The sequence below is a fragment of the Gossypium raimondii genome, chromosome 6 (assembly GCF_025698545.1).
Source record: "Gossypium raimondii isolate GPD5lz chromosome 6, ASM2569854v1, whole genome shotgun sequence".
Classification (NCBI taxonomy): domain Eukaryota; kingdom Viridiplantae; phylum Streptophyta; class Magnoliopsida; order Malvales; family Malvaceae; genus Gossypium; species Gossypium raimondii.
Window position 1 is genome coordinate 1,571,105 of NC_068570.1, and position 122,955 is coordinate 1,694,059.

General features: G+C 31.5%; 8 protein-coding genes and 2 pseudogenes across 13 annotated transcripts; 3 read left to right on the top strand and 7 right to left on the bottom strand.

The window, feature by feature from the left end:
- The first annotated feature begins 2,846 nt into the window (after positions 1–2,846).
- On the top strand, positions 2,847–6,986 carry LOC105773431 (uncharacterized). 5 transcript variants are annotated; one of them, XM_012595343.2, is made up of 8 exons: positions 2,847–3,079; positions 3,847–3,970; positions 4,098–4,187; positions 4,274–4,924; positions 5,024–5,381; positions 5,590–5,671; positions 5,937–6,179; positions 6,700–6,986. In XM_012595343.2, exons 1-7 carry the CDS (start codon positions 2,885–2,887, stop codon positions 6,129–6,131), a joined length of 1,695 nt encoding a protein of 564 aa, XP_012450797.1. In that variant the 5' UTR covers positions 2,847–2,884; the 3' UTR covers positions 6,132–6,179; positions 6,700–6,986. The 5 variants fall into 5 exon arrangements, with proteins under 5 accessions (XP_012450797.1, XP_012450794.1, XP_012450795.1 ...); XM_012595340.2 differs by having other exon boundaries at positions 2,848–3,079; positions 5,024–5,393; XM_012595341.2 differs by having other exon boundaries at positions 2,848–3,079; positions 5,024–5,393; positions 6,752–6,986.
- Positions 6,987–20,601: 13,615 nt separating this feature from the next.
- On the bottom strand, positions 20,602–21,576 carry LOC105771503 (transcription factor HEC2). Its single transcript, XM_012592958.2, has one exon. It carries the CDS (start codon positions 21,397–21,399, stop codon positions 20,785–20,787), a length of 615 nt encoding a protein of 204 aa, XP_012448412.1. The 5' UTR covers positions 21,400–21,576; the 3' UTR covers positions 20,602–20,784.
- A 13,972-nt stretch (positions 21,577–35,548) lies between these two features.
- LOC105774281 (protein ROOT INITIATION DEFECTIVE 3) lies at positions 35,549–38,442 on the bottom strand. The gene is made up of 8 exons (XM_012596722.2): positions 38,086–38,442; positions 37,909–38,022; positions 37,686–37,819; positions 37,452–37,599; positions 36,883–37,082; positions 36,447–36,574; positions 36,002–36,237; positions 35,549–35,875 (listed from the first exon to the last, which is right to left on the bottom strand). The coding sequence occupies exons 1-8, from the start codon at positions 38,287–38,289 to the stop codon at positions 35,705–35,707; spliced, it is 1,335 nt and encodes a 444-aa protein (XP_012452176.1). The 5' UTR covers positions 38,290–38,442; the 3' UTR covers positions 35,549–35,704.
- An 8,214-nt stretch (positions 38,443–46,656) lies between these two features.
- Positions 46,657–48,041, bottom strand: LOC105774501 (heat stress transcription factor B-4). 2 transcript variants are annotated; one of them, XM_012597014.2, is made up of 2 exons: positions 47,605–48,041; positions 46,657–47,482 (listed from the first exon to the last, which is right to left on the bottom strand). In XM_012597014.2, the coding sequence occupies exons 1-2, from the start codon at positions 47,830–47,832 to the stop codon at positions 46,757–46,759; spliced, it is 954 nt and encodes a 317-aa protein (XP_012452468.1). In that variant the 5' UTR covers positions 47,833–48,041; the 3' UTR covers positions 46,657–46,756. The 2 variants fall into 2 exon arrangements, with proteins under 2 accessions (XP_012452468.1, XP_012452467.1); XM_012597013.2 differs by having other exon boundaries at positions 47,584–48,031.
- A 22,470-nt stretch (positions 48,042–70,511) lies between these two features.
- LOC128041895 (uncharacterized) lies at positions 70,512–72,240 on the top strand. Its single transcript, XM_052632619.1, has 3 exons — positions 70,512–70,641; positions 70,919–71,063; positions 71,619–72,240. Exons 1-3 carry the CDS (start codon positions 70,512–70,514, stop codon positions 72,238–72,240), a joined length of 897 nt encoding a protein of 298 aa, XP_052488579.1.
- Positions 72,241–77,922: 5,682 nt separating this feature from the next.
- On the top strand, positions 77,923–78,563 carry LOC105772330 (protein RALF-like 34). Its single transcript, XM_012593619.2, has one exon. The coding sequence runs from the start codon at positions 78,040–78,042 to the stop codon at positions 78,382–78,384; it is 345 nt and encodes a 114-aa protein (XP_012449073.1). The 5' UTR covers positions 77,923–78,039; the 3' UTR covers positions 78,385–78,563.
- A 3,143-nt stretch (positions 78,564–81,706) lies between these two features.
- On the bottom strand, positions 81,707–84,199 carry LOC105774826 (uncharacterized). The gene is made up of 3 exons (XM_012597395.2): positions 83,610–84,199; positions 83,318–83,503; positions 81,707–82,318 (listed from the first exon to the last, which is right to left on the bottom strand). Exons 1-3 carry the CDS (start codon positions 84,117–84,119, stop codon positions 82,034–82,036), a joined length of 981 nt encoding a protein of 326 aa, XP_012452849.1. The 5' UTR covers positions 84,120–84,199; the 3' UTR covers positions 81,707–82,033.
- Positions 84,200–93,405: 9,206 nt separating this feature from the next.
- On the bottom strand, positions 93,406–94,960 carry LOC105774507 (uncharacterized acetyltransferase At3g50280). Its single transcript, XM_012597017.2, has one exon. It carries the CDS (start codon positions 94,768–94,770, stop codon positions 93,406–93,408), a length of 1,365 nt encoding a protein of 454 aa, XP_012452471.1. The 5' UTR covers positions 94,771–94,960.
- A 6,795-nt stretch (positions 94,961–101,755) lies between these two features.
- LOC105774506 (subtilisin-like protease SBT3) lies at positions 101,756–109,079 on the bottom strand (annotated as a pseudogene).
- A 5,843-nt stretch (positions 109,080–114,922) lies between these two features.
- LOC105774508 (uncharacterized acetyltransferase At3g50280-like) lies at positions 114,923–116,320 on the bottom strand (annotated as a pseudogene).
- Between the last annotated feature and the right edge of the window lie 6,635 nt (positions 116,321–122,955).

The window sequence follows — 122,955 nt, forward strand, 5'->3', positions numbered from 1 at the left end:
TTTTCGAATCGAATCAAAAAATTTCGAGCCAAGTCGAGTCGAGCTAACAAATCTTATTATTTATACTTAATGTTGCATTTATATGGACCGATTATTTAACTAGTAGACGAAGTACAAGATTATTTAAATACATAAACAATATAATGGTTTTGCCTTTTAACTTAATAAGTAAACATTTATCAAAACGACGTAGTTTTACCTTTTTTTTTTATTCAGATAACTCAAATTGCGTAATTCATATTCAAGTTAAATCGAAAAACTTAATTTTTTTAATCGAGTTGATCCGAATAACTTGATTAACTCAAATAACTCAAACTACTTAATTCAAAATATAAATTTTTTATCAAAATTTTCGAATCGAATCGAATTTTGCTCATCCCTAATTAAATGTACCAAGGTATTCAAGTCAAGTCGTATATTTATTGTGGCTTCACGATCTTTAATTTTTCCACTAATGATTTTATAAGTTTAACATTAAAAAATTTATATTTTAATAATCAAACATCTTAGGTTTTTTTATCATTACGATAATTGTTCCACTCCATTAAGATATTCATCATCTTAGGTCGTATATCGGATTAGCTAAATAGATTAGTTGAATTGGGAATCGGTCGGATGGAGTAATTGGATCGAAAATTGATTGGGGTATAGATTCGGAAAGAAATTTTAAACCGATTGACTTGAAAATTGGTATAGATCAATTGAACCAGGTAAAAAATTAGTTCAGATTTTTTGACTTTTTATTATTATTTTTTGAATTTTTAATAATTTGTAATCAAATCAATTGAATCAACCTAATTAATTAAATCTACCAATCAATAATTTGATCGATTTGACTATCGATTTAAAAATATTATTTTTAAACTGTTGAAATGCCCCTTATGTCAACCGATAAATTGAGAAGATGATAGCTCCATGTAATACGCCACATTTTATGGGTGGGACCAAATTGTCAAAAAGGAAAAATTAAAAGTGATTTGATTTGATCACCACCACCCCATAATTCCTTTAATTTTATTTCATGTCCAAATAAAAACATTATATTCTTTTCATAATAGATGTACTAAGATGACTCAGTTTTTATGGTTAAAATCTGCCAAATGTACTTATATTCTTAAAAATTTGAAATTTAGTCCTTACACTTTTTAGATTTTTAAAAATTAATAGTGTTAATAATTAGACTTAAATTCTGAAATTTTAAAAGTACAGCGACTAAATGACATTGTAATAAAAATGACATTTTGAAATAAAAAAATATTCACTTGGTTGCAATGTAATTAAAAAAATAGCATTGTAATTAACTTGAATTTAGCAAAATAATTTGAACAGTTTAAAATTAGATCTGAATTTTGAAATTTGAAAAATTGAGAGATAAATTTGAAATGAAAGTATAAAGACTAAATTAGAAAAGTCTTTATACTTAAATAACACTGAGATAGATGCAACTTAATAAGTAAATGCCTTAAAAATAGTAGCAAAATTAACAATAAAATTAGAGTTATATAATATCTAAATAATATTAACTAAATAGTAGCAATATAATAGTTAAATGACAACAAAACAACAACAAGTTTTTTTTTTTTTTTTGCAAATTTAGGTTGAACTCAGGCCAAAAAAGCTTGCTCGAGGTCCAACTCATTTTCCAAATGAGCCTTATTTTTTTTGCCCAACCCTATTTTTCGGGCCTATATTTTTGTCCAACCCCCCCACGTTTCAGACGGGCCTTCGGGCTGGGCACACCACGTATCACTGTTTGGTCCTTCAACCACACTCATTCTTAATCGCACAAATGGATGGAGTTTTTTAACAGAAAAGACTGATTTACTCTTTAAATTAATATATAGAAGCTAATTTGTCTATTCTTTTAATAGAAGGGACAATATGGGCTTTCATGATAGTTTTACCGAAATTCTCCTCCGACGGTGCCGTTTTCCCTTACTTTTTATTATTATTGAAGGACCCTTTTTTTCGTACTAATTTGTCTTTAACACGACAGCAATAAATAAATAATAATATCACCCATCCATTTTTCCTTATCAATAAAAGGAAGCCCAAAGTCCATATTACCCTTACAATTAAAGAAAAATACTAAATAATTACGCCCATAATGCATGTTCTCTTTCACATATTTGAAGTTTAGATTATGATTTAATATAATTTAAATTGAATTATGTAACACTTTTAAAATAAAATTTGATTATATTGCAAATATTGCATGTGAAGAAGGTTAAATAAGTAAATGTGATAGTATTATGGTTATATTACGAGTTGGATTATATTTTGTTTCTGTACTCAAAAATGAGTAAATTAATTCTTGTACATTAGAACATTAAATCACAAAGCAAATTGGTCAAATTGTTAAAAATTCTATCAATTTCTACTATTAAAAACTAGTTATACATCATATATAATTGTCTAGTTATGTTATCAGCTAAGCCATGTTTTAACGTAAAAACAAAAGACTTTTTTTACGAAAAGGATCAGTTGGCTTTTTGATCTGATGTATTGGAACTAATTTACCTACCTATTAAATAAAAGAGGCAAAATACAATTCAACTCTTAATATAGGGGTTTTTGTGATATTTCACCAATAAGTTCAGATAGGAAGATTTTCTATTTAAATTGTAAAATTCTGCTGTACGATCAGAATGAAAGTCAATATAATATATTTCCTCACATGACATCCACTTGAGTTTAAATTGGTTAAATGAACAAATTTTTTATTTATTTTAAAGACGGAATTAAAAGTAAGGACTAAATTTCAAATGATGAAAAAGGGAAAGCACTGAGAGCACAATTAAGCCATAAATAAATCATATAAGCAGATTAACAATAGGCGACATTTGAAGAAGAAGAAGAGAAACAAGCTTAGAAGAAAAAAAAAATGGCGGAGCAAGGGTTTCAAGAACAAAGCACCATTAGATCAAGTTATAGAGCTCGGGATGCGAGTCCCGACTCAGTTATATTCACTCCGGAATCCAATTTCAGCCTCTTCTCTTCAGCTTCAGCTAGTGTCGATCGCTGTTCTTTCGCCTCAGATGCTCACGACCATGATTCTCTAGCTTCCGAACTCTCTTTAGTAAACTTCTTCAAAAATTTCAACTTATCATTCTATTTTTTTTCCATTCTTGTTTCTTTCAAATTTTCATTGCAATGCATAAGTAGAGCAAGCTGTTAACTAACAATGTGCATCGTGATCGATCATTGTTGATCAATTTGCGTGCTATTTTTTAAATCTGATTTAAGTATTTTTTCAATTTTTTAAGAGAAAAGGGAGAAAAAAGAGGAATAGTGTTTTTTTTTTTTGCTTCTTTATTCCAATTTCTCAGTGCAATGCATGAGTAGAGGAAGCTGTGTAACTAACAGTGTACATCGTGATCGATCATTGTTTATCAATTTGCATGCTATTTTTAATTTTTTTAAAGTTTTTTTTGTTAATTTTTAATGGAAAAAGAGGAAAAAAGAGGAATAGTGTTGATTTTTCTTCTTCTTTATTTCAATTTCTAAGTGCAATGCATAAGCAGAGGAAGCCGTGAGTAACAATGTACATCGTGATCTATCATTGTCGATCAAGTTGCATGCTATTTTATTTTATTCTCTCTTTTTTATCTGTTTTTAAAATTTTTTTAAGGGAAAAGGAGGAAAAAAAGAGGAATAGTGTTGATTCTTTTTCCTCTTTAATTCAATTTCTCAGTGTAATGCATGAGTGCATTGTGTGATCGATCATTGTTGATTAATTTGCATGTTGTTTTCTTTATTATTTGATTTGATTTTTAATCTTTTTTCCTGAAAAAAAGGGGCAAAAAAAGAGAGAAATAGTGTTTGAAATGCTATTTTTGTTTGCAGCATTTGGCAGGACATGAAACAGGAGATCAAAATGAGAGTTTGAGTGGACCAGATTCAAATACAAACAAAGCTAACGCAGTCCTTAATCACAGTCGTTTCTCCAGAAAAGGAGAGAAAGTGAAAGGTGCACGCAAATATTTTTCCCCTTTTTATCGTTACCATTTTTCTTTAAAGTTGAAACTGAAAGCAACGAAAGAGAACAAAATGTATTTCAAAATTCACTCCTTTATTTTTCCCCTTTTCACTTTTAGTTGAAAAAGATGAAAACGATACAGTTCATGTAAAGGACGAAAATCAACTCATAGATTCAGCAAGAAACTCATTCTCTCTTGCTACTAAAGGTACCCTTTTAGTTTCTTTCTTGAAATTGTTTCTTTTACCTTAAATAGTTCTAGCTTCATTTTTTTGTTGAATTGTTTTTATATAGATTGTAAGGATAGGAAGATTAGATCTGAAGCTTCACGAATACCCACTTCATTAGATCTAAATAATGTCTCAGCTTCGTCTCCACGGTTGGGGACTATGAAGAAAAGCTCTGTTTCAACACGGAAATCGGGTGCCTTTCCTAGTCCCGGGACTCCCAATTATCATCATCACAATAACTTGAGTGCTGGGATGCAGAAGGGTTCGAGTTCTGAACGAGTACCATTGCACAACAATGGTGTAAAGAGGCAGGGGAATGTTGCTGGGATGTTGCCTTGTAACAATGGAAGGACTTTACCTTCAAAGTGGGAAAATGCTGAAAGGTGGATTCTTAGTCCAGGGAATAGTGGTGTGAAACAATCTGTCATGCATCCTCAAAGAAGACCGAAATCAAAGAGTGGTCCACTTGGTCCTCCTGGGGCTGCTTACAATTCTTTGTATTCGCCTTCGATGTACATCCTTGATGGGGGTAACATGGGGAATTTCATGGCTGGTTCTCCTTTTTCAGCTGGTATAATTTCAGCAAATGGTTTGGTAGCTCATTCTCGTAGCCATGGTGGTGGGTTTGCTGTTCGAACTGAGCCTTGCATGGCCCGTTCTGTTAGTGTGCATGGATGCTCTGAGGTCGTAAGTCCACCATCATTGCCTTCTCAAGGTACATATCTATCCTTATGATACAAAATTGCTCCGCTCTATTAAGACATAAGTTGCTCTTATCATGATAATTTCTAAGCCTACTGTACTTTCATCAAAGATGCAGATGAAAATCTTGACATGGTCAAGGATGCAGCCACTGATATTTCTCGTACGGTTTCAAGAAGAGACATGGCAACCCAAATGAGCCCACAGGGTAGCACTTGCTCATCAACCAAAGAATCGGCTTCTTTCTCTCTCTCCACCCCATCTCCTCTACCGATCATGGAACTGCAAAGCATCCATGCCTCTAAATCAGAAGTGAGAGATGTACAGATAGATGAAAGAGTCACCATGACTAGGTGGTCAAAGAAGCATAGAGCTGGAAACACTGCAAAGAGCTCAGAAATCGTTGATGATTGGAGAAAGAAAGCCGCTGACACTCGTACACCAACCTGGGATGTGACTGAGACAGCAAAGTGCGTTTCTACGTAAGATGGTTTTGCCTAACCATAACCAACGTATTACTTTAATGGAGCACATAGCCTATTTAGATGAAAAGAATTTTCAGAATGTTCATCTTTAGGTGCCAAAAAGTTGACCAATATCAGAGAACATAAATTGAAATGCTTACAGAACATATTTGATCAATGTTCATATTTTGACGTCTTTCTTTCACTTTTGCAGATACGAAAGAGAAGAAGCCAAAATCACTGCATGGGAGAATCTGCAGAAGGCAAAAGCTGAGGCAGCAATAAGGAAACTAGAGGTTGCTTTTTACTTGAATACTTCTCCGTTTACAATTGAAGTAATTGGAAAGGAGATATTTAACGAAAAAGTAAAAAAAACTGTATGATACTTGAATCATTTTGGATCCATTTATCTAAAGTAGAATATACTTTTTTAAGGTAAAACTGCTAAAAAACCAACGATGTTGATTGCCAACTCAATAATCTGTGGCAAAAAAGAAACAGATCTAGCATGACCTGAGAACTTATTATCGTCATCATTTCTGACGCAACAATGTGTTTCAGATGAAGCTGGAAAAGAAGAGATCCTCGTCAATGGATAAGATAATGAATAAACTGAGATCAGCTCAGAGGAGAGCCCAAGAAATGAGAAGTTCGATGTTATCCAATCAGTCCCATCAAGTTACAAGGACCTCCCGTAAGGCTATACCGTTCCATGGAACCTCATTGACTGATTGCTTCACCTGCCTTACTTTCTAATGTCTCGGTTAGCTATCTTTACCCGTTCAATCGGGCCTGAAATGCAAGGTAACTTATTATGCTCGCAACCTCTGTTTCTTTCTGAAATTTTTGCTTTGCATTTTTCAAGTAGAAAGTTTTTGCAAAAAAAGCATTAACATGACATTCAGTGTGGCACACCCCTTGATAAGGCTTAGCTGTCTCAAGTGACTGAACTGAACAATGTTAAGTCCGTTTGGTTAGGTCAGTTAAGACTTAAGTCAGTTAGCCAATCGGTTAAAGTATGAGGTTAGCTGATTAAGTTGTTTTTGTGTTTTCTTAATCGAACCAATCGATTGCTTTCCCCTAGAGACCTGCAGCCTCGAAGAAAGGGGTTCTAATGCTTTGAACTCCAAATTTGTTAGATATCACCTCTTAAAGAGTAATTCCCTGAATCAATTGTGCTAAAACCGGAACTTTAGCCTTCCATGTAAACGAGTGCTTCAAGTCTTAGTTATCTGGCATTTTAACTTTCGAACTTATGACGAACAAATGACAAAGCACATGATGATTTAGGCTTACATTGTTTCTGTCTTATATCTCTTACCAGTTTGAACAACAAAAGACCAACCTGGAGATAATATATGAATAATATTGTACAGGAAGCAACTATTATACTTGAAGCTAAATTGGTTCACTGCAGTTTGTGCATGTCCTGGGACTTCAAGATTTACTGCAAGTATGTCTAATAAAAACCCTTGAATGCATGCATGCATGTATGTATGCATGTATATATATGATGTATATGTATGCATGTAATCAACCTTTTAAGTTTCTTTCCTTACTATGGCAGCTTGCCTTGGAAATGAAAATAGCATCTTTTTTCTTTATATAAAATTTTCTCATCTATTTCATGGTAATTTTACATAGGACTTAGATGTTCCACATTATGGGCCTATATCTATATTCATAAAATCCTAAATGAGCCTACTGTTCACTCTTAGAGTTTATTTGTATTTCTCATTTGTGAGAAATTTTCGGTTCAAATTATGGAAAGAAATTAAATTAATTTATAAAAGTTTGTTTTTTTTCCCTTCTCGTTATTTGTTCATTTGCTATTTCCCTCTAGGGTGGGTCTCCAATACAATATATCTTTAGATAAAAGATGATTTTTTTTAAGGGTAAACTATAAAAATAGTTACTTTTGTTTGTCTCAGATTACATATTAATCATTTATGTTTGAAATGTTACGTTTTAATTACTTACGTTATCGATTTGTTACAAAGTTACAAAGTGGCCATTTTACCGTTAAATTCCGTTACCTCCCTAATGGCAGTCCTACGTGGCAGTCTTAATAGGTTTTAAATGCCAACTTGAAGGTCTAGTTGCTGGGATGAAAATAGGTTTTTAATAAAATAAATTTAATTTGGATTGTCACGTAGGACATCCAAGTTGGTACTTAAAACCCATTTGTACTGTCACATAGGATCGTCATTAGGGAGGTAACGGAGTTTAATGGTAAAGTGACCACTTCGTAACAAAACGATAACGTAAGTTATTAAAATGATTAAAATGTAACTTGAAGCAAATAAAAGTGACTATTTTTGTAGTTTTTTTTTTTAAATTTCAATAATCAAGAATTAATTTTAAATCAAAACATATGTATTTCTAATAAACAATTTTCAAAACATAATGTTTTTGAACCCAAATTGTAATCTGGGTTGGAATCATTATTGAATAAAAACCATAACATTTTTCTCTTTTACGTCTTATGGTGATGGAGTTGGGTTGGATGCAAGATATTTGGGCTTTGAAGTTTGGTTTAGACTTTGGATGAATCTGCCAGAAGAAAGTATGTTATATGAGAGCGTCGGAGTTGGTAATTCGAGTGCATTCTGATGTAGAAGTCAATGGGGGAATTTAAAGAGAGTGGAGGTAACTTGCAGAATAAAAAGCACAGTAACGGCAAGATGGGGAAGATGACGAGATTCAATGAGATACCTAGAATTATGCCTTGACCGGAGACGGACTTGGGGATCAAGATTGAGAATTGGTTAATTCTCGTTGTCCTTAACTGGTTAATTTGACAGGGTTTAAGGTTTAAACCAATGTAGTTTGAATCGGACCAAATTGGCTGATAGGGAACCAATCATGGTATTAGTCTAGAGAAAGCGATTAGATTAGTTGATTCAGAAATCAGTACGGACCGAACAAAAATTGATTTGAATCAATATTTTTTTAAATCTTTGAGTGACTTATTTAGTAGAACTAGATGAACTGGTTGAACTAGTTAAATTGACAAAATAATGACTTGATCGATTCAACCACCGATCCAATTTTGAAAATAGTAATTTAAATCTTGAATCATATAACCTTAATCTTATAATTGTGTGAAAAGTGAAAACTATGGACTTCACAATGTTTTTGGATCTCATATGCCATATTGAGGCTTGATCATGATAAGTATCCAATTGAACCTTTTTTAAACATAAATCTCAACAAATTCAATTAATAGTTCTAATCAACCTTTTAAGAAATAATCATTAACAAATTGAATGATAAATAATGGAAGAAAATGAAAATAAGATGGATGATGGAACGAAAGTTTCAATAAAAACAACCAATGGTGATGACAAATCGATGTCCTATGAAACCTTTTGAAGAATGATTTTTCAACAAGCTCCACAAATGGCTCTAACCAATCATTTAAGGTCGAACCCTAGTAAATTGGAAGGTGAAGAGTTCTCCCACGGCTTTTAAACCAAGAAGAAAACCTACTTATAAAATAAACAAAAAAGAAATCTCAATCAAGGTATCTTTATAATCTATAATGAATAATGAAGAGATCTTTATATCAATTAGTTAATTACATCAAAATAAAACCCTTAAGTACAATGAAACCTGATTAATCTAAATAAGAAGTAAATTTAGTAGAACAAAACTTTCTTATTGACTAAAAAACATAAAACTCTTACACAACTTTAAATACTTAAAAATATCTTAAAAGTTTAAAACTCAATATTGGGTTCGCATATAATAAAATTAAGCTTAAAAGTCGAACACAATATGATTTAAACTCGAATTGAAGTTTAAAACTCATAATTTCCCATAATAATCCCGTCCAAAAATTCTGTCCACGCAGTCTTCGCTAAAATGGTCATAACTTGAGTTCCCAAAGCCGAAATTGAGTGATTCAAAGTGCGTTTCAAAGCTAAGAGATAGCTCTTCAAACGTTATGCAGACATCTCAGCACATAATTGCATAGATTCCATCCAAAAATTCGCCGCAAGTTGACTAATCTTTTGAGCTTGAAAATTATCAACTTGGTTGAATTATTTTTGATAAATTTCATATTATCTATGCATGTATCGATCCAATTTACCGTATTACAAATTTAATTTGCTAAAAGAAAAGTTATTTTTAGTTACCAACTCTATAAAAAAAAATACTTTGTAGCAAATGGGGCTGCTCCATAATTAATTCTTAGAATAGACCTTCTGAAAAGAAGATATAAAGACAAAAAGGGACACAATATTTCATCTCAAGTTAAATACAATTCCCTGTGTTCACCTAAAAGGGATATATATATATATATATATAACCTTTGGACCACCAATCTGTAAGATTGATTTTATTGGTCAGGTATTTTAGTTTATACAAATTTTAAATTGTTTTAATTTAAATTTTAAACCATATATATATTTATATTTTGTAATGATTAATTATGCTTATACTGATCGATACGTTGTATGGTTAATTGATATAATTTTACTTATATCACTTCTCCAAAATAAATATTTTTAGCACACCACAGATCCCCATTAAGCACAAAACTGGATTGAGGTTACGATTGGCGGTACGGACCATACAACACAAGTTGAATCCGTATAGAACTATTCTTCTTCTATTTAATTTTGATTAGAACAAAGTTTTTCAGGATATAGTTGAAACTCCTTTTATATCATTCGTTTTTCAATATTAGTGAATTTTTTCTCCTCTACCTGTGGTTTTTTCCCAAAAGGATTTTCACATAAAATCTGTATATTTTCATTTTTTTCTTATTACTTTGCAATTGTTCCATTGTCGACGTTTATTATAACATATTTATTAAAAAAAAAAAACCATTCATCGTCAACTATATGATGAAATCAAATCCCTTTTCCAATCTTATCTTCAGTTATTAACCATTGAAAATTTTGCTTTCACATCTCTAGAAGCAACCTTTGGGGACAAAATTTTCCATGATACATCCCACCCTTCAAAATAGGACAAATTGTTAAAGAATATTGTCCCAAAGGATTAGATTGTGTCCTTATTGCTCCATTGGAGGGGACCTTTTTTCCTCATTAAAATTCTAATCCGACCAGCCAACCTACATATTTTAATGTTTTGTTTTTGTGACCCAATAATGTCATCTGAAACTTGGTTGGCAATATTTCATTATATCATCTAAAAAATATTTCTTTTATATCTCTTTCTCATATACATAAGTCCCTAGATTGAGCAATGTCCACGATGACAAAAGGAGAAATATTAATAACAAAATTCTGGTTTAAATGATACTTCGATATTATTGGTAGGGTTGATAAATATCAGGGCAAAACTAGAAAATTTGTTTAGGGGTCGAAATTAAATTGTAATTTTTACAATAGTAAAAATGTACTTTTATTTTTCTCATAACCTATATCTTTATAATATTTAAAGGATTAAATTGATTTTTTATTATTTCTAGGGGGCAAAGTGTAATTTTATCTTTACTAATTTAAAATTTTAAAAATTTCAAAATGTCTAAATAGAAAATTTTCTATTTTAGGGGGGCAGGCCCCTGCCAACCCCTAGTTTCGCCCTTAATAAACATTGAAGTATTAGAACTTTGAATATCTAAGTAGAGGTGAAGGGAAGGGAGGCGATTGCTTTGGCCACCACTAAAATGTAAATTTGTTGCTTTAGTTTTTTTTAAAAAAATTTATAAAGATATAAGTCAATATAGTAATGAAATTGTATTTTAACTCTCATAAAAATATATAATTTAATCTTGACCCTCCAAAATATTTTTTTGCTTCACCCTTGTGTCCAAGTTTGAATCTCACTATACACAAATAATATGTGTGGGTTTTTCTAGAATTATTTAGGTTTAAATCCCACAATGCGTGGCGTGAGTCATTGTCAGATATATTCTGATTTTTAACTTGTTGTGCTTTGTATTGAGTTGATTCTAATCCTAGCTAATCGGGCATGTACTACGTAAATTTCAATAATAAATAAACTAAATAATAGCCTATAGAAAATCCAAGTTTAATTTAAAATTCAATTCATTTTAAGGACAAATTCTAATTACATCGGATATCCTCAAATTATAGGTTAAATTTTAAACTGATCTCAAAATTTTAAAATATTCTAATTAAGTCCTTAAATGATCAACAGCTTTCCAATTAGTTCATCCAGTTAGTCATTCCATTAACTTTTCCATTAGTTGTCAACTAGTGAGACAAAACTAATTGCGGCATGCGCCTCAAACATACAAGTGTTGCAACTAGATGGTTTTGAATCATTCAATAGAATGTTTTGAAGTTTAAGGGTTAATTTGAAATTTGACCCCTAATTTTGGGGACATCACATAAAATTAGCCATTTTCTATAAAAATTGAATCCAAAATAAAAGAAAAAAACTTAAAAGTTTTTGGTATAGCAAAGATATATTTCGTTGCAGGATATTAAAAGCCCATTGTCTTAAAAAATACAGTATAGTTAGGAGCAGAGGTGTTTGTGGGACAGATCAAGGCTCAGTTTCATAAATTCTTATATGTTTTCAGGTTGGTTCTGTCCCTTCATTTCACTATTTAAATAATAATAAAATAATATTTTTAATTGATATTTAATATATTTTTATAATTAAATTTAAATTTTAAAATTATTTTTTATTATTTAATTTGAATTCGGTAAGGGTTGACTCAAGGTGCGAAAATGTAGGAACTCAATGGGATATGTCACACGCTTTTTTGATTCAATTATTACAAATCATTAACACAATTATTGATATATTATTATTTTATGTTTATATATTGCATACAAAAATAATTATATATATCCTATATAAAAATAAGTTGATGTATTTATCTTTAAATGTGTATGATTGAATACAAATTAAAGTTTCATGTATATGTTTAAACCACGATCAAAATTTCATGTATATAATTGCACCAAATTAAAGTTCATATGTGAAATTACATATTGAATCAAAGTTCGAGTATACTTTTAAAATTTATCCCTTATTATTATTCCACTGGGATCTTGCATTAGAGTAAACCTAACAATTTTGATATGAACACAAAAATTCAATTCCTCAATTAAAATTTAGTTGAATTTAATTTAATAATAAAAAGTTAATAACTCGAACATGTTTATTTTAAACTAAAAATGACCTAAAATTAAAATATGACTTGAACTACTTCGAACCATCTAAACCCAAGATAATTTGACCTTAAACACCCAAATGATACAAATTTAAAATGACTTAAACCTAAAATCATCGTTACCCGAAAAGATTTTAATTCAAATTGATCTAAAAATTTTAAAACTGAAATTGATTCAACTCATATTCACCTATATCAAAACCAACCCAATCATCCTAATGGATATTGGATAAATTATAGTCAAGGTCATTAAAGTATTAGTAAATTTACGTTTTGGTTTTTGAGCTTTAAAAAGTTACAAAATGATTATTGATCTATTTGAAAATTTTCATTTAAGTCACTGAACTATTAGGTTTTTATTTAAATCACTAGGTTGTTAACTTTTTTTATAAGTTCGGCTAGTGAGCTCCAAGCAACCTTTTAATGGTCGATATGATGGATTAGTATCCATTGACAAGAAGAACATACTTTAAATTCAAGTCGATCTGACGGTCAGTGTCGAAGATCGAAGAAGAAAGCTATTTAGATTTTAGTTTGTAGATTTGTGACGTTCAAAGCTACTTCATGAAAAAAAACTAAAGTGTATAAGAGAAGAGGAAGGATAGCTTTTCAATCAGTGCAAGTGGTGCGAACAGTAAAGGCAATAGAACAACCATTTTAACAAGTGACTTAAATGAAAATTTTTGAATAGTTTAATGACCATTTTGTAACTTTTTGAAGTTGAGTGACCAAAATGTAAACTTACTAATAGTTTAGTGACCATTGATATTTCAAATTAGGAGGCAACCAACCCTTTTGCATCAATCTAGCTAACATTGCGCACTCATGTCTTTGATTTCTCATGCTTCTATTCAAAGCTAAACTAGAAAAAGTTTGGAGCATATTTATGGAGTGTTTTTTTATTAGCTTATTGAACATATTATAAACATATTACCACTCAACCAATAGCTTGACACTTGCCTAAGCATCAAACAACAACAATTATTAGTGTACTTGAACATATTTCATATAAAATCAACACTGGTAAACTTATTTTCTCAACATGTCACACTTGAGTTTATTACTCATCTCAACTTACATAATTTCCATGTATCAACATATCAAAGATATTCACATATATACATGTCATGATACATATCATTCTCTTACCGTTTCTTCATAAACATATATCATCCATATCATTATATCCATATATCATGTACCATCATTTCCATGCATTTCATATATTTACTTGTATTAGTTCGTATCGAACTCATATCGTCTCGTAACAGAACATTTCCTGTTGAACCGTTTAGAATATCGTTGGATACCCTGGTAGTACACACATGAAGTGACAGAACTACAATCCATCAATTCATATGCATGTATGCTCATAAGAGCAGTAAACGGGAAGCTCTTTCGAGCCACATAATGGGAAGCTCATATGAGCTGTATATCGGGAAGCTCCTGCAAACCAAATATCGGGAAGCTCAAGAGAGATGTTAACTAGGAATCTCATGAGAGTCAAGTATCAAGAAGCTCAAGAGAGCTGTTAACTAGGAATCTCATGAGAGTCAAGTATCAAGAAGCTCAAGAGAGCTGTGGTACGTCTGCAACACATGTAGGATCACAACCAAATCAGGAACCCTAATGACATGCCATTTGTATTCTTCAAATTTCTAAGGTTCAAACGGGACTCGGTAATCATCGTATGTCGTTTCATAACACGACAACTTGCAGACTAACATATATACACTAATTTGATCACAATATAATCACCTATTAACACTCACTTTAATCAAAATTATATAGAATACAGTTCATACGAACTTACCTGACTAAATTGCAGAAATACCAAGATTTAAGGGCATTTTGGTAATTATCCATTTTTTATCTTCCATCCAATCCTGGTCTAAATTAATAATTTCATTAAAAATATTAACCAAAACAATTCATTTCATGTGATTTGGTTATTTTTTACATTTTTACAAAATTTCCCCTAAAGTTTTATTTTTATTCAATTTGGTCTCTGAACCCAAAACATGCAAATTAACCATTTTTAACACAAATCCAAGCTATCCGAATATTCATGGCATTCAATAGAGCCCATTTTTGCAATAATTTCACAACAAACCCTTGTGTTTTTTACTATTTCAACAAGTTAGTACCTAATCGGAAAATTCATCAAAATTACTTAACAAAATACTTTTAAATATCAACCAATATCTCAAATTCATAATTTAACATCTAAAATCATATATATTCATCAATGGTAACATTAAAAATCTTTAACAGTTTCAAAATCGAAGGTACGGGTTAGCTAGACCTAGTTGCAACGATCTAAAAACATAAAAATTATTGAAAACAGGGCTAAATTGAACTTACATGCAAGAGTATAAAATGGAAGAACTTCCAAGTTAAACTCCCATGATTTTTCGTCAATGAAAAATAGAAAGGTCAAGAGAAAATGTCTTTTTCTCCTTTTAATCTTGTTTTAATTTCAACAAATTTACAATTATTCATTGAATCCTTTCATTTTATTATTTTTCCTTCATATGCGGCCTCATCCATTTATTTTAGGCATAATTGTTTCTTAAGTCCTCTCTCATTTATTAATTAAGCTATTTAGTCACTTAATTATTATAATTAGCAAGTTTTGTATAATTTTAATTTAGTCCTTTTAATTAATTAACTATCGAAACGTTAAAATTTTTCAACGAAACTTTAATACTACCTTAATGACACTCCGTAAATATTTATAAAAATATTTATGGCTCTGTTTATTGAAATGAGATCTCGATATCTCATTTTCTAAAACCACAGACCTAGGGTTTTACCACTCGAACCTAATAAATCATTATAAAATATAAATTACTAATTCAAAAATCTTTTTAAAATCCTATTTGACTTGTAAATATTAAATAATATAATTTACGAGCTTACTCGCCGAATTTGGTGGCCTCAAACCACTGTTTCTGACACCACTGAAAATCAAGCTATTACAATACAAACTTTATTTTTTTTATAATTATGTTAAATTTTAAATCCATGCATGCACACAATATGTTAACTAATAATAAATTTGATAATATATATCATTTAAAATTATAATTATAGTCAAGATAAAATGAAATTAAAATAAATTAAAATATAAAATTCATATTTTATTCACAATTTATTTAAATAATACAAGTATTTTTATAAATTTAATAATACTATTATTTCTAATTTCAATAAGAAAATGAATCATATATATTATATATTACAATGTCCTAAATAAACAAGTGTAGTTCACATTACAATTTTTTAACACATGACACTCCTCATTTTAAATATTTAATTTTAACTTTGGATAAATTACTCTTTTACTCCTTACCTTTTAAAATTATATTGGATAATTTATTTTAAACATAACTTAAATATTTACAAGACTTGTTGATACTGGACACAGCAAGTAAAGGATGCAGAAGAGAGGAGAATGGTTGCTGAGAAGGCCAGTTCACCCAGTCAAGGCGGAGAGGCGAAGGGTATGGAGAATGACAGAGGAAAAAGTTTGAAGGTCAAGAGCTGGGAGAATCTTGAGAGAGTATAGGCTTAGTATTCTTGAAGGGCCGATCCTATCTTCATCGTTCTAGGGGATATTTATAGGTGAGGGTCCCATGCAATATGGCGTTAACGTGTTAGACTTGCCATATAGCCATTACCATAGAGCACGTGGGGGGACATCTTGATGCAACGAGAATGTCTGTGACAAGGCAATATTGTCCTCCCTTCTGACTTTGATGAGATAAAGCAGTTGAGTTCATGTGATGTTTGGTGACTGAAAAATTTCATGTTCCTAATGAAGGCCAGGTCATTCATTGTTCAGGTATCCTCCGAGCTCATTGTTGGCAAACTTACTGTTTAAACATCTCATAGGCTTGCCACGTGTCTTGTCCTAAACAGGGTATAACAAGACTCTTTTAAATTAATCTTATTGTTATTATTTTTTATACTAAAATTCTTTTTGTTATGTTTTTGTGTTATTGTTAATTATAATCGTTTTTTCATAAATTAACTTATTTGGTAATATAAAATTTTATAATAAAACATTTACATATCTATTTATTATAATATTTTCAATCCAAATTTCTTGGATTTATTTTAGCAATTGGCATATTTTAATAAAATATTTTCAAATTTCATAATAAAACATATATTATATATACTACTAATATGTATTTAGTATTACAAATTTTTTTATATTAAGATTAAATTTACATAGTTTTTATTTTTTATTTAAAAACAATTACATTAAGAAATACTATTAACATGTGCGTATAATAAGATTTATTTCTAAATATCCTATATATAGAGAGAGTGACACGTAGGACAGTTAGTTGACCACGTAGATTTGTATATCACGTGAAGACGTGTTGCCTTTTCCACCGCTTTGTCAGTCTTTCACGTGGCTGTATTCGCCTTGCATTACCATCTCGCTTACGCTCAAATATTTTACAGATTTCTGCACTCTTAAAAATTTAGAATTTAGTGTTTTATTTTTACTTTTAAGAATTTCGTTTTTGTTTTTATTATTATTATTATTTTAAGGCTCTGTTTGTTTCACTGAAAATGAATTTCGGAAAATGATTTCTGAAAAATGACTTATTTTTCTGAAAAAGCTAATATTTTCTGGTGTTTGGATGAATCTGTGTAAAATATTTTTTTTGTTTGGTGTTCTTTAAAAATATTTCATAAAAGTCGTTTTAATTAAACAAATATATTTTATATTGAGTTTATTTTATATCTATAATTTTATATTTTACATTTTTTACATATATTAAAAATATTTTGTTAAATTTAGGTTCATTGCAACGATTATTTTTAGTTACATGACTACCAACTGAATATTTTTTATTTAAAATGTGACACTAACAAAATTGACAAAATAAATCAACAATGTCAGCAATTGGACTTGGTTTTCAAATCTGAAAAGTAGAGGGACTAAATTCTTGAAAGTAAAAGTACAGAAACTAAATTACAAATTTGTGAAGAGTATATAGACTTATGACATATTTTAACATTCATACTACAAAATATTTATTATTAATATATTTATAATTGTAATAAATATTTAGTATTAAAATATTAATATTGATATTTTCAATAATATGTGAATAATATTATTTAAAATTATTGTTTTTAAATTTTACTATTGAAATAAAATTTAAATATTAAATAATTTATTAAAATAATAAATTATATTAATTATATTAATAATTTATTATATGATTAAATATAAATAATTAAATACGTATGTTTAATAATATTAAAAATATAATATTTTATATTAATATTTTAAATATTTTTAAAATAAAATAAAATTTATTATCAATATAATAATATTAAACTTGATTTAAGTTAATTTTTATATAAAAGTAAAATTATCTATTAAGGAGCTCTTTTCCGGAAAATGACTTACGCTTTTCAAAAGTGTAAGTCATTTTACAAGGAAAAAGGCTTATTTTCCGTTGACTTGTAAGTCATTTTCTGTTGACCAAGCTGTTTTTTGTGAAACAAACACAGGAAAATGCAGAAAACATTTTCCGTAAAACCTTTTACATGTAAAATTCAGATTCAATTATTAATATTATTAATTTTTTAAAATTTATAGATGTGATATTTTGAAATACAAAAGATTTTTATTTGGTAGCAATGTAATTAAAAATTGACATTGTAACGAACTTGAATTTAACAAAGATAACTTTTAACAAGTGTTAATACTAGATTTGAATTTTGAAATCGAAAAAGTAAATGAACTAAATTTCTAGAAATAAAACGCAGACATTAAATTTCAAATTTACGAAGAGTTTAGAGATTTATAACATATTTTAACTCATATAAATATATTAATTTTATTCCAAAATATTTAAAAACTATACTCATATATAACTATAATTTTTTAATAATACGCTAAATTCAATTGATTAAGCCTTATTTAATTTACACCATTATAATTACAACAATCAATAGAATATGAGTTCGGTGCATCTAAGTAACGTTTTTCTTCTATTTATAAGTTGAGAAATTAAACCTAGAAATAGGTATTTTATAAAAAAACAATACATTAAACTTAAATCGAGTATAAATAAATCCAATATCTTTACATAAATAACAATGAAAAAAATCTTGAACATGGAACCTAGCAATGTTTTTAGAAAAGAAACATTGACTTTTAAACATAACTAATTATTATAAAGTAACTTATTATAATGAGTCAAATGAGACCAATTCAATTAGTGAATCGATAAAACCTTATATAATATTTAAGGTTATTGATTGGTATAAATCAAATTTAGTGCATATAAAGGGATTATGTCATCTTATATAATATATTTCGTATATCTCTTCAAAAATTAAGAAACATTGATGATTTTTGTTTCATTTTCATGGAAAATGAAAGTTTTTGAAAATATATAAGGTGGTATTTTCTTAAAAGGGTTATCTAGAATTTTCTTTTAAGTAAAATGTCGATAATCGATTTCATAAGGATGAGAATGTAAACTTGAATTTTGGAAAGTGCACTTGTTGAATGAATTTTGTTTTTAGAGAGGATATCGATGAATTGTTAACCTACGCACCATTAATAAATAATAATATGATAATCACATCTTATCATTAAATAAAATTAAAAATAATAATTTGTTATAAATAAATGAATTTTATTTAATTTCACAAATAAGATTGAAATTTTGTCGCATGTACTATTTATTTCTCAACCCTACTTCAAATTATAATTTTTCACCGCCAACGTATCAAATAATAATCCCAAATAAATGCTATAACTATAAAACCTAAATGTGAGACCTTGATCCAACTGTTAGTATTTATTTATAATAGTTAAAACTATTTAACAATTAATTTATATTTAAATAAAATTGTTAGTATTTTAAATCTTATTCAATGATAATGTGTGATATTATTATTCACTGGTGATTTATAAAACACATACACCTAGTGTGCACTAAATGTTACTCTTTACTTCTTTTTGTATAACCCATAGGTGTATTCATCTATTTTATGGTCTAAAACCAATGTTGTTCGGGTTGGAATAGGGGTGAATTTGAGGGAATAGACAAGGGTCTTGGTCCCCTCAAATGGAAAATTACTATTTTAGTTTGTTATAATATGATTAAATTAAAATTTAATTTATGATAAAATTACACTTTGGCCTCTCAAAATGGAAAAAATTATGTTTAGTCCCTTCAAATATGATAAAAATAATAAATTAATACATTATAAAATTATATTTTAATTTCTCAAAATTTTATCGTTTAATTTTGATCCTCGTACAAATTCTTATAGAATTTGCCCTGAGCCAAGGATAATATTGAAGTAAAGCCTAATAATTGATTGTGTCATAATTTGGCCCCAAAACAATCTACATGTTAATGGTGAAAGTTAAAATTTTGTAAAAAACAAAAATTCTACTTACACCTGTACAAGCCCAATTGATAAAATAATCAGATTATTGTAATTTAATTTTTAAATAAGATAAATAAATGAAGTAATTTCTTAAAATTAAAGGTAAAGAAAGTAAATTTCAAAAGTAAGGATTCACTCTCATCAATCTTTTACACTCTTTTATTTTTTATTAATATTTTAATGATTCGACCGTTAAATATTTCGATATAATTATACTTGTCATGTATATAATTAAATTATTTTAATTTTATATTCCTTCCCAATTTCAAAAGACAAAGAGCATGGGATTGATACAATTAAATAATGAATGTATAATTAAGAAAATTTAGATGAAGATGAATCGTCTAGCTTCATGGGAGAAGGGTAATAATGAGATTGGCTTTGAGCAGTGTGTTGCTGTTAATGGGAATGCAAATGGTGTTGGAATTCAAACAAGATTGGAAGAAGGGCTACCTAGCTCATGCCAGCCGCAATGTAGTGAACGTTGATTTAAGAGAATAGGGGCAAATCTTAAGTGGATGTGAAGTTCACGACAATAGAGATAGCTGAGGTAAATATCTCCAACACATGAAGTTACATGAAGAGATTATTAGAAGAAATAATCACAAATTTCCGATATGAGCATGAAATTGAATTATTGCCGGTAGAGATGCATGGTTAGAAAGTCCAAACCAATTTTATGAAAAGTTTGGAATTTAGCTATCTAGTCATAGATTTCAACTTTGAATACCAACACAAGATGGACTACATGAAAATCAATGATCAGTTCCCTCCTTGAACATTCCATTTAAAACTCTCTAATTAGAAAAAAAGATTATGAGTTTTTATACAAGTTTTACACTAAACATCTCCAAATTGTTGAACACCATCATTTTGATGCAATTGAAACCCTTTCCCCATGCTAAAAAAACTCTCACCATTTGACATACCTAAAGGAAACCCTATCCCACCACCGCCAACGGCGGCAGCTCTTTCCAATGATTGCACTTGTGTTTTCAAGAACTTAACGTAATGAATAGCTTCATCCAACATTGAAGCGGTATCCATTTTTGTCCCACCAGGGACCAATCTTTGCAATATCCTTATTCTCTCACTGATCCTTTCTCGCCGGTGCCTCGCCGCTACACTTTGTGGGTCTTTAGATATCTTCACGTTCCGTCTCTTCGGTGGTTTGACGGATTCAGGGTCTATATGTATCGGTTGCATTGCTGCTATTCGGAATATCATTTCCCTCATTGCACCCATCGAATTCTTCTTCAGTAAACCGGGACAAACGGCGGTGGACGGTGGTTGACCCGGCGTTGAACCGGTGATAAATGGTGGGCTTTCGACGAAAGTGCTTGGACTTGCAAGGGGTAATTGAACGACGTCGTTGTAGATATTATACTCCGCTTGCATCATCATCGTCTCCATCTGGTCTTGTGTTGTTGCAGACTTTAAATGATCAATTTCCATGGCTTTTTTTTTGTTAAAATCAAAAAGAAAAAAAAAAGTCTATAATTTTGATCCAAAAGAAGAGGAAAGTAAAAGAGTGTAAGTGTTTAAAAGCAGAGGTTTGAAATTGATAGGCAGAGAGGGATGGGGAAGATAAAAGAGGAGAGTGTATAACTATAAGACTATGGGGTTCTATCAGAAAATTTGCAGTGAATGAAAAACATAAATACAAAAGTTTTAATTAATACCAAAGGGGTAAAATATTAAATATAAGGAATAAAATAATGATATATTGGGAACATGCTATCAATCTAGTGGGATGACTATATATAACACCAACTTGTTGAATATTATTTTAAAATAAATATCTCTATCATCATCGGATACCAACTCAGTTGATAGATTATCGAAAATTTATTATTACCCAGGATAGGATTTAAATCTATGACATAGTAGACTTTAATGTTTTAATTGAGTCCTTTCAAATATTAGTATCCTATCAATCACATGAGTTAGGTGAGATGGTAAGTGTTCTTTCCTATTTCAACTAATGGTCGAGGGTTCAATTCTCGGCCTTGGGTATGGAGCAATTTTAAAATACGTGGTCAGCATCAACCTCCTTAATGGACCTACAGAATGCGGAGGATTAATTACTGAACTCGTTCCGATAGATACCTTGAGAAATAAAAAAATATTAGTATCCTATAAATTAGGTTTTTCTATACTAGTAGCTAGGGCATTCTAACATTTATTTTAATATGAAATGAAACATATTAAAATAAATGGGTCAAATTTTAAATATGTGTGTATCTAAGGGCGAAATTAGTAATTCTTTTGGAGGGATCGAAATTAAATTAAAAAAATTTATGAGAGCTAAAATGCAATTTTTTACATATTGATTTATATATATATATATATATTAAATTTTAAAAAAGTTAAAACACAAAAATTTCATTTTAAAAAAGCCAATGCCCCTACCTACCTTCTTTTAGTGCTAACCCTTGTGCGTACCTATTGTGTGTATAATTTGATGTGTTTGTAATAGATACATACACGTTCACATATTAATGTGTTTTTTTTTTTAACAATTTCGTTATAGGTTCGGATCATATTTTCTTTTTTTGACACAATATCTAGAATTACCTATAATCCCTCCCCACCCATAAATAGGAGGATAATGCGTTTCAGCGCACTCGAACCCACGTCCTCCTGTATTGACGATAATGCTCATACCCAATTGAATTAAGACTCAAACAACACATATTAATGTGTTCTTAAATATGTTTCATGTTAGATTCAAACTAACAGTTAACGTTTAAATTAATAATTAAGCTGACAAAAACACTTTATGTTGATAAAATATTAATACTTTAATGATTCATTTGAAATAATTTCGAGTTTAATCCAATTAAAATTTTCAAAAATATCATCAATCATTTTATGTCTAGTGTGAATATATTGACACTCTTTTAAAAATCTTACATGAGCATTTTTGTTTGTTTTCTTTTATTTATGGGACAACATCAAACACCAAGAAGCATGCTTTTATCTGCACAATTAAAAATTAATTCTAATTAATCATCATTGTATCAATAAATTAGAGGTTTTCAATATATTATTGTTGTGTCCTTTTCTCTAGATTATATACTATTTATGGAAAATATGTTTTGCACTTGTCAAAGTATAGTAAGGAATATTAACCTAATCAATGTTCATGTGATCATGATGGTATTTAATATAAAATTCCTATCTTAATACATATATAAGCTTTAAACAACTAGGTTGAATAATTTAATAACTTTTAATTTTAAATATAATTATAAAATTAAAAATTGATCTAAAATATTAAAATTCCATTTTAATCACTATGGGTTGATACCTATTAGTATAAATTGATATTGACTATAACATATTGAAACACATTGAAATTGACAAATCTATCAAAATTTTAATCGAAACGGAATATAGTCTACTTGGTACTGATTTAAGACCGGAACAATACAATATCAGTATATAGTACCAACTCCCCCTTCCTTCGTCCAAAGATGAAGCGTTATATGGGCAAAGGCCTTCCAAAATTTTGGGATATTATGATTTTTTCCTTTAAATTTTTAGAAAATTTAGAAAAATTCATTAATTTTATAAAAAATTTAAAAATTTTAATTACACCCTCAGATTTTTTAAAATAAATTCTCATTAAACTTCTAAAATTTTTAAAATTTTAGTAAATTTATCAAAATTTAATCTCAAAATTCGTTCTTAATTATTTCCATGATTCGAATTTAAATTCTCCTTTTAAACATGTAATATGATTTAACATTGAACCCGCACTTTGAAACTTAATAATAATAATAAAACCAACAGTTCACATGACAGATGTCAGAAAACCCACTAGAGCAAGACCCCTTTTAATGAGCTTCATTAACCCCGTTTTGACGGTGGTGGGTGTAATAAGGTGCCAGTGGGGATGGATGCCCACGTGGCGCTGGTCCATTGGTGTAGGGCCTATTACTGTATTATTATCCCATATATTTATTATATTAAATTTACCATTTAATTTATTTACTTTAATTTGAGATATTTTGATATTTACAATATTATTTGTTAGTTGAAATAAATAACACTATTAATTAATTTTGTTAAAATATTGATATGATTTTTTTCTTAAAAACATCACTTTCATCGTATCATGCTAACTTTATTTTTGCATCCAAAGGGTGTTAAAAAAATTCACAATTTAATTGGGATAGTTAATTATTTAGATTAATTAATGATGTTATAAAAATTAATGATCAAATTATGTCTGAAAGCTCTAACACGATATTTGCTAGCTAAATTGAGTAGTGCTAGAAGTAATTTCAATTGCTTCAATCACTAGTGACGAACAAAGCAAGAAAACAATGAACACTCGATATGTTTATACAATTTGATTTCTCCACGCCTGCAGGGCTTTGCCTAGAGAAATAATTCACTATCTTAATACATCGTACAACAAATTATTACTGACACTAACACTCACCATATTAGGATCTCACTTTTGCACCTAAGATCAAGTAACACACTTGATTTTGCATTCAATCCTCAATGAACATGAATAATTGCTCTCAGTTTAGTACATTACTTATACAAATCTCCTTAATTTATAATAAATCGAGATTTGCTAGCATGCTAGATCAAATTACAATAAATCTTCCACTAAAATAACAAGATAATCAACTCTTAAAATATCTTCAATAAGTCTAACATAGGTCTTGAATCCAATCCAATCTCTTCAAAGTAGGGAAGTCGATTTCTTTAATCCAATCAAAACCAATCTTCAATATATGTTTGGATATCATAGATGGACATGCATATATCCAGATTATCAACAAAGATTATAGTAGAATGATTTTGTTACTAACATTTTCCAACACAAAATATGGCAAGTTTTGAGCTAAGCAGTACTAGATACTAATGAGCACTACTCTTTGATACTGCTCAAAAACTGCCTTAACAATATCAAATTAAAGTATAGAGACAAAATTCAAAATTCAACCACAATAGAGGGACCCAAAAGCATAAATTGACCTTTAATTTTATCTTCTCTTTTGAAATAATGAACAATGTCAGCTGTTCCTTTCACTCTCTCCGTTGAGAAAAAGGAGAACGCTTTCCGAGATGGATCAGGTTTCGTTTCTCTCGCCAACCCTCTTTCATCAATGATTTATTTTTTAATTGATTTCTTCGTCTAATTAAAATATTAGTTAATTGTCAAGTTTTAATTCGATTGAATAAAATTTATTATCAATACAAAGAACGTGGGCTTAAGTACGTTGAAATATATTATCTTTCTATTTATAGGTTAGAGAGGGGGTTTGAATAATTCTAGACATTATAACAAAAATGAACAAATATGATCATAACCTATAATAATATTTTACCATTTTTGAAGGAAGGCAAGCCGATGAAGTTGAACATATTTACATATAAAACTATTTATAATTCTTCTCAACTCTTAAATATAGAAATAAATGTGTTTCAACGCTCAAATTCATGTCTTCTAACACCGATAATAATATCAATGCTAACTAAATTAAAACTCAATCGATAAAAATTAATATTATACCATATACATTATCAATACATCACATATTAATTGGTAGTATAATTTTTTTATAAAATTATTTGTATTATATTTAACTCGCATATAAAAATGAAACATTTTGTCATAGAAAATGTTCCTAAATGTACACACAAAAATATACGATGAGATGATCCCCAAAAGTGCTACTAACAAATTGGAGAATTTTTTTCTTTATTTATTGTTTTTCTTGTATTATTTTTATTTTTGGATATGGTGTACAGCTTAGATTTGGCTGTTTTTTTCTTGAGTTTGGTAAAGCTTTTTCTGAGAAAAAACTTCACAGGTTTTTCCTTAGCAAATTGATATATATTTTTATTCATTCATGTAAAATTAAAATATAAATAATCAATCAACCAACTTGACATTTAATGCTTGCGTTAAATTATTATTTAGAGTTAAATTTCACAATTATTTTTATATTCGAATTTAATTTTTTGTTTAAATTCAGGCTTGAATTTTTAATTTAAATTAGTCTCAGAATTTGATAATTACTATCACATTGGAAACTAAATTAACTTGGAAAAAAGAAAATTTAAGTCTTCTGTGAGAATAATTGCTAAGTTCAAGGATTAACTTGGATAAAAAAATTTAGATAGTAATACAAAAGTAATTGTCAAGTTTAGCCCCAACAAAATTATTTAACCCTTTAATAATTTAACAAAGGTTTCAAATTGAATTGAGCTTTAGCTCACTTAACTTACTTGCTAGTGTAACAATAAATAGGACATGAATTTGAATACATTCAAGCATAAATTTCCTACTATTTAAAGGTTTAAATTATATATAGAAGTAGACATTATATAAATAAAATTTCGAGTTGAATTCTATTTAACATAATATTAAAATTTTCGAGTTTTTAATCTTAATCAATTTTCCTTTTTCTTTTTATTATCTTCATTTAGTATTATATTACCCTTTGGATTTTGTATTGCTACTGGCAACCCTTTTTGGATGTAGTGTGTGCATGTGTAGGTAGTACTTACACTAACACACGATAACCACACGATAGGGACATAACCATGTTGTAGAACATATTTCAATGCATTGAGTAGTAAGTTGATTTTGAATCAGATTACAAATTTTCAGATTAATTTTGGGCTTGAGTTATTTAAGGTGTTTTGGGATTGATTAAACAGATTTGATGCTCATGTTTTTTCAGCTAAATTATTATGGCTTAAAATAACGGTATTTTAAGATTGTTAAATTTTAACATTTTAACAACTTGTTTTGTCATTACGCATTTTATTAAAAATTCGCAACAATAAACTATGTTGTAACGATTAATAAGTAGAAAAATAAAATACATGACGATATTTTAAAGTTATTACTAATATTTTAATATTTAATAACAATTTATTTTATTGTTATGTATAAAATTAAAATTCACTACAACAAATCTTATTATTAAAATTAGTATCTTAAAATTAAATTCAACAACATTTCTTGAGTAATTAATTGATTATTCACATGCAAAAGCTGAAAAGCTTACTAAAACATTTCATACATGATAAAGCTTTTATTGGGAAGGTATCCTCACATATATATGGATGTCAGTGAAGTTTTAGATTCTATAAGTAATATTGAGAGTTGATAAGACATGCTAATTTTTAAGTCTACTTATAGAATAAAAAATATATTGTCAATGTATAAGATATTAACTTTATGTATATGCTTACCATGTATACGTTAAGCAATATATGACGCGTTTGGTTATTAATATAATAATACGAGAAAAATTATTTATTCAATATATATGAATTAAAATAGTTAAGCAAAACTAAAGGATAATTAATTCAACCATGAAGTATGGTGTGGTGGTCGCTCACCCCATCCTTTAATCATGTGGATGAGGATTTGATTTTTGCGCATGCGAATGGAGCATATTTCATACTCAATCATTTACCCGCGTTGAGTGAATTAGTCACTGCTACTGGCAGTTGATAAGTGGGCACCCATGCCATCTATTTTTTTTCTCTCTATGCTTTTAAATTTAGAAAAATGATTAAATTTTAGTTTTGGTCAAGCTATTATGCTTAAAATTGAAATTTAATTTTTATACTTTAATTTTAACATAATTTAGTCTCTATATTTTTATAATGTTATTAATTAACTCAAATAGTTAATATTGTTAACTTTTCGATTAAAATATTATGGTTATATATAATTTGAATGCCGATTGACATGTAACTTCCTATTTCTATTAGGTTTGCATTTTTTTGACATTATAAGACAATGGTCAAATTTCAATTTTGGCCCCTAGACTATGCTGAAATGTAATATTAATTTATTATTTTAATTTTTAACATAATTTGGTCTCTCCACTTTTATAATGTCATTAGTTAGTTTAAGTAGTTAATATTGCAAACTATTTCAATCAAAATATTGAAGTAACTTTTCTCAAGAACACTATTCCAATCAAAATTATTTTGTCATGACAAGTTTGAATGAGTGTTTTTAAGAAAACAAATTCTAATAAGGATTTTCAATGTTATTTTTATTATTACATGACTACCAAGTGATTTTTTTAAATTTTAAAATGTCTCACCAGGAAATTTAATAGTGGTAACAACTAAACCTGAATGTTTAAATACGAAAATAGAAAGACTAAGGGTGTGCTTGGTAGGGATGAGCAAAACTCGAATTGACTCGAAAAAATTATTATTATTTTCAAATTTCAAGTTAACCGAATCGAGTTATTCAAGTCATTTGGTTTTTTCGAATCAACTCGAATAAGTAATCCAATTTTTCGACTTCAAGTCGAGTTAAATTTTACAATTCGAATAACTCGAAAACCTTGAATAATAGATTGGTATAAATGCCCCTTTGGTCTTTGCTAATTTTGAAAATGAGCAAATTGACCCCTCTTAACTAAAATTTAAAAAAAATATATTTATAAAAATTCCAAATTTTCATAAAAGTTTTAGAAAATTATAAAATTATAAAAAATATTATAAAGAATATATAAAAATTTATTTTAAAAAATCCAAAATAATAAATTTGAGTACATAAACAAATAAATTATCAATTCAAGTTTATTATACTAAAACAACTTAATTTTTCTCTTATTTGGTTTTGAACTTTGAAAGAGTTTTCAAATATATACGATTTTAAATTTATGTGCTCTAAAATGAAATTATTTATTATATTGTAACAAGATTTTAATTTGACATGAATATTTATTTTAATTTCACTCGACTCTATTTAAAAAATTCACATTGAGGTTGTGGTTGTCACTGAAAACAACTTCTAGAAAATGATTTATAGAAAATGGGTTGATTTTTTGGAAAAAGTTGATGTTTTCTAATGTTTGGATGATTTTATGTAAAATATTTTTCGTTGATTGGTAAGTTTTCCTAAAATCATTTTCTAGAAGTTGTTTTAGTGAAACAACCACAATATAAGTATCTTTATTATAAAATATTATATTAGCATTTCCTTTAAACAATATAAATTTATTTTATAATAATAAATGTTATATATAAACTTAATATTATATGAGAGTGAATACTCATTTTATATAATTAAAATATTCATATTTTATATTAAAAAATTTATTATTAAATATTTACAAATTTCAATATATATTATTAAAGTATTAACAAAATATTTTTCAATAATATATTAGGAATATTTTTAAAATTTAAAGTTGTTATGATTAAGCTTTATTATTAAAATAAAATTTAATATTAAATATTTTATTAAAATAATAAATTTTATTAATTTTATTAATAACTAATTATATTATTAAAATACATATTTAGGGTATCAATTTTATTAATAAATTAATAAATTGTCAATTTTATTAATAATCACCTGAACTATGCATCAATACTTAGCAAAAATAATAACACATTAATAAAGAGTTAAATCATAATTCGAAATATTGAAAATAAATTTGAAGATTTTCAAAACTTAGAATTATCTATTCCTCCTTGACTCTTATACCAAACGAGTCTTGAGGATATGAGGATGGATGGAAGTAAAAATTTGAAATTTAAATTTTTGAAGACAAAAAATTGATTTGTTTTGAACTTAAAAATTTTAAAGTTTTTGTGAGAAACTTTGCTCTAGAAAATTGTTGGGTAAATTGAGTCATGTATAGAGTAGTGCCATTTATTGTCAAATTGAGTCTTTTATAGAGGGCTCTTGTCGCTTTACAATGCTATTGTTGGGGAATCTAATCTCTTACATTATTACAAATATTTTTTCTCGACTTATACAATTTCTTTTTTCCAAACTATTATTACAATTGTAGAGAATATATTCCTTGAATTAGAAAACTTTTGCAATGAATCTCTATTGTGTATCTGTTGCTTTTCTTTTGAGAATTTTTGGAGAGAATTGTTACTGTTGATCTTCGTCTTTTTTTTTTTACAAAGAATTGTTACTATTCATCTCCATCTTTTCTTTGCAGAGAATCATTACTATTCATCTATGTCTTTTGTCTTCTAAAAAATATTTACTGTTTGGCTTTCTAGAAACATAATGCTCAGATCCTCGGGACTTGCTTGGTATTAGAGCCAAGGAGGAACAAATAAATCTAAGTTTTAAAAATTTTCAAATTTGTTTTCAATATTTTTGAATTCTAATTTAACTATCTTTATTAATGTATTATTATTTTTGCTGAATATTGATACACAATCCAAGTAGTCATAGGTTAGACATGTTAAGGATAGAATATCCTTATAGGCAATTTTAGTAATTTAGAATTTTTTATAGTAGAATTAGACCTGTCCATGGGTGGGCGGCTGCCACCACCCGACAACCCTTCGAAATATGGGAGGTTCGGGTAAAAATATAGGCCGAAATATAGGCTTGGGCAAAAAATGAGGCCCTTTTAAAAATGGGCGGGCTTGGGCTCAACTTTTTGGCCCGAGCCACCCTCAATCCGACCGACCGAACCGAATATAATAAATTTATATTTTTATTTTATTTTTAATTTTAAAATACTTTAAAAATATTTTTTATTTTTTATTTTTAAAATATTTTTTGTGTTTATTAAAAATCGGGCGGGCAGGCTCATTATTTTTTTTTCGGGCACAGGCAAAATTTTAGGCCCATATTTCGGGCCGGGCCCGGGCCTAAGAGTCGGGCCGAAATTTTTTTCGGGCCCGGCCCGGCTCATGGACAGGTCTAAGTAGAATCCCTTGTAAGAAATATGAAAACAAAAAGATATTTTCTTTCCTTAGGAGAACTAGCTTTTTTTTGCAAGCTTTACCTCTAATCATTCCCAAGAATTTGATTAAACCTTCAATAACACTATCAATAAATAAGAACATTACAAAAATGATCCCCAAATGTGTGATAATTGGACTCTTCCAAGAGTTCCAACAAACCAAATTTCTAAAAAGAAACATTTGAAACTTTAAATGTCTTTTTGTAGTTATGTTATAAAACAAAAGAAAAGTTTACCTATTCATAAGGAATATGAAACTATTCACTTATTAGATAAAGTCGTTATCGATAAATTTAAAGAGCAAAATTATAAATATATCTATTTTGGACTAGTCCAAAAAAGTCAAATAGTAAAGATTCCCTGGAAGATAAAAGACGGAGATGAACAATAATGATTCTTTGCAAAGAAAACACGAAGATGAATAGCAATGATTCCCTGCAAAGAAAATACGAAGATGAACAGTAATCATTCTCTACAAAAATTCTCTCAAGAAAAGATGAAAATACACAGTAAAGATTTCCAACAAAAATTTTGTAATTCAGGGAATATATATATTCTTTGCAATTGTAATAATAGCTTGGAAAATAGCAATTGTGTAGGGGGAGAAAAAATATTTATACTAATGTAATGAATTAGATTCCCAACAAGGAGGTTGTAAAGAGGAAAGAAAGACTCTCAATTTAGCAATGAAAGACGCAATTCAATTTTTCTAAGAGTTCTCTTGAGCAAAGTTTCTCTCCAAAAACTTTCAAAATTTGAATTTTCAAGTTTATACTTCCATCTATCCTTAGATCATCGGGACTCACTTAATCATTTATATTTAATAATATTGAATATTATAATATTCTATTTTAATATTTTAATATTTTTAAATATTAAATAAAAAATTATTAATAATATAATAGTATTAGGCTGATTCAAGTTAATTTTTATATAAAAATAAAATTACTCATAAAGGAGTTTTTTTCGAAAAATGACTTGCGCTTTTAAAAAGCGCAATTTACAGGAAAATTGGCTTATTTTTTGTTGACCAAGTTGTTTTCCATGAAACAAACAAAAGAAAATGTATAAAACATTTTTTGTAAGTTATTTTCCGTGAAACAAACATATCTTGAGTTAGAATGATAAAATACGATTCATCAACTAGATTAACTCGGAACTTTTTTACTCGGCTCTACTTGATTAGGTCGAATGCTGACCCTTTGTGCTTGGTTGGGTGGAAAAGTGGAAGGATTGAATGAGTGAGTAGAAAAGTGGAAAGAAAATAAATTTTGAGTGTGCTCGGCAGGGAAGAAAAGTGAGGAAAAAATATAGGAAAGATAATCATTTTTCACCCTAATCCATAAAAATCAAAATATTTATAAAATTGGTCCTAATGTTTTATTTTATTTCCTTTCACTTTTCAACTCTACTAAGCAGTAGTCTTTCCTACTATGCACACTTACAGGAAAATATTTTTTTTTCCATATTTTTCAACCCCTTCAAATTTTCATCTTCCAATTTTATTTCCATTCTACCAATTCCTAAAAAAATTAAGGGAATTAAATTCCAAACGTATGAAGTATCTGAGGACTTAAAGCATATCTTAACCTTCAAATTTTATTATGTAATTTAACTCAAATAAATAACCAACCTAACACGAAGCATGAGGCAAAATTGTAATAATATAAATAATAAAATATTGTTAGATGATATATGTATATGTATATATATTACCTTTGATCTAATATTGAGAAAGAAACATAAATAAAGAGACATGTTATATGCAACAAGAGGTTAGAAAAGATAAAGAATTTGTTGTTGGGTTTCTTTTCCTTTGCATTTATAACATTTTATTAAAATATACCTCTTATCTTCTTCTATTCCCCACATAACATAACATAACATAACTCTTCTTTTCTCTTTTTATAATGCTTTTCTTTATATTAATTTTGTTTATTTTTATATTCGTTTATAATTGTTTTTTCGATAATGTTATTTTTAAAATTTGAATTTATATTTTCTATATTAATTATCAATTTATATTTAATATAATATATCAATATCAATCCTACATAACAAACAAAACAATATAATAACATTTATTATTTTTATAATATTTCTTACTTCTTCCCACTTCACCAGCTCCCTCATCGGGAATTGTATAGGCAGCAAAGTTCAGTGAAGCAAAAGAAAGAAAAAGTAAGATTTATTATTTTATTCAATATGGTCCCTACTTCTACTTCTCTTTCGTTTACATGATTCTCAATACATCAATGACGATCAATTATTAGCATGTAAGCTGAATAAATTATTAATGAATTTGTATGTGAATTAATTATAAAAAATGAAAAAAATTCATGTTCCAATCTTTAATTACCGTGTCGTGAGTGCTTATACGATTTAAGTTATCACTTTCATTAGGTAGGTGGGATAATTCTTATATTAGTCACTTACAATCCATTACATAGTTTATAGCATATTCAACGTTACAAAATAAGTTTGATTGTGTTAAAATATATTATGAGAACTATGATACCCTTAAGTCTAAAGATCATATTTATCATTATCATTATGATAAGTGTTGTGACATTCACATGATCCAAGAGTGTTCTCATGACTGTTCGATATAGTACATTGTTCTCTAATATGTACTCATGCATTTGACTTGTCATCTCATACTGATGGCAACGCCTTATCATTAATCAACTATACATTAGTCTCAATATATAATTGTTGTCCCGGCCCACAATAATATTTGACTAAGGACAATTTAATAATAATTATATTATTCCAAAAACATTATTATTCAATTTAATAATAATACACAAAAACATGTACCGGATATAATAATGGTAATGCATTTATTAATTAAATAAGGTAAAAGTATGTATTACAATTATCTCGTAATTGGACTTTCCGCATATTGTAACACTTTTTTATTGTGGAATCGCCTTGAGCCGATTTTCGTGATTTCCTGACTTGAGGAGTTCAACTCCTTCGCTTTGGTGTATCGATGTGCCTTTTCATAGAGGTGAGACAACTTCTCCGGTTGTTTTTTTTGTCAATACGTACCTCAAATGCTCATGACCCACCCCTGCAATAAAAGCTTGAATTGCCCATTTATTTGTTAGGCTCTTGATGCTCATAGTGGTTGTGTTGAACCAACGAATGTAGCGTCTCATACTTTCATTAACCTTCTAACCTTTTGTTTCACAACTATAGGGTTACAGGATTTCTTATTGCCACACTATTTGCTAATTGAAATGTGTCATAAACTGGTGTGCCAGTTCTCCAAAACTACATTTCAATCCTGTTGGTAGTGATAGGTATCCATATCCTAGTATAGTAGTCTCAGAGTTTTATGGAAAAGATCCTACACTTGAGGGCATCATCGGTGCCCATGGCACGCATATGGTTCTTGTATTGGATGATGCGATCCATAGGGTCTTTCATCTCGTTATATGTCTCTTTTGGTAGCTTAAAGGAAGATGCCACTTGGTTTTCAGCTTTTTTGGGGGGGCTAAAGGTCCATTTGAGTATGAGACCCATTCTCTGTCTTCTGACTTCACCATTCGTGGGACCCGCATGTCTTTTCTAAGGGGCTTTACGTGGTGTCTTAAGGGAGAACCTTGCTAGCTTAAGTTAATTCTCACAGACCCATGTTCCTTACTAGCTTTACCATTTCCGTTTTGATCGCATCAATGTCTTGCTACTGAGGACGCCACATCTTTGAGTCTAGTTGGCATTGATGTCATAATTGATTGAAGTTCGTGCATTACCTGAGCATTCTATTATAATATCTTGTCTTGTTATTGAAATCGCTTTTGGAATGTTTCTTATTGTTGTTGGATACGTTCTTGGAGGAGCCTGAGCTGTTCCTGTAACTTTGTGTATTGTTGGCTTGTAGGCGTGTTGTTTTGTACGGTGGGATTATTGGTTGAGTGGTGGCAAATTGTTCCTTACATAAGGCTTTATTGGTTTGGATAGTTCTGATAATATAATGGTTGGGGACGTACATAGTTTTGTTGATAATGTTACCAATGGGTAGGATGAGCGCTATTGTACAAGTAGCCATTGCGGTAACCCTAATGAGTATATTGGCCATGAGCAGGATAGCGCTGGTATCCCCGTCCCACTTGTTTGTAGTATTGGTTTTGGTCATACCAGTACAATTAGCTTCCTTCTCGTGCTCTCAGGATATCTTGGTGTGGTAAAGCCATGACATCTCATCTGAGTTCCCACAAACAATGCCAATTCTTGATGCAAGATTTGATGAAAGAGGATGCAGGTGATTCACACAGTCGTGGTGCCATAAGCCATTAATAATGTTTCTGTGACTTGGAGGAGGAGCTTAATGTGGGCTCTCCTTACATGATTACCCTATAAGGATGATGTGATTAACGCAATGAGTTGATATTAAAGAGACAAAAGATGCATAGAGGAGACCTTATCTTAAGGGAGCTCCTTCAACTTTACTGCAATATAAACTTTGTACATTATGGGGGACTAATTGTTGGGTATGTATAACAATGCTTCTACTTATTAGTATTTGGTAGTGTTGTACGGTATTTTCCTTTTAACAAATGATATGCTATTTTATTGGATAAATAAAGATAATGCTATTTATTAGAATAAAATAATCAAGGGAATAAAATAACCAAACTCATGTACCAAATGAAATATGAAAACGATTATATACACATCTACAGTTGGATATAATATATGTATGCATGCATGCTCAGATAAGTGTCAAATGGATGTTTACAATAACTTTGCAGTCAAACAAACATTGCATGATGTGCACTCACTTCTGTATTTTTGTTGCCATGAAAATTCCGATCAACCAAATGTGACTGTATGGCCGGAACATAAATATGAACATTTGCACATGCTGTCATAAATCCATATAATCTTTCTAGAATATGCTTCACAATTAAGGTACAAAAATTTGCTATGGGATTCTTGTTTATAATTGGAAACAAATTCAACAATGAAATTTTGAAGAAAAAAAGTGTAAAAAGAAAAGGGTTTGAGGGGTATCTGAGTTAATTCCCTTTGGATCCTTCCATTGTTTGTTCATCTAAGAGCTCATTGACACAAAATTCCTGTAAGTTATCATAAACTTTTCTCAGTTGTTGAAACATCTCCTTTGATCTTTGACAATCAGCCTTCAGTCTCTTCGCTTCCATTTCGGCCACAGCCGAAGACCCTTGTTGCTGCAAAAACAAATGGTTGACAAGGGTTTTATCAAACAAGGTTTTTGAGTCGAAATCACGATAATTACAGGCCGGTAATGGTAAATCGATGCCTCATACTACTAAAATTGAGCAAGTAAAGAGAACCTGAAGTTGTTTAATGTGATCATTGATTAGCTGAGAACTGAGGTATGAAGGGAGGTCGATAGTATCTGGGAGCATAACAATAGCCTTGTTGTCCATGTCTTCATCGCTTGAATTTGCGTATTTTTCTAGCGGAGGTGGGAGTGAAAGTTCATGCTTTCTTGAGGAAGGTTGTGATTTTGATTCTGCCCGACCAAGGGGGTATGGGAGTCTAACAATGACGATATTGTTCACAGGGCCTGAATATAATAAGTGCACATCGGTTACATGCTTCGGGTGTGTATAATAAAGAACATCACATGAAGAAACAGAATTTATGCTTCTTTGTATGAGATTTGTCCTAAACAAGAAGATATGAAAATGAACCGAGCATGCATAGAAGTTAATCCCCGAAACTAGAAGTATGCAATCTAATTAGTGCCTTTCATGGAAAACAAGAAACATTTACCTTTGGAATGTCGGAACATGCGAGTAATGTTTTGCGTTTTCACATCCCAAACTCGAATCATGCCATCCTCTGATCCAGATAATAGCAAATTTCCTTCAGCACTATATGCCAAGCATGTAACTGGCTTACTGTCCAAAAAAATGATTGTAAAACTGTTAGAGGCACCGATATTATTCAAACACGAGCAACTTTTCCTTTTTTTGATGCATAATCAGAAGTATCTCAAAAGTCCATCTTCAATCTAGGGGATTAGTTTTAGGGTTCGAAGCTAAGAGCACAAGCCATAGCACCTCTACTTTAAGAACTAAAAGAAAGTATGAAGTTAAACGACAACAAGCAACATAGGCTTTCCCGGGATTATTTGGGAGTATTGAAAAGATGGGCAAAGCAAAAACAAATAAACAAATAATAAAGTCTGAAGAAAACAAAGTAACACCTTTGATCAGTTAGTGAACCGATGATGTGCAATCCATAGTTGTCGCTAGGGGAACTTTCGGCATTAAGAGCAGTGATATAAATTTTACCATCTCGGCTGCCGGCATAGAAGACATGTTCACCAGGGTCTATTGCAATTGCATCAATGATGGAAGGAAACACAACGTTTCGTAATAATCTTCCCTTGGATAAGCTCCATACCTACTAGCAGTGAACGTTAAATCAGGAACATCCGGTAATTACAAAACAAATCAATTGATATTCCCCGTAATAAGATTCTATTACACGCATGGAAGATTTGTCAAAAAACCAACAAAAGAATTGCGAATTACTATCATGCTAAGCAAATGCGTCAACATATCCTTAACCATTAATCTCACATTGGTTTGGAATACTTCTAGCTTCAAAATTACCAATCCAAAAACACAATTTACTGATAAAAAGGCGATAAATAGATAAATTGGGTGGTGCCAATGACATGCCATTCAAAGTATCTATCTTTTCATTCAAATTCATATAGTTCAAAACAACACCCCAATCACCAATCTCTTAAGATATTACAGAACAAACCTTACAAGTTCGGTCCTCGGAAGCCGACACGATGATCGCATTCCCTCCGCCATAACCAATAACAATATCTGTTACACGCAGAGTATGTTCCGTAAAACTATACTCATAAAGATGACTAACCTGCTGCCGTCTAACATCATCGAATATCCTAATTTACATCCAAATCAAAAGCACAAACTATTAGCAATTAGTAACCACAATAATCAAATACGATACACACGAGTATGGGCGTACATGAAAAGCGACCAAACTCGAACGCATCCATCTTCGGACCCGGAAATGAGAAGTGAATCATCTTCAGAGAAAACTAAACATGTAATTGCTCTATAATGAGCATGCCATTTCTTCAATAACCTACCCGTAGCAACCTAAACAAAAAACGAACCAAAAATGTTTAAGCTTTAATTAACAAATAAATTACTTAAAAATTAAATAAAGGGATTGAATTGTTTTATACCTCCCAAATGTAAATATCACCTGATGAACCTCCACCAACTATGTAAGTACCATCGCTATTAGCAATAAGCGGTTTAATGGGTTCAACGGGAAAGCTTTTAACTTGGGCTTGAGGCTGTAAAAAAAAAATTAAGCAAAAAAAAAGGGGGAAATTTTTGGGTGGTTAAAAAGAGCGTACCTTGGACCAAGACCAATAAAGGAGGTGACCGGAGGTGGCGGAGGGGTCACGAAGTTGAGAGCAGGCGAGGAAACGGCAACCGACGGTGGTGAGGCCGTGTGGAGGGGAGGCGCAAGTTTTGTAACGGAGTTGCTCTGCCCCTGTCTGTAGGTCCCAGCAACCGATGCCGCCGTCGATTGAAGATGATGCTATCACTACACTCATTGTTATTGGGACAAGCTTCGCTTGGTTCTTACAATTTAGGGTTTTGGTTCATTACAACGATCAATGATAATAGGGTTTTGTTTTGTCTTTTAGGGTTTTAGGTACAGGGGAGAAGGAGAGGCTTGACACTGCGACAGCGAGAATGTTCAGAACGGAAACGGCATCGTTTTTCCCTTTATATCTTTAATGATCAAAGACATCGTTTTAATTCATTGAACTCCGAATTATAGGTTAAATTGTAAAATTTTTTATTCTTCTATAAAAAATTTACAAAATGGTCACTCAACTATTCAACTTTTTTTAGCCTTTAATATTTATAAATTATGTTAATTTAGTTTTGATTATAAAAAATAACCCTTAACATTTACATATTGTGTGATTAGATTTTTTACTATTTTTTACAATGAGAGTTAGTTTTAAAAGAATGAGAAAATATTAAAATTATTATCTTAAATTTTTGAGTTTTTTTATTTTTATTTTTGTATATTTTCAGTCATATTTAATTGATAACTTTGTTTTGTTAGCTTTTTAGGTGAAAGGGTCACAGAGAAGAAAAAAATGCAAAAAAAAACCAAATTATACAATGTGTAAATTTGAGGATTAGATTTTTAGAATCAAGACTAAAATGGCACAATGTATAAATTTTGAGGGTTAAAGTTGCTATTATATCAATTTCAAAAGCTACCATGTTAGTTAATTGGTGACCAAAAAGACAAAATTAAATAGTTGAGTAAAAAAACTATTAATATTTGGGTGAATACTAGTGTAGTTTACCCAATTTTAAATTAGTCTTTAAATATCAAAACACTTCAATTGAATCTTCAAACTAAGATACGGTACTAATCAAATTCTTTTGTGAATCTAACCATCAGCTTGAATTTCGTGTGGTTCGTTTTTAAATACGTATAGATTAATAAATATTTTTAAACAAGACAACGTCATTGATTGGATGGATCAATTGGAATGTTTTGAAGTTTAGAGTTTAAATTTACAATTGAATTCATAGTTCGAGAATGCATGGTGCAATTAATCATTTTATATAATTTGTGTTAATTCCATCGCACATCGGTAAGCTATGGATTAAATTTTAAATTGATCCTAAAATTTTAAAACATTTTAATTAAATCCTCAAAATAGTAATATCGTATCAATTATATCTCTCTGTCAATCTAACCATATATGTGACAGTAAATGTTAGCTTGGATCTACATGGAATATAGATTAAAACACATGGATCAACATTAAACCAAATGTATACTAATCGTATAAACAACTTAGATCTAATATTTGAAAGAAAAAAATACCCTCTTAAATTTTAATGACGTGTTTTTTAATACATTAGATTCAAGCTTTCCATGAGGTCGGTATACTCAAAATCAAATCTAAATTGAAATTTAATGGCCAAGTTGATGGGTAAATTGACAGAATGATTTAATTGATATACAATGCTAAAATTTTAATAATTAAATCAAAACATTTTGGAGTTGAGGATCAATTTAAAACTAGACCTTATTTGGGGAGCTATAGTGCAATTAATCCTTTTTATTTTCTTTGGGCCAGATATTTCGAAAATCAAAACTAGGGTTGCCCTCGACTATTTTCGGCCCAATATGCTGTGAACCCTAAATGGTACTTCTTTTGGGAGCTATAATGCAATTAACCCTCGCATATGATAGGACTTAAGTATAACAGTATATTATACGATTGCTAGAGGAGGATGCTAATATTTCCTTACATGGAGGGATCATTATTTCTGTTCACTCCTAATTACTCCTAATTACTAGGTGTAGTTTTTTTATTTCTACAAAAAAAATTTCAAAAGGAGAAAAACAATAAGAAGAGGGAGAAAAAAGAAATTTATGTTTTTTTTCTTTTATAATATCAATTTCTGTCTATTTCTCTCTCTCTCTTTTTTCTCTTTTAAACCAAAAGATGAAAATAATTTTTGGTCCAATATGGCAATTAAGCAACATTAAAAAAAAGCAGATCCATAATATATAAAATTATTTAAAATTTTAATTGAGTTGGTGTCACGAATTAATTATATATAAATTTAATTTGGAAATGACTAAAAGTTCACTAATTTTACAAAATAAATTATATTATTATGATGGTGTTTTTGCACTTTGAAAGTCGTTTATATAAAATAAATAAAATCTTATATATGGTGGGATTTAAACCTAAGATATCATGGTTTTAAACATTTAGCTTTATCATTTTAATAAATATATATTCTACATAATTTTTCACTTGTATTGTGGGTCTGTCATAATCTAATATATATAATTTCAATACCCATACAAAATGTAAACATAATTATATTTATTATATTTCTTTTTATATTTGTACTTGTATTTTAATATTTATTGGGATTAGATTGATTTTACGTCAAGTCAATCTAAAGTGGGTCAATTCAAATTTTTATTTTTTCAGATTGTTTTGAGTTCAAATCAATTTCGGCAAGGGCAATACTAGGGGGTTAGCAAGGGCCCTGGCCCCTATAATGAAAAGAAAATAGTTTTGGACCTTTAAATTTTATAAGATTTTATTTTAGTAAATGATAAAATTACACTTTAGCTCAAAAAATAATAAAATTTTGATTTAATCCTTTAAAAAAGTATAAAGATATTAACTTTAAAATGGTAAAATTGTATTTTAACCCTCATTAACAATATACAATTTAATTTCGCCTTAAAAAATTATGACTTCACTCTTGAATTTCAAATTTGAGTCAAATTCGGATTATTTTATATTCTAATCAATTAAATTTAAGGTCAGATGATTTTAAAATAGATTCTTTCAATTTGGAATTTGAATTAATTTGAATCCAAATTCAAGGAATTTGATTTCTTATATAAATTCAAATTTCTAATTCTATATTATTCCTCTTTATATATTCCATTTGAAACTTTCTAGGGCACGTGCCATACCCTTAACATCTTTTAGAATTAGAAAAATTAGATGAGAGACAAAAGGCATATATATAGTGTCAAACAATAGGTTTATTAGGGTTAGGGTTTTAATATTTATTTATTTGAGAAATCACAGGCACGACAAAGATATGGTAAGAATTATATATGTTTTTTTATAAAAATAATCTTAAAATATTAATTAAATACGAAAATGACCTGAAGGAAATATTATATATGAGAATGATTCGTTTGCTACAGTGAAAGTTGGTAACACCACCCTCTTTTTCTCCCTAATCATTATCCAATTATCAGATTAAAAAAATGATTTTTTCTGGTACCGTGACTGTGTCAAGCGGCATCAGTATGTATTTTTTGATATACTCGTAAAAAGTAGGGTATTCATGGTGAAGGAAAAAAAAGAAAAAAATATTTTTTAATTGGTGTAGCCGATTTGTTAGGTGGTACTGGTGACTGTTAGGGGAATAAAATTTTTTAAAGGGTATTGTTGGTCTGTCAAGCGACATTGGTGAATTTAAAAAAAAAATTTAATTAGTGTCGCCACGTTGTTAGGCGGCACCACCCACTATATATAACCCATCCCCAATACAAAATCTGTATACGTTGAAGTATTTAGTTTTTTGTTGAAAATTAATATTTTTTTTGTTGAAGAGAAGAAAAAAATGAAGAAAGATTTGTGGTTAGTAATAGGGGAGAAAAAAAAGATCAGTGTTCAATAGAACCGGAGAAAAGAGAAAAAAAATATTTTTTTTGTGTTATATGTTCGAAATTGGGGGAGAACAATTTATTTATGTTGATGTTTTAGGGAGAAATTGTGATAGTTTGAAGGTATGTTTGAGTTCACGGTGATACGGTGGCACTAGGAGACCCACACATTTCATTTATCGTGTGGGGAGTGCACCATCACTTTAGAAGATGTCACATTGTAACTCGGGCTCCTAGTTGGTAGTGATTATACGTCACGAGTTCAAGTATAGTGTTCAAACTTGTGCATGGAAAGCCTCACCAATTGACGGTGGTTATGTGGTTAAGTTTAACGCCACCATAAGATGATGCTTTATAAACCTCATTCATAAGTTTGAGATCATAATCATATGAAAAAAGAGGTTTAATCAATTTATTCTTTTTCTCCATCAAAGTAGTATCCTTAACCTCATTGTCTAAAACATGTGCCAGAGATGGAGGCAAGAAGATCAGCGATGGAGGAAATGGCTATGACGGTGAAAGCTAAAACATGACTCGGGATGACATCAATTATAGTTATTAAAGTGATGTATGAAAGGAAGAGTAGAGAGAAAAAATCGAGAAAAAAATTGAGAAAAAAAAATATGGGGAGCCCATGGCCACCAATGTGTCATTTGATTATTCGAACTATAGTTAATATCATTATCATACAAGTTAAAATGATAGTAGAGATTGTCATATTTCGATCCATTATTCATGTAACTAGAATTATGATAACTACAAAAAAAACCTTTCTAGTTCACTCAAAAAAGAGCGATTGTTGTTTAAAAAAAAATATTTTCACTATCAAAATATATGGATTAACAATCCTGACCATTCAGTGAATTATTTTTTCACTATCACTACTATCAAGTTAAATTTTTTTCACTATTACTACAATCAAGTTAAAATTTTTTAATAGGTGAAAAATAATTTAATAGGTTGAAAATATTTTAACTGGTATTAACGATGTAAAAAAACCAGTTTAAGAAAAAAACTAAGAGAGGAGAAAAAGAAATCGGGAAAAAAAGGAACAAAAAAAAATCTAAAAAAATAAAAGGTGTGGAGGGGGGAGCCCGTGACCATCCGATCACCTCGGCAACACCCTCCAACACTCCCCAACATATAATGTCAGTGTAGATTTAACAACTTTGTAGCCCACCAACACCTTCATGCTATACCGCTTAATGGCAAATACGTAGTCCTTATTGTTTGCAAATTGTTGACCTACGAACAATTCTTTCGATTCGAAATGTGCCGCCAACCGGTAAGAAAATATTATATTTGGGTACTCAGAAAGCTTGAGTGCATTCGCCGCATCGGGATTTACACTCAACATGTGAGCCCCAAGGTCATTGCGTATGACAATGCAACGACTTAGGTTCCTGACCAAAGGGGCATGTACATTTTCACTCTCGTTCGTGCCTTTATCATCAATATCGTATGGGCCCTCATCTAGATGGGGGTTACTAAAATCTTCATCCTCGTGATGAGAATGACCATCATTATCGAGATAATTTTTATTGATACTAATCACCTCCGGATGTATTTATAAACAAGGACTCAATTTAGGGTTGTTATGCATAGTCAGACAATGATGTGGATTTTTGGCCCATGTCAATGTCCCTCCATAATCACATTGTTTTGCCCATCCAACATTCAGATTAAAGTCAAACTCATGTACATACGATTGCCTCTCAACAGACGCTCTTAGAACCTTTGTAGACGAGTCTTGAACTCCATATTGTTGACTTAATGGAGTGACATTTTGAACGGGCTTCACATCCGCTAATTCAGCAAACAATTGAATTGGTTCAGCGTTCACATTCCCACTCAAGCAATAAAGTGTGATAATTGGCTCCACATTTTGATATAGTGGCGGCACCAAAAAATATATATATTTTTAAATATGATGATTGGGTAATGATTAGAGGGAAAAAGAGAATGGTACCGCTGGTTGGTTAGGCGGCAAAGACTTTCACTGTAGCAAACGAGTCAATTTCATATATAATTTTTTTTCTAGATTATTTTCGTATTTAATTAATATTTTAAGTTTATTTTTGTAAAAAAAACTATTATATATTGATACTTATATACATGTGTTTGTGTCTCTCTCTCATGGGGGACTTAAATGGATGTTTCTTTTACATACTTTCATCACTGTCTCACATAGTTTTCTGTCTTAAGTAATTTAATAACTGCATGAAAAAAGAAAGAAAAAGAGGAACTTGTTGTAATGGCTAGTCAAACTTTATGTTAAAAACTTTACTAGTATAGGATTTCGGACAAAGTGGAAAGTAAAATGACATAAAAGAGAAAGGTCAAATTTGGTTTTGGTCTTCTATTATACTTAAAATTGAGGTTTAATTTCTGTATTTTGATTTAGTGTAATTTTATCCTTTTATGTTAGTTCAATTAATTAAAAAAGTTAGACTATTTCACTTAAAATGCTGATGTAAAATTTTCTTTAAAATACATATTTCAATATAGAAAAATCCAAGTCAACATAATGAATTGAAATGTGTAGCTTTAAAAAAATCCAAGATTAATATTTTAATGAGTTATGGACTGACTAATGAAGTTATAAAATTAATGATCAAAGGGTTAATATAATTTTGATCCCTCAAACTTGGTAATCAGATCCACTTTGGTTTATGTATTTTTTGCTCATTTTAGTACCTAAATTTAATAACTAGATTCATTTTAGTCCCTAAACTTGGGTTCTTTAAAAGTGTGATAATATGACACCCATCATTTGAAACTTTAAAAAATCTATTTTTATTTTTTATTTTTTAGCTTATATACATGTTTAAATTTTTAGGTAATGATGTGGTACAATTTTAGACTGCCACACCCTTACACTTTTACAAAATTCAAGTTCAGGTATCAAAGTGGACCTAGTTACTAAATTTAAGTATCAAATTGGAAAACAAAAGGTACGGGTATTAAAGTGAACCTAGCTGCTAAATTTAAGGGTAAAAACATGCATTAGCCCAAGACCAAATTATACCAGAATATAATGATTTAAGTTTTATATTTAAGGGAGGGACCTAAACCATAATTTAACCAAAAATATATAGGTACCGAAGTAGACCTAGTAACTAAATTCAAGGGTTAAAAGTTACATTAACCCAAGACCAAATTATGCCAACGTAAAGTATAAAGACTAAAATCTAAATTTGAGCATATTAGAAGGACCAAAAAAAGAATTTAACCAAAAAGAAATGTGGTTTTTGGGAAGGGTTTCGGGTCGTAGGAGAAAGAGGAAAGAGAGATTGCAATTAATGGAAAAAAGAGAGGGATCCAAAGATGGGTGTTGAACCCACTGATCACATACTTAAAGTAGGAAAAGACAAAGGTTTTTCTGGTCCTCAGAAGTATAGAAGCCCCATTGATACAAACATTTCAAACCCAACATTTTTAGTCTGTTTTTCTCTCTTTTATTTCGCTTTCATCGATTACCTCAACCCTTTTGGAATTTTTTGAATTCACCCTTTTACTTTGTAAATCAAAACCATAATCATAATAATGGAGATTATGTGTTATATCTTAGCTTTTTTTGTAATAATATTCATAAGTTACACTCACAATTAGTTAATTCCTTCAACATGTTTGCGATTCCTTCAACTCTTGTTATAGTGAATACGTGAAGTGTCTTATGCTTTTAACCGTGTTGTAGAGTGAAATTTGAATCCATAACGGTAAAAGTATAATATACGCTCTTGTATTAGGAGACGAATTGTATTTTGTCCCCTCTATTAAAAACTGAGTAAATTAGTCTCTGTACATTAGATTAAAGAAAAAATTGATCTTTCTATTAAAATTTCATCTATTTCTATTGTTAAAAACTGGTTATATACATCAATATAAGGTACATGTGACACTCCACGTGTAACTGTATAGCTATTCCGTCAGTTATAATCTAATTTACAAAAGATCAATTTGCTATTTAATCTAATTTACAAGGATTAATTTATTTATTTTTAAGTAAAAAAAATTATAATTTAACTTCTAATATAAGAATCTCCATGATATTTTTACCACCGATAAGCTCTAATTAGACCTTTTCTTTAGTACATGAACTAAGAAATCTTTTCTTTAGTATTAAAGCATGGATGTACTTATCAGTCATTAATGGAAACGAACCACCCCTTGAGAAGTTGTCTATGAATGCAGGCTATATAGCCAGAGACTTCCTCAGCTTTTTTTTCTCTCTCTCTCCCTCTCTCCTGTATTAATGCAGGTGTATATATGTATATGAAACTGTAACATACATATATTATCAGAATCATAAATAGAGTGAACTATAAGCAAGAGCATGAACAATAAATTGCACCAATGAGAAACTAAAGAAAAATAGAAGCATCAAAGATAAAAGTGTTTTGAGATTCCTTTTGAACTTCAAATCACCTGCATTGATGTTGGCGTGAAGAAGAAGGGGCACTAAATTTATATACAAAGATAGTCTCTCTCCCATCCCCCCAAAGTGAGTTTGCATTTTCTTTCTAATTCAAAATTGAGTAATTTAGGTTTGTACAATTAGATAAAAATACAAATGGATCTTTTTGTTAAAAAAATTATTTATATCTATAGTTAAAAATTGATCTTTGTACACTAACGTACACGTGACATATTACATGTCACTGTTTGATTACTCCATTAGCTACGCTAATTTTTAATAGTACAAATGAATGAAAATTTTAAGAGGATGAAATTGCTATAAAGATTAACTTATCTATTTTTTAAATAGAAAAGATAAAATGCAATCTTTAACTAGTACAGGGTGGATGATATTTTTACCTAAAAAGAAGCTATCATGTAGAAGAAGGCATAAGATTCAACCCTATATCATCTTTTTCTAAGACCAAACGAGCCTTATGAGTCTCCATGTTAGCTGCTGTTGAACCACCATATTCAGGGTGTAACCTTTTCTTGGATTGTAAAGGGACACCGAAGAGCTTTGTCTTGTTGTTGTTTGGTTCTTCATTTAAGACTTGAACTTGGGGTGTTGGACTATTTGGATAATACCCAAAGTGGTGCTGGTTTGGAGCACAAAGGAGCAAAGAAGGAGAATATGAATTACTTGGAGTGACTGGTTTAACATGGTTTTGAACAAAGTAGATGATATCATTGTAAAGCTTTTTCATATGTGCTAATTCAGAGATGAGTAAATTGTTGCTTCTTCTTAACCTTTCATTGTCTTCTGATAAAGCTGTAACCGAGCTGTTGTTATAGCTTCCTCCACCGCCGGTGGTTGAAGAAAGTGGTGGTGAGTCACACCAGTTGGTTGTTTGTTCATCTGAGTCAGGTGGTGAAATGCTAACTCGGCTTGGAAATGGAAGGTAACCATAATGAGTATTATTAACCATAGGTGACTGTGGGTGTAAATGACGGTGGTGGTGGTTGTAGTGGTTTAACGCCGCCGTCACTTGTGGCTGAGCTGTTTTCCTTCTATGGATCTCACAAAGCAAGTGTTTTTCACCTTTCTTGAAGTACTCATTGGCGAATTCCCATCTATCCGGTACAATCTTCCTAAAACCCTAAAACAAAACCAAAAATAAAAAACAACAATGAAAACTTCAGATTCATTACAAAACATAGAAAGAAGAAAAGGGGTTTGAGTTTGTTTTTTTGTTATTACGTAAGTGTTGAGTTGTCTCACAAAGCTAGAGAAATTATTGTGCTTGAAGTAATTAGGAAGAAGATCACGAGCAAACTCGGGTGGCCGCCATACAACAAAAGTAGTATCATCTTCACCCCATGAAACAATGTGATCGGTGGTGGGATCGTCGACAAGTTGGTAAGTTTTGGTTAAAAATGGAGCTGGTACTGGTTTGTGTGAGTCAAGTGATAGTAATATGCCTTCACAATTATCAAGCATTAAAGCCATTGAAAAGCCAAGAGGAAGAGGATGGTGATGGGGAGATTTTAATGGGGGTTTTTTGGATTTGTTTTTGTTACTATTTAATTATGTGAAAACTGGGATATGCAGTGAGTGAGAGAGAATGTAAAAAAAGGGGTTTCAAGGCAAACCCGTGACCCTTACAACTCACCTCTTTTCCTATGTTTATGGTCTGACAGTAGATCCCGCGCACACCCACTTCAAATGTGAGGCATAAGGGGATGGGTACATGCAATCTGCCTTTCTGAATTTACAATGTAGCCCTTTCCTTTTACCTCCAACTGCATCTAGAACTACATTGGATTGGACTTGAGATTAAAGGTCAGTTTATCATTAGGGTTAACAAAATACAATGAAAAGTTTTACAATGGATTAGTTTATTATTGAAGTTGAAAAGTGTCTTGAGGAATTTGATATTGTTTACAATTGATATCAAAAAGTGATTTAGAGAAGATAAAATATTCATTTTAGATATGACATTGTAAAGTGAAGATTTAACAGGGATAAAAAAACGTAATTTCATTGAAATTCACTTTTTCAAGAGGTAGAAGTTAAAAATTTTGGCTTGGTTAAAATCTCGGTTTAAAATCAAATTTTGGTTTGAGAAGCTACTTATTTACGGGTTGGAAAATTCTTTTTTCAACTTCAATGGTAAATAAAATCAATGTTCATCATTGTTGTCAAAAATTACTTTTCAAAAAATAAAATGTTCATTTAAAAATTATGTTGTAAAGTAAAAGATATGCTGAACTTCTTTAACAAAGATAAAAATTCATAATTTGCTTTTAAAAATGGCTTGTTAACCATTGTTTTTGACATAAAACAAAGCCTAACTTCAAGTCTAGAGCATTTAAAATAAAATTTTCGAAATTTTACTACCATCTCAATCAACAACATATTACACAATAAACAAATAATCAAATTAATGATTACATGGAAAAGTATATTAGGGTAATATGGTAAGAACCATAGAAACCTTTTGAATGTTCTAATGCATGAGCATGATAAAAAAGAAAAGCAAGGAAAGGAAAGGGCATTTCACACTTTCACTTCACGTCAAACGAGCCTTCACTTTTTATTTCTTTTTAATTTCCTTTTTGATTTTCATTTTGTAGCTTTCCTTGTGTCGTTTAATATAACATCGAAGCCAACACAATTTTAATATATAATAATGTTTATATGTATATATGTGTATGTATATATATGAAAAAAGGCAAAGGATACAACATGGAAGTACGTGATGGGATTTTAAAGGCTGTTGTCGTTGACGACATTTCTTCTTATTCTTTAATTTTCTTCTTCCATTTTCTTTTTTCTCTTTCGACTTCTTCTTCTTAACATTACTCTTTGCTTTCGTAATATTCCAAACTTCAAAAACATATATACATATATATTATGTAAATATAGATGCTCTTTGTTCACTGCTGCCTTTACTGACTAGTTACTTGCAATTGTTTTTCTTTTTTCTGTTTGCTTTGCCTTTTTCATCTTAAATTTGGCTTTTCTTTTTCTTCTTTTGCTTACGTGTCTCTAAGTTGATTCAATTATTGCACCTAAAAGTTTATCTCATAGTGGTGGTTCAAGTCTTATGAGATAATTTGTTGGTGGAGTTGGACATTACGTTGTTTAAGAGAGTACATCGAATAATGAGAATGGAAGGGTGATGTTCTCAAAGAAAATAACCGAGTTGTTGACTGTTTGGCTGAGTTGAGTTTAGGTGGGAGGACAGGCTTATAGATTTATGATGAAGTCTCTAAATCAAGATAAAACTAGGGGTGCTTTCAATCTTTGTTTGTTTTTACCACACACACAAAAAAAAGGTTATCTCATAATAAAATTGAGGTTTTAAAAAATATAGATAAAAAAGTATGAGGTTATTGTAATAGAAGTTAAATTGTATTTGGTTTCATTTACTAAAAAAAAATAGTCTCTGTACATTAAATTAAAGAGAAAATTAGTCATTTCGTTAAAATTTTCATTAAATTCTATTGTTAAAAAAATGACGTGATTGATGAAATAACCATAGCTACACGTGACACGTCATGTGTACCTCATGTTGACATATAAGAATAAATTTTTAGCAATAGAAATGGATAGAATTATTAATGAAAGACCAATTTTTCTTTGATCTAATGTATAAGGACTAATTTGCTCATTTTTAGTAGAGAGAGCAAAATGCAATCTAACTCTTAGTATAAGAACCTTCATGCTACATTTTACAATAAATGTCAAATTTAACTTCCACTTTATGTAAATTGTATATAGGTTTCGAGTATATAGTTATTAAGGTTTAATTCTCATTGGCTCTTTTATATTTATTATGGTTTAAATTTAAAATGTTTTTTTCATAATCATTCAAATGTATTAATTGTAATTGTCACCTCTTCAAATATATATATTTTCATCAAGGTCAAAACATATTATTTATCTTTTGTATTTGGTCGAAGTTTCAATTTAATCTAATATACTTAATAAGTTGAAAGTTACTTTTTTAATCAAAATTTTAGTACAATCAACGACACAATTAGTATTTTCTATTGAAAATTTGAACTCTTATGATTCGATATCGTAGTGAGTGTAGTGGTAATACATATTGTATATTCAAAAGGAAAACGCAAGTTCGAACTTTGAAGATTATATTATTAAGAGGATGACATATAAAACTTAAACTTAAACTGTAAGACTGATATAAAGAATACAAAAAAATACTAATTACAATATACATTATAATCTGTTTTACTTATAAATATTTTAATTGAATTAGTACCGTAAATTAATTCAACAACTTAATTAAAAAAGAATTAAAAAATAAATTTTATTATAAAGATATTCACCGAACATTTATAATTTACCATTGTGATGGGGGATTTTTACTGCAAACAAAGGGTCAAAATTTAAAGAAGGATTGCATGAAAACCATATGGCAATGAGTGGACTGTGAGAGATCCTATAAAAGTGTGAGAGACGGATTCGTTTTTGTGATAAGGCAATAAAGAGAGTAGGTCCAAAGCCAGAAAAAGAAAAAAAAATGATGAGTAATTATTTCACCAATATACTCAACTCATTAATGATTATTTTTATGTATAATATTTTATAACTTGTTTTTTTTTTCCTTATTTTTCAAGATTCATACTCATTAATCAAAGATCGAGGAAACACAAAAGCGGTGAAAGGTGGATAATTTCAGGGTATGTTCTTAACTATGTAAATTTAAAAGAGGCATTTAATGAGAATGAAGAATATACTGCACAAATTTTCTTCTTGGTAAATTAAAAACGTGAAATTATAATTTGAATGTTGTTACTTAGTGGGTGATTCTTTTGGAATCTTTTGATGGGTCAATACTGTAGTATTAGATTGGTTTTTTTAATAATCGAAGATATTGATTCTAATATTTTGTTGAGAATTAGTGTATTGTAAGTATGTGCTCGGTAGGGCTTGTTTTACAGAGTCAAGTTCAAGGGGTACCTTGGTTGAAGGTAAGTGACCTATATGTTGAAAATATATTACTACAAGTGTAAATATGAAATTAAGTTGAGTGTAAATAAATAAAGCAATCACTGTGTTGTGAAAGAATTATTGTTTTAGAAGTAAATTCTCTTTGATTAGTGTAATCGTATAGTGGATGTCGCCCCCCAAGGTTAACACAGTACTCCAACATTCGTATACCTGAATAAAGAAGGTGGAACACAATTCCTATTGCTCTTCTCAAAGGAATCGAAACCGAAAAAATAAAAGCAGCTGGTCGGAAATCTGATTGAAAAATAAACTGGAAGAAAACCAGTGAAACCACACTAGGTTCAATTTCCAGGAAAGATTGGAGGGGTCACAGATGGTCTTGATTAAAACCCAATCTCCTAGATAAATTTCCCTCTTGTGTAATTTTGCAGAACACCAGAATTTAGAGAACAGAAGGATAAGAGAGATTGTTTTTCTCTTATTGTGTTCTATCAAAAATAAGGAGGATGACCTCTTATTTATATTATTTTTTGAAGGGAAAAACGGTAAATTTACAGAATCAATTTCCTAGAAAATCTAAACAATCAGATTCTGACTTTGTTAAATAGTAACTATTTAATATATATATATATATATATATCAATTTCTTTGCATTACCAACACTATATACCTTAGTTTTGGTTGTTTGAGTCCCTGCACACCTAGTTGAGTTCCATCATTATTCATACAAACTATATTGACATCTCTCTTGAGTCTTGTAAGTCCACCAACTGAGGCGCTCCCGGCTTTGTGAGCTAGACCTTCAAGCACATGCCCATGGTACTCTGACTCTCAACCAAGTATGTGAGACAAAACCTCTGCCAGGGGACAATACCTTCAATTGTTGGGGGACCGATCGACTGCTTGATGGACAACACTTTTAAGACTTCTCCCGAAAGAGTTATTTCCCCTCAAGAAGCATATGTTAGGTCAAATTCTATTATTAATACTATGCATATATAAGTTGTAGATATAGCCCCTATTTTTCGATTTAATAATTTTAGTCTTTATACTTTTTGAAATTTCAATATTGACCCAAAATGGTAGTTGTTCATTCCATTAATGATGTGACTTTTCTGCGAGTATTATGTGAAAATAGTAAATTGAAATGACAATACACAAGTAATAACATATTGACCGCGTAAATTTTTGAAAATAACATACTTTAACAACCACCATTTAATAAAATTGCAATTTCAAAATTCAAAAATTATTATATTAAAAATATAAATTAAATTCATAATTTACACATAATACAAAACTAAAAACAAAATCCAATTGAGTAAAAATCATAATCCATACATTTTTTAATGGCAGAAGACCAAAATTATAAGACTTTCATGTTCTTTTGACTGTTTGCTATTTATTATCATATAGTTTATTAGTTATATTACGTACTTCCCAATGCAATTTCATGCAAGTGGTAAATATAACCAAAATATAAAAATTTGTATCTACAGCAAAAATACAAAAATTACATGTGACAGTACTGGAAATACATCTAATGTTTCATGTTTTTTGGTATTAATTATCTAAAATAAACCTAACCCAGTCAAAATCTTTTTATATAAATATTATTTACATATATTAACATATCAACCACAATAATCTCTACTGAATCAAGCTAACTACCCGACCCTTAAACAGTTTATTTTAAAGTTGAATAATAAATTTACTTGCGAATTACCTATAATATAATGTTTGGCTAGATAATTTAACCATGTTATATTTTTCTATTATTTTATATGTACCATAATAAAATATACGACTTTAATAAATTTCAAGTTGTGACTTTGAAAATGCCCTGAACTCGAATTATCGTTATAAAAAGTGATGAAAATAAAAATAATCAATAAAATTAAAGCTTTATGGTATTTTTATATTAAAAAAGAAGATTATTTACTTTCAAAAGAAACCTATCCACTTGAAGATTTTAATCAAATTACATTTTCAACTAGCTTTTCATCATTAAAAGGAAAAACTCCCACCTTATATGAAGTATTATCTTTTCACCTAGAAGATTCGAGTTTAAGTATACTAAGTTAAATTATTTCCAGAATTAAATTATCGTAACACTTCAATGAATTGAGACTTGAATATATCTAAACTTAAATTAAAATAAATTTATTCAACAACCACATATATTAAGACTTAAATCAAAATAAAATTTGGTTAGACATAATTTATAAAGACGAGACTTTAAATCTGAAATTTCAAAGTTCTCGGAATTTCATCCTTATCATTCAATCGAGCTTCTTTAGCATCATATTTATCAAAACGGATTAAATGTATTACATTATCACCACCAAGAGGTTAAGAGAAGTGACAATGAACTTTGTCCCCATGCATGTCAATCAAGCTATTGGTTCAATAGTAAACATGTGTGAGTTTCAAGTTGATTAGAATGAAATCTAAGATTCAATATTTGTATTTGTAAACATTTTCTCCCTTCTTCTATTGTAATGTATTTCTTCACTTGCATAAGAAAAATGAAAAAAATATTACATTATTTTCATATCACTAAGCCTAATGCCAGTCTTTCAAGTCCCAATGCTTATAGATGAGGCAGGTAATGAGCAAAAAAGCACCTTCCAAAACGTGCAATTGCATGCTTAAATGTGTCTCTATCTCTTTCCTTTCTCTTCATATCTTTCTTAATTCTTCCTTCCAGGGGGGGCCTTATACGACTGCCAAAAGCCTGCATAATTTGCAGCGGCTGACATGGACAATGTCTCTCTTATTTTTGTTTAATTTTTGTTCATGGTTCTTTGCATCTTTCCCATTCTCGTGATTCCTGTTTTGTTCTTTTCCATGATGTAATAAATAATTTTACCATTTATTATCACCATCACTTATCTCCCTCTTATTCATTTTAGATACACATTTGTGGGAATGATTTTTCTTTGCAATTCATTGGTCTATTGCTACTTTCTTGGCTTTTTCCTTTTTTCTTCTTGGTTAAATTTATGAAGGATGTAACTTCAAATAAGCAGGGTCAATTTTATGAGACATCCCCAAATATCCTTTGGATTTTGATATAGTTTTTTCTAGTGCAGCACAATTGGAAGGTTGGTACTTACATGATAGGGACATACCTACACCACACATGCACACATGAAGCTACCTAAATAAAGGTCTATTATTTGCTCTTTTGGAAGCTCGAAATTAGATGGATTTTATGGGTGAACAACATTCAGTTTTTACATTTTAATAGTTTTTAATCGTGTTCTCAAGATTCCACCCATGGAATCCACTTGAGTTCGAAATTGATCACATGTTTGATTTAAATTAACATTTAATGCTTAAATTAATAGTTCTAATAGAAAGATTTGATTGATATCAGCTAATACTTAGAGACATTTTTAAAAATTAAAACCAATTTAAAATATGAATTATGATTTAGACACATCTCGCAATATTGATACATTGAGATTCCAACAACGACATTGTTATATGTATACTTTGCGAGCTTACCTTGCTAGATTCATGACTCCATTAGTCAACACCTTGCGAATTAGGACACCCATGAGTCCAATATCTTGTGAGCACAATCCACACAAGCCTGAATTGATGGGACTACATGCCTGACATGGACAAGACATCTGTCATTTACATGTCACGAATATTTGTTCCTTATATATGATAAATCATACCTAGGAAAATAAAATATCTGTTAAAGATTGTGTGATCCGAATCTCGTCACTTGTTGAAGAAATAAATACAGTGACAAAATAAAAGGATCTATAGAGGCAAAAGGCCGAGGGCTTTTCTATTTGAATCTGTATAGAACTATTCTTCTTCTATTTGATTTAATTAGAACAGGGTTTTTCAACCCTTAAATAGATGTAGTCAAAACTCTTTTATATCATTCATTTTTCTATATTAGTGAATTTCTCCTACTCTACCTGTGGTTTTTCCCGAAAGGGTTTTCTTTTTTCTTATTGCTTTGCGATCGTTCTACCACCATTATCAACGTTTATTCTAACACCATCAATAGGTCAACTAAATTCCAAGAAGTCTAAAACCAATATATGAGTGACACGCAACATTTGGAGAACTATTAGGAGCAATCCTTAAAAGGGTGACTAACTCCAGAAATTGAAACCATAACACTCTTATCTAAAATTCTCAACTCTCTTTCCAATCTTCTCTGGATACTCACATTTCAATCACTTTAATCACCTTATGACTTTCACCCTGCTGAATGAATCGTCACCACATTCTCCCCTTTGTATTAGAATTAGTTCAATATTGATAACTAGAAATATATAGCAAATTACCTACTACCATTGATTAACCTAATCATGAAGTTAAATCCATGGGGAGTTAAAAACATGAGATCGTGATAAATAGGTGGAGTCCATCATGAATTAAAAAAAAAAAAGGGTCCCATATCATTGATGAAAATCAACAGTTTATGGAACATGGAACAGTAGAAAAAAGAAACACAGTTTCTGATGATGAAAAGGAAGGTTAAAACTACAAGACAAAAGCTTGTCTTTCTTTTTCATATAGTTGTGTGTATATGGGGAAATCGAGTTTTGTATGCATTAAGACATTCATCATCATCATATATGTTAAGAGTGCAAAATAAAGGGTCCTACGAATAACAAGTAAATCTAAAAGAACAAAGTTTGATGATGTTTTTGTACTCAAACAAGTTGTCAACAACTTAGACACATATAAATATCCCTATTGAGTCCCCACCACCATCACTACTCAAAATCAGCTCTTTCTCAATACTTTGAGTTGCAAAGAAGATTCTATTCTAATTTCTAAACCAAACTTTGGATGTAAAATTCAAATTCTGAATTGAAAATCGATTGATTTGAAGGTTGGATTATATAAGCTAGATTGAAAAATTATGAAATCAGTAAAAATTAGAACTAAAAATTCGGTAAAATTGGTTTAATTTCTTTTTTATTTTGGATTTTTTGGTAAATATATATAATTTTATTTTTTAATTTTTGGGAATTTTAATTATTTCAATTAATATTTTAAAATTTCCAAAATGATTAAACTAAAACACAGTTAGGTCAAATTATGCTATAAGTCTTATACTATATGTAAGTTAGTGTATTTATTCTTTGTTTTCCAATTTAATCTTTTTAGTTCTTATATTTTTTAATTTTAAAATTTAAGTCTTAACTAAAATTATATCCATTAAATCTATTAAGTAAAATGATATGGCTTTTTATGGGTATTATATAGAAATAACAAGTGATATTACATTGCATATATGACAATATGTTAGTTGCATGAGATTTTAAAGTAGAATTTAACAACTATTGTTTGGGTTAAGTTTAAAATTCCAAAATTCAAAATGTACGAGACTAAAATGACCAAGTAAGAGTATAGGGACTAAATCAGTAACTTACATATAATATATAGACTGATAGCGAGGGCTTGATCTATAATTACAAGTATAAGCACAATTACAATCGATAAGTACAAATAACAAGAATAATAATTAATCATTACAATGCACGATTTAATTTTTAGGAAATAACAAGTTAGTATAATGATAAAATTACACTTCAACTTCCAAATTATTTATTTATTAACTCTTATATGTTCTAATCATATCTGCTATTTTTGATACAAAAATTTTAAAATTATCTATAGCCCCTTCTCAACTTATAAATAAGAGGACAATGCACTTCAGCCCATTCGAACCTACATCCTCTGCATTGATAACAATGTCCATGCCAATCAAGTTAAGACTCAATCAACAACTTTCATTTAATTTAAATATTATAAAATAAAATAAAAATCATTACACATGAAGACCGCCGATTCCCTTTCCAAATTACAATTTTCTTTTCTTCTTATGGGACAAATACAAACATATACAACAAAGGTTTAACAATATTTAAATGTCTCTAATTCCAGAATTTCAAGGACAGACAGAGATTGAATAGGGATAGAATTACCCACCTACTTGTAATTATTTTAAGGCAAGTATACATATATATCAAAGGGCAAATTAAAATAAAGAAAGAATCAAAATCTGAAATTATATTTTATACGACAACGACAAGCTACAAGGTTCTTTCTTCTGTCTGTTCTTACACCCTCTTTTGTCTGTTCCATTGTCTGTTTTCCTCAGCAGAAGCCATAGAGAGAGAAATGGAAGAGATATTCAAAGACAAACCCTTATTTTGACAAATTTAAATTTTCCCAAACTATCATCATTTAGAGTTTCAACTAGTATTTAATTTTTAAAAGGTTTTAATTGAGCTGTCGTTAAGATTTTTCTATTAGTTTAGTCATTAAATATTATTTTAATATGATCAAATTATAAATATGTGTATAATAAATAAACGATAAAATATCTTTTCAATCTCTTTTAATTTTGGTGAAAATCAATCCTTTTTAAAATATTAGAGTAATTGAGTTTCTATCAATTTAGAAAGTGGACAACTAAGAACAAATTTGATAATATTAATATTTTCTCATCAACTGTACATATTTTTACTGGTATAATAACAAATTTATTTTTCGGTGTTTATATATTATCTGTAAATATTGATAGAGTGTATATATATTGCAAGCTAAATTTGTTAAATTAAAGACCAAATTGATAGAATGTGTAAATTTTGAGGTTAAATTTGTTACTATACTGAATAAAAATATGTACAATTGACAAAAAACATCAACATTGTGATTAATTATCCTTAGCCACTCATTTTTAAAATTGACAGAAATTAATTTATTCTATTTTTTTTTTGAAAGGGATTACTTTACTCAATATCGAAATTAAAAGAGATTAAAAAGTTATTTTTACCTAAATAAACAAACCTGTGAATTGCAGATAATGGTGATCAAAGAAAAAGGGTTTTAACTTAAGAGCATGTGCAAAGGGCAGCAAGGGTTTTGCAGTGGCACAAAAAATAAGGGTAAATTGCACTCAAAGATATTAAATTATTAATAAGTTCATATTTTGGTTACTTAACTTCAAAAAGTTACAATATAGTCATTTAACTATTCAAAATTTTTTATTTAAGTCATTGAGCTGTTAAAACCATTGCTGTGTATGGTCTTATTTATTCGCACTGCCTAAATCAATCGAAAGCTTTCCTTCTCCTTCTCTTCTATAATTCAATTTTTTTCATTAAACAACTTTAAAAGTCACGAATATGCAAACCAAAATCCAAATAAGTTTTTTTTTTTTATCTTTGACACTGACCGTCAAATTGGCTTGGATCTAAGGTATGTTCTTCTACTCGTTGATAGGTATTGACCCATTGTATCGATTGTTGAATCGTCGCTTGGAGCTCACTAACTAGACTTAAAAAAAACTTAATAGCATAGTGACTTAAATAAAAACTTTCAAATAGTTCAGTAAATTAAATGAAAACTTTCGAATAACTTGATGATCATTTTTTAACTTTTTAAAATTGAGTGACCAAAACGTAAACATACTAATAGTTTAGTAACCTTTGTTATAATTTACCAAACAATAAAGAAGGGTAAATTTTGAAAAAGAAAACGAAGGGGGTCACGAGGGGATCATATGGGATCCCGAGTGATATATAGGTAAATTGCATTTTGATGTGCAGATATGTAGACGATGTTGTCCTTTGTTTTTATTTGTGTGATTTGTAGCAGCTTCTTTGTCTTCTAAAGTTGTTTTACATTTCTATCTAGATGTCGGTTGAGTCTTAACTTGATTAGCATTGATATTGTTGTCAGTGCAAGAGGACGTGAATTCGAGTGAACTGAAGTGCATTATCTTTTTATTTAAAGATTAAGGAGGGCCTAATTCTAGGCATTGTATGAACAAGAGCAGATATGATACAAACCTATAATGAGATTAATGTTTTAAAAGGATTTATGAATGTTCTTCTTAACAATATTATCTCTAATGTTCAAACTTAAATATTTTCTTTGAGAGTAAAAAGTGTTTTATAATTGCATCCAATATTTTTTACAACATTTTATATAATTGGAGATAGAGGGCTGCTAAAATTTGAACTCAAATTCTCAATGTCATACTATATGTTATTACTAAATAAACATATTGTTAGCCATTTTACTAATCATAGACCAAGAGCTAAGGTTCATGACTAGCATTAGTACTACATACATATGTAGTGAAAAGAATAGAATAGAATAGGATTGAGCTAAAAATTAGTAACTTTATCTGGTTATGCTTTTGCAATGCACCACACTTTTCATTAAACTATATATAAATATTATACATATTTGAAATAAAGCACTAAAAGAAGGCCAACCATGATGTTCTTCTAAGCCATTCACATTTTTCCTTCCATTGTCGTAGAATTTGAAATAAATTATATGCTGTTGAGTCGAATCCGAATTATGCAATGAATTCAAATGAAAATCAAGAAAATTGGATACAAATATTTATGTAAAAAAATCTTTCCAAAGAGGATAAGAAAATTACGGGCAAAACTTTACTAACCGGAAAAATACCGAAAGAGGAGTACAAGATGGAGAAATAAACCCTGAATCTAGAATAAAAAGTTTTCCTGAAATTCCACAAACTCTCTTAATTTTGTTGTTGTTATTTTAAACTATCTAGGGTTGCTAAATGACCTATTTATAGGCTGAAATTAATGTGGAATTATGACTAAATCATGCCTAGAATAACCAGAGTTTAACTGGAAAAAGACTACAGGGTTTAACTAAGAGAAGAAACCTAAGTGGAGAACACAATTTAACTAAGAGAAGAAATCTGGTTAAGTGGGGAACATGTCGCCAGGTCGTGACGCCAAGCATCACGCCGTCGAGACGCCAAGCATCACGCCGTCGAGACGACGGTTCTTTTCGTCGGGATGTGACATGTCGTGTCGTTGGGACGTCAGCTCTGTTTCATCCGAAATGCAATGCACACTTCACATCTGTCCCAAATTTTTTATTTTCTTTTAAGAGATTAAAACAACTTATAATTAGGGTTTAAACTATTAACATTTTCATCATACTCTTTTATTAATAATTTGTCTCAAGAAAAGAATGTATCCCTTACAAATATTATTTTTAGAAACTACTAATTGATCTCTTCCCATGCATAATTTCTATTTCCTTTTTTAAAAACATATAGAAATGGGTCCAAAAGACTTGCATTGCCTGTTTTCTTTATTATCAATTAAAAGAAAAAAAAAGTTAATTTTAACAAAAGACTTTAAGAGAAGAGTTACATTAAAAGAAGTGAAACTACAAGATATGTCTTTTCTTTTTTTTTTTGCTCCCATTATCTTTTCTTTTCCTTGTTTTGGGCCTATTTTCCTTTTTCCCTTCTTTTTTTTCCTTCATCCCTTTGTTAAAGACATGGAAAAATTCAACTTCTTCTATGTCAAAATTAAAAGCTATATATATATGCCATTACCCTACTACAAAACGTGTTCAGCTTTGTCATGTACAAAGTAAGTATATTCTACTGATATGATCATCAAGAATATCAGAATTATTTCAGAGAAAAAAAAAAGTACTTCCCCCACTCAAATAAAGATGTTAAAGGACATGCCAATCTAGTTTGCATGTATCTCAGCTTTATATATATAGCTTTATGTGATATGGAGTGTGGGGTTTGAATGTTAGAATTGAATTAGATCAACTGGTTGAATTAAAAATCGATGATTTGATCAATAAAAAAAGTAGAAAAGGAATAATAGTTATGAAGCGATAACAAATTGAAAACTTAATTATTCAATTGTTTAACTAATTATGTTCTTTTAATGAATTTTTATTTTATTTAAACTAACAATTGAAATTAAAATCGATCATCGGACTAATTTAACTATCAATTCAATTATTACAACATTAAATTTAAGTAATGAGAAATAAAAAAAGCTTTTAATCACTGTTCCAATGATGAAAACATGGTCCAACTTGAATTGCATTAAAGTATAAATAACATAATTAAAAAAATATTTATACTAAATAGAGGTCTCTCCCTTCATTGTAAAACACTTGAGTTTGGAGTAATAATAATTCTTAAGAGCATTCACTCAAATTTCTCCCTCTCTTGCGTTCTTATTTTCTGTGGCTTGTTCTTATTTTGTTCCTCGTTCATCTTCGTTTCTTTTTAAGTTGCTTTCATCTGAGTTGGATTTTGGTGAAGGAATTTCGTTGAATCTTCATATTGTGAGAGTTAGGCTGACTTAAGCGTTTTTTTTAACCTTTTTTTATTTATTCATTTAATTGTTTATTCATTAATTATTCTTTTACTTTTATTCGTTTATTTATCCATCGACTTTCTTATTTACATATTGTTCATTCGTTTAACCATTCTTATCATTCTTTTATTTTCTTCCATTAATTATATACTTTATTTGTTTTAATATTATGTCATGTTGTTTATTTTTAAAACTCGTGTTATAAATCATCCATTTTAAATTGTTTGATTATTTGCTTTAAATTTTTTTCCGTATATTATCAATTGCAAAAATTTTTATACTATCTATTTTATATACCATTTATTTTAAGATGTTTTATATATAACTTGTTCTAAATTCTTTATTACACAATATTTATTTTAAACTCATTTATATATTATTACTTTATATATTACCTATTTTCATTTTTATATATTATTTATTCCAAACTTATACATATATTACCTACTTTTTTTATATATAATTTCTTTATTGATTGGTATATTGTTGATTTCAAATTTCTCTTTCCTTATTATTCATTCTCAAATTCATTATTTTTAATTTGTTTACATTTTATTTTTTTATACTCTTTGTTTTAAATTCATTGGTCTTTGATTATTGATGCTAGTATTTAAATAATTGCCATTATATGTTTTATAAATTGTTTATTTTATTTTCATATTGCCGTTTTTATCAAAGTTTTTACGCATCGTTTTAATATTGAGTCAATTTTCCCAATTTTAAAAAGAAAACTTTTAAAATAAGGCAATATTCGTACTTTAGAGCTTTGAGAAAATCGTGCCCTAACTTCATCGAGTTTCGATTTTTTTTATCCAAATAACCGAATATCCTTTTTAAAACTTTAATGCATGAGACAAACTTAGTTTCGAGGGTTAAAATGTCGTATCCTAACTTACTAGATGTGATATCTTATTACTTCGGGACAAGGAGGTCTTAACATCAAATTCGATTTATTCAGGTTTTTAAAGAGGATCGTATTTTAAAATCTTTTCAAAATTTCGACATTAGGATGTTAATTAATCAATTAGGTACCAATTTTTGGGCGTTACGAGGGTGCTAATCCTTCCTCGTACTTAACCGACTCCCGAGCCTATTTTCTCGAATTTTGTAGACCAAAATCATTATTTTAATAAATCAAAATGTTTAATTAAAATGATTAGTCTCAAGGTGACCCGATCACACCTCGAAAAAAGATTGGTGGCGACTTTATTTTCGTTTTAAAAGTCAACCCCATTTTTCAAAATAAAAATGGTTTCGACAGAGACTATCACACAATAAATATATTTATAATTTAATCCATGTATTTTCAATAAACTTTACATCATACTCTAATTCACGTTTAACACTTCTGACTAAATTGATGAAACAAGAAGTTTAAAAACTCAATTAAGAATTTAGAAATCAATTTGATTTTTTTTTAAATGTATTTTGTGATAGAAGAGGAGAAGAGTGCGGGGACTATGAAGGCTGTTGGATCACATGCACGTCACATTATTCCTTTTTCTCCCTTCATCTTCATCTTCATCTTCTCTTCTTTTTATAATTGTGACTGATAGAACGTTAAAGAAAAGTTGTTTTTTTCTTTCTTTGAAAAAAAAAAAAACCCCACAATTCAAGGCTATTAGCTGCTCTTTCTCCTTAATCCAAGGGATTCTTTTACGTTTCGATCAGACCCCAAATTTTTGGGTCCCCCCCATCCATCATTTCTTGCACACACACATATACATATATTTCAAAGTCCCACCTCCCACGTTCTCTTAATTTTACTCATCATTTCACTAGACAATAATAATGTAGGATATAAATTTTGGCTATTTTTACTGGGTTCTTTTTGTTTCATCGAAATTCGACTACAAATTATTGTATTTTGATCGGTTAATCATCGGGTGAGTTATGGGAAAATGCTATATACCCCTCGAATCATTTGGCTATGATCCGAGCAGTCCCTTTTTCGTTTCATATTTTACTATAAATATATATGTGCAAGGAAGTATATATATATATTTACTGCTACATATATATATATATATATATATATTTCATCATAATCATACAAATATTATTGCCAACTAATTATCCACTATGCCGGCCGGTCAAATCATGTCGACCAAAAAGCTTCCAACTCACTTTCGTCTTCATTATTCCATGAAAATTAATGATATTTGTTAGGTGCTAGCACAAATATTACCATGAACTAGATTATGAGTTGAAATCTTATTAGACATAGTTATTTAATTTTTTAAATTTTATAAAATATTATGTTAGTATAATAATAAAATTGTACTTTTATCTTAAAAAAATTATAATTTATCTTTGGTCCTTTTTGGCTTAATCTTTTCTTGATAGATGGCTCATGCATCACATAGAGCTCAATTTGACAAAGCATTTTTATTTCTCGAACCCTGCCTCAATTTCGGTCTCTTGTCGGAGTAGAAAGATGAAACCCTGACTCAAATGAAAGATAATACAAATTATTATTGGAGGTTCAATCAATTATCCGATAAACGATAAGTTATCCCTCAACAAATACACTCCCGGTAAAAGAAATAGAAAGTTTTCATGTTTGAATTTCATATATTGCATTTTTGACTACGAAATTTCCGAAAGTAACCAAATAAAATGTCAGATTATTGATTTGAATTGAATTTCATAAATCCTCTTTTTCCAAGTTTAGGTACATATAGATTAAGTAGGTATAGCAATAAACTATGGGATTTTTAAGAAAAGTAAAATATTCAGAGAAACGAGGAAAGACAAGACTTTGAAACTATACAAATACAAATATTCCATTTTACATAGGTCCCCTTTTGGAACCGAGCAAAGAGCAATACTAAGGTAGAGCCTCGTACCCGAGGCAGTACTGAGACTTGTGGTGGGTATTCACAAAGATACATTGGGGTCCCAACAAATATATATATATTTTTGATTAAATTTTAATTCAATTAATATATTGCATGAGGTCGAACATTTCTTTCTTCGATTTGAAAAATATGATATAATATATATATATATATATAATTCATGGATGTATAAAGTTTAGATAAGTCTCATAACCAATAACAAATCTTAGCATTACATATATATATATATATACATATAGTGTAACATCACGTTGGACTGTTGGAGTCCCCAAGAACAATGTATGTATAAAATTTTGAAAAGGAACAATGCTAGCTGACTCCTAGGCTATTACTATTCTCCATCTTTAAGAGAGAACCTAAATACCCAAAAGGAAAATGAAGTAAAATAAATAATAATAATAATAATATAAAATAAATTTAGCTTTATAGGGAAGATGAAGGTGGAAAATGGAATAATTATAATCATCATGCATTTCATATCTGCTTTTCTCATTGTATTCACTTTCTAAGGCATGATTAAAAATATAAAACAAAGAAAAAAGTTGATCAAAAGCAAATTTATCTTCCTTCTTCTCTACTTTTATCTAATTCAACTCCAAATAATGGAAACTTGTTTCCCAAGACTTGTAAATTATTAATCCTAGAAAATTAATCGCGAAAGTCGAAGTTTAGGGTCTAGGTTTTACTATTTTTAGGGTTAATTACATTATACATCCCAAACTGTGACCCTTTTTTAAATTAGTCCCAAAATTTCAAGGTTATATTAATTAGGTCATTCTGTTACTAAAATCATTAATTGTAAAAATCTTAGTTTTGATGTTTTTGAAGATTTTACAAAAGCTTTATTGCTTACTCTTTTTCTCACTTTTACTTTTAAAAATTATGTGGTAATGTTTTATTTAGGGTTTTTAACTAAAATAGGCTAATTTTTTTTGTACAGAAATAGGTCGTCAGAAAGATTATTTATGAAAATGGTACATTTTTTGTAATGGCGCCAATCTCATAGGCGCCAATGAATTAAAAATATTAATTTTTTTGAATAAAATATTTTTTTATTTTTTTAAAAAATATTTAAATATAAATACGGGTCAAAATACGGTCAATAGGTGAAAGTACGGGGAAAATGGGTTGGGTGGCGCCTGTCAGGTAGGCGCCACTAATTGTGCCTCATAGGGAGGCGCCATTAAAAGTGCCTCATAGGGAGGCGCCAATGGATGCCATGGCAACACCACCCTCTGCCTACCGCTGCACCGCTGCAAAAGCAGCATGGTGTTGTCCCTTCAACACCATAATTTTTCAGCCTATAAGTAAATATGGTCCCCAAGCATTGCATGGACGGTAGAGAGAAAAAAAAAGAGAGAAAGGAGAAGAAGAGAAGAAGAAGAAGAAGAAGAAGAGAAGAAGAGGAAGAAAGAAAGAAAAAATGTAATGTATTATTTTAGTAAATAATTTTGTTTATAATTTAAAGAGTTTAATTAAGATATTGTGAATTTTTTGTTATTAATTATTAATTATAAATTATTTATGTTTAGTGTTTATAGTTTGGATTAGCATTTTGTATTAATATTGTAATTTTTTGTATGAATATTGTAATTTTGTATGAATATTGTAATTATTTTATAATTAATTTTGTATTTATAGTTTTGGATTAGTACTCCGCTCCTTCCGGCCCGTATCTCCCGCCGTACTCCACTCCTCCCGGCTCAAGTTCATCGATGGCATTTGAGACATATGATTTTTCATCTATGTTTCACACACCCCAACATACGGATGAGGAGAACGTTGATCACCATAATTGCCCGCAACGTGAGCGTCGAGCTCTACAAAAATATACCCCTGGAACAACACCATCAAACCATCAATTTTAGAGGGTTTTGTAATATAAACAACCTCATATTTATGTAATAAATTTTGTTGGCATTTTATTTATCAGATGGAGATATTTTTTTTGTGTTTGCAATTTAAATAGTCAACTGTGTATTTATATAATGACTTTTTGCCTTTTATGTAAATAAAATTTTATGGTTTTTTTTTATTTTGCAATTTCAAATTGCTCCATAACTGCAACAAATTGTAGACAAATTTGTGATTCAATCCTCTCAACATGCAATGAACTACATATCAGTTTCTACCCGATTGAGACGATTGTCCAACATGGTAGTTTCGGAGTGGGCATTTACTCCGATTATGACCGGCTAATCTGCATACGCCACACAGCTTCCCGTCGGATTTCTCCCTAATGTCCATTTAGTTATGGATTCTAGATGATTGCGGACGACATTTTGGGTTCCTACGCAACCTTTTGTCTGGGACAAGCTCGAAGGTCGTTGGAGGTACCTCCCAAGTAGATAGGTCAAGAAGTACGGGGAACTAATTTTCTCATACACGGAACGTGCATTCGATGATGTACACTTCATCGATAAATTGTTCTACATTGAGCCCAACTTTAGCACAAGCTGCCACGACATGTGCACATGGATAATGAAGTGTTTGAAACCTTCTGCAGTTGCACCGTCTGTTTCAGAGATCAACTCTATAGGACCTAGGTGGTGAACCGGGTCGACGACCAATGGTCTTTGTAACTCGAAACATTTCATTATGTCATGAATATACTTCTACTATCATCAACCTCGCCATCCGATGGTTTGCAACCATTGCATCCCTAACATCTTCGACAAAGACGTGTCCTGCCTCCATCTGGTTCACTTGTTGCTGACCCATTCTTGACATCAAGGTAGCCAACCAATAGAACGTAGTCGAGAAGACAGATGAAATTGAAGGATGCCGTATTTTTAACACAGCATTGATCCCCTCCACCAAGTTTGTGGTCATTTGACCATAACGAAAGTCATCGTCAAAACTTTGAGCCCATTGCCACGGCTCCATGGTACCCAACCACTGCCGGAAAGATGTGTTGGTTTGACCCTCCATGTCACTCTCAAGTCGGACCATTCTTTGGCAAAAAATGTGTGGCTCTAGCTTGTGCGCTGCATATGTATTAAGAAAATATATGTTACAGTATTGCTCTAAAACATTAAAACTTATATTGAAAAGATAAGGTAATTCTTTACCCATTCCCACAACTTGTCTCTTCCAGTCTGCATTTTTATAATCTCACTGGAAGTTAGCCGCGATGTGCCTGATGCAGTAAACAAATCTCTAAGGAACACCAGAACGCCTAATGGCTGCAATTAATCATTTCCCTCTATTAGAGATGATGCAAATATTATCGTTGCTAATAACATACCTCCGCAGGTTGGTAAGGAAGAACTCCTACGATTCTATGTTCTCCTTATCGACGATGGGAAATGCTATCGGGAGCACGTTCCTGTTGCCGTCTTGAGCAACCACAATAAGTAGGATCTGTGTGTATTTTCCATATAGCCAGGTTCCATCTACTTGCACAAACGGTTTTCAGTGGGGAAATGCGCGCACACATTGATCAAACGTCTAGAACATTCAATGGAAAATTCTTTTTCTCGATTGTAGTTGGTCATCCGGCCCGTAATAAGGTCATGTTTACAACTCAATGACAGTCCCCGACACGTGTACCTTCATAGCGGCTATCCATCCCTGTAACTCATTGTACGATGTATCAAAATCTCCGTAAAATTTCTCCATTGCCATCTATTTAGCTATTCATTCCTTCCGGTATGATACTCGATACTGGAATCGTGCTTGTATTTCAGCAATTAGCTCCGAAATTTTAATGGTCGACATGTCTTTCACCATTGGCATGATGCACGTACAGATAGTTTTTGAGTCAAGTTTTTGATGATCTTCTGTCATACGTGTTGAAGTACATGTGTGAGGCCCAACAAATTTTCGTATCTCACACATCTGCGACTTCTGGATAAAAACAGCTCGTATCCGCCAATTGTAGCCTTCTGCTGACCTCCAACACTTTCCAATATATAATGTTAGTTTAGACACGATGACTTTGTAATCTACTTATATATTCATGCTATACCGCTTAATGGAAAATATGCATTCTTCCTTACTTGCAAATCTCTGGCCCACGAATAACTCATCTGGATCAGAATATACGGCCATTCGGTGAGCAGGTAGTATTTCAGGGTACTCCAAAAACTCGGCTACCCGTGCTGCATTGGGGTCTATCTGAGACATGTGTACCCCAGGATTATTGTGTATCACAATATGATGAATCTGGTTTTCGACTGAAGACGCGTTAATGTTTCCATCCTCATTCACGCCTTCGTCGTCAATATCATCTAGGACCTCGTCCACGTCGGGATCACTCTCACTATCAACTTCGTGATCAACAGGATCACTACTATAGTATACATCATCACCAACCACATCAGTCTCGGGTGCATCATTAAGATTTATATCGATCCCGTGTATAGTTGATTGACTATCAACATACGATACCGAAACCACCATATACGGTGCTTGAACTCCATCTTCTTCACCTAATGGAGTGGGATTTCAGTTGCCTTCACACCGGCTAACTCAGCAAATAACTGAATCGGTGCATTTTGGTTACTCCGAGAACTACAATAAAGAGCGACCATTGTCTCCACGTCTTCATCGTCTACAAGTTCTATTTCTGTAAATTTTATTGGATCTGTCGAAATTGGAAACTTGTAGAAAACTTTTGATATCATTCTCCCACAACGTCTATAAATTTTTTCACTAATTTTTTCCTTCATATCATCAAACGAGATATTTCTATTAAATCTCATTGCTACTTGTTTGCGGCATTCAAATATACATCCCACGGTTGTTGTCAATATTTCTCCATTGAAATAAACGCATACAAAACACTGATTCTCCATCTTCAATACTAGATCTGTTAAAAAATTTTCAAAATTCCTAAAACAGTTTTGAAATGCAAAAGAATCACATAAAATTTCTAATGTAAAATTTTTCATTCAGAATCTAACAAAATTAATAACATAACAAAATAACTTTCAAATAATAAAATTACTAACAAGAATCTACATTCTATTTAAAAAAAATAAACCAAAATACCTTATTCTTCTTCTTCTTTTCCTTTTTTTTTCTTCTCCCTATCTTCTTATTTTCGTTCCTATGCTAAAAATTATGTTTGTGTTTCGGGGGTATATATAGGGAAAATGAAGACTATTGGCGCCTCTCAACATGGCACAACTAGTGGCGCCTGTCAGATAGGCACCACCGTTGGCGCCTCTGAGATAGGTGCCTCTACTTTGTATTATACCGGGTCATATACTAACCCGAGAAAAAAATTAATGATATTTTATTAAAAAATTATTATAAAATATGCATTGGCGCCTATTAGATAGGAGCCATTAAAAAGTAAAAAAAAAATATTATAAAATATTGGGTTTTTTACACAAATAGGGTGAAAAAAATCTACTAAAATAGGGTGTCAGAAAAAGTATTTACCAAAATGAGTTACTTTTTCATTGGAGCCTATTAGATAGGTGCCAATGAATAAAAAATAATAATTTTTTTGAATAAAATATAATTAAATATTTTTTCGGGTCAGTATATAACCCGTATAATACATAGTATTGGCGCCTATCTCAGAGGCGCAAATGGTGGTGCCTATCTGGGAGGCACCATTATTGGTGCCATACTGAGAGGCGCCAATGGTCTGATTTTTCCCTATAAATACCCCCAACGCAGACATAAATTTTACTAGAGAAACAAAAAAAATAAGAAGGAAGGAAGCAGAAGAAAAGAATGAAGGAAAAGAAGAAAAAAATAAGGTATTTTGGTTTATTTCTTTTTAAATGGAATGTAGAGTCTTGTTAGAAATTTTATTATTTGAAAGTTATTTTGTCAGGTTATTAATTTTGTTAGCTTCAATGAAAAATTTCGCATTAAAATTTTATGTAATTTGTTTACATTTTGAAACTGTTTTAAGAAATTTGAAATTTTTTAATGATCTAGTATTGAAAATGGAGAATCGCTTTTTGTATGCTTATTTCAATGGAGAAATTTTGACAACAATTGTGGGATGTATATTTAGATGTCGCAAACAAGTAGCAATGAGATTTGATAGAAATATCTCGCTTGATGATATGAAGGAAAAATTAGTGAAAAATTTATAGACGCTAGGGAGAAGGATATCAAAAGTTTTCTACAAGTTTCCAGCTTCAATGATCCAATAAAATTTACCGAAATGGAACTTATAGACGATGAAGACGTGGAGACAATGGTCGCTCTTTATTATGAGACTCAGAGTAACAAAAATGCACCGATTCAGTTATTTGCTGAGTTAGCCAGTGTGGAGGCAACTGGAGATCCCACTCCATTAGGTGAAGAAGATGGAGTTGAAGCGCCATGTATGGTGGTTCCGATCGTATGTTGATAGTCAATCAACTATACATGGATAAATATTGATCTTAATGTCGCAAATAGACCGATGTAGTTGGTGATGATGTATACTATAGTAGCGATCCCGTTGATTACGGCGGATAGTGAGAGTAATCCGACGCGACGAGGTCCCTGATGATATTAATGACGGCGTGAATGAGGATGGAAACGTTAATGCGCCTTCAATGTAAACCAGATTCATCGACAGATACACAATAATCTTGGGGCACATATGTCTCTTGATAGACCCCGATGCGGCACGGCAAATTGAAGTTTCCGAGTACCCTGAAATACCACATGCTAACCGAATGGGCGTATATTCTGATCCAGAGGAGTTATACGTGGGCCAGAGATTTGAAAGTAAGGAAGAATGCATGTTTGCCATTAAGCTGTTGCTCAAAACATGGAATCGTGGGAGTTCTTTCTTACCAACCTGCGGTGATATGTTATTAGCAACGATAATATTTGAATCATCTCCGATAGAGGGAAATGATTAATTGCAGCAATTAGGCGTTTTGGTGTACCATGGAGATCTGTTTACTGCATCCGGCACATCGTGGCTAACTTCCAGCGAGATTATAAGATTGCAGACTGGAAGAGACAAGCTGTGAGAATGGGTAAAGAATTACCTTATCTTTTCAATATAAGTTTTAATGTTTTAGAGCAATACTGTAACTTAAATTTTTTTAATACATATGCAGCATACGAGCTAGAGCCACACATTTTTCGCCAAAGAATGGCCCGGCTTGAGAGTGACATGAAGGGTTAAACCAACAATCTTTTCGGTGGTGGGTGGGTACCATGGAGTCGTGGCAATGGGCTCAAAATTTTGACGAGGGCATCGTTATGGTCAAATGACTACAAACTTAGTGAAAGGGAACAACGCTGTGTTATTAAAAACACGACATCTTCTAATTTCATCTGTCTTCTCGGTAACGTTCTACAGGTTGGCTACCTTGATGCCAAGAATAGGTCAGCAACAAGTGAACCAGATGGAGGCGGGACATGTCTTTATTGAAAGCATTAAGGATGCAATGGTTGTAAACCGTCAAATGGCGAGGTCGATGACTGTACAAGTATATTCACGACATAATGAAACATTTCGAGTTACAGAGATCATCGGTTGTCGACCCAGTACACCACCTAGGTCCTACGGAGTTGATCTCCGAAATAGACGGTGCGATTGCAGGAGGTTTCAAACACTTCATTTTCCATGTGCACATGTTGTGGTAGCTTGTGCTAAAGTTGGGCTCAATGTAGAACAATTTATCGATGAAGTGTACACCATCGAACGCACGTTGCGTGTATGGGAAAACGAGTTCCCCGTGCTTCTTGACCTATCTACTTGGGAGGTACCTCCGACGACCTTCGAGCTAGTCCCAGATAAAAGGTTGCGTAGAAACCTGAAAGGTCGCCCGCAATCATCCAGAATCCATAACGAAATGGACATTAGGGAGATATCTGACGGGAATTTGTGTGGCGTATGCAGATTAGCCGGTCATAATCGGAGTAAATGCCCTCTTCGAAATTACCATGTTGGACAATCGTCTCAATCGGGTAGAAATTGATATGTACTTCATTACATAAAGATGGTTTGAATCACAAAATTGTCTACAATTTGTTGCAGTTATGGAGCAATTTGAAATTGTAAAATAAAAAAAATTATAATTTTATTTACATAAAAAACCATTATAATTTTATTTACATAAAAAAATCATTACATAAATATGAGGTTGTTTATTACAAAAACCCCTAAAATTGATGGTTTGATGGTGTGGTTCTAGGGGTATATTTTTGTGGAGCTCGACGCCCATGTTGTGGGCGATTACGGTTATCAACGTTCTTCTCAGCAGTATGTTGGGGTGTGTGAAACATAGATGAATAATCATATGTCTCAAATGCCATCGATAAACTTGATCTGGGAGGAGAGGAGTACGATGGCGGATATTGGCCGGACGGAGCAGAGAACAGAGTTGGATACGAGGCCGTGAAATAGTCATCGCCCCCAATTCTAGATGATAAAAACTATCCCTAGAATGTGGTTCTGTCTCTGGCACTGGCACTGGCTCTGGCTTTGGCTCTGGCTCTGGTTCTGGTGCATAATGCAGATTTGGATGGGGTTGCGTAATTCGTGTCGTATGCGGAGGGACTACAATCGACTGCCCACCAAACAGAAATGGTTTCCCTGTCTCACAGTACCACTGTATGTACTCTAACGAGGGCTGCAAATCCGGAGCACGATCCATCTGAGGTACCCTCCCGGATCGGTTGTTCCATATCGTAATATATTCTTCGTGCACTTCTCCCCAATTATCTTCATACCTCCCCCTCTTGCTCATTTCATGGATCTCCCCCAATTGTACTGGCAGTGTCGGGATATACTGTATGCAACCGAACTGTTGGAGTACTCGATTGCCATGATACCAATCCACTACGTTAAAATTGATAATGGGTGCGCTAATGCACCATAGGTTTGAGTGGACGTGGGTAGATGATGGCATAACTGCCATAATTTCTGGAGCAGAATACGGCATCCAAATGAACTGCACAGTTAATAACGTTGTTATATTAACGCGGGTCGAGTGAGATAAAATAATAAAATTAAGTTTATATTCGAAAAACTTACCCCCTCTCCAACATGATTCTCAATCATTAGACGATATATCGGAACCGTCGATGACCTCCCGATACCCTGATTAGTACTCCACCTACGAAAACAAATTGTTAGAATAATATAATATAAAAAAGTCAACTAATTATTATAATGAGTAAAAGTTCATCACCTATTAACAAGTGAAAATATATATGATTGATGACTAATGGATGCCAAGAATGGCATCCGGTAAAGTGCCCACGACTGCAGCAGTATGAGGCATCCGCCTATGTCAACTGCAGAAGGATCTGTCGTCCGAAAAAGTTCGCGATACAGCATGGCTAAAACTACTGACCCCCAATTGTATGAACGAGTGTTATGTAAATTGGATAATAGGGGTAAGTACATCAAGTGGACCTTACTGCCGTTTGTATCTAGCATGAGTACACCCCCTATAAGGTGCATAATGTATGCTCAAACAGCCTGCATCACCTCCCATTCATTAGCAGTACTTGGCAAATGCTCAAAATTGACCTTTAGCCATGAAAGTCTCAAACCGGTAAATTTCCCCTAACTTGGCGAGCGTCCAAGTAATTCATTGCAAAGGGTAGCCGGCCTAGAGATTGAACTTACGCCCGTGACCGCATTCCCGTCTATGGGAAGCCCGAGCTGTATTGCAACATCCTCTAAAGTGACGGTACACTCTCCGCACGGCAAATGAAATGTGTGGGTCTCTGGACGCCATCGCTCGACTAAAGCAGAAATCAAGTCGTATCGCAGATCAAAAGTCCGGATCAATGCCGCTGATCCGAACCCGGCTAACTCTAAGTATGGTATTAGGCGTTCATCTGGCTGAAACCCTACACTATTAACACGGCCCCTCAATACGCGGTACGGACCCTGACTATTAAATTAGCAAAATAGTTAATACAATATAATTTAATTCAGCAAATAACATGAATATCAAATAAAAATTTTATTACCATTTCATTAATAGTACTTGATATGTGATTATTATTATTAATTAGAGAACCCATTTCCGCAAATCGCAATCAAAAAATGAATTGATTAATTTGTTTTAAAAATTAATAATTACTATTAAATAAATACAAAATCAAATTAAATTAAATTATATAAAAGCTACATTATATACAAATTAAATGAGTTAACAACAACTATATGATTAAAAAGTCATTATAATTAAACTTTTAATAAAATGATTTTAAATTTTTTATAATTAAACTTTTAATGAAATGATTTTAATTTTTTTATAAACTTTATATGTTAAACTCACCAAATACTAAACTAAACACAACAACTTATAGCTTAATCCTAAATTACTAATAAATTAAATTTTAAATAATTACAAACACAAAATTTATAACATAATCCCAAATTACTAACAAATTAATTATAAAATAATTACAATATTCATACAAAAATTACAATATTACAATATATCCCGACATTACAATATTCATACAAAATTATAATATTACAATATTTATACAAAATTACAATATTACAATATTCACACAAAAAATTGCAAAATTCATACAAAATTATAATATTACAATATTCATACAAAAATTACAATATTCATACAAAAACTAATCCAAAACTATAAATACAAATTTAATTATAAAATAATTACAATATTCATACAACATTACAATATTCATAAAAATTTACAATATTCATACAAAAAGTTAGAATATTCATACAAAATTCTAATCTAAACTATAAACACTAAATATAGATAATTTATAATTAATAATTAATAACAAAAAATTCACAATATCTTCTAAAATATCTTCTAAAAAATTCACAAACTATAAACTTTTTAAATTATAAACAAATTATTTACTAAAAAAATACATTACCTTTTTTTTTCTTTCTTCTTCTTCTCCTTCTCCTTCTCTTCTTCTCCTTTCTCTCTTTTTTTTTTCTCTACCGTGTGGCATGTTGGGACCATTTACATTTACTTATAGGCAAAAAAAAAAAAAACGTACATGAAGGGACAACACATGCTGTTGGTGCAGCGGTGGGCAGAAGGCCACCATTGGCGCCTCTTTATGAGGCACCTTCATTGGCGCCTACTTGATAGACGCCACCCGACCCGACCTGACCCGACCCGTTGATCGTATTTTGACCCGTATTTTTTTAAAAAATTATTAAAAAAATATAAAAATATTTTATTTAAAAAAATTATTATTTTTTATTCATTGGCGCCTATCTAATAGGCTCCAATGAAAAAAGTAACCCATTTTAATAAATACTTTTTTGACACCCTATTTTAGTAGATTTTTTTTCACCCTATTTGTGTAAAAAAAACCCTAAAATATTCATTGGCGCCAATGAGATAGGCGCCGTTACAAAAAATGTACTATTTTCGTAAATAATCTTTCTGACGACCTATTTCAGTACAAAATTTTTTTTAACCTATTTTAGTAAAAAAGCATTTTATTTATCTTTAAAGTTTTTCTAATTTAAATTAGTTACATAAGATTTGACTTGTTATTTAACAATTAAATCAATGGTTTTAATAACAAAAAAACTTAATTGGTACAACCGATATTTGAAAGATGTAATTAGAATATTTTAAAAGTTAAAAACCAATTTAAAATAAGCGACATAATTTGAAGATGTCTCATGCAATTAACTCTTATTTTTATGATATTATCTTTGCATTTTTATTATTTCTCAGCTATGCCAACTTCAAACAGCTATTGAACTAATTTTTTAATGGGCTTCGGCCCTCAACGTCAAATGTTTTGTACTATCTGTATTGGGCTTAGTAAAGGTGACAAAGCTGGTAATACTTTTTATTTAAAGCGTATATGAAACAACATACAAAATCTCGACACTTATGGGTGGCAAGGGAGAGACGTCGTGGAACTCGGGTCCTGCACAATGAAGGTTACATCAATGTCAAACATGTAAATGACCCTCGTGCACGAAAACTTAGTGCAATCGTTTTTACAGTATCTCAAACATTATGGTGTTGCTAACAAATTTTGTCCATACTATATTGATGGTCATATCGTGTTTTTATTGATACGTAATAATATCAGTATGTTTCAGTGTACTGATAATCATGATGTACACTACGGAGTCGAGACAACATGAATATTGCTAGACAGAATGGAGAACAAAGAGATTAATAATGACAACCAATTGAATATCTTAATAAAGAGAGGATGTAGGAATAATACTAAATTATTAGTAAGATAATGTTTTGGTAATTTAATATTTTAAAAAGTTATAAAATAGTCATTGAAGTATTTAAAAGTTTTCATTTCAGTCATGAAATTGTTAAAATCATTACTGTATGCACCACCTGCATCGATCGAAAGCTCTCTTTCTTATTCTGTTTAACAGTTCAATTTTGTTCATGAAAACAACTTGAAATGTCATGAATTTGCGAACCAAAATTCAAACAAATTTCTTCTCCGATCTCTAACATTGATCGTCAGTTTGACTTGAATCTAAGATATGTGTTTTTACTCGTTGATGGGTACCAACTCACCTTACCAATTATTGAATCGTCACTTGGAGCTCGATAGCCGCATTTAAAAAAAAAAAATCTTAACAGTCTAATGACCATTTTATAACTTTTTAAAGTTAAATAACCAAAACTTAAACTTATACCCTAAATCAACATCGAATTGTTAATTTTAATGTGATTCATGAAAACTATATTATTTTTCAATTTAATACATAAAATTTACACAATTAAATAGTTGAAATTTTATTTCGACAAATAATTTGTACGAACCTCTTTGTGACATGACTTATTTAATCAAATAAAATATCATATCATCATATCATTATTAGTTTCATTGCCCAATTAACATGAAGAAAAAAATAGAATGGGATCACAGATGTAAAGTTCCAAGACTTAATTACCTTTTTATGACACGACCAATGGTTATTTAAATTATACTTGTAATAGATTAAAAATGGAAAATTTTCATTTCTTGGCTCCTTCAAAATTTATTAATTTAAATTTAAGCTATTTTAACATAAAATTTTAACTTTATTTTCTCGAATTTTTAAAATTTTTTATCTCGTCTTTCATATTGAATTCAAACTGGATTTATGCTAAAAAGGAAATATATATTTTGGTGCATGAACTTAGCTTTAAGGTTCAAATTGGTATCTAATATTTTTTTGGTTCAATTAAGTACTTAAACTTGCCTTTAGGGTTCAATTTGGTACTTAAAATTTATTTTGGTCCAATTAGATACTTGAACTTGGCTTCTTAGTTTAAATTGGTTCCTAAACTTGGTTTTGTAGTCCAAATTTATACTTAGGGGAATCAATTTGAATCATAAATCTAAATTTAGGTATCTAATTGGGCCTAAAATAAGTTAGATACAAAATTGAATCTTGAGACCAAATTTAATTATTTAATTAGACAAAAAAACTCTTAATTACTAATTACAACCTTAAAGCCAAATTGATGCGACAAAATGTATATGTACAGACAAATCTGAATTAAACAAATGAAATTAAAAAATATTAAAAATGTAAAGCTATTGACAATCATTGCATCAATTTGAAAGTTGTGCATTCAGCGCGTTAATTGAGGCAGGCAAATAGGGGCATGGGGCAGTGATATGCTCAGCGTTGCAGTGGCTATCAAATAGAGTCGGCAAATAATATCAAATAACATGTGATTTCTGTCCCCAAATGTACTTCCCTCCACAACAAAATGAATTCACCTTAGAAAATCTTAAAGTTTCATCCATTTTTGGCCAAAAGCTCATCAATGGCATCCTTGTTTCTCAAACTACTGCTTCTTATCACCACAATGCTGCTCGGTACTGTCAACTCTCAGCTCGATCGAACCACCTACCAGCTCATGACTGAGGACGAGCTCGAATGGCCTTGGATGATGTCGGGTACCGAAGAAGGTAGCAATGGCATTGATAGGAGATCACTTTATAGGAAACACATTCGATATTACATTTCGTATGGTGCACTCTCGGCTAATAGGATTCCATGCCCGCCTCGTTCGGGAAGGTCTTATTACACACCCGATTGTTTCAAAGCTAGAAAGGCTGTTAATCCTTATACCAGAGGCTGCTCTAGGATCACTCGTTGCAGGAGGTAAAAAAGAAAACATTGTTTCATGTTCCATTTGATTTTTGTATGGCTCTTTTGTCTCCCTCTTTTCACCCATTGTTACAATATGTTTTTTTTATACAAGTGAAAGGTTTACAAATCCAACGATGAAATTCTAAATTTTATATCAATTAATTTGAAAGCCACACAAATTTACATGCTTGATTAGCATTGTTACAATATGCTGAACTTTGCTTTGAGATCTTCTATATGATTTTTTGCCAAGTAACCATGATCTTTCTCCGACTCTAGCTGTTTGATTTCTCTTGCAATGATTAAGCAATGAAATAAGATCAGAATGCAAGAAATAATGTGTCCTTAGATTTAACTTGGTGATGCTTGGGAAAAAAAAAGATATGTAGAAATCAAAATCATAATCAACATTTTTAGTATATCCATAAATGATAAAATTATTATATCGTGTACTTAAAATATTAGTCAAGGAATGGAACACATTCGGTGGTTAGTTTGGACAGCACTTACAGTGAAAAGATTAGTCATTATTCTCGACGATAAATAGCTTGATTTTGACCCCAAAAAATATAAATTAGATTTGGATTCTAAAATTTAAAGCTCAAACTCAGATTGACCCGTTTTTAAGTTTATGAGATGTTAATCTTTTTCATTTCGTATTATAGTAAAATCAAATATATAACATTACAAATTAAATATTAAAAAGTAAGTTAAGCCATTATCTTTAGAAATTTAATTAAAAATATATTTTATATAATGGTAGTAAAAGATATATATGATTTTAATATTTTATTTTAAAATAAACAAAAATAATATAAGTGTGTTTAAACGAGTTTAGATTAATCGTTTATAAATATTGATAATTTTAGTAAATTTTAAATCAATATTTGGACTGGGCCAAACTTAGGCAATTATATATGTTATTAATTGATGAATGACCTAATCTATGAACAACTTTACTCGATTCATTGGAGAATCAATTAAAGGCTACAATCTTTCAAATTTTTATAAATTGATTTTTCTAGTTTCTTCTTTGAGATGAAATTATTATAGAAGGAAAAGAAATTAATATATTAAGTTCAAACTTTAATTATGAACAATTAATCATAATTAAAGTGACAAAAGCTAAATTAATCCTAACAGAATCGGAGACAACGCATACACATAAAATAAGAGAGAGATCCACGTATTACAATTATAAATGGTAGCACTTAAACCTAAACCCTTAATATTCAAGTTCTCAACCATTGCCTACTATAACTAGAATTATATTAATACATAAGTACATCAACAATTCCAAAATTAACTTATTCCATTTGCATTTGGGTCTTTCCATTATGTTAACATTTGAGATTTAGTCCTTATATTTTAATTAGAATAATTTGACTTTTAATATTATTAAGTAATTCAAATTGTTAATGAAAAGTACCCACTTTATTAATTCAATTCAATTTTAAGTCTAATAGCTTTAAAAGAAACATTTAAAACTTTTATTTGCTTCATCAATGATAGATAGCTCAAGCTAACAAAAATAAGTTAACTGTCACTAAGAGATATCAAGTTTACAACCATTTAAAGTATAAGGAAAGCAATGTATTTTTTTGTGCTAAAAAATATTTTATGTGGATTATTATTTTATGTAAAAATAGGATAAATTTAGGTAATGCGTATAAGAGATAATTTTTAAAAAATTAAGATAAAATTGACGCAATATGTAAATGTTGAGAGTTAAACTTGTTATTATGCCAATTTTAAAAATGTCATGTTATCTTCCTGTTAGCTATTTAGCGACTAGTGACCAAAAAAGAAAAAGTCAAATAGTTAGGTGATCGTTTTATAACTTTTCATAGTTGGCTAACCAAAAAAGAAACTTACTCAGTTCGGTGTCAACCAATGAAGTTTACCCAATATATAAATAGTAACATAAAATATATTTTATTATTATTTTAAATAGTAAAACAAGTTTTTTGGCAGGTCAGGTTGCTAAAATCGATGTTATATGGATTTCTCTATTCACACTACTTGTACCAGACGAAAGTTGTTTTTGCCATTCTTTTCTACATTTCAGTTTTCTTTCATGAAGTAGCTTTGGATGTCAAGAATTTGCAAATCAAAATTCAAACAACTTTTCTCTCCAATCTCCGACATTGACCATCAGTTTTACTTGGATCTAAGGCATGTTCTTCTACTCGTTGATGGGTACTGATTTGCATACCAATTATCGAATTGTAGCTTGGAGCTCACTGTCGGAATTAAAAAAAAAACTTAATAGCTCAATGACTTAAATAAAATTTTTTGAATAAGTTAGTGACTTAAATGAAAACTTTCAAAAAGTTTAGTGACCAAATTATAACTTTTTTAATTAAGTGACCAAAATAATTACTTACCTATAGTTTAGTAACTAAGGTGTAATTTGCCCTAAAAATATTCCCATGTAACTAAATTAATAATTAATAACTAAGGTGAATAATTAATGATATTAACGATTTGAATTAATTAATAATGATTTGAAGTATAGTAACTAAATTCTAAATTTTGTCGATTGAGTTTTAGCTCAATTAGCATGAGCATTGTTGCCAATACAAAAAAATATGGGTTTGAGTGCGTTGAAGCACATTATCCTCCTATTTATCGGTTGGGAAAGGGCTATAGATAGTTCTAGATATTATCTTAAAAATAATATTCGTAATTCACATATATTTGTATCGAATAATAAACAACAATTGGACAAAAGGCTAAAACAAAACAAATGGAGTTAGAAATTGTTTCTATAACAGTTGTCTATGCCACTTTTTCCCTCATATAAATATAAACAAATTCCTACCAAAAGTTGGTTAAGAAGACATATTCTCCATGATTGATTCTAATAATGTATTTTGAGATCGTTTTAGTGATTGATTATGGATCATTATTATTTCTCCTTTTTTTAAAAACCGAGTCATGTTCTTTTGAATAAGCAAACCATGTGCAGAAAAGAATAGGGCATCCACATGGCTCCATAAATTTCATAAATAATTACACCAACTCAAAATTCCATTTAATTAATTCAAACTTAAATTTAAATTCCATATAGTTAAATTTTAACATAAAAATAAATATCACAATCTTATAATTTAAACTTAAAACATCCCAAATTTGAAATTATCTAAATTTAAAAGCGATAAAAATACAATGATCTGACCTAAAAATCAGGAAGTGTTTATGTAAATTCTTTTAAAAATATCTTTAAACTTCATTTTATTGATGTTATGGGCACTTTAACGAGAATAATTAACTAGTTAATAATTTGAACTAAGCTTATAATATAAAAATAAAAGTAAGTTAACAAAATTAAAAAATAAAATAAAAGATCAATCTATATATAATTAAAGAATCTCAAATTTTTATATAGTAGAGGACTCAAACGATAATTTAACCTAATAATAAAAGTAAAAGCCTTTGTTGATTCCTTCAAGCACAATCTTACTCAAGCAAAACTCATACTTCACTCAAAACATTTAAAACTCTCTTATTATTACAAACTTTTGTAACGTCACAATCACATAAAACAATGAATATATATATATATATATATTCCTACTTTTACATTAGTAAAAATTATATCAAATCTTCAGCTGATATCAGTTTCGTGTTGATATAAATTTTGAATATAAATTCGAACCGTATTAGTCGTAAGTGCAAGATTTCTTGAGGGAAATGGGGAGATTAAGTTTCTTGGGATCGAAAGTTAAATCACATTGGATTTTCTTGTAGAATTTTGGCTTAACCAATTTGCCCAACACGTAAGCTCTGGATCGGACAATGAAATTGAGTTTAAGTGAAATTGGAGCCGATGTTGTCCCTGTCGAACTGCTTAAACTTGCTCCACTTCCGTACAATGGAACCTTGTTACCCGTCACCGTTATGGATACTGACCTTTGGCTCTTCCTTGATTGATAAAATTTCTTCATCTGAAATAAATTCGAATTGGGTTAATTGCATAAAACATCCCAAACCATTATTTAGATTCTAAATTAGTTTATAGAAATGTTTTGATTAAGTGTTAAAAGTACTAGTATTGTATTAATCCGTACTTAATTGTTAGATACCAACGTTGATAATTGCAACGGCAATGTGTTATATAAATAGTGTCAATTAAATCGATAATGAATTTCTGACTCTTAGGAAAAGCTTTTGTGAAGTATTGTCTGATTGGAGTTAACAGATCCTTCAACATGTTCAATATTGTCTTTGATGGGATATTTGTCTTCTGACTTTGCAAGTGCCAGAATAGGCAACTGGTTCACAAAGCGGGAATGCTTCATTAGATGCTTGAATAAGCAAACCATGTGCGCCTAGGCATTTGGTAGAGTTGGAAGACAAAATCCATTCAGGAGACAATACCGAACTTGTAAAAGGGTCCACCGACTACAAACAAACAACACTTCATAGACTTTCTAAAAGAGTCGAAAATCCCTTAACAAAAAATTATGAAGACTATTGCACTTTACAGATTTCTTCCACGTGTTTTAAATATATTCTACATCATATTTGATACGACATTTAACAACGAAGCTAATGATTAAGCTGATCGACGAACCTATTTCAAGGTTTTTAGAATCGGACTGGTGGTTGAACTGATTAGACCATCAGTTCCCAATTCGATTAGTTCATCCAGCTTGATTAAATATATTAGAAAAAAATTATAAAAAATTAAAAATAGAAAAAATGAATTCAATCGATTCAACCAAATTTTTTATCTCAATATAACTGATTCCAAGCAGTTCGCGAGTCAACAAGTCTAACCCCTCTCTCCAAACCAGTACCTCGGTCTATTCTCAGTCTGGTTTAAACAACTTTGCCTATATGGGACTAAGTTAAAATCTCTGCTATATTTAAAGGACTCATGATAAAATTATCCCCTTTTGGTAAAACAGAAATGTAGTTCTTTTCCGGTAAAGTGGACTTACAGTTCCCGAAGCAATGTTGATTTGAGAATACGACAGATCTAAAGGAGATGAAGTGACATGAACGCCAAAGAATGTTCCTGTGTTACGATAAATCATTTTCACGGTGGAATTCATAGTGATCATATCAGTTGAAACCCCAGTGAAATCTGAACCAGCTTGGATCTTGAATTGCTCAAATTTTATACTCTAAAAAGAAAACAAAAGACCAAATTAAAAACAAAATCAAACAATAAACCCATTTCGTTATTCGAGCTAAAAGAATTGAATCATCAAAGTGATTGAAAATATTTACCTTCATTGTGATTTTGGGTTTCTGGGGTCTGCTAGCTCCCCATAAAATCAAAGAAAACATAGAGAAAAGAACAAAGAATCCAACAACAAAAGCTAATAAATAGCATCTTCGAGGGAGACTTTTCTCACGTTCTTCACTTTCAAGTAACCCTTCTTCTTCGATCACATCACAATCTTTCCATTGTTTATGATGTGATGATGATGATCCTTTCCCCTGACCTGATTTAGATGACCCGTCGTTAGGTGAAACTTTGCGGGAACCGGGTTTGAGAGACCCGGAAAACCGGCTTGACGAGGATTCGCGTGAATGACGGCCAACGGAGGAATGGGAATGCGGCGGTGAACCAGTCGGACTGAGAATTGGGGTGGAATGGAAGGAGGTCGTGGTTGTTTTCTCTCCGTCGTGGGAATCACGTGAAGGACTTTGTACGTAGTAAACGGGACGCCGTGGGGACCTCGTCGGTGACGATGGGGCAAGGCTTGTCACCTCTGAGTCGGGCTTAGCGTGCATTTTTCTTTACGTCGGCGATTTTTACTACTCAACGGTAGCCAACACTTTATGGAAATGTTTGTCAAGTGAATAAATTGAAGTATAAGTGGAATGCAATTTTAATTCTGCTTTATAAAAGTGAAAAGAAGGTAGATTTAAGGTTTTAATGTTTAATTTAATATTTGAGGTTGGTTTCTCTATTTAAATTGGTAATTAGATTTTTTCTCTAATTAAAAACTTAAATTTAGTTTTGATGTTCAATTTGGTATACGAGGTTTTTCTTATGATATTTTTACTATAATATTATTAAATATTCATTAGGTAATGTGATATCTTTTGGTCTAGGTATCAAATTGAACATTGAATTTAAACTTAAGTATCAATTTAGGAAAAATTAAGTACCAAATTAAATATTAAAACAAATTTAAATATGAAATATATATTAATCCAAAATAAAATAATACAAAAAGATAAAGGGGAAAACGCAGCAAGGTTGTTTGAATTGGACTAAACCAATTGAATCGAGAACTTATTGGGGTACCAATCTAAAGAAGGGCATTGAATTGATTGATACGGGAGTCGATATAGATCAGTTGTACTGGACAAAAAAACGGTTGAATTGGGCAATTGGACCGAATTTTAATATTTTAATGTATTTTATTTTTATAAATTTTTAATAATTATTTAATTAAACCGAATAGACTAACAAACTGATAACCTAACCAGTTTGATCACCTGTCCAATTCTAAAAACCTTGATACTGCACCATCAAACTATATTATTATGTATGGAGAGTAATCCCCATTGGTATAAAATTAAAAAAAATTGAAGTAGTTTTTAGTTTTACATTCTTTCGTATTTCTTTTACGGTTAACATTTTAATCCCTGCACATTAAATAATAGCATTGGAAAAATGACATTTTAATACCTACACGTTAACTTTAACGTGGCTTTAAATTAACATGACTTTAAATAAAATATTAAATTCAATTAAACAGATTATTAAATTTAAAAATAAAATGAAATAGTGTAGTTTAATGATGATTGATATCAACCAAATTACAAAAAATTTAAATATAAAAAATAGAATCTAAAAAATTGAAAATAAAAGCAAAATCAATTTCATCACTCTTTAAAATTGTTGTTTAATTTTTTAATTTAATTTAATATTTGATTTAATACAACGTTAATTATAGTTACGGTGTTATTCCATTAAACTAAAATTACAGCTTTCCAAATATGTTAGCTTTTTTTTTTTTGAAAATAAGTACATAAAACTAAATTAAACTAACTCCAAGGAGGGTCTTCATATAGTCTTAGGCCCGTTCTTCTTTTGCGCACCAACTTGACAAGACTATTCGCAAATAAATTATCTTTTTGAGGGATATGTTAAATCCTTTAATGATTTATCATTTATAATATCAGATGGATTCTTCTAATTAAGGTAGAATTAAAATCATCAGATGAACCTTCTTGAATTATATTAACAACTTCGAGACAATCAAATTGAATTAAAACTCTATCGAAGTTACGATCTGTAATAAGCTTCCTAAGTATCTGCCGAAACCAATTATCCACTCCCATTACTAAACCTCCAACCGCAGCGAAACCTTCCTTGAATCTGATCGATCCATCTGTGTTCAACCGAACTTAATTCCTAGCAAGATGAGAAATACCACTGAATGAAGGCTTTTTATGAGAAGGAAGCTTTGATGTTGAGGTATACTGCCTTGCCCAATTAAGAGAAGCTTTGAGTGTATCATTCGACTTGAAAGGTGAACATGTTGCGAGTTTTCCAAATGCGCAAGGAAATGATTCCAAATAAGCACGAACAATCTGTCACATCGGATTCAAAGGCGTTCATTGAAAATGGTGTAAGGCAAATTTCCAGGTCTATACTTCTTCCACCTTCACGTCCTGGATACGATGAAACATTCCCATCAAACTTATGAGCAGATCCACTTCGAACTGTCAATGCTTTCCCTAACCCAAACTCATTTCCGTATGTATTGAACCTTCGAGAGCCTGTCATCACTACAGTTTGTGGGTCAAAAAGATGAGAAATCTAGTGAACAAAAGGTGAACGAAGCCAATCATTGACGAAGCCATGCACTGATTTAATATTTGTTCCTTAACCTTTTAATTTAATATTTGATTTAATGTCACATTAGTTAAAATCATATTTTTTCATTTATAACAAATTTAAAGTGCAGGGATTAAAATATTAACTTTTCAAATATATAACGATTAAAATATTCCTTTTAATATAAGAGGAATTAAAATGAACTTTATGATATAGTATAAGGACTTGCTGAAAATTTTAACCCTAAAAAGTAAAATGTAACACCCCAAAAATTCAAGTATTTATTTTTGCATGTTTGTAACACAACTCTGTATTTGTTTTAGTGGTTATATATTTTGAGAGTGTTCGAAAAGTCTTGAGTTCAAGCCTGGGCTTGTGCAAAAACTTTTTGTTTTTAAGGAAGGAAACCCTTGCCTATAGTTAGTAGGCTTTTAAAATTATTGTTGGTAAAATAAGTAAGAATTGGCCTGCTAGTTTGTTGGTTAAGTGAAGTGTCAAAGTACTAGAGGTCTTGAGTTTGAATACTTGTGCAAACAAGGGGTGTTATTTTGCTGCTGGTGTCGTGTGTGAGTTTGTGTTGGACTAAAATTCTGCACTGATAGTGGAGAGGTTGATGTAGATAATTAAGGAGATTTGGATAGGGGAGTGTTGGAGTGATTTTAGGAGCAAATATGGGATTGTGGAGTTATCCCGAATTGACTGAAGATTTCAACTATCTCTCCTCCCAATTTCGATCATTTTTGGCATTGTTCTTTTCTTCTTGCTTTTCAAAATTTTGTTACCGCCCTCTCCTTCCTTGCCCTCTGCCATTTTTTTTGATTCTTTGCTTCCTCATTTTCTAACGTTTTTTTTCATCTTTGCTACCTTTTCTTCTTTTACTTGTGCTGCCGAATTGTTCCCTTGATTTTTCTCAGCTTTGTGTATCTTTTTCGTTCGTTCAATCAAGGGAGTTGCGTTCTTTCTTCGTTGATTACATGTTGGTAGGTAAGGGGTAAGTTATGTGTGAGTTGGGGTAGCCGTTGCTTGGTGCAAACCGTTTATTTTTATTTTTTATTATTTTCATTTTCTATTCTTTCCATTAGTGATTACATGTTGTTGGCAGCAGTAAATTGGGAGGAATGAGACTTTTCTCATACTACTTCGAGAGCAAACCGAGTTTGAAGCGTTAGGGTAAGTTCCGATTGCTCCTTAATTGAGTAAGTTGTTGGGTTGGTTTTAATTCGACCATTTAAGTGATTAAGGGTGGGTTTGGATGGGCGATTGGGTGCGGTACAGTGCGTTTAGCTTACTTTTGTCTCACGTTACAGTATCGCTACAGTATCTAATCTCATCGCCACCGCTGTTTTTACACTAACCGCAGGTAAACGCACCGCCCATCCAAACTCACCCTAATTGATTAATTGAGTGTATGTTGATCAATTATAGGTTCGGATTGCTCGGAAGTGCTTTTAAGTGACAAACGAATCAGATGTGTAAACACTACCCAAAGCATAAACCGGTAAAAGCTGAAAATATGACAAATGACGCTACACGAGCTTGCGCTCACTCGTGTGGTAAACCGAACGCATAGAATGTGGGCATTAGACTGTTGCGGCCACTATGAGCGATTTCGTGGTCTTAGACCGTTTTGGGCCACGATGGGCCGAAATAGGCTGTGTGGGCTCAACGAGTTTGCGGACCCCACACGGGTAAACCACATGAGCGTGTGGAGAAAATTGGGCCAAATTGTGTAATTTTATGATCGAGACCATTTTGGGCTAGTGGGCCACACGGACGTGTGGGCCCACATGGGCCACATATGGGCCTTGGGCCCAACTTCACTATTTGACTGTTAAGGTTGCACGGGTCGCCCGAGATGACTGTGGACCTACTAATAGGTCGGTAAGTAGATCTAGACCCCAAACTATTATAAAATAACTGTTATGCCCTCATGTGGTAAAATAACTATTATGCCCCTATGTTATAAAATAACGGTTATGCCCCTATGTTATAAAATTACAGTTATGCCCCTATGTTATAAAATAACTATTATGCCCTTATGTTATAAAATGACTGTTATGCCCTCACGTGGTAAAATGACTATTATGCCCCTATGTTATAAAATGACGGTTATGCCCCTATGTTATAAAATGACTGTTATGCCCCTATGTTATAAAATGACTGTTATGCCCTTATGTTATAAAATAACTGTTATGCCCTCATGTGGTAAAATGACTGTATGCTTAATGCTATGCATGACTGTATATGAGCATGCCACGATATATATATGTTGCATACATGTATGATATGTTGCATGGGAATGGGATTATTATGATGGAGGAAGTGTACTATACTGGCAGCTCTGCTGCAAATACTGTGTAGTGCCGCAACTGGTGCTAATTTTGGAGTGTAGGAATGGGTGGGTGATTTTATCCCTATATGGAATGTTGGGCTGGAAGGAGTGGAGTGTAGAGGCTGGATGGGTAGGATTTCTAATTGCATGTCTGAACCATTATTGTCACTGTAATGGGATAAGGCCCACACTGATACTGATATTGTAATGGGCTAAGGCCCAACTGAACTGAACTGTTATTAAATTGGGCTATTTATTTTTATGGGGTTACACACTGAGTTTTCGTAAATTCATCCCTCTGTTTGTCTTACAGGTAATCCCCAATCTTAGGGACCGATGTTGCGAGGGACTCGGAGGTGGCCACACAACCGCACTTGCTTTTACATTAGTTTTATTTTATAAGAAATTTATTTTGGGTATTTGTTCTATAATAAGGCCTTTTAAAATTTTCTTTTAAACTTTTAATTTGGAGATTTTACTTATTTTAATTTATATCTGATAGAAGTAGGACACAGATTTTCAAAAGATGAATGTTTTTTTCAAAACACCACCTTTTCATACCATAAAATAAAAGCTTTCGCATCAAAACAATGTTTTGAATATAGAACAACAAATAAGATCAACAAACTGCTAAAGACAACATGAGTTTCAATAAACGAGAATTAATATAGAGCGGGTTTTTCATTGAAACTATGTGTAATAGGCCCAATTTTCCCAGGCCCAAAAGCATAAATAAAATAAACCAAATAAAAATTAAAAGTCTATTATTATCAGTCCATGGTTATAAGCCCAAAATAACTAGATACAATATAAACTAAAATTAACCCCGAGCCCAATGAACTAGGCCTAATTAAGCCTAGCCCAACAAACCAACCCAAATCCCAACCCGATTGCAGAAACCCTAGCAGCAAACAACTTTCAGCGCCGCAGCCAGCAGACTCCCCTCCGCGCCGCATCACCACGCATCCTTTCCATGTCATCGCGCCTCCGTAAGCCCGTACCTGCAGCGAACACAAACAAACAAGCGCAGCAGAGACAAAATAAAAAACATTGTATTTCTTTTATTTTGTTTGGATTTTTTTATTTTGGCTATAAAATAAACATAGAGCCCTTTGTATTTTTTTTACACACACACGGAGATTGAATACAAAAATAGAAAAACATTCAAGAAAAAAACAGAGTTTCGTAAGGTGATTTTTGATCTTTTTTCTCTTCACTTTTCTTTGTTTTTTTACTACTCTGTTCATGAATAGCATGAAATAAAAGGGAAAGAGAGGTTAGGGAGAGTAGCTCACCTGATAGTCGAGACGTCATTCGCTCTGTCGCAATCGGAGTCGGGCGAGGGATCGGGGCCTCCAAACGTCGGTTCGCTGAGCAGCATACAAAGGAAAAATTTTGCTTAGGGTTTGTAGATATGTCAAAATGGCTTGATGCCTCGTTTTTGAGCTATATGCTACTATGAAACGGCACCATTTGAAGCCCGTTCTAATGGTTCTAAAACGGTGTCGTACTGAGCTCAAACCCGCGCGGTGACCAGACCCGAGGGCAAGATCCGTGCGTTTTGGGTTATTGGTCTATTTGCGCAGCAAGTTCCCTTTTGTTTTATGTAGTTTCAATTTGATTTTCTTCAGCCTTTTAATTTATATCGCATATTTGATTCTGATTACATTTGGATCCAAGTTTAAACGGTGTCGTTTTTTACTATTGGTTTTGGATAGTCAGATGTTTTGCGTTTATTTGCTATTTTAGTCCCTCATTTTTTCAAGTCGATTATAAAATTAGTTTATCTTTATTTTACCTTTTATTTCTATTTGTAGTGTTTTTTTATTTTTATTTAAATCCCAATTTCATTTTTAATCCATTATTATTATTACATTATTGCTAATATTATTTTAATATTTAACTTGACATGATTTTTAACTTATTATTAGTATGATTTTAAGATGTAATATACTATTATTTTAAATTATTACTAACATGTTTTAAATTTATCATGCATTATTTTTAAAGTCTATTATATACTTTTATTTTCGAACTTGACATGCTATTATTTAATTCCTTATTTATTAATATATATATTTTATAAGAATTTGGTATAATTTGCATAATGTGTTTAATATTAGTATTACTATTCTTGCTTGAATTCATTTATTGCTTGTTTATTATTGCTTAGTGTACGTTTGGATTACAAATTATCCTCTTTACGACATACATTACTATTTCATTATATTACATTTGTTTTAAAAGTTATAATGCATTAAAGTATTAAGATCATTTTACTCCGAAAATTTTCAAAATATTTGGTGTTTACGATTCCATAGAGGTTCGTGCCCTAACTTACTGGGCTTCGATTCTTTTTGTTGAATTTAGATAGCCAAGTATTTCTTTTGCAATAAAATCACACGGATTCAAAATAAAAGTTCTCTCGGGAAGTCAAAATGTTGGATCCTAACTTACTGGATATGACATTTTGCTACCTTGAGTTAAAGATTTCTAAAAATAAAGGCAATATTCTGTATTTAGGAATTTTGGGAAATTGAACCCTAACTTACTGGGTTTTGATTTTTCATTCGACCCAAATAACTGAATATCCTTTTCAAATTGAAATGCATGAGTTTTAATAATCAAAGGACAAACTTAATTTTGAAGATTAAAAAATGTTGCGCCCTAACTCACTGGGTGTGACATTTTAGTTCTTTGAAATAAGAGTGTCTTGTTATTCAATTCAATTTATTCAAGTTAAAAGGATCGTATTTTAAAATCTTTTCAAAATTTCGACACTAAGACATTAAACAATCGATTCGGTACCAATTTTAGGCGTTACGAGGGTGCTAACCCTTCCTCGTGCGTAACCGACTCCCGAACCTATTTTCTCAAAATTCGTAGACCAAAAAATCGTTTTCAAGGTGATCCGATCACACCTCAATAAAAGATCGGTGGCGACTCCCCATTTTCTTTTTTAAGTCGACAATAAACTTTTGTTTTAAAAAAATAGTTTCGACACTATGTTTTCGAAAAACACTTCAATGTGATATCGCTAGATTTGGCCATAACGTCTAGGCCGGGTTTGGGGTGTTACACAAAAAGTGGATGCGGACATTTTCACATATCAATTACCTCATTTAACTATACCCTTTAAACATTATTTTGAGATTTTTCATAATCGGGTACTTAACTGAGTTTGTACTCATAAAAGTATTATAAAAGTCTTTATATTAAGAGTCAAATTGTATTTTGCTCCTTTTATTCCAAAAAATGACCAAATTTGCATGTTAGATTAAAGAATATATTGGTCCTACTAAAAGTTTCATTTGTTTTTATTGTTAAAAATTAGTCCCTGTACGTCAAAATGAGGTACACGTGGCATGCCATATGTAACTAGCTGGTTATTCTATCAGTTGCACCTGTTTTTAATAGTAGAAATGATTAAAGTTTTTAATAGAATGGACCAGTTTGCTCTTTCAGCTAACATATAAAAACTAATTTATCTATTTTTAAGTAAAAGAAGCAAAATACAACCGGACTCCTAATATAAGAACCTCTATGATATTTTTACTCTATTTAAACACTTAATTTCTATGCGCCATTCACATTGATACCCTTTTTTGGTTGGCTATAACAGGTTAGAGAGTTATTATTGGTCGTTCTAACTATGTCTATTAATATGGACCTTAGGCAATCCCTTTTTCTCATAGAATAAATTTGAGAGTTTTTATTTATTTATTTATTTATTGTATGTGTGAAGTAGAGGTGCTCATGGGCCGGGCGGTCCGGCCCAACGGCCCACCCGAAATATGGGAGGGTTTGGGTAAAAATATAGGCCCGAAATATGGGCTTGGGCAAAAAAATGAGACCCGTTTAGAAAACGGGCCGGGCCTCGGGCACCACATTTTTGGCTCGGGCCTGGCCCGGCCCGACCCGATATAATAAATATATTTATTTTTTAAATTTTTTTAATTTTAAAATACTTTTTTTATTATTTTTTAATTTTAAAATATTTTTAATTTTAAAACATTTTTAAAATACTTTGTTTAATTTTTAAAATAAATTTTTGGTATTTATTAAAAAATGGGCCGGGCCGGGCCCGGGCTTGTATTTTTTTCTCAGGCCGGGCCTGGGCAAAATTTCAGGCCCATATTTAGGGCCGGGCCAAAATTTTTTTATGGGCCCGGCCTATGAGCACCTCTAGTGTGAAGCATATTATGAGAGAAATCTTGTTATTTTTGGAGTATTTGTTTTCTTTCGAGCTTTCCTGGAATTATAAGTTTTCAAGTTTTTTCAAATTTAATTATTGATGTTTTTAAGAGTCTCGAAAATTCAAGTTCAATCATTGACATTTTTATATACAAATTAGGTAAGGTTTCATAAACTAATTCTATGGTATTCTTATTTCAATTCCGATATCTTTATTAGTTATTTATTTTATTTAAATATAATTTCTTTATTTTTATATTCAATTCATTTTAATAAGAGTCCAATCGAAATTAACGTCTCTAATTTATATTCAAACTGTTTTTACTTTAAGATTCAATGGACATGTTTATTAATGTGTAACCGGTCATTAATTGATTTTTAATTGATTTGAATTTTCATTGAATAAAGTTTATTACTTTTTTTTTTAATTTCTTTCGAACTCAAATGAAAATTAATAAAAATAATTTTAGAAACCGCCATTGTTGGCTGCCGGTCGTGATCACCGGTGGTCTTATCCGGTAATCTATAATTGACACACATTTTTATTTGAGTAATTTATAGAAATAGTAAGCTGAATGGCGTTACATGATCATATTTTTGCTACAACAACTTTTAAAAATAACTAAACTTGTTACTGTTACGTCAAAACTGAAATTTTAAAACAAAATAAAAACACGAAACGCAGGGGACAAACAACATCAAATGGGTGAAGAAACAACAGCCATGAACTCTTCATCTGATTCAAGAGCTTTCATTGAAGACAGCGGAAGGCAAATTTCCATGTCAATACTTCCTCCACCTTCAAGGCCTGGATACAGTGAAACTTTCCCATCAAACTTATTATCATATCCACTTCGAACTGTAAGTGCTTTCCCTAACCCAAACTCGTTTCCATACGTATTGAACCTTGGCGAGCTTCCAATAAGCACACTTCGTGCATATAAATGTGTAAGACACTGGTAAACGAAAGGTGAACGAAGCCAATCATTGACGAAACCACGGACTGATTTGTCTGTGTGGTTAACCACGACTTGGTTCAATTTCCAAGCAGCCCAACCGAGACCATGTTCAAGCAGTTCACCAGCTGTGGTCATTACTGTCTCGGTTTGAAATGAGTTCCCAAAGTAATTAGGGGATAATGGTGGTTCAAGTCTTGACCTATTGTTCATAGCCAACGTGCAAGCAGTAACAGTTTCACAGGGAAAACGACGAGCCTTTGTTAAGGACAGCCACACAAATGCAGATAAAGCCTGAAAGGAGGAGATTTCGGTGGTGTTAGATTCTACGTTAGCCTTTTTTTTGAGCTTTGCGATGGACTCGGCTGAGAAATGGAATATTCTCTCTAAAACATGGGGTGTTTCTAATCTGGTGATGAACTCATCTTGGTGACTGAAAGGAAGGGTAAGCAATGGGCCATTGTTACCCTCTGGGCACCATCTCTCCAACACTGGGGGGCGTGAGATTTTTATATTATCTCCTTGGGCTTGAAATATTTCGGATAATGTGTTGATGAAATGGCAGAAGGTGGTTCCATCGGCAACAGCATGGTTCATGGAACAACCTATGAACACCCCATCTACCAGCTCAGTGACCTGAATCGATAACAAAGGCTTGGTGTGACCATCATAGTTGACTGCTCGATCCTGGTCAAAGAACGATTGAACAACCAACGGAACATAAGTAGGGGAAACAATGTCGGACACCGACATATCAACAGCCGCATGTATAAATTTGGCTCCTGGGCTGTTGTTGCAATCGACAAATACGAGATAAGACTTTGGATTTTGTTCTATTTTTGTTGCAAGCCGACCTGCTAAGGGATAGAAATGAAGGAGGGCAATGGAAATGGATTTCTTGAGCCTCCCCAAGACCTTGTTGATCATTTTTTGTTCACAATAATCCCCTGGTGGTGGTTTAGCAAAGAGAAGACCCCTTTGGATGTAGTGTACGGAAAGCATGACAAGATCCCATGTTGTGAGATAAAAGGGCTGTTTTGATTCTTCGGAAACATCATGTGGTTTAACAAAACATTCTGAGATGATTCGAACTGTTGACGAATCCATTTCTTTTGTTGTTGTTGTTGTTGCTGCTGAAAAAGGAAAAGATAAATTCCTGACAAAACCAGTATCTTCCAATCAGATATCACACCTACGAACTTTTTATTTTTGACAAAAGAATGAAGAAAACAGAATATATAAACTTGAAGCTCTCGTTTTCAGCCAAAGATAGTAATAAATTGGAGGAAAAAGAGAAGAAAAGTTGCAGGGAAGTGGATAGGAACATTTTCACATGCCGTTGCCCGCGTTGTTAGATACTCTCTTCTTTTACCTCATTTTGTGGGAAATAACTTATGAAAAACATTCTGCGCATCAAAGGAAAATAAAGTATAAGTTAATCGAAAAAGTATTTATTTTTTTAGTTTTTCATACTTCGCCTATAAATAGAGATCTTCTGCCACCTTTTTTATTATTGAATAAATTTGAATTTTTTATTATATGTGTGAAGCATACTGTGCGAGTAACAATGATTTTCTCTTACTATTTTTGAAGTATTGGTAATTTTTCAAATATTTTGAATTCGTAAGTCTTCAACTTCTCCAAGCCTAATTATCACGTTTTTAGGAGTTTTTCTTCTATGGCTTTCATATGGTTCTAAGTTCAATCATTATATTTTTTATATTTATCTAATGGTTCTAAAGGTTTTATTTATTTCAATTTCAATTTCTTTATTGCTTATTTATTTTATTTGAATCTAACTTCTTTATTTTCATATTCAATTAATCTTATTTGGAGTCTAAGTCTAAACTGGCATCACTAAAATTGATATTGGTAGAATAACCAAATTCAAGTACCAAATTTCGTTCTTTATTTTCTTTCATTTCGATATTTTCTTTTTTTCAATTTCAAAATTCGAGACTTATGAATTTTTGTTGTTGCTAAATCTTGGAATTTTGTATAAAAAATGTTATTACCTACCGTTGACGTTTGCTTAATATGAAAACAATTAATAGAAGTGATTGATTGCAGAGGTCACTACGTCTTAGTACTGTGAAAAATTTGTGCAAACAAAAATAAAGAACACCAATAATTTATTTACGCAGATCAGTTTCCTTATGTCTATGAAGCCTAGCTCAGTGAATAATTTCACTATCTTTAATCCACAATACAATAAGTGATTCACACTCTTATCACTTTTCAAGTATAGTGATCTCACATTTATACCTAAAGGCTAGAATCCTCACCTCCATATCCCCCTTGAGAACTTGGACAATAAAGATTCAACGATGTTTACAATATAATTAGCACTCTCTCACAAAAACAATTCCACAATGAACAGATTAAAGTGTTTTCAATAAGCTCTCATTACAAAACCTAAATAAGTCTCAAAGCATGCATTAATTGCTAATATAGAATCTAAGTGAATACAAAATAACTACTTGATAATAGCTATTACAATATCAACATTCAAAGCACAATTAATCGAAAATATGTTCTCCAAAATCAGCAACACAATCTCGATTGAATCTCCACAATCCAAGGGTTGAATTCATTCACTCGAATCCAATCCAATCTTCAAAAGCCAGTGATTGGTTTCTATAGATGAACCATAAAATCTTCAATATAGCAGCACATTAATAGGTCCAAAAATTTTCTTTATTAAATTGTCAATCCCAATATTTCAAGGGTTGAATTAATTCACTCGAATCCAATCCAATCTTCAAAAGTCAATGATTGGTTTCTATAGATAAACCATAGTATCTTCAATATAACTATCGAAACCATTTTTTTGAAAAGTCGTCGACTTTTTATTTAAAAATGAAAATTGGAGTCATCACCAATCTTTTTTATTAGGTGTGATCGGATCACCTTGCAATTTGATCGTTTTAATAAAATGTTTTGATTTTACTAAAACAACAATTTTGGTCTACGAAATTCAAGAAAATGGGTTCGGGAGTCGATTACGTGCGAGGAAGGATTAGCACCCTCGTCACGCCCAAAATTTGTACCTAATTGATTAATTACTATCTTAATGTCGAAAGTTGAAAACTTGGAAAGAATTTAAAATACGATCCCTCTTTGTGATGATATTATTTTTCTTTTAAATTTTTTTAATTGAATAAATCAAAACCAATGTTAAAGACCCTCTCGTCTCGAGATAACAAAATGCCACATCTCGTAAGTTAGGACACGACATTTTGAACCTTCGAGAATACGTTTGCATTTTATTTTTTATTTTAAATCTTATGTATTTTAATTTTAAAAGGATATTCGGTTATTTAAGTTCAACGAGAAAATCGAAACCCCGCAAGTTAGGGTACGATTTTTCGAAGCTCCCAAATATAAAATTTTGCCTTATTTTGAAATTTTCCTTTTTTATGTATCGGGTAATAATGTGACACTTAAAATAATACAAATACATTTAAATACGATACTTGGCATAAGTATTAGCACAATATAATGACGAACAAAAAGATCATATAATAGATAGGTAAATCAATAAAACGAAAATACTAGGCTAGTGAATGATGATCATTATAATACTAACAATAACATAAATAATAATAATAATAATAATAATAATAATAATAATAATTGTACTACATGCCATCATAATATTAACATAAAATAATAATAATAATAATAATATGTGTGATACGATGAAAATATGAACATCACAAAAAGAAGATAAGGGCAAAGAAATAATTTAAAGAAATAAAATAATAAAATGAACAACTGAAATAAAAAAAGGATAAAATTGGAATTTAATATAAAGTTAAAGGTATAAATCGTAAAAAAGGAAGTGAATAAATAAATACGTAAATAATAAAAATTATAAAAGATTGAAAATAATTACCGAGGGATAAATTAGAATCTAGAACGAAATTAAAAATATAAATTTAAATAAAATACTAAATGAAATACTATGATAAAGAAGAAAAATATTAAAAAATAATAATAAATTTAAAAGAGGATAAACTTAATTGGATAAATTTTAAAAAGGGTTGAAATTAGGACTAAAATAAAACACGCATAAGGGACAAGAGACTAAATGGGAAATTTTTTAGCATTCTTAAAACGGCATCGTTCAACCGGGGACCAAATTGAAACAAAAATAAAATTCTGGGGTCAAATAAAAAAATGAAAAATACTGAACCGCAAACTAATTAAAAAGCGGAACGGCTAAAAGGGAAATTAGACCCTTCCGCAAAAACACGCGGATCCTGAGGTTGGAGCGGGTGGGGTCGCGGGTTGGCCCCTAAAACGACGCCATTTTGGGTGTCTGGGGGGCCTAATGAAACGTCGCCGTTTTGCAGTGCTATTTAAACCCAAAATTTTAAAAAAAAAATTCATTTCCAGCCTTTTCTAAAAAAAACTTCAAAAAACCTCTCAACATTATCTCATTCTCCCGAAATCAAATTTTAGCTCAGTCATTTGGACCCTTTGTGGTGGCATGGGTGTCGTCGGTGGCAATGCCGCCATCCACGGTGGGCGAAAAATTGAAAGAAGGCCATTTTTTGGCTTTTCGACTCCTCGAGCCCATTAGACGTCGATTTTCATCGAAACTGATGAACCTCGGCCACCTATGGCGGCGCAAACGAAAAAAAGAGGTAAGATTCAGCTCTTTTCTTTTATTTTTGTTTATTCTCTAAAAAAATAGATAAAAGAAATAAATAAAACTAAGTAAAAAAATAAAAAAAAATAAAAAGACCACCTTTGAGAGTCTCTTTTTTTTTTTTCTGTTTCATTTCCTCTGTTTTTGTATTGATTTTGTGTGCAAAAAAATTACAATGAGATGTTGTGGCTTTTTATAGCCGAATTTACAATATTTTTCTTTTTCTTTTGTTTTTGCCATCCATTGTTTCTTTGTTGTTGTTGTCCTTTTTTGTCTTGTCTGCAGGTACTAGGCGCGTGGAGGATGGCGTGCGGTGGTGGTGGCGTGCGTGGTGGCAGCTAGGAGCGGCGGCTAAAGGCATAGGGGGCTAGGGTTTTTTTTTTGTTTAGATGTTAGGTTAATTGGGCTAGGGTTAGGCATTTTTGTATTGGGCTTAGGTCTTGTAATTGAATTGGGTTTAATTCTGGGCCTTAGGTTTGGATGTGGGTATGTGGTTTATTTTTGTTTTGGGTTTGGGTGTTAAGTTTGGGGTCTTATTAGGCCCCCGGCTAAATTGAGCTTGTACAGCTGCCCCGCTTTGCTCATTGTCAAGTAACAGGAATAGAGCAAAGACTTTTAAGAAAGACCAATTTTGCCCGGTCTCGCCGAGTCTTGACTTCTTTTGGTGCTTCTCTTCTTCAAGTAGCATCGTTTTAACCCACTGTCACTTCAGGGAGATGAGACTTGCTATTTTAGTCTGCTCTACTGCAACTTCAAGGACATAAGACTTGTTATAGTAGATTTAATCCAACCTACTGTAACCTCAGAGGTGTAGGATTCATCGTTTTAATCCGCTCCACTATAACGTCAGGGAGATAGAATTAATAGCTTCAATTTGCTCCACGCAACTTCAGGGGTATAAAATCAAACAATTTAGGAAACGAAACATCGCAATCAATAGCTCCCCCTCAGCACAAATCTCACTCTACTAAACTTAACTTAGAACATAGCATAGTACATTTAACTAACAATAATGTGTCTAGAATTCACATTAACAATAAAAATATTATATTATATCTAAGTAAGCAGCAAATAAGGTAAAGTACAACAAGGTAAACATCCACCATATAGTTCTATATATCAGTTCTAATATCACAGAAGTACTAGCATCACCTTATCAGTATCATCATCTCAAGATTTTACAGACCAGTCAAATATAAAAGTTCAAAAGAAATAAATCATCGCCATAGCAAAATCAGGATCATCTTCAATATCATAAACATCTTCATCAAATGTAAGTAGTTTCCTTGATAGCTTCAAAAGGACATATACTTCCCATATAGAATATAGACTTATAGCGGCAACCATAGAGCACCATCACTCAACATAGCTTCAACTTCATCTACTTTTACTCCCTCTTTTTGTTCAACAAATTTGCCAATCAAAATGCCAAAGATCGTTACTCTCTTGATTGAAACAAGGCTAAACAAATATTGAAGAATATGAAGATTAAAACAAGTCAATCCAATCAAGAGTACAAGACTATTGGACTGAGTGAACAGCTGTGCAAGAATCACTTGCGTTGTAGATTATTTTGAAATGTTATCTCCCTCTCACAAGTCTACTAAATGGCTCTTATCTGAGCTCGCATTTTAGCAATTATACGATTATGAGACTCAATAGATTATGTCAGATAATCAATTATCTTTCTATTGAATTCTTTAATATTGCTCGAAGTGCTAGTGGGAGAGGGCACTTTAGCCTCCCTGCAATAGTTGTTGCTTCATCTGTTTGATTAGCTCCCTCTTCAATTACTTGCTTAGTTTTCTCTGCAGTAACATGCTTACCCTCCAACCACTTTAGAGAAAACTTAAACTCTCAAGAACAGTTCTCTCACATCTTTCCGTAATTTTCATAATATTTGGATTTTGCAATGTTAGTACTTGAAAAATCAAAGATGAAAAAGTTAAGAGATCTCTAGTATGTACCTTCTCAGCATGACCAATTACCCGATGGAATACCTATTGAGTCACATCAAACTCAATCATCTCGACTGCCTTTTTGACCAATACGATAATTCTTGGAGTGAGAGAATTGTTTAATAAATTTTCTTATATTTTTATAATTTTTTTATAATTCTAGGATGAATCTAAACAAAGAGGTGTCTAAATTATTTAAATTCATTGTGTATTTATTTAAAAATAATTTTTATTTTTGATGACATGAAACCCAGATCAGCTATCGGATTACAGTAAGGCTGATTGAAAGTGGGGTTTGTTTTTTTGAAGGAAGAACGTAACGGAATAAAGTTTTTCAGCTTTCAATTCAAGCTATGTTGAGAAATAGGAACCATAAATTGTAGCTAACATCCACTTCAATGATTTTTTATTGGATAATAAATGGTTTCATATCTATAAAAGGAATGTTCTTTACAACTGAAAATAACATGAATTTCAGATATTTTACATTATCTCAAGATCTTAATGGGTATGAAATTTGAATTTTCAAATACCCAATGCAGAGTATGGGAATCACATTAGTTAATTACTAAAAAGCATTTTATATTTTTATTCAAAGAAATTAATACATTAGAAATTTTTTATTTTTATTAAAATTATTACTAAAGAGTATTTTATATTTTTATTTTACTTTAATTTGACAATTAAGTCTATTTTGTACTTAAACTATATAGAAATTTAATGATGTGACATTTTGAGATTGTGTCATCATTATCTTTTGAGTATTTTTAATAATTAGATTTGTGGTTGAATATGTTAGATCACTGATTCTCGATTCAACAAGTTGAACCGGTTTGATCGTCAGACCAACAATAATTATATTGTTCCATCTTTTAATATCAAATTATGTTGGTAGTTCTTGTAATATAGTTAATTTATTATAATTTAATTGCTTCTAATTTTTATATTTTCTAAATTTTGAAATTTTAACCTCAATTCAAACTATAAAATTTATTAGCTTAGAATATGATATTAGTGGTTTACTATTTGTAAGTTGGGGTGAGATTAAAATTTTAATTATGCTCTCTAAAATTTAGTGTTATGTTGCGATAATATATTTGTTGCATTAAATATTGGTGAGAATAGAATTTAACTTAACAAAATTAGAGGCTATTGTTTAGAGAAGATTGAAATTTTAAAATTAAAAAGAATAGAGACTAAAAATAATTAAATTAAAGTATAAAGTTAAATTCAGAAGGACAATTTTTTTTATGAATAGCTGGAAAGATATGAAATTATTCAATAATCATACATAAATATTGACTTGATAAAGCACATGCAGACATGCAACAACCATAAAGCTCTAAAATTGTTTTCAATTTCTTCTTTGTTATAGTAAAATGTACGTTTGGAACCGTACAAAAACCGACAAGTTGAATTAAAGTTCAGGGAAAAATGACCATAAAAAATGAAGATTAAAAAAGAAAAAACAGTGGGAGTTTTGTCATTTTTCAATTTTGTAGCTTGTGGCAACTATTGGACTTGTAACAACATGTTTCTTTCCACTATCTTCCCATGTGAGATAACCAAATACCACAGCATCGGCCAATTGTTTTGGACCTTCAATTCTCAGCTTGAAGCTTTTCTTCTCGTATTTTGTCTTGAAAACCAATGTGTCTGGTTCCACTGTTACCTTAAGTCCAGTAAGCGGTGTCACATTTGCTTTGTAAGTCGACCTTTCATATCCAACATTGGTCACGGTTCTTCGAAACTCCATCATGGTCGTCGAGTTCGGTTCCGCAAACCAGTCATTGAAAAATGCTATGAAAGAAGGGTAATTGAGATCGAGAGAAGGGTTGGAACAGTTGTTTGATGTTGTTCTCGTGATGGTTTTTATTTGTTTTTGTGTGAAATTTAGTCCACAAAGAAGGTCGATGTAATCTTGAACCGTAGCATCGTATATAAGTCCGGGATTTAAAGCTTTGTTAGGATTGACATGTCCAGCTCCCATGGCTAAAGGATCTGCCGGTTGGAGACTTCTGCCTATATCCTTTATTGGATTACCGGTGTTATCGATTTGATCGGATGTTGTCATCAAAGCCGATCGAATGGCGGCCGGGCTCCAATTAGGATAAACAGCTTTTAAAAGTGCTCCTATACCCGAGACATTGTTGAAAGTCGGATCAAAGCAACATGTGGTGACATGGTTGGTCGTCGAGCTTGGTGATAATGCTTGGTGTGCAAGATGAAGGCGAACCGGATGAAGCAATCAACTTTGGATGTTTTGTTCTTTTGTAATTTAGTTTAGTTCAACTTTAACTAGTTTCCAAAGTTAGTTGGATTAAGTTTGTGATTGGATTGATGATGTAAAAGGCGATATGTCACTTATTTTGTATTTGACTTAAGCTTGTATTAGTTTAGTTTAAGTGGGAGCAGTTATGTCATTAGGTAATCTGTCAAATGAATCAAATTTGTAACTCTTTTATATATTCAAATTTTGAATGAAAAAAAAGGTAATGTTCGAGTTACAATTTCTTTGAGTATTCAATTTTGTTCACTGTTTTTGCTTTGCTTTGTTTTCTTTTGCTTGATACTTCTTGCTTCAGCTTTTGCAAATTCATTTTGCAACTTTGTTTTCTTTTTTTCACGCCATTGTTCCAACAAATGGTATCATGAGCCCGAGTCTTTGAGGGCCTTTGTATGCAATCTGTTGTGTTCAAATCAAAACCAACAACAAGTTCAAAATTTGGTAAGATCAAGCATCTGGATTCATCTAGCAGGATGAGTTTCACTCCACCACCTCCATCTGTGTTCTTTGGAGAAAACTATCACATTTGGATAGTTAAAATGAAGACTTACCTCCGGGCACATGATCTCCGGAGTGTGATCGAGAATGATCTTGAACCACCTCCATTGAGAGCCAATCCCACTATTGCATGAGATGAGGCAACATCTTGAGGAACGAGCTAGAAGCACAAGGCTATGGCTGTCTGCAGAGTGGAGTGTCTGATGTGATATTCACACGCATCATGGCATGTGACACACCTAAGCAGGCTTGGGACAAGCTGAAGGAGGAGTTCATGGGGACTGACAAGACAAGGCAACAGCAGGTGATCAACCTCAGGAGAGACTTTGAAAATTTGAGGATGAGGGAGTCTGAGACCATCAAGCAGTACTCAGACAGGATAATGGCCATTGTCAACAGCATTAGGCTCCTGGGAGTGAACTTCACAGAGAGCAGAGTTGTTGAAAAAGTCATTACAACTCTCCCTGAGAAATTTGAGTCAAAAATCTCTTCACTTGAGGACTCGAGGGATTTATCAGCCATTTCATTGTCTGAGCTGATAAACTCCCTATATGCACTTGAGCAAAGGAGGGCAAATAGGCAGGAGGAGAATCTTGAAGCTGCCTTCCAGGCTAAAGCCAGTGAAGGCTCGAGTGTGAGTGCAAAAGGCAAGAAGCCTTGGCACAACAAAAGGGTCAAGTCAGGAAGAGATGAAGCAAAAAGGGTGTTCCCACCATGTGTTCATTGCAAGAAGACAACACATTCAGAAAAGTATTGCTGGTTTAGGCCAGATATTCAGTGTAGAAAGTGTAAGCAGTTTGGCCATGTGGAGAAGGTGTGCAAGGGCAAACCAAGGGAGGCTGCTCTGCAACAAGCTAGACCTGCTGAGGACATTCAAGCTCAGGAGGAGCATGTGTTCACAGCAACTTGTTTTGTTGGCACAACCAAGGCCAAGCAATGATTGGCTACTAGGCGGTGGTTGCTCACACCATATGGCTGCAGATGAGAAGTCATTTAAGGGCCTAGATGAAGCTTCCACTCGAGGATTAGAATTGGAGATGGCGGTGATTGAGGCTAAAGGCAAGGGCAATGTGTTGATAAGCACTTGGTTCGTAATAAGTCGATCTCGGATGTGTTTTTGTACCGACTTAGACCGAATCGCTTAGTGTTGGCCAATTAGTTGAAAAGGGCTATACATTGGTTTTTAAGGATGGTTGCTGTATTGTTCAAGACATGAATGGTCTGGAGTTAGTCACTGTCTCTATGACTGATAGGTGCTTCATGCTGGATGTTAGCCAAATAAAAAGAAAGGCATACACCAGCCTTGTTGAAAGCACTGACTTGTGGCATAGGAGACTAGGCCATGCAAATTTCAGATCCATCGATCTGCTACATAGGCTGAATTTGGTTGATGACATTTTAAAAATTGAAGTTAGTGGGAATGTTTGTGAAGTTTGTCAGCTTGGTAAGCAGGCTAGACTGCCTTTTTCTGCTGACAGTGCTTGGAGAGCTCAGAACAAGCTCGAATTGGTGCACTCTGATGTTTGTGGCCCTATGAGAACACCTTCAATCAGTGAGAACAGGTACTTTGCCCTGTTTATAGATGATTTAACAAGGTTGTGCTGGGTCTACTTCTTGAAGCAAAAGTCAGAAGTGTTTGAGGCCTTCTGCAAATTCAAGGCATATCTTTGAAAATCGGTCAGTGCAAAATTAGAGCCTTGAGGATGATAATGGCTCAATATGTGTCGAGAGATTTGAAGCTTTGTGATAGTCTTTGGATTCACCATCACTCACAACATCTATACTCCTCAACAGAATGGAGTTTGTGAGAGGAAAAATAGATCTGTCTTGAATATGGCTAGGTGTCTATTATTTCAAGGCAAGCTTCAAGCCGGTTTTGGGTGTGGCGGTCAACACCTCAGTGTATCTGCTCAATAGACTGCCAACTCGAGCAGTCAAGGATAAAACACCTTTTGAGGCTTGGCATGGAGTCAAACCTATGGTAACACATTTAAAAGTGTTTGGCTGTATATGTTATGCTCTTATTCCAGTAGAGAAGAGGACCAAGCTCGAGAGCAGGGCTACTCCAGGAATCTTTGTTGGCTACAGCAACAACAAGAAGGGTTATAGAGTGTATGATCCTACAGCAAAGAAGGTCTTAGTCAGCAGGAATGTAAAGTTTGATGAAGAAAAAGTGTGGAATTGGAATGGTGTTGAAGCTGACATGTCTGAAATGGACCAGTTGGACTTGGTTGATGAACCTATAGAAGAGGGACCAAGTGAAGATGCTGTAGATGACATACCAGTGAGGGGCACCAGGACTTTGGCTGATGTCTATCAGAGGTGCAATGTTGCTGTGATTGAGCCCTCAGACTTTGAAGAGGCTGCCAAGGACAGAAGCTGGATGAAAGCTATGGAAGATGAGTTAGAAATGATCAACAAAAATCAGACTTGAGAGTTGGTGAGCAGACCAGAACACAAGAAGGTCATTGGAGTTAAATGGGTGTACCGGGCCAAGTACAATGCTGATGGCTCACTGAACAAGCACAAGGCCGGGCTTGTGGTGAAGGGCTACTGATCAAGAGATGGTGTGGACTACTTGGAGACTTTTGCTCCAAAGGGCAAGATCGATACAATTAAGTCATTGCTTGCTTTAGCATTTCGTAAAGCAGTGGAGAGTTCACCAATTGGATGTCAAATCAGCATTCCTAAATGGTTTTCTCAAGGAGGAGATCTTCATTGAGCAACTGAAGGTTTTGAAGTTCTTGGACATGAAGACAAAGTGTACAAGTTAAGAAAGGCCCTCTATGGCTCAAACAGCACCAAGGGCCCTGGTATGATGAGTTGATGCTTATCGACCAAGCTTGGATTTGTGAAGAGCCTTAGTGAACCTACTCGTATGTTAAGAGGTCGAATTTGAAACCTTGCTGATTGTCTCCTTGTATGTGGATGACTTGTTAGTGATGGGGAGCAAAGTTGAGCTCATTGATGAGTTCAAGGTCCAAATGCAGCAAGTGTTTGAGATGACAGACTTGGGGATCATGACTTACTTCCTTGGCATGGAAGTTCACCAGTCTGATCGAGGTATCTTCATCAGCCAACACTCATTTGCTTTGAAGATCCTAGACAAATTTTGCATGCATAATCAGAAGCGATCAACACACTGTGGCTCAAGGTGAAAAATTGACCAAAGAATGGTGATCAAGAAAGGGTTGATGAGAGGCATTATCGAAGCCTAGTAGGTTGCTTGTTGTATCTAATGACAACTAGGCGGACATTATGTTTGGTGTTAGTCGCTATCAAGGTTCATGCATTGCTGTAATGAGGCGCATTTGAAGGCTGCCAAAAGGGTTCTTAGATACATCAAAGGCACAGCTAACTTTGGTGTAATGTTTGAAAGTGGGAAGGAACTGAAATTAGAAGGTTACTCTGATAGTGATTGGGCAGGATCCCTCGATGACATGAAGAGTACCTCTGGATACTTCTTCACACTTGGATCGGGCATGTTTTGCTGGAGTTCAAAGAAGCAACAAACTGTTGCTCAGTCCACAGCTGAAGCAGAGTACATTGCAGCAGCAGCAGCAGTCAATCAGGCCATTTGGCTCAGGAAATTGCTTCAGGACCTTAATGAAACACAAGTCAAGCAATCAAATTTGGGTGGACAATCAATCGTGCATTGCTATAGCTAAGAACCCCGTGTTTCATGGGAAAACTAAACATTTTAAGATAAAGTTACACTTTGTTCGAGAGGCTGAACAAACAAAAGAGATCAGCCTTGTTCATTGTAGCTCAGGGGCACAATTAGCTGATATGTTGACTAAGCCCTTAGGAGCTGCTAGGTTTGAGGTATTGAGAAATGGAATTGGTATGTGTTGCTTACAGTCCAAGGAGGAGTGTTGAAAGCTGGACTGCAAAGCAACATGTGGCAGCAGACATGGTTGGTCGTCGAGCTTGGTGATAATGCTTGGTGTGCAAGACCAAGTGAACCGGATGAAGCAATCAACTTTGGATGTTTTGTTCTTTTGTAATTTAGTTTAGTTCAACTTTAACTAGTTTCCAAAGTTAGTTGGATTAAGTTTGTGATTGGATTGATGATGTAAAAGTCGATATGTCACTTATTTTGTATTTGACTTAAGCTTGTATTAGTTTAGTTTAAGTGGGAGCAGTTATGTCATTAGGTAATCGTCAAATGAATCAAATTTGTAACTCTTTATATATTCAAATTTTGAATGAAAAAAAAGGTAATGTTCGATTACAATTTCTTTGAGTATTCAATTTTGTTCACTGCTTTTGCTTTGCTTTGTTTTCTTTTGCTTCGATACTTCTTGCTTCAGTTTTGCAAATTCTGTTTTGCAACTTTGTTTTCTTTTTGCTGCTGCTATTGTTCCAACAGACATGGGGACATGCCATGGATGTTCCCCAGAGTAAATTGAATTTTGAGTACATAAGGTCATCATTTACACTAGCTGCTTCAAGATTTGGAGGCCATACAGCTAGGACTGAGTCACCAGGGGCCATAATATCAGGCTTTAAAACTGACGGACAACTATAAGATGGACTTCGAGATGTATAGCTAGTGACCTTCGGTGATGGCTCAACACCAAGGATAGTTTTTTTAAACACAATGCTGGCTTTTGGGTCAGTGTTGGTTTTAATGAAATCCACAACGGTGGCACCATCTTTTTCTTGCAAGAAAATAGCTGGAAATGAGCTTTTGAGGTGATCATAAACGTCGCTGCTATTCGATATGAAGACACCGGTGACGTTTCCAGCCAAATTGATGTTGTTAAATTGGTCGTTGAGTGAATCTTCCGTGTATGGATCTTGACACACGATGATCTTGTGTTTGATTGTTTCCAATTCAGTTGTCTCATCACATTTATCCATGAAAACTATTGGGAATTCTGTTGATGACGAAAAATTCCCTGCATATTGAGCTAAGCCATTGACTGACAATTTGTTACCGAGGCTCAACGTCGCACTGCAGTCACAGTCCATGGTACCGGCGGCGACGGTTATGACCCAAGGTATTCCGTTGTTTAAAGTCTCTACATCTGGTCCATCATTGCCTGCAGATGTGGAAACGAAAATGTTCTTCTCAATGGCAGCAAATGTGGCAATTGCAACGGGGTCTTCGTATAACTCAACCTGGCTCCAGCTTAACGACAACGAAAGAACGTCGACGCCATCAGTAATGGCTTGATCAATGGCTGCAATTACATCAGTGGTGTAAGATCCTTCTTCCCATAGAGCTTTATACATGGCTACACGAGCCATTGGGGCTATTCCTCTAGCAGTCCCCCGTGCATAGCCGAAGTACGATGCAACTTTCACATAAGTTCCAGCAACAGTTGTGGACGTATGGGTACCATGTCCTTCAGTGTCTCATGTGGAATTCATTGAGATGGTGATATTGGGTTTATGAGCAATGAGACCTTTATTGAAAAATCGAGCACCAATGAGCTTTTTGTTGCACATTGAGGAATTGAACTGGGTACCACTTTCACATTCCCCTTTCCATCTTGATGGAACATCACTCATCCCATCATCATTAAAGCTTTCGCTTTCCGGCCAAACCCCGGTATCAATCACCCCGATGATGACGTCTTTGCCGAACCTCGACACCGGCCACACACCGGTACCAGAATTCAAGCCAAGGAATTTGAAAGAATGCGTGGTATCGACCTTTACAACTCTATCTTGAACCGATGAAACATACCCCGGTGTGTTTTTCAAGGACTCAAGCTCTGCAGGTGTGAGACTTGCACTAAAACCTTGAATAACATGGTTATAAGTATAGATAAGTTTAGAAAAAGGAATGGTTGGGTTGGTTTCAGCTTTGGGTTTGGCTGAAACAGATGAAAGAGTGGCCAAATACCAGGTGTGCTGGTTAGAGAGCTTTGGGCATGGCAGAAATGTCCATATGGACAATATAATTGTCAGATTTTGCTAATTTGATAAACACAAACAAGACACAAAAAGAAACCCACCAATAAACATACAGGTGTTTGGCAATATCAGCTGCCATGGCAATGAATTATGAGATATTTTTGCTTTTGAGGATTCTCATGAATTTGGCAAAGCTTATATAGGGAATTGGTAAAGTTTGGGAACAAGAAATCTTTGCTGTTAAGTAATTTCACTGTGTCTGACTGGGATCCAAGTAATGTGGTTTTGGGATTCATCCATAATTAATCGAAATAAAATATGATTAAAGCAAGTATATAGTGCCGATTTAATTAAGACGATTCGATTTCATCCTCTAATATCCTTCCTTTTGTTAAAAGATTAGAGGGTAGTGGAGAAGGAATGGGGCATCCTATTTTGCTTCCATAAGGACCACATAGCACTATTAAAGGATGCCAAAAGAAGAAAGAAGAGGTTGAGGTGAATTTTTCGCCTATCCACTGTGACATTACATCTCCTAGCTTTTAAATTTAAACTCTAAATTTATTTTTTATATATATTTATACACTTTTAATAAAAGCAGATCACTATCGTATACACATTTCAATCACATCATCTTTACGATTTATCATAATTAATAGATTAAACATTGAAATTCAAATCACTATCGTATACACATTTCAATCACATCATCTTTACGACTTATCATAATTAATAGATTAAACATTGAAATTCAAATCACTATCGTATACACATTTCAATCACATCATCTTTACTACTTATCATAATTAATAGATTAAACATTGAAATTCAACTGTGAATGATGTTTTAATTCTGTTTTGATGATTTCTAGATCTAAATAAAACACCAATAATTATTATAGTAGGATAAAAAAAAACACCAATGATTATGGTACCTAAAATAAAAGATAAAAGGACACCAATGATTGTAGGTCATAGGGCCCCCGCCATGATCAAGTTCACAATGAAACAAATCCTATATCACTCAAGCAGATATGGGCTTGTTTCCATGAAAAAGACGTGGAGAATTTATAGGATTATCGAGAGAGAAATTCTTACAAGTGACAATGGATTATCTTTTTATCTAAATCTTGTTGTCCCTAAAATCATTTTGTTACTTGTTTTAAGATTTTTGAAGTCTCGCAATTACATTAAATGTTAACTAAAATCAGAGATGAAGTTAGAATATTTTTAAAAGGATTAAAATTAAATTATAATTTTTATGATGATAAAAATTTAATTTTATTATTTTAATATTTTATATTTTATAATTTTTACTTATACTAATTTAAAATTTTTATTCAATATAAAATTTTCTATTTTAGAAGAATAAAGGCCCTAGCTAAGCCCTAACTAAACTCAATATTAAATTAGATCAAATTTTTAGAAAAAAGATTCTCTCGCAACTCAAATTTGAAATTTTATATAACACATATCAAATTTTATAGTGAATAATTTGATTCAGTCTAAGTCACTTCATGTCATGATATCTTTTTTGTTGATAGGTTTACTTCGTACATCTGATTTGATGACTCTCATTTTCAAATCAAAGGACAAAATACTTGAAATACAATCTAAAATATGATTAAAGAAAAGGGGCTACAAATGATGAGGCCACCCTAACGAGATTGTTAGCTGCCCTATTTACTGTCCGTCGAGTTCATTGGAAGGACATAACCAAACTCAGAAAGATAATGAGTGTGCAAATTCAAAGCATTTAGAACATCTAAGCAATATGACTCTAGAATAATATAGCCTTTCTGCAGGTCCTTGAGCCACGATAACGCTTCCTTGATAGACATAGCCTCTGCAATACGGGGCTCGACCAAGTACTCAATCTGACACTGCATCCCATGTATAAACACCCCATGATCATCACGCAAGAGCGCCGCTAAACCCATGTTTCCAGTCTCGTGAAAACATATCGTCTCTGTATTACACTTCAACCAACCAGCAGCTGGTCTCGACCAATGCTGCACAACAACAGCTCGAGCCAGCGGCCCAGATACGACACATTCAATTGTTCTTTGTGCTACCCTCTATTCTTCCAAATATCGATCAGCAAAGGCCGCAACCTGTGAAGCAGTGGATTGTTCATTTTTCCAACAAAGTCGATTCCGGAAGAACCACATGGTAGACAACAAAGTAAGTGCCCTCTCCATCAGGGCCGACCCAGCGTGTGTTAAAAAGTGCTCAATAAGGGCAGTAACAGAAGTGTGTTGGATAAAAATATCAGAATAGTGCCACACCTCAACAGCTCGATGGCATTCAAGGTAAACATAATGGATCAACAGTACAACCTTCTCCAACAAGCGGGCCTTACACGGGAGGAAATTCCATTTAATATTGAAAACTTATAGTTGAAATGTATTGATGGTTAAGGAGGTGGATTTCAAATTTATTAATAACTGTGCATAGATTTCTATTCCATTTTATTTTTATATTTTAGTATCGACTAAGAAATTTTTTTTTTGAGAATTGCATTGATAATGAAACAGCATGTACTAATAATAACTTTTTCAGATAAAATTTTTAGGAGATCGAAATTAAATTGTATGTTTTACGGTAGTAAAATGTAATTTAATTATTTTAATATCTATATCTTTATAATTTTAAATGATTAAATCAAATTTTTATCATTTTATGGCGTAAAGTATAATTTTACTTTTACTAATTTAATTTTTTATAAATTTTAAAATAACCTAAATGAAAAAATTTTCATTTTAACTACACTCTGAACTTTTTCAAAGAAACTAACAAGAAAAATCAAGCGAAAGATAAAGAGAACTTGTATTTTCTTTGTTTGATTATTTACAGTGCTCTATTTATAAGCCATTTCATTCAATTAGTACAAATAATAGTAAATGAAGACTTATTCCCACGAATTAATGGGAGTTTTGTCTCATAAATTGATTGGGGGGTTATGGAGTTTTGGACATACACAATTAATTAATAGGATTTATAACACATGGAAAATTGTAGTCATATTTAATGTTATCCTATAATGAGCATTGTTCCTCACATTCTTTTCTATATTGAAAAAACCTTCCTTTTTTTCTCCTTTTATAACTTTCCTTTGATGGGATATGGCAATAAAGAAAACCAACATGGTAATTGTGTATTCGTTGGTCACTAATAGCAATCTTTTCATCATTAGGGTTTGTTCCACAACAAACCATGTGAGCCCATGTTGGAAGAATATATGCTCAACGAATGCCTCTTCTTTGTTTTTCGTTTTACTTTTCCTTTTTGTCGATGGTAAGGCTTTGATAGATATTTTTGCTACTTCATATAGTTTAAAGGGATAGTTGTATAAAATATTCTCTAATTGAATTTACAAAATATGTTATTGTATTAATGGTTTCTTTTCGTTAAGCTAGCAATTAATTTAGTTAACGAGTTTGAACTTGACTTAGAGCATATCTAAAGCACGTGGATTATACTTCATTTAGACTTAAAGTCATTAATTGCTTGAACTGTTTAAGTTGAATGGAGCTGTTTGGTTCCAATGGCCACTACAGCTTTGGTTTACAAAGTCTAATTTCTCTACATTTGCACAACCTAACTCAATTAGTAGTTCCACTATCTTTAGTTCACAATACAACAAATGAATCACATTCTATCACTCCCCAGGTATAGAGACCTCACATTTGTATCTAAAGACTAGAACAGTCACCTCTAAATTCTCTCGTTAAGAATTTAGACAATAAACACAACTTGTTTACACTTCAATTGCTCTCACATATGTTCCTCAATGAATAGATAGATGCTCTCAATATTTTATACATAAACCTATATAAGTCTCTCAAATCTATAGACATTCGAGACTTGCTAATATACTAGAGATCAACTACAATTCAATCTCTATTAAACAACAACATACAATATCTTAATAAAGTCCAATATAAGTAGAAATCTTGGAGATATGTCTTTAATGTAGTCTAGATCCAATCCCTATATTTCAAGGGATTCAATTGTTTGATCCAATCCGATCAAATCTTCAATGATTTCTTGCTCAACAGGATGAATCTTCAAATATGGACCAACACACATCCACAAAACCATTTAAGTTAGGTCCAGTGATTTGGTTGAAAAGTTTTCCAACTCCAAATAAGACAAGTTATGTTGTTTGTCAAAGTGCTTGACTTCAGTGATCAGTTCCGCTACACTTGCCTCAATAATAAAACATTTATCAAGGTTGATCAAGCCTTACACATTTATGACACAAATCCATCTTCACAAAGTAAGCTTTACTCCATCATGATCTGCCCAAATCTCATCAAATTGATTGTCCTAAATATAAGGATACAAAAGATTATAAAGTCACCCCTATATTCTTGGATTGCATATTGCAATATACGTAGATCACATAAGAATTCTTGAAAAGTAATTTTACTTGATTCAATCTCTTGTCTAATGGTAAACATGAGATTGATTGCACAAAATCCTTGAAAAGAGACAATCAAATCATCAAAATATTTTAGTTAAACATGCCAACAAATAAAGCAAATTGTGTGACTAACACAATGTTAACCGAAGTGAGCACTTCCATCAACCACTTTCAAAACTTGCCTCAATAATCTCCCCTTCGACATTTTTAACTAAAAACCATGTAGTAAATTCTTACGGCAATAAATGCAACACGAGCATCAGCAACAACAAGTTCAAACTCCCCCTCAAACTCAAACTTATTCTCTCCCTTTTTCTGGACAAAAATCCAATAAAACTTCGGGCAATTGCAATTGAAGAAGCATCTTCATAAGCTGAAGTTTTATCACACAAAGCAATAACATGTAGACAGTATCATGAACAAACAAAACAAATAATAACAAGCATGGAAAAGAAAAACTCCCCTTAGTAATACTATCAACACACTCCCCTCAATAAATATAAATTTTTAATGTATACTCAATAGTAACATATATTAAAAATGTTATAAATAAATATATATATATATTCAACAAAAATCTAGACGGTCTATTGTATATTTAACATTAGTACTTAGTAGATGTTAATGTATCAATACATGCATTATAATATCATGGAAAATGTACTTGCAAATATTGAAGAAGGTAGATGAAGATTGCAGAATATTTAAAAGATAATAGCTAGAAGAAAATGACAGTGTTCATGGAAAGATGCTGAATAAACTTACTCTACTTGCTCTGGTGTGAAGGTATATATACACGAATTTCAGCCTCTCCCACCTTTGCCATTATTATTCACTCATACATTGCATTGTTCCATCATATCCAAATAGCCTTTTGCCTTGTTTCATCATCTCAACCAAAAGCTTTGTTTCATCAGATAAACTCTGCCTTTTTCCAGCCTCTCACGCATGCACGAAAAAGTTGTATTTTTCAGTCTTCATGTACTTCCCTTAACTGTTTTATGCAGGCGTGCTTTCCTTCATTGATACATACAGGCACGCAAGGTACATTAACTAAAGTCGGCACTTTGGGGGACCGACTTCACCTCTCTTAATTCTCTGCACTAATTTCTTTTATGGATTTTCATTGTATTATCTTTCTTTTTGATATTTTGATTATTTGCAATGTTTTATATGGATTAATTTTATGCAATTTTCAACGTTCAACTTTTGGATTTAGTATTTATATTTTAATTTGATGAATTTTAATTTTAAAAATTTTGAATTGATTAATTTTAGTTTTCAAGAAAAATTTCGTTCGATTAAATTGTGTTATTATTCTTGTACTATATTTAAGTTATAGTTTTAGTTCTTATTCTCCAATTAGATCTTAGTCTTTATAATTTTCGAATTTCAAAATTTTAATATTAATGCAAACTATAGTCATAATTGACTTTTTTATGAGTAATACTTAAAATAATAAGTTAAAAAAATATTACATATATGATGATATGATTATCATATCAGAATTTAAAAATAACAAAGGTTAACTTAAACAGTAACATTAAACATAAAACAGGGGTTTGACCAAAGCAAAAACATGAAACACGGAACAAACAACATCAAATGGGTGCAGAAACAGCAGCCATGAACTCTTCATCTGATTCAAGAGCATTCATTGAAAATGGTGGAAGGCAAATCTCCATGTCAACACTCCCTTCTCCTTCACGGCCTGGATACGGTGAAATTTTACCATCAAACTTATTACCATATCCACTTCGAAGCGTAAGTGCTTTCCCTAACCCAAACTCGTTTCCATACATATTGAACCTTGGCGAGCTTCCAATAATCAGACTTCGTGCATATAAATGTGGCGAACTCTGGTAAACGAAAGGTGATTGAAGCCAATCTTTGACAAAACCACGCACTGATTTGTCTGTATGGTTAACCACGGCTTGGTTCAATTTCCAAGCAGCCCAACCGAGACCATGTTCAAGCAGTTCACCAGCTGTGGTCATTGCTGTCACGGTTTGAAACGAGTTCGCAAAGTAATTAGGGGATAATGGTGGTTCAAGTCTTGACCTATTGTTTATAGCCAATGTGCAACGAGTAACAATCTCACATGGTAAACGACGAGCTCTTGTTATGGACCTCCATACAAATGCAGATAAAGACTTTTGGTGGTGTTAGATTCTGTGTTAGCCTTTTCTTTGAGCTTTGCAATGGACTCGGCTGAGAAATGTAATATTCTCTCCAAAACATGGGGTGTTTCAAATCTGGTGATGAACTCATCTTGGTGAGTGAAAGGAAGGATAAGCAATGGGCCATTATTACCCTCTGGAAACCATCTCTCCAACACGGGGGAGCTTGAGATTTTTATATTAGTATCTCCTTGTGCTTGAAATATTTCAGACAAGACAATGTGTTGAAGAAATGCCAAAAAGTGGTTCCATCGGCAATAACATGGTTCATAGAACAACCTATGAAGACTTCATCTATCAACTCGGTGACCTGAATCGATAACAAAGGCCTGGTGTGACCTTCATAGTTGATTGCTCGATCATGGTCAAAGAACGCTTGAACTACCAACGGAACATAAGTAGGGGAAACAATGTCGTACACCGACATATCAACAGCGGCATGTATAAATTTGGCTCCAGGGCTGTTGTTGCAATCGACACAGACGAAATGAGACTTTGGGTTTTGTTCTATTTTTGTTGCAAAGCGACCTGCTAAGGGATAGAAGTGAACGAGGGTGATGGAAAGGGATCGCTTAAGCCTCACCAAGACATTGTTGATCAAGTTTTGTTCACAATAATCCCCTGATGCTGGTTTGGTAAAAAGAAGACCCTTTTGGATGTAGTGTACGGAAAGCATGACAAGATCTCATGTTGAGAGATAAAAGGGCTGTTTTGATTCTTCAGAAACATGTTGTGGTGTAACAAAACATTCTGAGATGATTCGAACTGTTGATGAATCCATTTCTTTCTTTTGGTTGCTCAAAAATGCAAAACTGAAAGTTTAGCTGGTATATAAAAGTGTTAAAGATGAGCAATACTGGTTATTCAGCACTAAATATTTCACGATGAGCAATTATTACATTATCATAAATTGAAGTAAAAAGAAAAGAGAAGTTGCAAATATTGAAGACAAACCTGAACAAATAGAGATTGGGACAAACCTTAAGCTCTCAAGTCCCAAGCTTTTTTCGAAGATTACAAAAAAAAAAAAGATGAATGACGTAGGCAGATCGAAAGTGGGGTGTGTGTTTTTTTTTTTTCCATATTTCTGGCTTGTATGCATAGGATAATAAATATCCACTGCAGGGAGAAATATAAGCTAGAACATGATCCGTGTCAGTTAAAGTGGAATCTCAAGGTAAGCAATGGAAAACGAGATGTTTGTAAATCTTGATTGTTTACAATTTTGTACATTTGATGTTTGAAAAATGAGGAATCAACTGAAGTGGTTGGAAACTGCAAAATCAAGTTGCAGTAAAGTTGAAACTTAATGCTAATATGGTATTTGTGTTCAGTGTGGTAGTTTTGCTTGGTTACTTGATGTTATTATTGTTCAATTTGAGGGCCAAAAGTATTCTCATCCTTGGTAGCTATGTTACTTGAACTTGGGTAGAGTGTCGATGATGATCACTAATCTAACTATAAATATAACCAAGGCAAGTATACTAGAGGTGCTCATGGGCCGGGCCGGGCCGGGTTCGGGTCGGGCCCATAAAAAATTTCGGCCCGGGAAAAAATCATAAGCCCGGGCCCGACCCGGCCCGGCCTATTTTTATTTTAAAAATTTTAAAAAATTAAAAAAAGTATTTTAAAAATATTTTTAAAATATTTTAAAATTAAAAAAATTAAAAAAAGTATTTTAAAAATATTTTAAAATTAAAAAAATTTAAAAAAAGTATTTTAAAAATATTTTAAAATTTAAAAAAATTAAAAAAGTATGTAAAAATATTTTTAAATTAAAAAAATAAATATATTTATTAAATCGGGCCGGGCCGGGCCCGGGCCGAAAAAGAGGTGCCCGAGGCCTGGCCCATTTTCTAAACGGGCCTCGTTTTTTTGCCCAAGCCCATATTTCGGGCCTATATTTTTACCCAAACCCTCCCATATTTCGGGCGGGCCGCCCGGCCCATGAGCACCTCTAAAGTATACCTATCGAATAATAGCATAGTTATGGTGAGTAGGGAATATCGTATCCACGAGGATTAAAAGTACTAGTAATTACTATTTTTCTATTATATAGCCGTTAAATTGGAGTGATTGTTTTTAATCTAAAATTACTAAACTAATTTAACTAAGAACGCAACAGAGAATAAGATAGAAAAATAATCAAAGATGCGAATGAGATAGATAATACCCAGGAAAGAATCCACCTAGACTTCACTTATTATTATGAATCTGAATTTAAACGATTTATTTACTTGTGTCTTGATCTGTAGAAATTCTTAAATTATTCTAATATCTCTTTCGAGAGTAAAAACAACTGACTCTAGGTTGATTAATTGAAATATCTTTCTAATTAAAACCCCTATTGTCCCATTAACTCGATCTATGGATTCTCCTATTAGATTTGACTCTAATCCGGTAGATTTATGTCGTCCTATTTCTAGGATTGCATGCAACTCAACTCAATTATACTAGAGCTACTCTTAAACAGGAACTTTTGCTCCACTGAAATGAGCAAATTAAACATGAATTAATATTCTGAAAATATTAAAACACGAAATAAGCATACATAATTGAGAACAAGAATCAAGTATGTATCATGTAAATCAGAAATCAAATAATAAGATTCATCATAAGATTCATCTTCCCTAGGTATCTAGGGAATTTACTTCATAATCCTGAATAGAAACATCTCAAAATTAGGATAACAACAAGACATAAAGAAACTCAATAAAACTTCTAAAAAAATTAAATGGAGATCTTCAATCTTGAAGGAGATCCGCTTCCGAGTTGATTCCGATGACATTCTTCGAGTCTTTTCTTCAATCTTCTCCGTATGTCTCCTTAAGTCCTCTTCTAATTGTTATTTATAGACTTTAGAATGCTCCGAAAACCTAAAAATTGAGTTTTTCGCGTATTTAGGAAGCAGGGTGCGTTATCGACACGGACTGGCACATGGGCGTGTGACTAGCCCGTGTGGTAATGCACAGGCCGTGTGGTTCCTGAAAACAGCTCCATTTATCCGATTTTGGCTCGTTTTTCGCTCATTTCACTCCCAAGTGCTCTCCTAAGCATAGAAACATGAATTTAAAGGATTAGGAGCAATAAATTCACTAATTTACATAATTAATCATCCAAAAACGCATTCAGAATGAGATTAAAATATGTTACTTTTATAGCTTATCAGTCGAAAATAGGTATATTTACTCTTTTAAAGTTTTATCCCATACTCATATGTCGAGTATCGGACAAGGACGTTTTCAAGAAATATAAAGAGACAGAGCAACATAACATGGCAAATACAAGCTGAGTTGTAATTGTAATCTGCAACTTTTGGGTATAAGGATTTCATTTTCTGCATGTATTTGATTTTTGGGATTTGCCTGCTGCTATTAAAGTAGTAATGTATATGCATTTATCTATCCCCTCAAGATTCCTAGTAGTTGGTTCTTTGACTCAATTTTCACCAATGCTTCTTGCCTGTGCAAATTCAAATATCGGATCTACTAGTCCTCCTGGGGTTTTTGAAATTCAATGCCTTCATATTTCAGTCCATGATCGAACATCATTTTAAAGTTTTTGTCCTTCATGATCTTTCTTGACCTATTTGTAAGTTTTATCCAAGCTGAAGATGCCTTGAATGATGCCCTAAACTTGAAGGTTCCACTGCTCCAGAAAATTTGAATGTATCACCAACGTGGGCAACTTTAGCTAGTTTGAAATCACTTGATTCACATTACAACTTTTGTTTTAATGAGATTAGGTGAACCATTGAAAATGGCAGAAGTAGCTGTTGAAGGTAGGCTTCTTCCCACACAGAAAATTTGAGTGAATTTCTAGCAACCTCACTGCTTTGTTTCCGTTTTATTCTAGTTTGGCTGATAAAGTTGAAGTTGATTAAATCATTTTCCATATATGGTTTTGAAAGATACCTATTGATTGCTTGGACTCAAAATGTGCAATGACAACCGTGTGAGCTTTTCGAGGTTATAATGTCATACTCAGAACATAATTGCAATTATGGACAGGATTTAATTCTAGCACAGTAAATTCGTTCATTTAAGATAACAGTTTACTTGATTTAATATCGCGATTATCCTCTTTACGGTCCACTGATTTAATATCGTGACTTTCAATTTTTTAACAATTCGCTTGATTTAATCTCGTGACTGTCATTTTTATAATCTGTTGATTTAAGATCGAGACCATCCGTTTTCTAACAGTTTGCTGATTTAATATCGTAACTGTCATTTTTACGATCCGCTTATCTAAGATCGCAACCTTCAGTTTTTCTAACAGTTTGCTTGATTTAATCTTGTGACTAACATTTTTATGGTTCGCTGATTTAAGATCGTGACCTTCGGTTTTCTAACAATTTGCTTGATTTAATCTTGCGACTATCATTTTTACGATCCGCTAATTTAATATCGCAACCTTCAATTTTCTAATAGTTCGCTTGATTTAATCTCGCAACTATCATTTTTATGGCTTGTTGATTTAATAGCACAACCTTTGATTTTCTAACAGTTTGCTGATTCACGATCACGACTATCATTTTTAAAGCTCGCTAATTTTTTCGACAAGGTGAGGGACAAATTTTTACTTACGAAAAATACAGTTCGTAGTATTCTACAATACAATTCTTGACTCCTATACCACACTATCGAACAATAAAATTTTCTCAATAAAGTTTCAAGTTAAAACATATATAGTAAACCCCAAATTTCACAATTCGCACGTGTAAATTTATCTCAGAAGAATCACTTTAAAACAATATAATAGGGACAAATTATTATACAATTATAATAAAAATAATTCGACCTGATAAACCCTTATTCATATATTTCTAAAGACCCCTCTAGGGCTCTCTAGACTACATTTTCGGCACCTCTCAAGAAAATAAAGAAAGCTCTCTTTGTTTTTGAAATTTTAAAATATTTTAAAATTTTAAATATATATATATATATATATATTTATATACCTCATGTGACCCATATCACACTCATTATGCTTTTTATTTTATTTTATAATAATGGTTAATTTATATTTTTCGTTCTTTTAATATGTTTAAAATTGATATTTAATCTTTATAGTTTAATTTTTAATATAATTTAGTCTTTATATTTTATAATATTATTAATTAATTCAAATAGTTAATATAATTAACTTTTCAATTAAAATTTTATGTGATTATATATAATTTGAAAGCAAATTTTTAATCCATCAAGTACAAGAATTAAATTCTTGAAAATAAAAGTAGGAGGACTAAATTCCAAATGTACAAAGTGTAGAGATTAAGTCATGATTGTTTGAACCGAACCAGATTAGTTGAGGTATCGATTTGGAGAGAGGCATTATATCAGTTGAGTTGTAAACTAGTACGAACCGAATAAACTAAGCTAAAAATGAATTGAGTTAAATTTTTTTTTACTAATTTATTTAATTGAATCATACAAGCCAGTAGCATATCCAATTTAACGACCGATTTATTTTTAAAAATCTTGCTTAAAATATATTTTAAACTTCAAATTTCAACCTTAAAATTTAACACAAATAAATGATCAACATAACGAAGCCTAAATCATCCATACTAATATATCCTAGTAAATATTAAAGAGCCCAAATTAAATTATTAATCTCCTCGCTTGCAGTTGTTTATTACAATGCGACCGACTCCGATGCAATCAATAATAACTCAAATTAGCTAAGTGAAAGTTTGATTCAAGGTGGTAGAGGCGTTTCTAGTTTCACTGAAGATTTGTTGTCAATTTTCTTTGACATCATCGTCAAATTTTTTCTTAATATTTATATTTTTTTAATTTTTTGAATGTATAAATATTAAGAGTTAAATTTGTTAAAATTTTTAAAGTTAGGGTTAAATTAAAAAATGGATAAACATTTAGAATAAATTTTTTATTATACAAAATCACGTCAGCATTCTGTTTGGTAACCAAGTACATTTTAACGATTGAGTGACTATAATCAAAATCGACTTGACAGGAGTGACTAAGGAACAAAAAAAACCAATGACCAAAATAGAAACATATTAAAATTTGGGTGACTATTTGAGTAGTTTACCCTATATTTTAATTTGTATCTTATATTAAATATCTGAAAGTGTATATATCTATAATATATATATATATAAGCACGAGTTCGAAAGAACTTTTGAATCGAGAATATTTTGTAATATTCATTTAATTAATAAAATGACTTTAAATAAATATTTTTAAAAATAATAAAAGTTTTACTAATTTGAATTATATAGTTAAAATAATATATAAAATCATATCAATAATATTTTTTGTTGTATAATAGAATTTTTATTGGTTTGAATTACACAATAGAGTATATTAATTATTAATAACATATATTATTTTAAATCGATTATCGTTTAATGAGTGTTACAATTATATATCAATTAAAAATAAGATTTTATCATTAAAAATAAAATTCAATAATTGGAGATTATAGCATTGGTAAGTTTGAAGTGTCTAAAATATGATGGATTATTAAAGTATCGACTTTTTGAAGAAAAAAATTCAAGTTATAACAAAACGATAATGACACCACTCAATTAGTCACATCAACTTGTTATTTGGTAGTAACACTGGCTCAAATCAACAGTCTCAACTGCACAAAGCATTTAAATCTGATTACTATTTCCTTTGATGGATCTAACCACTCACTCAATTAATCACGTCAACTTGTTCTTTGGTAAATTGATTACAATAATTGCAGATTGTATCAATTCTTCCAACTGCAGGTCGCATAACATCGAATCAACGGATCCTAATTCATTTGATGCTATTATGACTTAGTGAGATGGTTGAGCCTATTTCCTAAACCGGAGAAATAATGAATATCAATATACAGGTATTGAATATAGTTTCAAATTTCATGATTCAAAAATTAGATAAAAAAATAAGCCTAAAATAAAATAAAAATACAGGTATTGAATTTTACAATTCGAATAACAAATTGGTGTAAATACCTTTTGGTCTTTGTCAAGTTTGAAAATGAGCAAATTGGTCACTCTCTCAACAAAAATTACAAAATAATTCAAAATAATTTTAGATTTTAAAATATTTATAAAATTCCAAAATTTATATTTTTAAAAGTTTATAAAAATTTCAAAAAAGCTAATGTTTAATTTTTTAATTTAACTCGAACAATTTCTCTCGATTCAACTCGACTCAAATTTTATTTCACTCGACTCGATTCAAAAAAATTTCAAATTAAATTAGGATGATAAAATAAAACTCATCAACTCGAATTTCTTTCACTCAATTTCGACTCAATTCAATTGGACGCTCACATCTAAACATAAAAAATGAACAATTAAAAGTCAAATTAAATAAAAAATTAAAATTAATAAAAATAAATAATAAAAATATATTGATTAAGCGTATTATTAAAACCAAGAAGGAAACA

What these genes read in the sequence shown, in the direction of transcription:
- LOC105773431 (XM_012595340.2), top strand. Translation starts at nt 2,885, where the DNA reads ATGGCGGAGCAAGGGTTTCAAGAACAAAGCACCATTAGATCAAGTTAT. An exon ending in TAGCTTCCGAACTCTCTTTA is followed by an intron (nt 3,080 to 3,846) that starts GTAAACTTCTTC and finishes TTTTGTTTGCAG; the next exon opens with CATTTGGCAGGACATGAAAC. An exon ending in ACAGCAAAGTGCGTTTCTAC is followed by an intron (nt 5,394 to 5,589) that starts GTAAGATGGTTT and finishes TCACTTTTGCAG; the next exon opens with ATACGAAAGAGAAGAAGCCA.
- LOC105771503 (XM_012592958.2), bottom strand. Translation starts at nt 21,399, where the DNA reads ATGGAAATTGATCATTTAAAGTCTGCAACAACACAAGACCAGATGGAG.
- LOC105774281 (XM_012596722.2), bottom strand. Translation starts at nt 38,289, where the DNA reads ATGAGTGTAGTGATAGCATCATCTTCAATCGACGGCGGCATCGGTTGC. An exon ending in CCGAGGACCGAACTTGTAAG is followed by an intron (nt 37,083 to 37,451) that starts GTTTGTTCTGTA and finishes CACTGCTAGTAG; the next exon opens with GTATGGAGCTTATCCAAGGG. An exon ending in CATGTTCCGACATTCCAAAG is followed by an intron (nt 36,238 to 36,446) that starts GTAAATGTTTCT and finishes TATTATATTCAG; the next exon opens with GCCCTGTGAACAATATCGTC.
- LOC105774501 (XM_012597013.2), bottom strand. Translation starts at nt 47,832, where the DNA reads ATGGCTTTAATGCTTGATAATTGTGAAGGCATATTACTATCACTTGAC. An exon ending in TGAGACAACTCAACACTTAC is followed by an intron (nt 47,483 to 47,583) that starts GTAATAACAAAA and finishes GTTTTGTTTTAG; the next exon opens with GGTTTTAGGAAGATTGTACC.
- LOC128041895 (XM_052632619.1), top strand. Translation starts at nt 70,512, where the DNA reads ATGGTCGCTCTTTATTATGAGACTCAGAGTAACAAAAATGCACCGATT. An exon ending in AGATGGAGTTGAAGCGCCAT is followed by an intron (nt 70,642 to 70,918) that starts GTATGGTGGTTC and finishes GTCTCTTGATAG; the next exon opens with ACCCCGATGCGGCACGGCAA. An exon ending in TGCATGTTTGCCATTAAGCT is followed by an intron (nt 71,064 to 71,618) that starts GTTGCTCAAAAC and finishes AACGTTCTACAG; the next exon opens with GTTGGCTACCTTGATGCCAA.
- LOC105772330 (XM_012593619.2), top strand. Translation starts at nt 78,040, where the DNA reads ATGGCATCCTTGTTTCTCAAACTACTGCTTCTTATCACCACAATGCTG.
- LOC105774826 (XM_012597395.2), bottom strand. Translation starts at nt 84,119, where the DNA reads ATGCACGCTAAGCCCGACTCAGAGGTGACAAGCCTTGCCCCATCGTCA. An exon ending in AACCCAAAATCACAATGAAG is followed by an intron (nt 83,504 to 83,609) that starts GTAAATATTTTC and finishes TTTTCTTTTTAG; the next exon opens with AGTATAAAATTTGAGCAATT. An exon ending in TCAACATTGCTTCGGGAACT is followed by an intron (nt 82,319 to 83,317) that starts GTAAGTCCACTT and finishes AATTTATTTCAG; the next exon opens with ATGAAGAAATTTTATCAATC.
- LOC105774507 (XM_012597017.2), bottom strand. Translation starts at nt 94,770, where the DNA reads ATGGATTCGTCAACAGTTCGAATCATCTCAGAATGTTTTGTTAAACCA.